This window comes from Oncorhynchus gorbuscha, linkage group LG26, assembly GCF_021184085.1.
Source record: "Oncorhynchus gorbuscha isolate QuinsamMale2020 ecotype Even-year linkage group LG26, OgorEven_v1.0, whole genome shotgun sequence".
NCBI classification, from domain to species: Eukaryota; Metazoa; Chordata; class Actinopteri; order Salmoniformes; family Salmonidae; genus Oncorhynchus; species Oncorhynchus gorbuscha.
The window spans coordinates 15812664-15956842 of record NC_060198.1 but is presented as its reverse complement, the minus strand read 5'-3'; the positions used below and the strand labels follow the sequence as shown (position 1 = coordinate 15956842).

Below are 144179 nucleotides of genomic sequence, written 5' to 3'. Positions count from 1 at the left end.
ATCGAGAGCAGTTATGATATCGTTTAGAACCTTGAGCGTGGCTGAGGTGCACCCATGACCAGCTCGGAAACCAGATTGCATAGCGGAGAAGGTACGGTGGGATTCGAAATTGTTGGTGATCTGTTTGTTAACTTGGCTTTCGAAGACCTTAGAAAGGCAGGTTAGGATAGATATAGGTCTGTAACAGTTTGGGCGTAGAGTGTCTCCCCCTTTGAAGAGGAGGATGACCGCAGCAGCTGTCCAATCTTTGGGGATCTCAGATGATACGAAAGAGAGGTTGAACAGGCTAGTAATAGGGGTTGCAACAATTGCGGGGGATAATTTTAGAAAGAGAGGATCCAGATTGTCTAGCCCAGCTGATTTGCAGGGGTCCAGATTTTGCAGCTCTTTCAGGACATCAGCTATCTGGATTTGGGTTAAGGAGAAATGGGGGAGGCTTGGGCAAGTTGCTGTGGGGGGAGCAGAGCTGTTTACCAGGGTAGGGGTAGCCAGGTGGAAAGCATGGCCAGCCGTAGAAAAATGCTTATTGAAAATCTCGATTATCGTAGATTTATCGGTGGTGACAGTGTTTCCTAGCCTCGGTGTAGTGGCCAGCTGGGAGGAGGTGCTCTTATTCTCCATGGACTTTACAGTGTATCAGAACTTTTTGGAGTTTGTGCTACAGGATGCAAATTTCTGTTTGAAAAAATGTGCTTTTGCTTTCCTAACTGCCTGTGTATGTTGGTTCCTAACTTCCCTGAAAAGTTGCATATCACAGGGGCTATTCGATGCTAATGCAATACGCCACAGGATGTTTTTGTGCTGGTCGAGGGCTGTCAGGTCTGGAGCGAACCAAGGGCTATATCTGTTCTTAGGTCAACATTTTTTGAATGTGGCATGCTTATTTAAGATGGTGAGGAAACCACTTTTAAAGAATAACCAGGCATCCTCTACTTATGGAATGAGGTCAATATCCTTTCAGGATACCTGGGTCAGGTCAATTTGAAAGGCCTGCACGCTGAAGTGTTTTAGGGAGCATTTGACAGTGATGAGGGGTGGTCTTTTGACCGCGGAGCAATTACGGATGCAGGATCGCTGAGATCCTGGTTGAAGACAGCAGCGGTGTATTTAGAGGGTAGGTTGGTCAGGATGATATCTATGAGGGTGCCTGTGTTTACTGATTTAGGGTTGTACCTGGTAGATTCATTGATAATTTGTGTGAGATTGAGGGCATCTATCTTAGATTGAAGGACGGCAGGGGTGTTAAGCATATCAAATCAAATCAAATCAAATCAAATTTTATTTGTCACATACACATGGTTAGCAGATGTTAATGCGAGTGTAGCGAAATGCTTGTGCTTCTAGTTCCGACAATGCAGTGATAACCAACAAGTAATCTAACTAACAATTCCAAAACTACTGTCTTATACACAGTGTAAGGGGATAAGGAACATGTACATAAGGATATATGAATGAGTGATGGTACAGAGCAGCATACAGTAGATGGTATCGAGTACAGTATATACATATGAGATGAGTGTGTAGACAAAGTAAACAAAGTGGCATAGTTAAAGTGGCTAGTGATACATGTGTTACATAAGGATGCAGTCGATGTTGTAGAGTACAGTATATACATATGCATATGAGATGAATAATGTAGGGTAAGTAACATTATATAAGGTAGCATTGTTTAAAGTGGCTAGTGATATATTTACATCATTTCCATCAATTCCCATTATTAAAATGGCTGGAGTTGGGTCAGTGTCAATGACAGTGTGTTGGCAGCAGCCACTCAATGTTAGTGGTGGCTATTTAACAGTCTGATGGCCTTGAGATAGAAGCTGTTTTTCAGTCTCTCGGTCCCAGCTTTGATGCACCTGTACTGACCTCGCCTTCTGGATGATAGCGGGGTGAACAGGCAGTGGTTCGGGTGGTTGATGTCCTTGATGATCTTTATGGCCTTCCTGTAACAACGGGTGGTGTAGGTGTCCTGGAGGGCAGGTAGTTTGCCCCGGTGATGCGTTGTGCAGTCCTCACTACCCTCTGGAGAGCCTTACGGTTGAGGGCGGAGCAGTTGCCGTACCAGGCGGTGATACAGCCCGCCAGGATGCTCTCGATTGTGCATCTGTAGAAGTTTGTGAGTGCTTTTGGTGACAAGCCGAATTTTTCAGCCTCCTGAGGTTGAATAGGCGCTGCTGCGCCTTCTTCACGACGCTGTCAGTGTGAGTGGACCAATTCAGTTTGTCTGTGATGTGTATGCCGAGGAACTTAAAACTAGCTACCCTCTCCACTACTGTTCCATCGATGTGGATAGGGGGTGTTCCCTCTGCTGTTTCCTGAAGTCCACAATCATCTCCTTAGTTTTGTTGACGTTGAGTGTGAGGTTATTTTCCTGACACCACACTCCAAGGGCCCTCACCTCCTCCCTGTAGGCCGTCTCGTCGTTGTTGGTAATCAAGCCTACCACTGTTGTGTCGTCCGCAAACTTGATGATTGAGTTGGAGGCGTGCGTGGCCACGCAGTCGTGGGTGAACAGGGAGTACAGGAGAGGGCTCAGAACGCACCCTTGTGGGGCCCCCGTGTTGAGGATCAGCGGGGAGGAGATGTTGTTGCCTACCCTCACCACCTGGGGGCGGCCCGTCAGGAAGTCCAGTACCCAGTTGCACAGGGCGGGGTCGAGACCCAGGGTCTCGAGCTTGATGACGAGCTTGGAGGGTACTATGGTGTTGAATGCCGAGCTGTAGTCGATGAACAGCATTCTCACATAGGTATTCCTCTTGTCCAGTTTAGGTCACCTAACAGTACAAACTCTGAAGATAAATGGGGGTTAATTCATTCACATATGGTGTCCAGGGCACAGCTGGGTGCTGAGGGGGTCTATAACAAGCGGCAACAGTGGGAGACATATTTATGGAAAGGTGCATTCTTCAAAGTAGAAGCTCGACCTGTTTGGGCACAGACCTGGATAGCATGACAGAACTCTGCAGGCTGTCTCTGCAGTAGATTGCAACTCCACCCCCTTTGGCATTTCTATCTTTTTTTGTTCAGATTTTGGAGGGGATTTGTTTTTGCAGATCTTTTATTCATGTTCAAAATTGATCAAAGGGCCAGTCAAAATGAATAAACGGCCCAGATCTGGCCAGCGGGCCCTCAGTTGAATAGCCCTGCTTTATGTCTACCATGTTCAATTTAGTTTTTGAGGATACAATATATACTAAGCAAAAATATAAACGCAACATGTAAAGTGTTGGTCCTATGTTTCATGAGCAGAAACGAAAAATCCCAGACATTTTCCTTACATACAAAATGCTTATTTCTCTCAAATTTTGTGCACACATTTGTTTTACATCCCTGTTAGTGAGCATTTCTCCTTTGACAAGATAATCTATTTACCTGACTGACAGCTGTGGCATATCAAAAAGCTGATTAATTAAACAGCATGATAATTACACAAAATTTGCAGTTTTGTCACACAGCACAATGCCATAGATGTCTCAAGTTTTGTTGGAGCGTGCAATTGGCATGCTGACTGCAGGAATATCCACCAGAGCTGTTGCCAGAAAATTGAATGTTAATTTCTCTACCGTAAGCTGGTTCCAATGTCGTTTTAGAGAATTTGGCAATACCTCCAACCGGCCTCACAACCACGTGTAACCATGCCAGCCCAGGACCTCCATATCTGGCTTCTTAATTTGCGGGATCATCTGAAGAGGAGTGCCGAGGAGTATTTTTGTCTGTAATAAAGCCATTTTTTGGTAAAAACTCATTCTGGTTGACGGGGCCTGGCTCCCCAGATTGATGCATTTACTTTGAAATACATTTTCTAAAGGCGAAAAGGTAAATTACACAGACTATTTTAGTACCAAGCCATCGTGAATTTAAGATGCCTAAAATAATTTTGTCATAAGAAATGTAGGTCTAATTGATCTGATATCATTGATTTGACTAGGTCACTGCAACAACGTATTTAGACTATCTAGACAAGTAAAAGCCTAATTTTATTGAACGCGCTCTCATTTTCAGCACCTTGGACAGCGGTTTTAGGCTCCATGGGAGTCCTTCTCTGCAGTCGCTGATTTGCTCTCAATTTGACGGCAGCGCGTCCCTGTAAAACGTGTAGGCTGGCTACTCGACTAATATTTTTCATTATACACTGGGCTTTATTAAATTGAGTTAATCATGTAGTAAATGAAACCCACAACAACTTGTGCTTAGCCTACAACTTCACCCAAATACAATAACACACGGACGTTTCCTTTAGTTGCAAATCAAATTCCTCGAGGACAAAACAACATAGCTCAAGTCAGAAACAACAAGTGATTTTCCCCCCGCAGGTGTATCAACCTCGGGGTATAATTGGGATTAGCTAAATACACGTCATCCCTCTCAGACAACATACTGTGCGCCGAAGAATATTTTTAGACTGGATTTAGAGAAAGAGGAGCCGGTCAAGTGTTTTTTCAGAGGAAGCACCTTTCTGTCTTAGCAAGTAGAGAGCGCGCAGCTCCGTGTATGTCTCGACAGCAGGAACGTTCGGACAACAAAATGTCAGCCAATAATGCTTTTCAAGTGGCTAATATTCCATGGAAGAATAACAATTTTACCATGTCGAATAAAGACCCACCTTTCTCGGATCAAGGGGAGACCATTATAGGAGTATACCTGCTGGTGCTAGGTGGGAGAACTTGCTTATGCAGTTGATGGAATGTAATTTCGTTTTTTAAATGTAGCTTTGCTTTTATGATGCAAATACTTTATTTAGTTTTGCTTTCATGGCAAAAAAAATCTGGAAATATGTCACTAATGGCTAGTTACTACTTCATAATTGATATTTTATTACCTAAACGTTAGGGTAGGATGAATGACAGTAGTTTTTACTAATTTACAACAGCAAAAAAATAATCCAGAGAGTAGTCTACATTTATCTTGTTCTTTTTTTACTCTACCATATTTTGATATCGCAATAAACAACGATTGGATGAAGAGTTCGATTACACTGCAGAATACAAATCACCAATAACAGAAACCGTTGTTAATGCAGTTGTTATACTACTGTTACTGTCCGAGTAGTGTATGGGCAACGGTTAATGGGTTTGGTGCTATAAGTAGCCCAGGACAAAGCGGGGTGACTCCTGCAACCATTCACATCCTGTCTAAGCCGTGGAAATCGTCAATCAAGAAAGAATGGCAGCCAGCTAATCTGACGTTCTTTAAGAGAGGGCAGAAAAACGTGTAATGACCTGTTAATTGGTGCAAATGTATTTGCATTTATTTCATTTGATCCTGATTTTTGAAATCAATAGTGTGACTGTCATTTTAGTTACAGGATAGGTAGGCTACCTATCCTGTAAATACCTACTATTAGCCCTAAAGGAAATTCATGAAGGAAGGTTTTATGCTAATTTTAGTATTTGAATATGCAGTGTTTGAAGAGAGGTCAGCAGGGTTAAAATGACAGATGAGGCACTTTGTCACCTCAATGCATCACACTGCTTTATGAGCCTCATTTTGTATGGTGTGACTACAATTCCATTACATTTCACAAAACTGACAAGGCCTTTGCTCATAGGTACTTTGGGACACACTGGTAATAGATGTGGTGAGTTTCCCTCTATGTAAATGTTTTTAGCTTCTGGAAAAGAGCTATATAACGCCAATCAGTTAGCATGCCAATGTTTTATTTCCTCATCAGGTTGGCTGTCGTGGTTTGGCAACAGTATTGTGATCTTCGTCCTGTACAAGCAGCGTGCGTCGCTGCAGCCCACGGACTATCTCACCTTTAACCTGGCCATCTCCGATGCCAGTATTTCCGTCTTCGGCTACTCACGGGGGATCCTGGAGATCTTCAATGTGTTCCGGGACAACGGATACTTGGTTACCTCGATCTGGACATGTCAGGTAGGCAATGAGGGTGTCTGGTTGGAGGGGGGAAAGTTGTTTTGAGAAGTGAGATGCTTCACATTTGTATTGTATGTGAATGGTAATGTGTTGCATCTGTAGCATGTGCCATCCTACTGCAGGATCTGATACTGTACTCACTCACTGCAATACTCACAAGACACAGACATTTACCGCCATCCCATAAAACATGGCATGATTGGACAGGACGTTAGTAGTTCAGGTCTCCTGGAAGGTGATGTCACTGTGAGATGCTAACTTCGCCATCCTCTACACAAATGTCAAATACACAAACAAGACAACTTACCTTTACGATTTGCAAAAACACTGCTCTATGGCTTAGTTCCTATTGCCAGTTCTTTATCATTTCCTGCTAATTGCCTAGTTAAGAATATCAATGGTCCACTCAGAATGGAGACTTATTAAAAATAACACAATGGATAAAGCATAGAAATGTGTTGAAACAGATCATTATATACACTACACTACAATGGTTCTTTGGGGGAAGGGGGGGGGGGGTGGTCCTTTCTATAATTAGCTTGGTTACGAATAGAATATTAACAATGGGTGCTTTTGGACAGTTGATCATTAATTCAATCAAAAGTAGCGTGTTGGCACATTCATCACTTTAAGTGATGATGATGAGTTACCTGGAAGAAGTGAGAGGGTGGTTTTACAAGGTGTCACAAAGGCATTATATTGCTAACTACAGCACAGGAGAAAAGGTCTGCAGGCATTACCTGAAGTAATATAATGTTAGCACTATCTTAGGGGGGAATAAGAATGCTTTTGCCACACCAACAGCCAAACATAGATGGATGGTTAAGGTTTGGTACATGCTTATAGTATTTGATTAAAGAGGAAGCGTGATTTGCACAAGGGCTAATATCAATCAATTTACCACATGGGTTTTTGTTTTAGTGCACAATGTGAGAAAATGCCACCTTAAAAAAATGAATGAAATGTCTGTGAAATTACAAAGTTATCCCTGTTCTATTTGTATCAAACTTGTTAACACAACAACAGTGTGTGTGTGTTTTTTAATGTTAATTACAGTTATTTCCCCAAGCAGGTGTTGCTGCTTGTTTGGGACAAACCGTAGTTGAATAATGTCCAACTAACACTGAACAATAATCTTTTCATTTACTATTGGCCAATGCTAAAAACAATGAGAAAACATCCAAATGAAAACGAACTAAGAGGAGAGACAGAAATGCTTTTTTTTAAAGACTGAGATAAATAAAATATATATATTAAGTAATAGGGCAGAGAGGACAGATGAGGAGAGTTTCTTCTGATAAAGAAAAGTGGTCCTGAGGTCAGCAGACATTGAATGCTTGATTATAGAATGTCTGGGTCAGAGTAAGGTGAGAGAGTTGTCAAAGATGAGATTCCGAACTATAGGATAAGTGTACCTATTAAGCCCACCAAAATCTTAAGTTTAGACATTTCTAACATATATGTGCCCTAATTGTTGTACGAAAAGTGGAGATAATATGAAAGATTAATCTCTCATTTGAAATTGTATTACTTGATTTATACCATTTGTTTATATAAGAGAAAAATATTTGATAAAATATGTGGAAAGTCCGGACTGGGTTTAATGGGTACTAAATGTACCCTTTAAGCCTATGGGTGTTCCAAATAAGCCCACCTCTAAAATAATCCATTTAAATATATTTCCTAATGCTGAAAACTTACAAACTGATATATCTTATGTAAACTTAAATTATAGTAATCTCCCCATAAAGTTATTAAAATCAACTGATCAGTACTATTCATCATGGGTGTAGCACTCATAAAAGTGGGTGTCCAATAGTATCCGCATAGAACAATGTGTACCCAGGCTTTTGTTCATGCCAACCGGTACACACCTGATTCGACTAATCAACTAATCATAGACTTCAACCAAGACTTGATAAGTTGAGTCAGTGATACTGCTTGGTTAGAACAAAACATGCACCCTCGCCGGCCCTCTGTGGATAAGACGCCATGCACAAAGACCATACTACAAACAACTTTTAATGAATTACCTGAAAGCTGGTTCACATTTGCTGTAGTCTTATTCTTGTTCGTTAGTTCAACTTGTCTTCCTAAAGCCTGTGTGAAGACAGTTTCAAATTTCCCTCTCTACTGTTATATTAAAGGTACATGTGGTGAACCCAAATATAGACAAACCTGGATGAATGAAGGACAATATGACAATGTCCCTGGCTCTAACTGCATAAACAGTCATCAAATAGTCATCTTCTTGTCCCTCATTTGTTTCCATTTTTGTCCAATACTTCTAGGTCTTCCATCCCTGATATCCTTCAACCCTGATCTTATTCTTCTCTCTCTGCATCAATGACTATCTGTCCACTCCAAACGTCGTGGAGAGAGTATAGAGGTTTTTAATTGTTCTTAATTGTTTTTAATCTTTGTAAATGAAACCATGAATAGATGCATAAGATGCATGCACATTTAGTTTGAGTATTTTAATGAAAATAAATCTGAAGAAAAAAAACACTTATGGTCAGGTTCATTGAATATTAGGGATATCAACACACAATCTCCATGTGTTTCAATGCAAACCAGGCTACTGGGCTTTTTTGGAACAGTGATTTATGGTAAAAAAATAAATCATTAAAAAGACAATAGCAAAGTTTAGTCATAAAATATTTGGAAACCAATGGTTTGGGGTATAAATATACACTATAGACTACAATAATATGTGACGTTAGTATTGATCATATTGAACAATAATATTTTATTTGAATTTACATTCTGTTTAGAGCGAGTGATTGTTGTGCTACTGTACCCTTCAAGCCCACCTGAGATAAATGTCAAATTTACAAAAAAGGCAACCATGTATAACAATGCAAGGTTTATTTAACAGTAAAATAAGACTAAATTCATTTAAAAAATGTGAGCTGTTGAGTGCTTAAGATCTATTATATCGTTGTGGTTCACCAAGTTGTGTTGCTACTGTATTGACTGACATGTGGTACGACTGGTTGCATGAAAAACCCATATTTTCAATTGGCAACAAATAGTAATTAATACCTATGTAGTATGCTATCATATATCAACACATTAATATCTTAATTTTACATTAAGTGTGATCACTTATCTGAGGAGGTATAGAAAATGTAACAAAAAAAGGTGTAACAGAGTCACCTCTACACCAAAGTTTTTTTTGCAGTTTTGAAATTGACAACTAGTAAGAACTTACACATACATGTAGCTGTCTGTCACGCCTTCCGCCGAACTCTGCTCCTCTCCTTGTTCGGGTGGTGTTCGGTGTTCGACGTCGCCGGCTTTCTAGCCATCGCCACTCCATTTTTCATATTTCCAGTTGTTTTGTCTTGTTCCATACACACCTGGTTTTCATTCCCTAACCACACTGCATGTATTTAGTCCTCTGTTCCCCTCCATGTCTTTGTGGGAACTTGTATTTATGTTATGTGGGTATTGTTACGCGCCATACTTTTTGTCTATGTTCCGTGTTTGGGCACATTTATGTACTTTTGTGCTTTCTTTGGACCAGAATAAAAAGTGTACCTGTTCACTACACTCTGCTCCTGCACCTCCAGTACACACCCTTAACACTATCAATAACTTAATAATAATTGTCTGATTGTCTTAGAATAAAAACTGGTATGGAAATAACAATCAGATGAATTGGTTGAAACATTAAAAACCAGGAAATGTATATATTATTTTTTTAAATCCAAAATTGGAAGTGGGTTTAATGGGTACGTACGTGAGCTTAATGGGTTTGCTTACCCTAATAAGGAGCAAGTAAAATGCATGATAGGACATGAACTCTCACATGTAACTACTTTCCAACCAGACCTGGGTTCAAATACATGTGTATTTGAGTATATATATATATATTTTTTTAATACACAGCTTTTATTGAAGTATTTGAATTGTTATTTGTAAAAGCCAAATCTACCAAATTGTATTTGAGAGTATTTTCAAATACTTTCCAAGTGTATTTCCAAATACATAAAAATATTAAACTAGTTGCCTTTTCAAATAAAATATATCTGAATTACTTACTTCAAATCTATGTAAAAAGGAATTGAGATATTTGAAATAGCATTTGAACCCAGGTTTGTTTCCAATTATGGAGAAACCCCATTTGCAGAAAATGCTATGTTGCTTGAAGCATCCCACCAGGTGTTTTTTTAAATATGCTCCAAGATTTGTCCTCCAATAGACATATGCATCCTCCAAGTGTATCTGACCGTGAGGCAAAAGTGAATGGGGCTTGGATGTAAATATATTAGATTAGATTAAGTAATCTGATCAGTCAAAGTCCATTGGCTCCTGTCTCTACTAGGAAGATAAATTGAAGTTAATTTGGTAGAAGCTGTTGATCTTGATCAGACATACTTCACCACTGCGAACCATAGCTGTGATGGACTGATCTTTAACTCCATTCAATGTAGCTAGATCAGCTCTTCTGTGTTCATCCTGGTGAACTGAAAAAACTGAACAACCAGGAGAAATATTTGGCAAAGTAGAGAGGAGCCCTATTCACACAAAATCAGTAATTGGTGAGTGATGGATTTGTTAAGTACGTGAACCCAAACAAGTATTCAACAGCAGGATACTTGTTTTCAACTTGATTTTCTGAGTGATTGGAGTCCTTCAACTTTTGCAAGTGGATGTCTGTTTTTTTTCTACTGTATTTGTTTTGAGATTCTCTTCCCTACAGCTTCCCCCTCTAAGCATCTCTAACAGTATTGTTGGTCTTTCCCAGGTGGACGGCTTCTTCACCTTGGTCTTTGGCCTCAGCAGCATCAATACTTTGACTGTCATCAGTGTCACAAGATACATCAAGGGATGCCATCCGAGTAAAGGTAAGACACTGTGACACGACCTTAACCTTTTAATGGTCATCTTAATAATTCCAATAAAGTTGGAAGAAAAATGGCTAGATGTTCTGGTCAGATGCAATGATCTTGTGGGAGCCTTTCTTTGAACTTTGAACTCTTTTCCTTTACCTAGCTCACTGCATAACCAACACAACCATAGGCATGTGCCTAATATTCATCTGGATGGGGGCTGTGTTCTGGTCGGGAGCGCCCCTTCTGGGCTGGGGGAGTTACACAGGTGAGATAAACATGGCTAGTAATCATGTGACATACTATTTGATACAGGGACACTTACTTGTGTTAGGTTCTTGTAACATTCTGGTTGGGCAACATTTTCAAGATTTGTATGTGCACAATGACGACAAAAAAAGAACAGCACTAAAGCAAGTTGCTATCTAAAATATTAGTAGAAGACAATCTTTAAACAAGAACTGACCACATTTTGACATATGTGGACCTTTTTTCACACTTACCCCGAGTTTTTAAAGGGCCAAAATAGAGGAAATTCTTACATTTTAAACTATCTTCACCTGAACAAATATTTGTAAAATGCCAACAAAGAAACACATGAAGGTAAAAAAAAATGGTGCATCTCAAACTCCTTCTTTTAGATCGCGGTTATGGAACGTGTGAAATCGACTGGGCCAAAGCCAACTACTCCACCGTCTACAAGTCCTACATCATCTCCATCCTCATCTTCTGCTTCTTCGTCCCCGTGCTGGTCATGCTCTTCACCTACGTGTCCATCATCAACACAGTGAAGAGAGGCAATGCCATGGCCGCTGAGGGAGACCTGACCGAAAGGCAGAGAAAGATTGAAAGGGACGTCACTATTGTGAGTAGGATTCAAATCAAATCAACGTTTATTGGTCATGGACAAAGATTTGCAGGTGTTATCAGCAGGTGCGGCGAAATGCTTATGTTACTAGCTCCAAGAGTGCAGTAAGAATGTCTCACAAATGGCCTCCCGAGTGGAGCAGTGGCCCTAGGCACTGCATCGTAGTGCTAGCTGTGCCACTAGAGATCCTGGTTCGAGTCCAGGCTCTGTCGCAGCAGGCCGCGACCACGAGACCCATGGGGCGGCGCACAATTGGCCCAGCGTCGTCTGGGTTAAGGGAGGGTTTGGCCGACAGGGATGTTCTTGTCCCTTCGTGCACTAGCGACTCCTGTGGCGGGCTGGACGCAATGCAGTGTTTCCTCCAACACATTGGTGCTTCCGGGTTAAGTGGTCATCGCAGTCATTGTGTCAAGAAGCAGTGCAGCTTGGCTGGGTTGTGTTTCGGAGGACGTATGGCTCTCAACCTTTGCCTCTCCTGAGTCCGTACGGGAGTTGCAGCGATGGGACAAGACTGTAACTATCAACTGGGCACCACGCAATTGGGGAGGAAAAAGGTGTAAAAATAAATATATTAAAAAGAAATTAAAAAGAATGTCTCGCAGATACAATTCAAAAAATCTAAACAAGAAATGACAGAGTGAGTCCAATAAACAATCCAGAGTAGATATTAGATATTATATTAGAGTGAGCATGTGTCAGAGTCCCAAAAAGTTGCAGATGTACAAACAATACTACATATAGACCAAGCGTTAAATGATGGGTTATGATTTAACGGTCATCCTAACTTTTGTTTTCTCCCAGGTATCCATTGTCATCTGCACAGCATTCATCCTGGCGTGGTCGCCGTACGCCGTGGTCTCCATGTGGTCGGCCTGTGGCTTCCACATACCCAGCCTCACCAGCATCTTCACCCGCCTCTTTGCCAAGTCGGCCAGCTTCTACAACCCGCTCATCTACTTCGGCCTCAGCTCCAAGTTCCGCAAGGACGTCGCCATCCTGCTGCCCTGCACTGGCGATGGCAAGGACACGGTCAAGCTCAAGCGTTTTAAGCCGAAAGGCGATGCTCACCAGGGCTCTGGAAGAGGCAATGGACTCAAAGCTCCTCCTCATCACCCGAAGGAGATGAAGTATGCCCCTGGCAATCCGTATCCGCTCACGGCGATGAAGGCGTCCTCAAGCCCCGATTCGGGAGTGGGGAGCCACCCCTGTACTCCTCCTCCTCCCAACAAGGAGATGTTCTTTATCGAAGTGCCTCATCTTTCTGATGGGCCAGAGTGGGAATGCGACAGGCTCTAAGAACAATACGTTTGTTTTTTTGTGTTAATTTTTTTATTTAAAAACACATGGGAATGTACTTACACAAATCAAATTGACTTTGATTCATGTAAGTATGTTCACCTGTTGATGCAATTTGTTCTTTTCTTAATTAATTGTGTTTATACTTGTGAATAAAACTTTCTATTCAAAGGGAACAAGTTGAAAGATGTTTGCAACATCAATCAATACTCATTCTGTCACTTTTCAAATAAATTCCTGTCCAACATAATAATTCAACCCCATTAGCAAACATAGGAGAAGACATGACAGAAATGTAAGTGTCATTTTCTTATGAAAATGCTCTGAGATGCTCAGCTCACACATAGGCGACTTTACTTGAGGCAGGCACGTCTTCATGGGCTGACTTGTTTTCATCCAAAAATGATCTTTCTCTTCCCCCCTCATTCCAAAGAACTCCACACAAACCAACTTTACCTCAGATAGAACATGTACCATAAGAAACAGTTGAAGTGAATTAAAGTGCCATTCAACTTTGATAGGCTACAATAATAAGCTACAATACCCAAAGAGAACTGTACTAATAGAAGAAGAAAAAAGCGGATACTTCTAAAGCCCCTGCTATACGCTCACGCGTGGGACACCTGTCGGTTTAGAACGAAGCAATCCATTCCACTCGCCACAATCTACTATCAAAGGTGACCGACTGCAAGGTGGATTGTGCCAACGAGGAAGTTGTAGACTGCTTTATTAAGGAGTCTAAATCAAGTCGGACATTGGAAAGAGGGAGAAAGACAAAAAATGAATTGAAAGTGTCTTTGATACTCCACAGGACAACAGTTTGGCAGATTTCATTTTTGTTTTCTTTATCGTCATGCTTCCTTCAACTTATTTCATGATGCATCACATGGGGATGATTTCTGTATAATTCCTTTAAGGAGCCTACCGTTACTCCTTAAGGTCCCAAGGACCTTGTACACTGAACTAAAATATAAACACTTCATACAACAATTTATACGATTATACTGAGTTACAGTTCATATAAGGAAATCAGTCTAGTGAAATTAATAAATGATGCCTTAATCTATCGATTTCACGTGACTGGGAATACAGATATGCATCTGTTGGTCACAGATAACTTTAAAAAAGGTAGGGGCGTGGATCAGAAAACCAGTCAGTATCTGGTGTGACCACCATTTGCCTCATGCAACACATTTCCTTCTCATAGAGTTGATCAGGCTGTTGATTGTGGCCTGTGGAATGTTGTCCCACCCCTCTTCAATGGCTGTGCGAAGTTGCTAGATATTGGCGGGAACTGGAACGCTCAATGGGTGACATGTCTGGTGAGTATGTAGGCCATGGAGGAACGGGGACATTTTTAGCTTCCAGGAATTGTGTACGACATGGGGCCTTGCGACATGGAGACGTGCATTATGATGCTGAAACATGAGGCGATGGTGGCAGATGAATGGCTCGACAATGGACCTCAGGATCTCATCACGGTATCCCAGCGCGTTCAAATTTCCATCAATAAAATGAAATTGTGTTTGTTGTGCGTAGCTTATGCCTGCCCAAACCATAACTCCACCACCACCATGGGGCTCTCTGTTCACAATGTTGACATCAGCAAACCACTCGCCCACACGACGCCATACACGTGGTTTGCAGTTGTGAGGCTGGTTGGACAGACTGCCAATATCTCCAAAACAACGTTTGAGGCATTCAATTCTCTGCCAACAGCTCTCGTGGACATTCCTGCAGTCAGCATGCCAATTGCATGCTCACTCAAAACTTGAGACATCTGTGGCATTGTGTTGTGTGACAAAACTGCACATTTTAGAGTGGCCTTTTATTGTCCCCAGCACAAGGTGCACCTGTGTAATGATCATGCAGTTTCATCAGCTTCTTTATATTTCACTTGTGGAATGGATAATCTTGGCAAAGGAGAAATACTCAGCAACAGGGATGTAAACATGTTTGTGCACAACATTTTTGTGCGTATGGAACATTTCTAGGATCTTTTATTTCAACTCATGGAACATGGGACCAACATTTTACATGTGGAGTTTATATTTTTGTTCGGTTTATGATATCCTCAGAAGTAGGTTCTGGCAGCCAAAACAGTCAAAATACTCCTTCTAAACGTGAATCGATTTAAATTGCGATACGATTCTAGAAACATAAAACCCTTTACTTTCATATCACATCTAAATGCAAAATATACAGTAACTGTATACTGTTTTAACCGGCTTTATCACAGTTGAAGCCGATAGTATTTTTCAATGACCTCACATTTCTGGCAACCTTCATCCTTTACACATAGTTGTTTGGCGCATACTAGATAGCTAATTAGTACAGGTGGTACCTCTGTCTGCCGTCTGTCTTCCGTAATCACATGCTGTAACATGGATATACAGTATGGCATGTGGGATTAATAAGTCTAACCCTATAAAGGTGTGTAGCAATGTATCCTTTTGTTTTTAGATGTTATTTTCTCATAGATATGAAAGATACGGTCCTTATGTTTCCAAAACCTTACTGCAAGTGATGCCTGTTAACAAAACTCCCCCATACATACTCCCCCGTCCAATGACTCTTATGTGTAATGAAATGGAACTGAGAGTCATGATCATAGTCATGTAAGACAAGTGCGGACTATGAGCACTATAAGTGCTTTTCCTGTTTTTCCATGTTGATTTCAACATGGCGCCGACAGAGATGGTCACCTCGCTTCGCGTTCTTAGGAAACTAAATGTATTATTTCTTACACTGTTACCCCAGGAAATCTTATTACATACAGCCGGGAAAAACTATTGGATATAAGAGCATCGTCAACTTACCAACATTACGACCAGGAATACGACTTTCCGGAAGCGGATCCTCTGTTTGGACCACCTCCCAGGACAATGGTTCGGATCCCAGTAGGCGACCCAAAACAACGTCGCTGCAGAAGGGGCAGACGGAGCGGTCTTCCGATCAGGCTCCGAAGATGGGCACATCGCTCACGAGTTTACTAATCTCTGTTTCACGGAAACATGGCTCACTTGGGATACATTATCAGAGTCGATACCCGTGAAACATGGCTCACTTGGGATACATTATCAGAGTCGATACAGCCACCTGCTTGGGGTCCATTTGGAAGACCCATTTGCAACCAAGCTTTAACAGATGTTGCCTCAGTATAGCCACATAATGTTCCTTCCTCATGTTGCCATCTATTTTGTGAAGTGCACCAGTCCCTCCTGCAGCAAAGCACCCCCACAACATGATGCTGCCACCCCCGTGCTTCAAGGTTGGGATGGTGTTCTTCAGGTTGCAAGCCTCCCCCTTTTCCCTCCAAACATAACAATGGTCATTATGGCCAAACAGTTCTATTTTTGTTTTATCAGACCAGAGGACATTTCTCCAAAAAGTACGATCTTTGTCCCCATGTGCATTTGCAAACCTTAGTCTGGCTTTTTATGGAGGTTAAGAGCAGGGGCTTCTCCCTTGCTGAGCGTCTTTCAGGTTATGTCGATATAGGACTCGTTTTACTGTGCATTTAGATACTTTTGAACTTGTTTCCTCCAGCATCTTCACAAGGTCCTTTGATGTTGTTCTGGGATTGATTTGCACTTTTCGCATCAAGGTACGTTCATCTCTAGGAGACAGAACATGTCTCCTTCCTGAGCGGTGAGATGGCTGCGTGTTCCCGTGGTGTTTATACTTGCCTACTATTGTTTTTACAGAGGAACATGGTGTTTGGAAATTTGCTCCCGAGGATGAACCAGTCTACAATTTTTTCTGAGGTCTTGACTGAATTCTTTTGATTTTCCCATGATGTCAAGCAAAGAGGCACTAAGTTTGAAGGTAGGTCTTGAAATTCATCCACAGGTACACCTCCAATTGACTCAAAAGATGTCAATATGCCTATCAGAAGCTTCTAAAGCCATGACATAATTTTATGGAATTTTCCACGCTGTTTAAAGGCACAGTCAACATAGTGTATGTAAACTCCTGAACCACTGGAATTGTGATACAGTGAATTACAGTGGGGCATAAAAGTATTTAGTCAGCCAACAATTGTCCATGTTCTCCCACTTAAAAAGATGAGAGAGGCCTGTAATTTTCATCACAGGTACACTTCAACTATGACAGACAAAATGAGGAAACAAAATCCAGAAAATCACATTGTAGGATTTTTCATGAATTTATTTGCAAATTATGGCGGAAAATAAGTATTTGGTCAGTAACAAAAGTTTATCTCAATACTTTGTTATCTACCCTTTGTTGGCAATGACAGAGGTCAATCGTTTTCTGTAAGTCTTCACAAGGTTTTCACATACTGCTGCTGGTATTTTGGCCCATTCCTCAATGCAGATCTCCTCTAGAGCAGTGATGTTTTGGGGCTGTTGCTGGGCAACACCAAAGATTTTCTATGGGGTTGAGATCTGGAGACTGGCTAGGCCACTCCAGGACCTTGAAATACTTCTTACGAAGCCACTCCTTCGTTGCCCGGGTGGTGTGTTTGGGATCATTGTCATGCTGAAAGACCCAGCCACGTTTAATCTTCAATGCCCTTGCTGATGGAAGGAGATTTTCACTCAAAATCTCACGATACATGGCCCCATTCATTCTTTCCTTTACACAGATCAGTCGTCCTGGTTCTTTGCAAAAAAACAGCCCCAAACGCATGATGTTTCCACCCCCATGCTTCACAGTAAGTATGGTGTTCTTTGGATGCAACTCAGCATTCTTTGTCCTCCAAACACGACGAGTTGAGTTTTTACCAAAAAGTTATATTTTGGTTTCATCTGACCACATGACATTCTCCCAATCTTCTTCTGGGTCATCCAAAGGCTCTCAAGCAAACTTCAGACGGGCCTGGACATGTACTGGCTTAAGCAGGGGGACATGTCTGGCACTGCAGGATTTGAGTCCCTGGCGGCGTAGTGTGTTACTGATGGTAGGCTTTGTTACTTTGGTCCCAGCTCTCTGCAGGTCATTCACTAGGTCCCCCCTTGTGGTTCTGGGATTTTTGCTCACCATTCTTGTGATCATTTTGACCCCACGGAGTGAGATCTTGCATGGAGCCCCAGATCGAGGGAGATTATCAGTGGTCTTGTATGTCTTCCATTTCCTAATAATTGCTCCCACAGTTGATTTCTTCAAACCAAGCTGCTTACCTATTGCATTCAGTCTTCCCAGCCGGGTGCAGGTCTACAATTTTGTTTCTGGTGTCCTTTGACAGCTCTTTGGTCTTGGCCATAGTGGAGTTTGGAGTGTGACTGTTTGAGGTTGTGGACAGGTGTCTTTTATACTGATAACAAGTTCAAACAGGTGCCATTAATACAGGTAACGAGTGGAGGACAGAGGAGCCTCTTAAAGAAGAAGTTACAGGTCTGTGAGAGCCAGAAATCTTGCTTGTTTGTAGGTGACCAAATATTTATTTTCCACCATATTTTGCAAATAAATTCATTCATTTTCTCATTTTGTCTGTCATAGTTGAAGTGTATCTATGATGAAAATTACAGGCCTCTCTCATCTTTTTACGTGGGAGAACTTGCACAATTGGTGGCTGACTAAATACTTTTTTGCCCCACTGTATAAGTGAAATAATCTGTCTGTAAACAATTGTTGGAGAAATTACTTGTGTCATTCACAAAGTAGATGTCCTAACCGACTTGCCAAAACTATAGTTTGTTAACAAGAAATTTGTGGAGTGGTTGAAAAACGCGTTTTCATGACTCCAACCTACGTGTATGTAAACTTCTGAATTCAACTGTACGTCACAGTAGTGACAAATAGTACCTGCCACCTAGAATAACAGTCAGTGTTATCAACAATTTGTGTACTTATCCTCCATTGGACATGAATATTCTTCTATAGGATGGATGCTAAAGTGTATAGTCCGGCTGGGGTCATACATTTCAACAAACTCCCCTATACCAGGGTTTAAATATACCGTTTTTTTGTGTGCTAAAAAAAAGTGGGCTCACCCTGCAGACACACTAGACTGTTCCTGCTTTCTGTGATTCCTCAAATGGGTAAAGAAGAGAGTCATTACTACAATTCTTCAAAACTTTCCAATTGTTAATACACACAATGTACGTAAACCTGCATACACTTTATGCCATAATTCAGTAGAATGCAAACAGACTCCAGTACACCTCAGGTCTTCAAGGATTCTTTAGCCTGATATTGGAGCTTGCTGTAATGTCTGCAACAGACAGATCACTAGTCTAGACCACGGTTAAGTTAAGATTGTTTCTTTCTGTGGGGATATTACATCACTTGCGTCGTGAGAAGTCGTGACATGTTCTTTCTCCCACATATTGGTTCAACTGAAGAGGTTCCAAATCGCCTTGGACCTGTTTCAACTCTGCAGTGGTGATGTACAGGACAGTCCTCAGCTCTGTTTGTGTCTGTCGGTGTCCTTTCGGAAATCACATTACCCATTTAATCTCCTCCATCACCATACATTACAGATTACAGGACCACACACAGAAAGCTTTGAACCAAATGCGTCCGGGCGAATTGAATTTAGCCTGATCTGTTGGGGGTTCAGTGGGAGTTGAAGCAGGTGATCAACCTGTTTCAACTTATATTAGAGAGAAGAAAAATAGAGCTTATATTGAAGGGTTGTACATTAACCAGCTGTCACTTAGCATTTTGGGTGAAGTGTCGCTGCCACCGTAGCCATCAATCAACATATTTCACACACAGCATATGATTATAGTGGAATTTGCCTTAAACCTCAGTGACAACAGCAGTAATGTGCACATTTGATTGATTTCCAACACATGTAAATACTCATTGTACATATTCATTATGGCCCTTTAAGTTAAAGCTCCACGAGTGTTTCAACAAAGTTTACTCACAAATATTCCATTGACATTGGTTGATTAAACTGAAATTACAACCAACTTCTATGGCTTGTTTTAAAAATAGCGATATTTTGGAGAGGATTTAATTTTCAAATAACCAAATGTGAGAGGTTGTAATCTGAATAAAGGGAAAAAGCCATTCTTGAACATGGGGTGAGACATTCATAGTTCGGATTTAAGTATAACTTTTCTATGACTGACGACTTTAGTGAGAGGTATAATGCTTTAATATTTAATCATTTCCGCCCTCCAAATTCATATACATTATATAAATTGGTCCATTTAATTTTGCCTGCTTTGCTGTTCCAAATAAAATTGAATATTTTTTTGCTCCTATATAAACCTGTGGAAGGATCCAAGTTGTGGATTCAAAAGAAAACAATCATCAGCGTACAATGACACCTTTTGTTTTGAACCTTTTGATTTGAACACCTTGATATTATTGTTGGATCTGATTTTAATAGCTAACATTTTGATGACCAGTGGATAACCTTGTTTTTGTCCTCTTGATAGTTGAACTCTTTCTGAGAAGTAACCATTATTTACTATTTTACAGTTAGGGTTATTGTAAAATAACTTTAACCTATTTTATAAGAGATTCTCCAAAATTGAAATATTCCAGGTATTTATATATAAATTCCAGTCGTACTTTATCTAAAGCCATTTCAAAGTAAGCTATAAATACCAGACCTGGTTTCCCAGATCTTTCATAGCATTCTATTGTTTTCAGTACTTGTTTTCAGTACTTGTCGTATATAATCTCCACTTTATCATCCATGTAAAAAACCTGTTTTATTAGGATGAATAATATCCGACAATACCTTTTTTAATTCAATGCGCTATGCATTTTGCATTACAACTAGGAATGCACCATATATCGGTAAGCATATCGGAATCGGCCGATATTAGCTAAAATGCCAACATTGGCATCGGCCCGATGTCTAGTTTAACGCTGATGTGCAAAACCAATTTCAAAGCTGACGTGCATACCTATATAACCTAGGTAGATGACGTAATGACTCCATGACAAATATAATGCTACACATGCAACACAGCATTCCTAACCTAGCCCACAAAAGGGCTGCAGTTCAAACTCATAAAAGACACACCCTCGTCCACTTACCCTCGCCTTATGCACATCTTGGAGGGCGGTCCAAATGATTAGCCAAGCAAAGGAAGTTTGCAACGTAAGCCCCTCAGCCCTCGTTTTTAGTCGAGTTTGCAAATGTACAATTATGTTCAATCCGGGGCCTGAAACTCCCCATAATTCAACTCGCAACGATTGTACATCCGCTAAGAGAAGTCAACCAAACCTTAAAAACAACATCAATGGAGAAGTCAACATACAAGTGTAAGTAAAAATGAATGTAATACGTTTAGAAATTGTGCTACTAATGCACATGACGGCACAAAAACAACTCATAAAAATAATGATGTTTCTGTTGGGTTACCTTTTGGAAATTGTAGAAATAAAACAGAAGTTCCAGCTAGGCAGGCTAACATTAGTTAGCAAGATTAATTTGCTCGCTATCATACAGATTTACATTACATTTAAGTCATTTAGCAGACACTCTTATCCAGAGCGACTTACAATACATATTATTATACAGTAGGTGTATATTAATAATGATATAGTTAATATAAGTAGACGTGCAATCATACTGCCCCTTAGGGCTGTCAAACAGACTTCAAACAGACCCATATGGGCCCTGGTCAAAAGTAGAGCACTTACACAGGGAATAGGGTGCCATTTGGGACACAAAATATTTAGATGCACTATTGTAAAGTGGTTGTTCCACTGATGTCCTCCTCCTTCACCATCATGTTTAATGGACAGCCTGAGAGTGAGACGTTTTTGGACAGATGTAAGTGATGGATCGTGATGGATAATGATGGAGAGATCAATGATCTTTTGCTGTCACCACCAGACCTACTGCGCTGCCTCCCTTTTCCCCTCAACTAGAAGAGCACAAGAGGAAATGTAAAGAACAAGATATTGGTTGACGTGGTCATTAGGACATGCGTTCATGTAAACAACGTAGCTTACCCAACTGTAGTCCTGTGTGGCTCAGTTGGTAGAGCATGGCGCTTGCAACGCCAGGGTTGTGGGTTTGATTCCCACGGGGGACCAGTATGAAAAATGTAAATGTCAACACTGACAGTGATCCATTTTTTTCAATAACATCCTGGTGTTGCCAGCACCATGGTCTAACCTACTCAGCCATCTTGCAATGTAAGACACAGTATTTTAATTGATTCATTATTATAGGTGGGTGTTATTAACTCGGTTCAAATACAGTACATGTGTGTTTTTCCTCGTGTCAGTCTCAACCCCAGGGATCTTCAATCGGGCTCCCGAGTGACGCAGCGGTCTAAGGCACTGCATCTCAGTGCTTGAGGCGTCTCTACAGACACCCTGGTTTGAATCCAGGCTGCATCACAACTGGCCATGATTGGGAGTCCCATAGGGTGGCGCACAATTGGCCCAGCAGCGTCCGGGTTTGGCCGGTGTAGGCCGTTATTGTAAATAAGAATTTGTTCTTAACTGACTTAGTTAAAAGTTTAAATAAAGGTTAAATAAATACAAATATAAAAAATGTAAAGGCGCTATAGAGCGTATCATCCAAAAAGGGGGTCACTCCAATGTGGGTGAGTTGCCACATACAGGATTTTAAATTGCTAATTTGACAATTAAAATATATATACACAGCTCAAAAAAATAAAGGGAACACTAAAATAACACATCCTAGATCTGAATGAATCTAGGATGTCTGGTATGAATTTTTCTTTACATGGTTGAAGTGCTGACAACAAAATCACACAGAAAGGATTAATGGAAATCAAATTTATCAACCCATGGAGGTCTGGATTTGGAGTCACACTCAAAATGAAAGTGAAAAACCACACTACAGGCTGATCCAACTTTGATGTAATGTCCTTAAAACAAGTCAAAATGAGGCTCAGTAGTGTGTGTGGCCTCCACGTGCGTGTATGACCTCCCTACAACGCCTGGGCATGCTCCTGATGAGGTGGCGGATGGTCTCCTGAGGGATCTCCTCCCAGACCTGGACTAAAGCATCCGCCAACTCCTGGACAGTCTGTGGCGCAACGTGGCGTTGGTGGATGGAGCGAGACATGATGTCCCAGATGTGCTCAATTGGATTTAGGAATGGGGAACGGGCGGATCAGTCCATAGCATCAATTCCTTCCTCTTGCAGGAACTGCTGACACACTCCAGATGAGGTCTAGCAATGTCTTGCATTAGGAGGAACCCAGGGACAACCGCACCAGCATAAGGTCTCACAAGGGGTCTGAGGATCTCATCTCGGTACCTAATGGCAGTCAGGCTACCTCTGGCGAGCACATGGAGGGCTGTGCGGCCCCCCCAAAGAAATGCCACCCCACACCATGACTGATCCACCGCCAAACTGGTCATGATGATGTTGCAGGCAGCAGAGCGTTCTCCACGGCGTCTCCAGACTCTGTCATGTCTGTCACATGTCCTCAGTGTGAACCTGCTTTCATCTGTGAAGATCACAGGGCGCCAGTGGTGAATTTGCCAAACTTGGTGTTCTCCCCCACCTGTGGACGTCGGGCCCTCATACCACCCTCATTGAGCCTGTTTCTGACCGTTTGAGCAGACACATGCACATTTGTGGCCTGCTGGAGGTCATTTTGCAGGGCTCTGGCAGTGCTCCTCCTGCTCTTCCTTGCACAAAGGCGGAGGTAGCGGTCCTGCTGCTGGGTTGTTGCCCTCCTACGGCCTCCTCCACGTCTCCTGATGTACTGGCCTGTCTCCTGGTAGCGCCTCCATGCTCTGGACACTACGCTGACAGACATAGCAAACCTTCTTGCCACAGCTCGCATTGATGTGCCATCCTGGATGAGCTGCACTACCTGAGCCTCTTGTGTGGGTTGTAGACTCCGTCTCATGCTACAACTAGAGTGAAAGCACCGCGAGCATTCAAAAAAGTGACCAAAACATCAGCCAGGAAGCATAGGAACTGAGAAGTGGTCTGTGGTCCCACCTGCAGAACCCCTCCTTTATTGGGGGTGTCTTGCTAAATGCCTATAATTTCCACCTGTTGTCTATTCCATTTGCACAACAGCATGTGAAATTTATTGTCAATCAGTGTTGCTTCCTAAGTGGACAGATTGATTTCACAGAAGTGTGATTGACTTGGAGTTACATTGTGTTGTTTAAGTGTTCCCTTTATTTTTTGAGCAGGGTATAAAACTGCTCCAGCCAGAGACAACAATACATGCATAAAAATTATCGAAGATAACCTTGATAAAGCTGAAAGGCTTATTTTCATTGTGTGCAACAGGATGGCAGGCTGGCAAGGTTGACACTCATTGCAATTGAGAAAAACAACAACATAAATAGTATGGTTTGGGTGGGATGACTTTCCAGGGATTAGACACCATATGTTTCTTGCAAGAATGCCTTGTAAGATTTGTGTAATCCCCCAAACGTTGTTTACTTTGTGAAACAGAGATGGTTGACTTACCAGAGAAACCTTCGATTAAATAACAGCCTTAATCTTAACAAAGAGGCCTCCTTCATCTGCACATACTGGAAAAAAAACACATGAGAATCGCTTAAAAACATATTGAAAACAAATCATTGAAAAACGACAATCAAAAGGAATGTAGATCTACATAAAAATCATATAATACACATTTACTCATTAAGATCCATGAGTGACACCAAGCCGGGAGCCGGGGGAGTTGAATTGTCTTCAAGCTCATCCCTTCACAGTACTGCGTTTACATTTTTGTTGCCTCTCCAACACTCCCTGCTGCTAATGACTGAAATAAGATTCCTTTCAAGATAAGCAGCCGCATTAAATTGAAAATTGGAGCAAAAAGACTTGGTGCTCTTGTACTGCTTGCCGTGTGGTAGCAGAGAGAACAATCTATGGGTGACTGGAGTATTTGACAATTTATTGGGCATTTCTCTGACACCGCCTAGTATATAGTTCCCAGATGGCAGGAAGCTTGGCCCCACGCTGCACACGCACTACCCTCTGTAGCGCCTTACAGTCGGATGCCAAGCAGTTGCCATACAAGCCGTTATGCAACCGGTCAGGACGCTCTCGATGGGTGCCGGTGTAGAACTGTTTGAGGATCTGGGGACCTATGCCAAATCTTTTCAGTCTCCTGAGGGGGAAAAGGTGTTGTCGTGCCCTCTTCACGACTTTCTTGGTTTGTTTATACCATGATAGATTATTGGTGATGTGGACACCAAGGAACGTGAAACTCATGACCCGCTCCACTACAGCTCTGTCAATGTGAATGGCGGCGTGTTCCTGCCTCCTTTTCCTGTAGTTCATGATCAAATCCTTTGTCTTGTACACGTTGAGGGAGTGGTTGTTGTCCTGGCACCACAATGCCAGGTCTCTGACCTCGTCTCTATAGGCTGCATCATTATTGTCGGTCACTGTTGTGTCAACAGCAAACTTAATGTTGGTGTTAGAGTCGTGATTGGCCACGCAGTCGTGGGTCAACAGGGAGTACAGAAGGGGACTAAGCACGCACCACTGAGGGGCTCCCGTGTTGAGGATCAGCTTGGCAGATGTATTGTTGCCTACCCTTACCAACTGGGGCGGCCCGTCAGGAAGTACAGGATCCAGTTGTAGAGGGAGGTGTTTAGTCCCAGGGTCCTTAGCTTAGTGATAAGCTTTGTGGGCACTATGATGTTGAACGCTGAGCTGTAGTCAATAAACAGCATTCTCAAATAGGTCTTCTTATTGTCCAGGTGGGAAAGGGCAGTGTGGAGTGCCGTTGAGATTGCGTCATCTGTGGATTTGTTGGGGCGGTATGCGAATTGGAGTGGGTCTAGGGTTTCCAGGATGATGGTGTTGATGTGAGCTATCACCAGCCTTTCAAAGCACTTCATGGCTACCGACGTGAGATCTACGGGGTTAGCAGGTTATCTTTGCTTTAATGGGCACAGGGACTATGGTGATCTGCTTGAAACATGTAGGTATTACAGACTTGGTCAGGAAGAGGTTGAAAATGTCAGTGAAGACACTTGCCAGTTGGTCCGCGCATGCTCTGATTACACGTCCTGGTAATTAATCTGGCCGCGCTGCCTTGTGAATGTTGACCTGTTTAAAGGTCTTGCTCACATCGGCTACGGAGAGTGTGATCACACAGTCTTCCGGAACAGCTGGTGCTCTCATGTATGCTTCTGTGTTGCTTTCCTCAAAGCGAGCATAAAATGCATTTCGCTTGTCTGGCTTGTGTCACTGGGCGGCTCGGTGGGTTTCCCTTTGTAGTTCGTAATAGTTTTCAAGACCTGCCACATCCGACGAGCATCGGAGCCGATGTAGTAGGTTTCAAACTTAGTCTTGTATTGACACTTTGCCTGTTTGATGGTTCATCTGAAGACATAGCAGGATTTCTTATAAGTGTCTGGATTAGTGTCCCGCTCCTTGAAAGCGGCAGCTCTAGCCTTTAGCTCAGTGCACTTATTGATGAAGCAGGTGACTGAGGTGGTATACTACTCAATATCATTGGATGAATCCCAGAACACACTCCAGACTTCGCTAGCAAATTAGTCCTGTAGCATAGCATCCTCGTCATCTGACCACTTCCGTATTGAGGGAGTCACTTGTTCTTTCTAGTTTAGTTTTTGCTTGTAAGCAGGAATCTGGAGAATACAATTATGGTCAGATTTGCCAAATGGAGGGTGAGGGAGAGCTTTGTATGTGTCTCTGTGTGTAGAGTAAAGGTGGTTAAAAAATGTTTCCCTCTGGTTGCACGTGACAGGCTGGTAGAAATGAGGTAAAATGGATTTAATTTTTCCTGCATTAAAGTCCCATGCCACTAGGAGCGCCACTTCTGGATGTGCATTTTCTTGTTTGCTTTTGGCCTTATACAGCTCATTGAGTGTGGTCTTAGTGCCAGCATCGGTTTGTGGTGGAAAATAGACAGCTACGAAAAGTATAGATGAAAACTCTCTTGGTAGATAGTGTGGTTTACAGCTTATCAAGAGGTACTCTACCTTAGGTGAGCAATACCTCAAGATTTCCTTAATATTAGACATTGCGTACCAGTTGTTATTTACAAAGACACACACCCCAGCCCTTGTTTTACCAGACGTAGCTGTTCTGTCCTGCCGATGTATATATTCCGTGTCGTCGTTCATCCACGACTAAGGGGGAAACATACGACATTACAGTTTTTAATGCTCCATCGGTAGGACAGTCTCGAATGAAGATCATCCAGTTTATTCTCCAGTGATTGCACGTTGTCCAATAAATTACCAATATTAACAGAAAACTCGCTCATTGACTGTTCCTGGGACTACCTGAAATAGGGAGGGACTACCTGGACTTGTTCAATAAGAAACACACATTTTTGTTTTCCCGTAGATAAAAAAACTGTTTTATCGTATCCTGATTAACAAGTCAATGTTGTCCCAGGCAAGGCCTTGGCCCACATTAATGAGCGCTACTTTACATACAGCAATGGTAATCGGGGAGAGGCGTTGACGTGGTCCTGGTGGATGGTTGGCCCTCGGACCACGTGGAGGAAGCTTTAAGGCTTGCCTGGGAGTCAGGTGTCAATGTGTTCCTGGGAATCGTCGAGGGGCTGGACGACTGCGAGAGACCGGACATGGCAGAGGCTGACATTCAGGACAAGGTAAGACGTCAAAATGGGCTCTGAAAGAGGAACGAATGGGTCACAGGCTCTGTTCCAATACTTTTATAACTTCCTAAACCTTTTTGAGGTTGCCACTGATCTATATAGGGTTGGGTCAAAGAAGCAAGGCAACAGTGTCATTGCTTTCACCAATCCAACTGTGCACTCCATTAATCTCTACACAATTATCCATTCTTTTTGATGAGGAATCTTTCAGTTTATGATTCCAAACATCAGTTAAACACACTTTAACTGACAACCTCCGTGTTCTCCTTTATCCTCCTTTGTATTTTTTCCCATCCACAGGTGGTGTCGGCCCGGCGTCTTCTCCCTGCCCGTTGTCAGTTGGTTATCTTAAGTCTCCACCGCGCTGCCCCTAGTAGAATGCGTGTTCCACACCTTGCCTGGTGAGCAGCCACACTTGCCTCAATGCCCACAACCTCATCTCCTATTGGATGACTCCAGCAGTATGGGCACCGCCCACTTCGACACCCTACTCAAGTTTGTCACCAATGTTACGTCAACGTCCGACATCTTCCATGGACACATGTGTGGCGTTAGTGCAGTATACATATGAGCAGAGGTTGGAGATAGGCCTTGGGGCATATGGTGGAAAGGAGGAGCTGTTGGACACCATTTTGGGGATAAGCTACTGGAGCGGGGAGACCAGCACAGGGGTTGCCATTGCGTTCATCACATGGGAAGTTTCCAGACAATTGAACGGGAGTAAGCAGAAGGTCATGGTAGTTATCACTGACGGTGTTCATATGACAACGTCAGGTCCCCTGCGCTGGCCACTCAACAGTTAGGTAAGCAAGGTGGGGAGGGAAGGTCAAGAGGGGATTGGCTAAGAGGGAACAATGGGGGGTGGAAAATAATTGTAGCAGGGCAGAGAGGCCCTATTTGAAGACTTGGAAAACACACCTCTCCTTCATTTTTAAGGTCCCATTTGGTGACTTGAGTGAATGAAAGCAAGGTTTCACTTTCCACATGATTGCTTTCATCTATTTAAATCAGGTCAGGGACTACCTTGACGGAGAATGGATTCATTTGAATGGAAGTACTTGAATGGAGAAAGAAACTGATATATGGTGTGTGTGTATTGTGTGTGTGAACAGGTGTAATTGCCTACTCCATTGGTTTTGCTTGTGCTTCCCAGGAGCAGCTCGAAGACATAGCCAGCGAGCCAGTCAAGGAGCACTTGTTCTTCATGGAGGACTATGATGACCTCCATAAGCTGGTGCCCAATATCGTACACAACATCTGTTAAGAGTTCAACTCACAGCCTCAAAACTGAACCCTTAAATAGAACACACAAAAACAACAGTCAGCTGAGTGCCTCTGACCAGAATATCAGGTAGCATTTTCTGGTCATCTTCTAACGACTCTACATGTTAATTTGCTTAGAAAACAGGCACTGCTCCCTATGACATACCCCACGGCAAAAGTAATTGATGGAACGGCCCCTAATGCGCTCGGCTGAGCATTGTTCTGGTGTGTGGTCTCTTACGCACTGGGAGAAGTGGGGCGGCAGGGTAGCCTAGCGGTTAGAGCATTGGACTAGTAACCGGAAGGTTGCAAGTTCAAATCCCCGAGCTGACAAGGTACAAATCTGTCGTTCTGCCCCTGAACAGGCAGTTAACCCACCGTTCCTAAGCAGTCATTGAAAATAAGAATTTGTTCTTAACTGACTTGCCTAGTTAAATGAAGGTAACATTTTAAAAAAGTACTACATTGTCAACAAATGATACTTATGCACATACCAGTTTTTGTATTTAAAAAATATACATCTTAGATTTATTTTTAAAATACTGTATGTTTTAAAAAAAATTGTTAGGAGTTTTGCAAGGTATAAACATTGCAATTGGATTACAATTAATATGTAATATGGGGTACTTAAAATAATCAAATACAAATATATTTTCCTATAGGTAGGTATACACTTGAATGGAAAATGTGTGATAATGTTGAACCAATGAAATGCATTATTCTAAAGGTGGGAAACAAATACTACATTACCAGTATGATATACAACATATTCCTTTATTGTTGTTATTGATAAATCTCCCATCTGAGAAAAAAATACAATACATCATGAAAAAAGAATAAACTATAATGACAATAATTATATGTACTGTATGTACAGTCCAATTAGCATATTTATCAAATTCACATCTTAAAAGAATTCTCTATACAACTGGAGGTTAAAAGGGGAATCACTTTTGATTTACAATCGGCAAACTTGGTTTCGCCCAGGACTTGTTTATTTTCCCATTGGTTATTAATAGGTTCTTGGTTTTGTGTGATCTCTTCTCATTCACTTTGTATTGCTCGTAAGCAACACCCCCTGCTGCTCAGAACGGACAAGTGAATTTGACGCATATATGAGTCACTATTTAGACTAGAGCATTCTGCTTTAACACTGCCTATCACAGTACAATAATTCTTTGTTCAAATCCTAGTTCTTGTCCGACTCCTGGTTCTGGAGGACCACTGTTTGCTTGGTTATTATTATTATTCCAATTGACGACAGTATGCAGACATGATAGACTCACTGTCTCAAAAACGACAGCGCAATCAAACTGATTTGGAGAAGACTAGTATTTAAAGTTGTTCTCTACGACCAAAAACACAAAACAAAACACTAGCCTATGGTCAGCCCTCATTATTCTGTCATGGACATACCCATTAAAAGACATGAAATGAGAGCCAACCTGCTGAAATATGGTTCTTCCACATTGTGAGCAGCAGGGGGCCCTATACCAATTCCTCTTTTGTTCAACTACTCAGTGTTGTGATGAGACTACTGTACGTTTACCACGACAAGGGCACCATACATACGGACTCCATTTCACATCACCATGTTTAGCCATTCAATATACTGTGTTAATAAATATTTTTTTTATACTTTAAAACTGTACACGTTTTTTGTTCTCTCCCTTACATTGTCTAAAATTACCTGACACCAAAGTAAATAAAAAAAGATCTTTGTACAACGCAAGCACACCAAATTCCCCACAGATTTTGATCCATCCTCGTCATTCAACAGTCCTTATTTTAGACCAAAGCATTTGGTAGATAGCGAAATCCTAATCTCTCACTGTTCAACTGCAGATGAGACAACTTGGAGAATAAATGACAAAATCTGTCTTGTTTTGTAGTGCTCACAACCAAAGGCATAACTTTTGATAAGACCGGCAAATCTCCAACCATTGAACTACAAAAAAAACAAAGTACACAAATCCCCCAAGGAATAACTCTTAAATTTTCAAGTAAAACAGAAAATATTCTTTAAAAAAATATCTACCTGTATTTAACAAGGATTTACCCTTTTCAACAACCATGTATAGTAAATAAAAAAAACTAGTAATTGCTCAAAATAATTAGACAAAATTCTATTTTCAAACAGTTATTACATAAAGCATTTACCCTGCTTTCTGACCAGTGCTGGTCATATCGCCTAAACACAGTTGAGTACTAAGAGACCTCAGTTCTGCAGTCAAAATAGGAGCCAAAGGGCTAACTCAGCACAGTGGCAAGCAGGATATCTATGCAGAATCTACCTTAGCAGTCATAGCTAACATGGCATTAGCATTAACTTAGCATTAGCAAAAGAGCTAACTTAGCATTATAAGCTGAAAGAGCCAATTTAGCAGTTGCAGGAAACTTCACATCTGCAGGCTCTCTGTGAAGCATCTTGTCATTGTAAGACAATACTTGGTTGATTATTTTGGCTTAAATGACACAGAGGCATAAATACACAGCTCAAATGAAAAAAAAAACAATCAAATGAATAACTGTTTCACTGCAAACCATTTTTCAGTGCAGTTTGTCTGGTTCAACTATAAATGCATGATAAAGCAGCATATGTATTCAAATTAGGTCAAACCACAACATTGATCAATCAATTCTGTTAAATTGTGAAACAAAGTTTGAGAAATTGATCTACTGCTAGCAAATTGTCACAGGACAGTTCTTGTTAAGAGTTAACGCTTCTACTTATATTGCTACAGTATATTACAATGTTGCTGTCCTATTTACGTAAAGAATGGAACATCCAAACACCAAATAGGCACTCCTTGTACCTAGGAGAACTGAAGCATAAAAGCATTTACAATTTAATTGGAAACTAAATAAAGTTTAAGAAAGGTGGTGGCCTGGCTAAGTCGGTGTTTTGGCTGTGTACAGGCAATTTAGATCTGGACACTGATTCAACAGTGAAGCAAAGCAAGCTGGAATACAAGGATGGCTTCTCACTTAGGTGACAGATTCATATGGGCTAATATGTAGGAATTTTGTTTGCAAAGTTTCATTAAACAATTCAATTATTTGGCTTTTCAAGATAATGCAAAACAAGTATGTGGACAATAGGCACTACTTAAAAAGCTACATTTGTACTTGTTTAAGAGATGAAATAATGGAGTAATTTCCAATTTGTTGTGATTACATACAAAACCACATGGACATATACAAAAGGCTATAATAAATCACACATCAAGGAAATGCAGGCTCATGGCCTTTACTTCAACTTCAAACTGACTTTCAGGTTACTTTAAACTTCTTTTCAATGTTTCTTTTTTAGGGGGACTCCAGTTCTGCACACTACTGTGGATTGGAGGGCATTGTGGATCCCAACTCCCTCGTTCAATAATTGAAACAGTACTGTGACAATGACCACTAGCCATACATATGCTGTGTACATCCGATGAAAATAATTATTTTCAAACTTAAGTTTTATGGATCAAATGGAATAGACAATGTCCAGTACTATGTTGGACAATAAATTATAACTTGTTGTTGAACGCCCTGCCCACTCCTACACTGCACACAAACTGTAAAATCTCCTACGTTGCACACAAACTGTAAAATAACGTTGTTTGCAAGACTGACGAAAAAGGCACATTTTCATGAAATCTTTGAAAATGACGACATTGAAGACACAGGCAGTCTTTAGGGGTGGGGGTGCAGAATTACGAGTCTTGTGTTTCTGTTAGTTAGGAAACAAATGCAATGTTTCTAAATGAGAGTACAGGTCTTGAGAATTTCCTGGATATCCACTTGGTCTTTGACCACTGGTCTCCTCCTGGTTTGGCTGTAGCACCCAGGCCTGCCCGGGTTAGCTGGGGAGTGTGTGTGCAGGACAGGAAGTATACGGTGGAAGGATAGTAGCCGCCTTCTCTCAAAACGTTAACCCCTTTCAGCCTTCAAACCATCAGGTGTCTAACCTTCAGTCTAGACTGCCACTGGTTGAGACTCAGACACCAGTGGCTAGTTACCCATTCACCGCACTACATTTCCTTCCACACTGCCTTTGAGTTGGGCTCCAACTTCCATCTCTCCCTTCAGTTACACCACACCTAATCCCCTTTTTTATGGTCCTTCGAGCCGGACGCAGCTGTTAGCCATTGGGATTTGCAGTCATACAAAGACCTTGGCAAGCGCGTCGGCCCCGGCGCTGCCGATGTAGCACTTGGTGGGGTGGAACGCCACGTCGTGGATGGCCTCGTCCGACTTCTTGCGGTGCGCTGTGAACTCCTGGATGCATGTCTTGCTCTCCATGTTCCACAGGCGGATGGAGCAGTCGTGGCCTAACATGGTGGAAGATGGCGAGAATAAAAATATAAAGAAATAGGGAGGTAGAGTGAGAGGGAGCCAGAGAGAAAGATAGAGATGTTACAATTATACAACTGCCTTTTAGTGAAAGTTTCCACAAGAAAGATCCAAGGGGGCTTCCGTTTCCGTTTCTGTACTCAGATATTATATTTGCCACACTCAGTTTGTATCTCCAGTTATGCAAGGAACAATATTGCTGTAATTACATGAAACGCTAACCAACAAAACACTAGTACTTCTCTGTTTCCAGATAAATACTTACTGCCAGACATCAGGTACAAGCCATTGGGATCCACAGCTAAACTGGTGACTGCGTCCAGGTGGGCTACCATGGAGTGAATACATTTCCCTGTAATAGGAACCCAGAATGAGTAGAAAATCAATGCCCTCAATGTTGTATTTATACCAACTGTTATAAGTACACTTTATACTGTGACAAAATGTGTTTGTCTTACTATGTGTACATTTCATTTTCATTCTAGCTGGAATGTTGGTTCAAACTGGCCGCTGTCCATCTCACCTGTGTTGTTGTCGAAGAACTGGATGTGTCGGTCCTCCTGGGCCGTGATGGTGATGGGCAGAGTGGGGTGACTCAGCACCTTGTTGATCTTGCACGGGGCTTCTGTGTGTTCGGGGTGGATGTGAAAAGACAGGAAACTCAACTGAACATTGCCGATTAGCCTTTCTCATTTACATGTAGTCATTTGTCAGAACAACAGGATAAATGGGAGTTATAAATCAAGACAAAATGATTCAAAAGTAGGGAGTTGAACATCCACAGAGCTATAATATAAGTGGGGTTATATAGGGTTATATTGCAGACTGTGCTGATATACCAGCTGCTCTGCCCTGTTGCTAATAAAACAAAGAAATATGCGAAGGAAACTTTCTGAAGCGAGTACACCAACAAAATAAGAGTATGACTTTTAATGCATAAACATAAAACATTTATGTTGTGACAAGAGGGGTAAAGGGAGTTGACAGGGAGAATGCAAGAAAATAGGTAGTGAGCACATATTGCACTCAAATACTCTCTTTCGAGTTACAAATCCATATAGTCACTGTGTAGAAATGGCAGCGGAATTTACCGGGCTCTCCAGTCTGGTCCAGCTTGAGGATCAGCTGCCGCGTCTCCATGTTGAAGAGTCCGATCTCCCCCGTGCTGAACGATGTCACCATGTGGGCCGACTCACTGCACACCAGGTCCACTGACGTGGGGACGCCCAGTTCTGAAACAGACAGAGTGGAAAAGGTTATGAGCTAATCCTAGAGCAGTGGTTCTGCTGTAGGGGGCAGGATTTGCTTGTGGTGACCACGGTCCTAGGTCAGACCTTCTTTTGCATTGAGTAACTCTTTATGGAGCTAATTCTTGATCAGTTTTACCTCTGAATCCGATAAAGGTAGAGGTGGAGAGATTAGGGTTTGGCTGTGGGGACCTGGTTTGTCCTAGGTCAGACCTCTTTTTGGGGCAGGTAATGTTCTGAATTGACTCAGAGGTTCCCAAACTTTATTGACCCACGACCCCATATTGATATCAAAAATGTTTTGCGACCCCCACCATGTAAAAAGAGTTATGCAATCAATGGCCAATGCTTACTTAAAAAGATTGGGACTATGACAGTCTAATTACAAATCAGTCACAGTATTTTTGATAGTATTTCAATATGAAGACAGTATGGTTTGACGTAACTGAAATGCATCAGAAAAGTATTGGGAAGTTCAGAAGACCATCAAGCAATAATGTTGTATGATCTTCTGTGTAGAAAGGTCTCTGACCTCCCTATAGGCTGTCTCATCGTTGTCGGTGATTTAGGCCTACCACTGTTGTGTCTTCGGCAAATGATGGTGTTGGAGTCGTGCCTGGCCATGCAGTCATGACTGAACAGGGGGTACAGGAGGGGACTGAGACGCACCACTGGGGTGTTGAGGATCAGCGTGGAGAATGTGTTGTTACCTACCCTTACCACCTGGAGGCGACCCGTCAGGAAGTCCAGGATCTAGTTGCAGAGGGGGGTGTATAGTCCCAGGGTCCTTAGCTTAGTGATGAACTTTAAGTGCATTATAGTGTTGAACGGTGAGCTGTAGTCAATGAATAGCATTCTCACATAGATGTTCCTTTTGTCCAGGTGTGAAAGGGCAGTGGAGGGCAATAGAGATTGCATCATCTGTGGATCTGTTGGGGCGGTATGCAAATTGGAGTGAGTCTAGGGATAATGGTGTTGATGTGAGGAGTCTTTCAAAGCACTTCATGGCTACAGACGTGAGTGCTACAGGTCTGTAGTCATTTAGGCAGGTTACCTTAGTGTTCTTGGGCACAGGGACTATGGTGGTCTGCTTGAATGGTGGTCTTGTGAATGCTGACCTGTTTAAAGGTCTTACATCGGCTACGGTGTGCGTGATCACATAGTCGTCCAGAACAGCTGATGCTCTCATGCATGTTTCAATGTTACTTTCCTCGAAGCAAGAGTAGAAGTAATTTAGCTTGTCTGGTAGGCTCGTGTCATTGGGCAGTTCGCGGCTGTGCTTCCGTTTGTAGTCTGTAATAGTTTGCAAACCCTGCCACATCCGACAAGTGTCGGAGCCGGTGTAGTATGATTCGATCTTAGTCCTGCATTGACGCTTTGCCTGTTTGATGGTTCGTCGGAGGGCATAGCGGGAGTTCTTATAAACTTCCGGGTTAGAGTCCCGCTGCTCTACCATTTAGCTCATTGCGAATGTTGTCTGTAAGCTACGGCTTCTGGTTGGGGTATGTACGTACAGTCACTGTGGGGACGACGACATCTATGCACTGATTGATGAAGCCAGTGACTGATGTGGTGTACTCCTCAATGCCATCGGAAGAATCCCGGAACATATTCCAGTCTGTGCTAGCAAAACAGTCCTGTAGCTTAACATCTTGCTTCATCTGACCACTTTCTTACAGACCGGTTCACTGGTGCTTCCTGCTTTAGTTTTTGCTTGTAAGCATGAATCAGAAGGATATAATTATGGTCATATGTGTCAATAGGAGGGCGAGGGAGAGCTTTGTACGCATCTCTTAGTGTGGAGTAAAGGTGGTCTAGAGTTTTCCCCCCTCTGATTGCACATTTAACATGCTGATAGAAATGAGGTAAAATGGATTTAATTTTCCCTGCATTAAAGTCCCCGGCCACTAGGAGTCCCACCTCTGAATGAGCATTTTCCTGTTTGCTTATGGCCGTATGCAGCTCAATGAGTGCAGTCTTAGTGCCAGCATCGGTTTGTGGTGGTAAATAGACAGCTACAAAGAATATAGATGTAAACTCTCTTGGTAGTTAGTGTGGTCTACAGCTTATCATGAGATACTCTACCTCAGGCTCGCAAAACCTTGCGATATCATGCATCAGCTGTTGTTTACAAATATACATAGACCGCCACCCCTTGTCTTACCAGAGGCTGCTGTTCTATCCTGCCGATACACTGTATAACCCGCCAGCTATATGTTATTCATTTCGTTGTTCAGCCGCGACTCGATGAAACATAAGATATTACAGTTTTTAATGTCCCGTTGGTAGGATATACGTGCTTGTAGTTCATCCTCTTTATTATCTGGCCAATAGTACTTATGGAAAAGGCAGATTAGCTACTCGTCGCCGGATCCTTACAAGGCACCCCGATCTCCTTCTGCGATATCTCCGTCTCTTTCTCCTGTGAATGACGGGGGTGAGGGCCTTGTCGGGTGTCTGGAGTAAATCCCTCTCGTCCGACTCATTCAAGAAAAATGATTTGTCCAGTTCAAGGTGAGTAATCACTGTTCTGATGTCCAGAAGCTCTTTCCAGTCAGTAGCAGCAACATTGGGTACAAAATAAGTTACCAACAATGTGAAATATATATATTTTTTTTAAATAGCATGGCTGGTTAAGAGCCCATAAAACGGCAGCCATCCCCTCCGGTGCCATCTTCATCATGGTGTCGCGACCCCTAGTTTAGGAAACCCTGGGGTAACTATGGGGCAGATTGTAGGTCATTGTATAGCGTGAAATGACAAATATATTTTATGAGCTGATCCTAGAGCAGTGGTTATGTGGGACAGTCCGTGTAAGAGGGTGAATTTGGTGTTTTGTAAGCTGATCCTAGAGCAGACATTGTGGAACATTAAGTAAAATATGTGTGAGGCATCTGTTTTATGAACGGATCTTAGTGCAGTGTTTGTGTGGGACAGCCAATGTAAGTCTATTGGGGGATCATGTCGTCGATCTGATCTGCGTTCAGCACCTCACCTCCTTTCTCGTTGAAGATGGCGAGTGCGGGGGAGGTGTTGGCAGCGTTCCACAGGCGCACAGTGCCATCCCCGGAGCAGGAGAGCAGGCGCTGGTGGGCCGAGCTGTAGACCACACCCCACACTGAGTCAGTGTGACCCAACAGCGCACCCCGCAGCACAGAGGGCTCTATTGCAGGAAAGAGAGAGGGAGAGTTAAGAGAGAGAAGGAAGGAGAGCTATGAAGAGGAAGAGGTGGGGAGAGTTAAAAGGAGGGAGGGGAAAAGGAGACAGGGAATGGTAGAGAACGAAAGATCATGTGGAGACAGGAAAAAAAAGAGTGAAAGAGGAGGATGAAAGGAATGTCAGATAGAGAGTTAAAGAGCGATGTAGTGAAAGGGAAAATAGAAGTGGAGAGAGGAAGAGTAAAGTGATGAGAACAGTGAAGAAATGAAGAGATGAAGAGAATATGAAAAAAGAGAAAGAAGAGAGATGTACTAATAATCAGGGGTGTAGCTAAGGCAACTGGGGGAATACCATATGAGTCATAGGGGTCAATATTGGGGTTAGGGGTGTTCCAGCTCTGAATGGTTCCATCCACCCCCCCACTGAAGCACTGCTCTCCTGTGGAGCTCATGGTCACACACAACACCGCACCCCTACAGAAGACAGGAAAACTCATCTCATTATTAACTTCAACTTGTTTTGGGAAGACAAAACACAACACCGCACTCCTACAGAAGAAAGTGGCAATACCTGTTACTACAAAATTCAACACTTGTTTTTTTGTCATTGCACTTTAGTAGTGTTTTACTTATGCAAAGATACAAAGTATGTGAATATGTACATTTGATGGTTTGTATGGAATACATTTGATAGAACAAATTATTAATGTATACAAGAGTATCAGTCCAGCTGTCCAGTTATTAAAAAGGTTGGGTTATAGTGGATAAGACTACTCACCGATGGGCCCTGAAAGTATAGATGGGTTCCACATCTAGGGCAGCACACCTAGGAAGACAGACAGGGGACATAACTATCTTTGATGTACATATCCAACGAGCATACACAAACTAAAACCAAATGTCCCATAACAGCCATCAGAAATGTATAAGAAAAAGGCATAAATTAGCTATCGATTGCCTTTTTACTGTAGTGCTCTTAACAATTCCACATGACTCTTACCCCATTGAAAGTGACCAAGTTATCCACTTTCACTACTTAAGTACCTGCTTAAAAGCATAACGGTCTTTGACTGGGTCATATTCATTAGTGCAAACCGAGAGTTTCTTTATTACTATGTATCGCTCTCATCTTGGTCAGGTCGTTATTGTAAAAGAGAATGTGTTCTCAATTACTTACCTGGTTAAATGAAGGCAAACATTTTAATTGTTTGGGGTCTAGTAAATATGATCCAGGTGTTTGACTGACAGCAGGGTAAGCCTATGTGAACTCTTACTTCTTGGCGGGGGCGGTCTTCTGGAGGTTCCACAGTTTGAGGGTGTGGTCCTCGGAGGCAGTGACCAGGACGGGCTCCACGGGGTGGAAGGCCAGGCCCCGGATGGAGTCAAAGTGGCTCCGCAGCGTGAACTTGGGGTTCCACGTCTTCCGCAGCGCATCCTGACTACTGGTCACCTGAGTAAAATGGCAAAGAGTATTGATGTCAGTTGGAGATCTGCAGACAGATGTCCCCCATATGACAAACTCCTCCCTCTGCTCAAGCCATGTGGTTCCCTCTTGATTGTCGCTTCATCTGTTGGATGCTTGAAAGCCTCAAAATCACAGTCCAGACCTACTCTGTCATATAGCTGTTATTTGATTGTTTTTGCTTAGCTTTTTCAAGCAAGCAATATAGAAGAATATGAAATACATCCACAGGTACACTTCCAATTGACGTCAATTAGCCTAACAGAAGCTTCTAAAGCCATCATTTTTGGGAATTTAAGCTGTTTAAAGGCACAGTCAACCTAACGTATGCAAACTTCTGACCTACTGCAATTGTGATACAGTGAATTATAAGTGAAATAATCTGTCTGTAAACAATTGTTGGAAAAATTACTTGTGTCATGCACAAAGTAGATGTCCTAACAGACTTGCCAAAACTAGTTAGTTAACAATAAATTTGTGTGGTTGAAAAACGAGTTTTAATGACTCCAACCTAAGTGTATGTAAATTCCGACTTCAACTGTATGTACGCAAAGTGCCCCTTGTGCTTGACCACAGTAGATAGTCACTGCATATCCATTTCATTTCCTGCTTGTTAGAGCTGCAATATCTTAGTATGAAAGTTACCATACAAACTTTAATGTTATCTAATGCACACAAATCCATGCCTATTTTGAGATGAGTGTCCATCCTAGAAATATAATTAGAACATTATGGTGTCCTCCCACACAGGGTCCAACTGAGCAATATAACAGTCTCTTCAATCCCAACCTTATTCTGCATGCTAGCTCTCTACAGCAATACAACAGCAGAGTTCATTTCGCATTCAATTGATCTGGAGTGTGTGTATGTGCACGCATGTGCCTGTGTGTGTGCACTCTTGCATTAATGTGTATGAGTCTAGGCGCGTGTTTGTGTGTGTGTGTCAATAAAAGCCAAAGTCAAAGCACATGCTAATCAGACTAGCCTGTATAAATATTGACATTTTGAAAGCTGGGGACCAGCCTCTTACATAAGCTTGGTTCAATTCTGTGGATAATTATTGACTCCAAGGCTTCTGTTTGCAGTAACACTCATTAGCTCAAAGCCTATGTATATAAGCACAGAGTTAATAAAGTAGGAACATTTATTCTGCTCATAAACCTACACTACCAATCAGCTTGATCCCAATTTTTACGCATACTCCAGCACTCCGGGGTGAAGTTCCCTAGGATCAGTTTCTCTTCCCCCAACCCTAACCTTCACCATGACCAGGGAAAATGATAAACTGAACCAAGATCAGTATAAACTTCACTCTCCTCCTACTCACTCACCTGGGGTTCATACAATACAGTAAACCTAGGGTTTTCTCACAGTGTACACATCTTATGTCAATAACTGGCTCAGTCTTTGAAAAATAGGTTGGATCTTTAGATAAATACAGTGCATTCAGACCTCTTGACTTGTCCACATATTGTTACGTTACAACGTCATTCTAAATATAGATAGATAGATGGAATTATATATATATATATATAATTCCATCAATCTACACACAATAGCCTATGATGACAAAGCAAATTTCAGCAAATGTATAAAATAAAAAAACGAAATATACATTTACATAAGCATTCAAACCCTTTACTTGAAGCACCTTCGACAGCGATTACAGCCTTGAGTCTTCTTGGGTATTACGCTACAAGCTTGGCACACCTGTATTTGTGGGGTTTCTCCCATTGTTCTCTGCAGATCCTCTTTAGCTCTGTCAAGTTGGATGGGGAGCATCGCTGCACAGCTATTTTCAGGTCTCTCCAGAGATGTTTGATCGGGTTTAAGTCCGGGCTCTGAATGGGCCACTCAAGGACATTGAGACTTGTCTCGAAGCCATTCCTGCATTGTCTTGGCTGTGTGCTTAAGGTCGTTGTTCTGTTGGAAGGTGAACCTGAGCACCCTGGAGCAGGTTTTCATCAAGGATCTCTCTGTACTTTGCTCCGTTCATCTTTCCCTTGATCCTGAATAGTCTCCCAGTCCCTGCCACATGATGCAATAATGTCTGAAAACCTGTTTTTGCTTTGTCATTATGGGGTACTGTGTAGATTGACGAGGACAAGTTATTTAATCCATATTAGAAAAAGGCTGTAACGTAACAAAATGTGTAAAAAGTCAAGGTGTCTGAATACTTTCCGAATGCACTGTATATGGCGTTCTACTTTGTGTTCCAGTTTGGAGACTCAAAGTTCCTAAATCTAGCTAATCAATCGACCTTCTGCTACACGGCAATGTAAAGCAGTAGATGTTTGCTGCCCCGAGGGACCTAAGTGCTGAAAGAGTTGTCCATGGGGCTCCACACTAGATGTCGACCAATTAATCAGAACTGCCGATTTCAAGTTTTCATAACAATCGGAAATCGGTATTTTTGGGCGCCAATTTCTTTTATATTTATTTGTATACCTTTACTAGGCAAGTCGGTTGCAAACTTACAGTTAACTAGTCCAACACTCTAACCACCTGCCTCTCATTGCACTCCACAAGGAGCCTGCTTGTTACGCGAATGCAGTAGAAGCCAAGGTAAGTTGCTAGCTAGCATTAAACTTACCTTATAAAAAAAACAATTACGCAGTCAGGGTATATGCAAACAGTTTGGGCAGCCTGGCTCATTGCGAACTAATTTGCCAGAATTTTACAGAATTATGACATAACATTGAAGATTGTGCAATGTAACAAGAATATTTAGACTTCGGGATGCCACCCATTAGATATAAAAAAACGAATGGCTCCGTATTTCACTGAAATAATAAATGTTTTCGAAATTATAGTTTACGGATTCGACCATATTAATGACCAAAGGCTCGTATTTCTGTGTGTTATGTTATAATTAAGTCTATGATATGATAGAGCAGTCTGACAGAGCGATGGTAGGCAGCAGCAAGCTCGTAAGCATTCATTCAAACAGCACTTGTGTGTTTTACCAGCAGCTCTTCGCAAGCACAGCGCTGTTTATGACTTCAAGCCTATCAGCCTAATGGCTGGTGTAACCGATGTGAAATGGCTAGCTAGTTAGCTGGGTGTGCGCTAATAGCGTTTCAAACATCACTCGCTCTGAGACTTGTAGTTATTCCTCTTGCTCTGCAAGGGCCGCGACTTTCGTGGAGTGATGGGTAACGCTGCTTTGAGTGTGGCTGTTGTCGATGTGTTCTTGGTTGGAGCCCAGGTGGGGACGAGGAGAGGGACGGAAGCTATACTGTTACACTGGCAATACTATAGTGCCTATAAGAACATCCAATAGTCAAAGGTATATGAAATACAAATGGTATAGAGAAATAGTCCTAGAAATACTATATTGACTACAACCTAAAACCTCTTACCTTGGAATATTGAAGTCTCATGTTAAAAGGAACCACCAACTTTCATATGTTCTCATGTTCTGAGCAAGGAACTTAACATCGCACATATTGCACGTTTACTTCTCCAACACTTCGTTTTTGCATTATTTAAACCAAATTGAACATGTTTCATTATTTATTTGAGGCTAAATTGATTTCATTGATGTATTATATTAAGTTAAAATAAGTGTTCTTTCAATATTGTTGTAATTGTCATTATTACAAATATTTTGTTTATTTCTATTTTTAAATCGGCATAGGCTTTTTTGGTCCTCCAATAATCGGTATCGGCGGTGAAAAATCATAATCGGTCGACCTCTACTCCACACACACACAGCAGAAAATGTGATATGTGAATGCTGATGCCCACTGTACACACACGAAAATGTAATATGTGAATGCTTCTGCCCACTGTTTGGTGGTGGTGCCCTTTGATGTGATTAGCTGAATGTTGTTGATTGCTATGTCCATTTTACTTAATTTTTTTCTGATTGCTGTGGTCATGATATGAAAATAAAATTCCCTTTGGGGCAAAAATGTGTGTTGTTTTCATCATAATAAAGGTTCTCATTCATTACTAGCCGCCTTGCCATTGCATCTGGCAGTGTTTGTTGGCCCGTGTAAGGAAGGACTGATGCCACACATGGTAGACCAGGCTGTCGGCTTTGTTGGCCACGGTCATGCTGCCAGCTCGCCCGCCTTACCCTTCCTTCCTCATCCTCCGTTCCCCGCAGAGGTAGGTAATCATGTCGTAGGCCAGGCTGTCTGCCTCGTTGGTCACAGTGAGGTCCGCCAGCTTGCCCAGCCTCAGCTCACTCTCTCCTCAACCTCCCTATCCTCCCATAATCCCCCCAGAGGTGCTTACGTCGTAGGCCAGGCTGTCCGCCTCGTTGGCCACAGTGAGGCCGGCCAGTTCGCCCAGGCCTAGCTCGCTCTCCGCCGCCTCGTCCGGCCCCATGATGAACGACTTCCCTGACGTGGGCGGAAACGTCATGGCCTCCACTGGGATGGATGGACAGTGAGATAGACGGAGAGACAGACCAGGCAGAGGGACAGAGCCAGACAAACAAATTAAACAGGCAAATATACCAGACAAGTAAGTAGGGAAACATTTACAGACGGACAAAGGGACAAACAGAGAAGTCAAAACACTAAACGACTTCTACTGAAACATAACCATCATTGGTATTTGGGCCTATTAGATATTGTTCTGTCAATTCAATTATTTACAGTCAATTGTAATATATTTGGAAACTGTGCATTCTATAAATTCAAACCCTGGGGACAATTAAGCTCTCGTCTTACCTTCTTCGGGGTGGCCCACTTCATGCTCATTGAGCCTGGGGACGCTGGGCCGGGATGGCGGTGTCACAGGGGGCTGCATGGAGGGGAGATCCTCGGTGTCTCGCAGGTTGGCCAGCATATCCTGCAGTTTGGACCGATTAGGCCCTGGGATGAGAATGAGGAAGATGAGAAGAGGATCATGGAGAAGGAGTAGAGACAAAGAAGGAAAGGAGAGGGAGGAAGAGGAGAAGTAGTAGTGTACAGAGAGGATCAGGAAGAAACTGAGAAACTTTATAAGATTGAAGTTTAGTTTATTAATTCAACCATTTAAAAAAAATGGTTTCCATTGTGGTCCTCGAGACAAGATGGCTAGACAAGATCAAACACAGTATGGCAGTGAAATAATAAAACAAAAACAGAGAAAAAGAACATCTATCTCATCATTCCAGTTACATCATAGGGGTTATTCATACAGGCACAGAAGATATCAAACATATTTTTACTTTATTTTTAAAGCTTCCCAGAGGACGTTGTTTTTATGGGCAGAGGCAACTCATTCCATTCTGAGGCTCCAGTATACAAGAAAGTACCTTTCCCAGCATTACTCCTGAACCTGTATAAGCACACATCAGCAACACCTGATCTGGTGCTGTGATTATGTGCATCCCTAACACGGGGAAAGTAATCACTTAGATATCTGGGCGCAGGACCATAAATACTCCTGTAAACCAAACCTAGTCTAATCTGGGACACCCTAGCCTCAACAGGCAGCCAGTTTAGTTCCTGAAAGCAGCTCCTGCCTATGTGAGTACGTGGACTCACCTTCAATATTACCCGATCAGCTTATTCTGGGCTATCTGGAGCTCCCCCTTCATAAGTTTAGATAAGCACCCAAACCAGGAAGTACTAGCATAGTCAAAATGGCATTGAATGAGGGAAGTAGCTTGCACTTTCATGGAGTCCTTATCAAGCAGCTTTGACTTTCTAGCCAAAAATGTAGTCTTGGCATTAACCTTCCCTAGCACTTTATTGGCCATGCTCACTCCTCCCAAGCTTCCATCAAGGATACATCCCAAGTAGCTAACAGAGGTTTTAGTAGTCAGCACCTCACCCCCTACTCAATTTATGTCTGGATCAAATAATAATTGCTTCAGTTTTCCCTAAGTGCAGAGATAGCTTATTATCTCCAAGCCATTTTCTAATGTTAGTAAGCTCTGTGTTAAGTACGCTCTCCAACATAGTTTTACTTTTGTGAGACACCAGTCATTCGCATAAAGAAAAAGACAGCAAGAACAAGCATATTTCATATTGTTAATATACAACAAAAACAGCAGAGGCCCAAGCACGCTCCCCTGCGGAACGCCACAACTTGCATGAGACAGTGAACCATGAATCTCTACTACTTGCTCCCTTCCTGATAAATAGGACTTTACCCAGCCTAGAGGGATACTGCTTAACCCCAGTGCTTCTAGTTTGGAGATTAGGAGACAGTGGTTAACTGCATCAAAGGCATTCTGTAGGTCAAGCAGTACCATTCCACAGAAATATCCCTCATCAATCTCTTTCCTGATGAAGTCAGTCAAGTAAAGTAGACATGAATTAGTGGAGTATGTTTTTCTAAAACCCGACTGAAAATCATACATTAGACCCTGTTTGTTAACATATTCATACATTTGCTCATGTACAACTCTCTCCAGGAACGTTGATGTTACACAGAGGATAGATACAGGCCTATAATTCCCAGGGTCAGACTTTATCCCCTTCTTATACAGAGGCATAACTTTAGCTTGTTTCATGTCCCTGGGAAGGGTACAGTGTTCAAGAGAGAGATTAACCATATACGTAATACAAGGGCCAATTTGCTCAGCAGAATCTATAAGAAACCTTGCAGGAATATTATCCAGGCCTGTGGCTTTAGAGCATTTAAGCTCTGCCAGCATACTGACTATGTTGGCTGTTGCTACCTTTGCAAAATAAAAAGAGTTTGGCTGAACCCCTAACTCTACATAATACTTCTGGACTTGGTTGCTTCCATACAAACCAGAACTGGTGGGCAAGCTTGCTAACCAGCTTGCAGAAGTAAAAAAAAGAAGAAAAAAGTTGAATTCATTGGCAACCTCTGCTTTTTCATATACCATCTTCCCCCTGATGTTCAGTCCAATACTGTTTAATTTGTTTATGGTAGTACTACTATAGCCTAGTTCCTTAAATGATTTCCAAAGCTTTTTAGGGTCATTTTGGTTCCCAATTATTTTCTCAGCAAAGTAACCCCTCTTAGCTTCATCCATCCTGCTCTGTGCTTCATTTCTGTGACATTTATATTGGACAAAATCATGCTGCTCTTGAGAGTTCTTAAATATTTTAAAGGCCTTATTCCTTGCTTGGATAGATTCTAGAACCTCATGATTAAACCAAGGGCTAGATCTCTGCTTTACCCTGACCCATCTAATGGGAGCCATCACGTTCACCACATCAAGGAATCTACATTTAAAGACTTTCCAGGCACTGTCTACCCCTACGCTATCTAGCACAGGTGACCAGTCAATTTTACCCACTTCCTTCCTAAACTTTTCAACAGAGTATTTTTTGAGACCTCTGATTCTAATGTTTTTGTGGCACTTAAATATATCTTTAAAAATCCTCCTTGTGCAAAATGTAATAACATGATCACTGATTCCATATACTATTACTCCACTCTGCGATATTTTAGATATATCAGACACCAATATTAAGTCAATCATACTTTGCACTGTTCCACATATCCTGGTGGGATCTTTTATCATTTGGGTCAGAGCAAGTGATCTACAAAAGTGCATAAATATATTGTTGGTTGGGCTATTCTTTTTGCAGGCATCAGTATTGAAATCCCCTAACAAAATTATTTCCTTCAACAGGGAATCATTACAATTTGACAACACAATTTCAAGACCTTCATCGAATGCATTCTTCTTGGGCGGCCTATAACACACCCCCAACAAAATCGTCTTGGTTTTGGGAAGGCAGATATCCAGCCAGGCAATCTCCAGATCAGCGCTTAAATCCGATCTGACGTTAAAAGCAGATTGAACAGCAGGTCCATGGCTGATGCTTGGTGAAGGAGGACTTCGTAGCTAGAACATAGAAATAACTGAAGGCAATTGAAGTTGGGAGGAAAGGAGAGTTAAGTCACTGACACTGACATACTTTCACAGAAAATAAGAAGTTGGAATGGTTGAAAAATACAGAGAAATAAAAAAAAGGAACCAGCACACATACAAAGACACAGGTGCAGCTGATAACCTATGACATAATAAAGACCGGTACAAACAAGACGAAGCGGGGATGGAATATCTCAAAAGTAGAATGGTGCAATCATAGACATAGAATTACTAGAAGGGGCGCGCCCATTCCTAGAAAACGAGGCCATAATGGGTGAGCCATGTCACCTATACGGAGTGTACCCACGAGGGTGCAGTCAAATTGCTGTGGTCGGACGGGCTATGCTCTTTTTAGTAATTATATTTCTATGGGTGCAACTTAAAACAGCAATGAGTAATGTCGACACAGTGAGAGGGTGAGGAATGCAGTACAGTGCACTTTTCTTATAGTGAATGTGGTTATAGTGATCGACCACTTACAATAGTGATCAAATTATCCTGCACGGGTCTGATCACTGTGAGGGGAGGCAGTGTATTGCAAATCCCATTGAAATGTTAAAACACAAACATGTACGCACAGAGCCACACACAAGCAAAGGCAAACATGGAGAAGGGGTACTAGATGGCCGAAAAGGTGCGCCAAAACGAAGCGATGGGAGGAAGAGAGTGTCTCTAACGTGCTTAACGTGTCTGTTAAATTTCATTTTCCCATGACATAGTTCACCTCAACCTGAGAGAGGAGCTCTTATCGCCAGAACAAGGAGAAAGAATGAAAGATAGAACGCAATGGAGAGAAAGAAAGAGAAGGGAAGGCCTGATAGACTTACTCTTCACCCCCTTTTTGCCCTTGCGCTCCTTCCTGTACTGCTCCTTGAGTTGGGCTATGAGGCCCTGGTCCACGTCCCAGGCCTCAGGCATGGGGCACTGCTCTTCCTTCTCTACACCCGAGGGAAGGGGTTGGGGGGTAAAGGGGGGACAGAAACCCGAGAAGCCGGTCAGTGTCCAGAACTTTCTTCTGAACCGGACCAAACGAAACTCAAATCCAAAGTGTAATGAAATTAAAGGTGGTTCAAGTGAAGATGGCTTCTTTAATCCTAATATCGCCTGTAAAATGTATTGCAGAGACACTTGCCTAAGACCCCCCCCCCCCCCCCCCCCCAAGTGTGTTACCCCTATCGGAGCCGTGGTTAGCAAGTTTGCCTACGGGCTGGGAAATCTTGGTTTTAGACCCGCAATGTACAGTATTTTGCATTATCGCCATTTGCTGCGGTATGTAAAAAAAAAAAGTGTGTGATGGAAATTCTTCCTGATACACTTTTTTTCTCCCACCGAGAGCCCCAAGTTCATGTTTTCTACAGGCATTTGGGCCTCTCTCAAAGCAACTATAAGGTGTTTGATGATGTCAACACATTGGGGTCAGTCAGGAAGAGAACGGTTCAAATTCTCTTCTTATACGACAACAGACAGGGATGGAAAGGTTGAATTGAGTCATGCCTGAGGGTTAGAGTTTTTGCACCACTCGACATGGAAACATAAAAACACAAACGTACAAAACACAAAAATTGCCATTAAACAAAGCGTTTGGGGGTAAAAAAAAAAAAAAGTTGTAAAAAGACAGATTGGCTTCCGACAAAAAAAAAAAAAAAATACAGCCGACATCAAATGTTTAATTTGATGGCTGGCAGCAATCCTGAAAATGTTTGCGTTAATGTATTCAGAAATATTAAATGTCAAAGAAAGCTGTGTCCTGCCAAATTAGGTGACAACAAAGCATATGGTGGAACAGCCGCCATGCCTCACTCAGTCTCTGCAAGGCTTTGTCCTTTGTGCCGCAACATCAATAGCAGCAAGCCGCATACCAACGACATGCTAATGTTAAAATAATGCAAATAACATTCAATACCCCCCCAAAATGCAATGTCATTCAATAACTCTGTCATGTTTTGAAATGTTCTATGTATCAAAAGCAATAACCATGTAGGTTTTATAGCGTAAGCTGGCTAAAGAACAAAAAAAATTCCCCAAATAATGAATTTCAACAACAACAAAAAGTCTAATAATGTGCGGAGTTATCTGTATCTATACCTATAAGCATATGAATATTTCTCATTTCAGATGCAGGCATGATCATACAATATATGGTAAACAGAACGGATATTCTATTTTCCCTTCTATTTTCCTCATTGCAGCTCTCAGCGACAGATGTTTCTGGTTCTATCCAAAATGGCACCCTATTCCCTATATAGTGCACTACTTTTGACCAGGGTCCATAGGGCTCAGGTCAAAAATAGTGCACTATATAGGGAATAGGGTGCCATTTGGGACACGTCATTGGTCTGTAGCGGCAGTGTGGGATCAAGAGGAGGTGGTGAACAGAGCTGCTGATGACAACTCCGTTTCATAACTGATCAGCTAAGCGCCTCGCTGCCGCTGGACCTTTAATTACCATCCATCCATTGCTGTGTGTTCAGCTCATGGCTTCTTCAATTATTGTTAACAAAGAAATGCGAACAACTCAGTTTCCCACGCAAGTTGACATAATTATCCCAATAATACGAGGTCTTTTTTAAAATTTATTAGTCACCATTATTTATATGAACTACTATTGAATTAAAGTATTTATAAAAATAACTGGATTGTCAATGCATCAGACAATTTGACATTTGCTGTGTTCTAATGTCTACACTAGCATACTACTTAGCATTTACTTTGAACATAGGCTGTCTTCAACTGGATCCCTCCGGCTTCCTCTGTCACACAACCAGTGGCGCCACAGCATCCTTCCTCTTTGGCTGAAAACTGACTGCTGCCTGACCTGTGACGCGCTGACTCACTGATTGCGTGGGAATGCCCTTTGTCATAGAGTCGAGATAAACACATGACGTTGCTAGGTGACGGGAGTGAAGGGGGTTCTCTGTTAGCTGAAGGGGATAAGGGAGCTACAGTAGGCAGGTGGCCAGCTGTGTCTTTGTGTGAATACTAGGTTAGAGAATACAGGGTCCTGTGTGAGTGGGCGACTGAGGAAAGGGTAGGTCCCCTCAGTGGAGACTGTTCTGTGGCCCTAGAGCTGGAAACCGAGTTACACTCAATGTTCCTGCTATGGCCCACTGGTCCTTCCTTTGGTCTACTGTCCTCTTTCTATGGCCCTCCTGTCCTTTTTATGCTCTAGTGTCCTGAGAATATACATGACTGTCCCCACTTACTTGGCCACTGTCCTAATTATGATCCGCGGTCAAAATTTCCCCTTCACTGTTGACTAGGCCTACGAGTCGACCCACTTTGGTCCACATGTAAACTTTTACTATTCTAGTTGGAGTGTTCACCCACCAACAGACCAACCAACCAACGCCCCTCCCTCGCTCACCCCAGTCACCGCTGTCTTCGACACTTCGGACATCGGGCGATCCTTCCATCTCATCTGGGCTGGCCAGGAAGTCAAAGCCCTTCAGGGCCTCCTCTGTGTCCGGGTCGTCACTCATGTCCGAGGATGAGGAGGGGGAAGAAGACGGCTTCTTCCTCACCATCTGTGGAAGACAGAGAGGGTTGAAGAGACAGAGAGGGGGTCTGAGTGACTGAATGAATTGAGTGTTAAACTGTAGGTCTGAATGAGTCGGGTGGTCCAATCAAAAACGTGGTTAAATAAATAAATAGGGAAAATTGCATTGCGTAAACTAGGCTGGATTCTGTGCAAGAATGAAGGCTACCTGCTACCTGACAGGCTCACTTTCCCACTGAACTTGTTATCTTTCTTCATGAATCCACATGACATAAAACAATATATAGGTAAGATGGATATCGATTTTGAGTCATGACATGTAGTATTTTCATATTGTATTATACGCTTTTCATATTAATTCAAAATTCCTGTTCTTTTTCAAAGATTTCTCACAAAAACAAACTTCTCTGAAATGTCAATAGAGCACTGAGCATTTTATTTTAAAAGCCTTTTATATTTAATTCATCTTGTGTCATGCAAATGTAGCTTTTTGTGACCCACGGAAACAACTTTGGAGACAACGACCACAAAAGGTAAAATCCTCAAAAGTTAAGAGAAACCTGCATCACCATGTCAACACCGATTGGTGCTTATTATCGGATGCACTCGGTTACAAAAATGATATCTATTTTTTTTATAGATATAATGTAATGATATGTTACAGAAAGACCCCACTGAATGATTCAGAAAATGAATAATCATATGTCTTGCTAAAATGTATTTTGTAACATAGAATTTAGTTACACAATTTCACTTATCACCACCCTAGAATGAAGTATGAGGAATTCGGTAACATGGCTTGTGACTGGTACTGGTTCTCCTTGAGTGTTATTGATGACTGTCGCTAATTCAATCTGTTACTGTTGTTACTCTATTGTTGTAGCCATTGCGCCATGAAGAAGCCCAAGTCAGATCATGAATGTGTGTGTGTGTGTCCTTGCTTACAGTGGCCAAGTTCATAATGGTCTTGTCCCTCCCGTCGCTGTCTTCATCGTCATCTTCGTCGCTAAACTCGGCGGCGGCGCTTTCTATGAACTTGAAGGCCTCAAGGACAGTGGCTGAGTCAGACATGTCAGGTTTACTGACGGACAGAAGAGAGAGGAAACGAGACAGATATTAGTGACAACACAAAAACAATGCAGGGCTCCTACACATGCAGCCCTACACCGTTTGTCACTGTACTTCCTTGACGAATGATAGTTATCCATTAGTGATAGCATTAGCAATGGCTACAACAATAGCATTAGCGATGGCAAAATTCAATAGCATTAGCAATAGCTAGAACAATAGCATTAGCTACAGCATTAATGATCGCAATAACAATAGGATTTAGCCTTAACCATAGCAATAGCTTTAGCGCCAACCACAACGACAGCATTTAGCACAGCAATAAACATAACAGCACCAATAGTCATTAGCAGTTAGCGTTAGCTCACCTGATCATGCCGCTGTCCTTCTGAAAAGATGGCTCGGTGCCGTTGACCATGGGTTCCGGTTTCCTGACCGACGGCCTCTCTCCAGAGTCTCCAGCCAGGCCCAGCAGCGCCCTGACCCTCTGGGACTTTACATCCAAGATGGTGTCCGTGTAGCCCACCTCCTGAAGGTACCTGGAAATTGATTGAAAGTTGAAAGTTACGGGAGCGATCGTCTAATAATTTCAAGATTTTGTACGTAGAGTGAGAAGTGTCTTTAAATTCTACCCTAATCCCCCAATCCTAACCGTAACCATAAGGGGGGGGGGTCTAGGTGCAACTTCCATCTACTCCTGTTTTTTCATCACAACATGGCAGAAGCGACACGACTATATATATTAGTCATATTTTTTAAGACAGCTTATGATATTTGGTGTCACGCTAAATCACTGTGTAAATTAGGTTTCAAAAGAGACGATTGGAGTCAAGGTTAAAATTACACTTGAAAGTTATTCTAAAACCATTGCCATTTATATTTAGTCTGACAGGATAGAGCAGGACGTTGACCATTTCAGGACCAAGATTAGATACCAAAGACAAAGTCCTATCAAAGCTATAAATATTAAATATGGCCTACTCTATATAGGATACAGTTTCTGAACTGAGAAACAAACATGTTCCTTTATATAGCATAGGGTCCAAAGAAAGCAATTGTGTGAAAAACTTTCTCTCAGAGTGGAAAACATCAGTTTTCAGTCACTGCACAACAAGGGAATGAAACAACACAACAAACTATCTATACAGTATTGCATAACTGAACCAATTAAAACCAATCTTATGCTGATTTACAAACTACTTAACGAGATCGAATGCAAAATTTCGCTAAAGCCCTCCAAATCCCCCAACATACCTCACTCGGTAGGTAAAACCAAAATGATCCTATCCTTATTCCTTGAAGACGCGCTTAAGTTCTGATGCTGATGCTCCAAGGTCGGAGGTTTTGATAAAACAGCATCTTGTGCAAGCTTTAACAGACGAGGGAAGGGAGAAAAAATATATAGAGAAAAACAGTTCCTCTCAGTCTCTTGCTGTACCAGCCTCTCCAGTCGCAGGAGCCCCGAATGCCCAGACACAATCCTCCATTCATGGGCTAACACCATCTCAGATTCTGTTCTTCGTTACACAGACACCAGAGACAACACACACACACACACACACACACACACACACACACACACACACACACACACACACACACACACACACACACACACACACACACACACACACACACACACACACACACACACACACACACACACACACACACACACACACACACACACACACACACTTCCTCTCAATGAGATGCTGCATTCACATTCCTTCATCCAAGGACGTCATCCAAGGATAATACAATTTAGTGCCCAGATTTATTGCTTGATCTATTTTGCCAGCAAGTACATATTCTGCATAACATAAGGCCCTGTATGCTGTGGGTATTGGAGCTACGTGCAACATTAAAATGTTGAGTTCTTAACTTCAATGGGCAAAACTGCTCATAACATGTACAAATTAGCCAATACCTAGTATTTATTTATATAACAAGTTTAACTTCAATTGTTGATTAAAAAAAAGTCAAGTATTTTAGAATTAGAAGTCAAGAATAGGGGTAACTATGAATGTTGGATTGTGATCAAGTGTCTGTTGAACTTTCAGGTTTTTCTTTTCAAACTGTCTTTAGACTAGCTGCATTCCATGATTCTCTGCTCTGCTCTCTTCCCATCTCCCTCTTCTCTACCCCCCCCTTTTCTTTCAATTTTCCTCTCTCTCTTTGTCAGGTCCAGTTCAGTGAGTTCATGGTTCTGATGAACCACTCCCTTGAGTGGTTCAGTGCCTGCCTGTAGCTGCCGCCACACACACACACACACACACACACACACACACACACACACACACACACACACACACACACACACACACACACACACACACACACACACACACACACACACACACACACACACACACACACACACACACACACACACACACACCCTCTCTCTTATCACATTTGAAGGCTTGGGTGCCATTTTGAAACACACTCACACACGTACTTTATTTTAATCACACGCTGACTGGAGTAATATCGACAAGAAGAACTTTGTTCCATAGTGTAGGCTGGCGAGATGAAATTAGGGTTGGGGATATGTGGACAATCTACTGTGCTGTGTGTGTGTGTGTGTAACTATACCATGTGTGCTGCTGTCGGAGTACTCTAGGAGTTGTGTGGATCATGAGAATGCATAACAGAGAGAGCGAGAGAAAGATTGTGTGTGTGTATTCACTCGGTGTTGGGAGTTGCAGTGTTAACCCTAGTCTGTACTTGCATAGATTGCGCTGTGAGTGGGTGGCTGGGCACTGGATGAGACACACACACTTTTCTCATTGCTCCATCACAGTATTCTCTGTCTATTCCTTTTTCTCTATAGGTCTCATACCTACGCAAGCATGCGCACGCACGCAAACTCTCTCAGTATCCCCTAACGTTCATTCTATGTCCTGACAACTTTTGACACCCAGAGGGCACCAAAGTACAAACCTTTTAAGAACTTTCACACCCCTTTGCACTCACATGCTAGGAGTAACACAGTGCGTGTGTGTGTGTGTCTCAAAATGTGTATATCGCTCTCTCTGTGTGCGTGTGTCTCAGACTGTGTGTGAGAGCATGTGTCTAAGTGTGTGCGTATTTTACTCTGTGTGTACGTTGCTCTATATGTGTCTCAGTGTGTGTGTGTGTGTGTGTGTGTGTGTGTGTGTGTGCGCGTATAACAATCCACACGTCCCACCAGTCTCAGGGGGATTACTCCACTACTCTATTCATACTGAGGCTCTTAATCTCCATTAAGAAGATTTTCCTCCCTTTGATGACTTTTTGTCTTAAGACAGACACTTGCAGCTGACGGTGGTGCCCTATGGCTACAGCCACACACACACGGTCAAAAAAAACACGAGCACACAGACAGTCCGGTGACGTACAGTCACCAACTCCAAAAGGCCTTCTCTAATGAGTCAGTGGTTGTAGTAACAACCCAGATGCAGGATAATATTGGTTGTCCACATCGCCACACATCTTCCAGACAGAAATTGGGTGATGGATAGTTTCTCATAACTGCACAGAGATAAACACACACTGCTAAATAGATGATAAAGGATTGCATTTAAAAAAGGCCCAATGCAACAATTTCTATATCAATATCAAATTGTTGCAGGGTAACAATTAAACTGAACAAAAATATAAATGCAACATGCAACAACGCGACCACTATTTTCCTCATGCAGCGCAACACATCTTCTTCGCATAGAGTTGATTGTGGCCTGTGGAATGTTGTCCCACCCCTCTTCAATGGCTATGCGAAGATGCTGGATATTGGCAGGATCAGGAACACGCTGTCATACACGTCAATCCAGAGCATACCAAACATGCTCAAACAGGTGACAATGTCTGGTGAATATGCAGACCATGGAAGAACTGGGACATTTTCAGCATCCAGAAATTGTGTACAGATGCTCACAACATAGGGCCATGCATTATCATGGTGACACAAAGTGATGGCGGCAGATGAATTGCACGACAATGGGCCTCAGGATCTCGTCACAGTATCTCCGTGCATTCAAATTGGCAACGATAAAACGCAATTGTGTTTGTTGTTATGCCTGCCCATACCATAACCCACAGCCACCATGGGGCACTCTGTTCACAACGTTGACATTATACACGTGGTCTGCAGTTGTAAGGCCGGTTGGACGTACTGCCATATTCTTTAAAACAACGTTTTAGAGAAATGAACATTCAATTATCTGGCAACAGCTCTGGTGGACAGTCCTGCAATCAGCATGACAATTGCATGCACCCTCAAAACTTGACACATCTGTGGCATTGTGTTGTGTGACAAAACTGCACATTTTAAAGTGGCCTTTTTTATTGTCTCCAGCACAAGATGCATGTGTGTAATGATCATGCTGTTTAAATAAGCTTCTTGATATGCCACTCCTGTCAGGTGGATGGATTATCTTGGCAAATTTGTTCACAACATTTTTGCAAAATATGCCTTTTCTGTGTATGTAAAATGTTTGAAATATTTTATTTCAGCTCATGATAATGGGACCAACACTTGACATTTTGCGTTTATATTTTTGTTCAGTGTAAGTACCTGTAGTAGACTGCAGTAGAATTTTGCTAGGAGTGTCTGGGAAGGGTCTGAGTGGGGAGGGGAAAATTGATAAAAACTGTGTTTTTGGCAGAGAGGTTTGGAACGCTCTTTGTTATTGGTCTATTAACCAATATTCCACATGGTGATGTCACCGTGGAAAGCCGAAACCCCCCCCCCCCCCCCCCCCCCCCCCCCCCTGCAAACCTTCTGATCAGAAGGTCACCAGGTCTTAAAGCACTTAAAAGTGTACAGCCATAGGGCACCATGAAAACAAAAAAATGTGTGTGTGTTGCACTCACTGTCTGAGCAGCTGCCGTCCCTGTTTCCAACCCAGCTGACTACTGTTGGGGGGGGCTCGGGACCTCGTTTTCATTCCCTTCATCTGATGGAGAGAGAGGGGAGACAAGAAGGAGACAGACAGACGCACCATATTATTTAAGGCTTCACTCACAATCTTGAAGCACGGACTTAAATACTTACAGTATTTGTGCTGCATTCAATTTCAATCCAAAATTCCAATTGAAACAGGTCAGGACACATGGTGCAATCCAGGTTAGATTGTCAGAATGCATACAGTACATCTGAATGAAACATGTCAGTATTGTGGCATTTGACATGCACAAATCTTACTTGTTTCAGGAAACCAGGTGTACGTCACACGTCACTACTTCACAGGAGGCATTTGAACATCATCATAATATTTAATTAAAAACAAAAATCTAAAATTAGTTTTTTGGGCAGAAATGCCTTCTGGAACATGAACTTTCATGTGCTTTAATAACAAACTTGTATTCCATCTGTAAATACGAAGAAAATTGTTAAATTACGAGCCCAGTTGGTTTTGCCACAGAAAATGACAGGAACCTTCCCGCAAGACATGATTGGCTGAGATTATTATTCTTATTCTACCTTTATTTCAACAAGGAACACAGACTGAGACAAAGGTCGCTTTTACAGCTGGGCCCTGCGTAAACATGTTAACACATACAGTTTAGGTACAATGATTAAGAAACTAAACATGACAAACAAAACAATCAAAGGTAACACAAAAAAAATACAACAGCAGAATACATTTACACATAGGGGAATAACCTAGCAGCACAAAAACTAGCATTTTCAAAAACCATAATCAGGAATACAAAAACAAGATAATGCATGATAATACATGGGCTGGACACGCAGAGTTTGGATTGGTCTGCCATGTAGCATGCTTCTGTCTATAACATGAAATGCTCAGTATGTGTTGAGTCATTTTTACAGCGCTATTTTTGAAAGATATAACGTTAGCCATCGAGAACTACAAAAGTTTTGCTACTTTTCTCAACAACATTGATGCCCTGAATGTAGCAGGCGCTATCGACAGATCAGTTGGAAAAAGTGATGGGCTACTTTCTGCACACACCACGGTCAATGTGAACCGGAGTGAGCTGACAACGCTGGCCAAACGAAATATAGCTACAAACAAAACGGAGTTAAATGGTTTCAGTCTGCCGTGAAACGTTCATCCATGTATTCGGGTAAGATTCTAACTTCATTTTCAGATATTATACGTTTCTAATTGTCAGAAAGTCATTTTCATAGCAAGTTATAGCTTACTGTTCACTAGCTAGCGAACATTAGCTTGCTGGCTCGCTATCTAACGTTACGTGCATGATCTGTGTAGTAATATTATTCAATTCAGAAATCCATTTGCGTTGCTAGTTATAGCCTAATGTTGCTAACATTGAACCTAGTTGATTAGCTCTTTAGCTACCAGCAGATTCATACTACAGCTATGACAATGTTTATATTGGTAGTAGTATGAGTTGGGATTACGCCGGTTCATTGTTTAGCTAGCTACCTACATGTCTAAACAAAAGACACAAATTCAACAGGTGATTACAGGACCCATCAAGTTAGCCAGATGTGTCTGGGAGATGATTACAGCCATCTATTGTATTTCATTAACCTCTGTACATGTCTAGACAACCGTGACCCATCCACTTAGCTAGATGTGACTGCGAGGTGGTTATAGCATTTCCTCCACATAATCCATGAATTTCGACAAGTATGTCAGGTAAACGTCATCGAATAATGATCAAATATTTATATCTGGACACTCATGTTTTTGATATTGCGGCTATGCAAGTAACCATTTTTACTGTACCATTGGCATGCATCCTGTGCATCTGACAAATACATTTACGGTAATATGAAGAACAACATAACCTGCACCAAAGTCAGATTATGTTATAGACAAGGACTAGATAAAGTGTATTTTTACCTTATTGTAGGCTACTACTTTTAGTCTTGAAATGGTTGGTTGTTTACTAAATTAAAATCACTCTGTTTAGCACATGGCCTCACATGTGAATCCTTAAAGCGATGTGTGGGGCTAAGGCTTAAGAGGTTGTGAATGATGCTGAATGGGTGTAGACAAAGAAGAGCTCTCCAGTAGGTGTACCAAAACATTCAAGGGACATTTTCTCAAAAGTGGGGTTACAAGTTTGTCAACTTTCAAAGCATAATTACTTCCCCATTGTTCATCGACTATAATTGACTATTTTCTTGCTCCGAGTCTCTACTTTTATCCAATATGAAAAACACAACATGGGACCAAAGTGAGGCGGTAGGTCCCAAATGTCATATATATCATGAGTGATGACTGCTGAGATGTGCAAAGTCATGCTTTCATTTACAACCACTAACCTAGGCGCCCCCTATTTGGTTGCGCTTTGTTTTTGGTATTTTTGGTTTTAATTTATTCCATCTATGTCTACAGTGTGTGTGAATGCATTGTGTAGTCTTGAATATGTAAAAGCACCTGACGTCTGAGAAAGGCACCATACAAATATTTAAGTAGTCATTTTAATTGCAGAATTAAAATATAGCTTTGCGATGTAGGACTCAAAGTTGTGTCACTGGCACCGGTTGGTACTAAGAGTACAGAGGTGGAACTTTTTGAAACGTAATTTATTTACAATGCTGGCCTACTCAAGCCAAACCCAGACGACGCTGGGCCAATTGTGCGCAGCCCTATGTGACTCCCAATCGCTGCCTTTTGTGATACAGCTTGTGTCTGTAGTGACGCATGCAGTGCCTTAGACCGCTGCGCCACTCAGGGACTTACCGGAATCATCGTAGCTGGGAGGTTTCATGTCTCCTTGGTTCAACTCTGTTCCATATTTGAGCTTGTGGTATTTTGACCTGAGGGTAAAAGGAAAAGAGAGGAAGGAAGAGAGAAAAAGAGAGAATAAGAGAGGGATAGAGAAAGAACGATAGAGAGGAGAAATAAATAAAAAGCTTTAATGATAAAGAGAGCCACAGTGATTTAACAGCTCATTAATGATCTAACAGAAGATGACCATCTCACTGATGATTGTATCTGTAAATTAACTGGCTTCACACATATATTTGAAGAACTGTCTTGTAAATGGCATATATTATTATATTAAGAACAGGTGGGAGGGATTCTACACAGGGGGAAGAAATGAATTTGTTAATTCACTGGGTTGAAATTAATCAAAATTTAATGGTGGATATTAAGCCAATAGGTTTTTTTTTTGCACAAGATTGCCCATGCCCAGATAGCACACAAACTATACTACATATTTAAACAAAAGTCAAAATAATTTAAATATATATATATACAGTCGTATGAAAAGGTTTGGGTACCCCTGACAATTTCCATGATTTCCATTTATAAATAATTGGGTGTTTGGATCAGCAATTTTATTTTGATCTATCAAACTGATGGACAAAGTAATATTTCAGTAGTGAAATGAGGTTTATTGGATTAACAGACAATGTACAATATGCATCAAAACAAAATTAGACAGGTGCATAAATTTGGGCACCCCAATAGAAAAATCACATTAATATTTAGTAGAGCCTCCTTTTGCTAAAATAACAGCCTCTGGATGCTTCCCATAGCCTCTAATGAGTGTCTGGATTCTGGATGAAGGTATTTTGGACCATTCCTCCTTACAAAACATCTCCGGTTCAGTTAGGTTTGATGGTTGCCAAGCATGGACAGCCCACTTCAAACCATCCCACAGATTCTCAATGATATTCAGGTCTGGGGACTGGGATGGCCATTCCAGACCATTGTACTTGTTCCTCTGCATAAATGCCCGGGTAGATTTTGAGCAGTGTTTTGAGTTGTTGTTTTGTTGAAATATCCAGCCCCGGCGTAACTTTAACTTTGTGACTCATTCTTCAACATTATTCCCAAGAATCTGCTGATATCGAGTGGAATCCATTGCGACCCTCAACTTTAATAAGATTCCCAGTACCGGCACTGGCCACACAGACCCACAGCATGATGGAACCCCCACCAAATTTTACTGTGGGTAGCAAGTGTTTTTCTTGGAACGCTGTGTTCTTTTGCCGCCATGCATAACGTCCCCTGTTATGACCAAATACCTCAATCTTTGTTTTTCATCAGTCCACAGCACCTTATTCCAAAATGAAGCTGGCTTGTCCAAATGTGCGTTTGCATACCTCAAGCGACTTGCGTTTGTGGCGTGTGTGCAGAAAAGGCTTCTTCCGCATCACTCTCCCATACAGCTTCTCCTTGTGCAAAGTGTGCTGAATTGTTGAACGATGCAGTGACACCATCTGCAGCAAGATGATGTTGTAGGTCTTTGGAGGTGGTCTGTGGGCTGTTTTTGACCGCTCACCATCCTTCGCCTTTGCCTCTACGATATTTTACTTGGCCTGCCACTTAACAAGAACTGTGCCCGTGGTCTTCCATTTCCTCACTATGTTCCTCACAGTGGACACTGACAGCTTAAATCTCTGCGATAGTTTTTTGTAGCCTTCCTCTAAACCATAATGTTGAACAATCTTTGTTTTTAGGTCATTTGAGAGTTGTTTTGAGGCCCCCATGTTGCCACTCCTCAGAGGAGAGTCAACTTGCAATTGGCCTTAAATACCTTTTCTCATGATTGGATGCACTTGTCTATAAAGTTCAAGGCTTAATGAGCTCACCAAACCAATTGTGTGTTCCAATTAATCAGTGCTAAGTAGTTACAGGTATTCAAATCAACAGAATGACAAGAGTGCCCACATTTTTGCATAGCCTATTTTTAACATCTGATTTAATTTCATACAGTACTCAGCTTTTATTAGAAAATGAATGGCATGCCACTGTGATCATTTTCTATGACGACAGAGTAAATTATTATGCAGCCTCAGAGGGGTGCCCAAACTTCTTCATAAGACTGTATGAAGTGGGGCAAAAAAGTCTCAGAGTACGAGTGTTGATCTAGGATCAGCCCCCCCCCCGTCCATTCCTTATAATCTAAAAGAAAACTGATCCCAGATCAGCAATCCTACTAAGACAGGCTTTATGAATACAGGCCTTGGATGGGTGCCCTCTTGTGAAGATGCGCTTATATGAGAACTTCTACTTGGTTAGCTAGACTGCGACTTGGCGTTACTCAAACATTGAATCCCTACAAACAAAAGCCATGAGGTGAGAGGATTAGGTGAGTGGAGTGCTGGTAATTCTGTAAGAGGATAAGACACTGAGGGGATGATGGATTACTTTAAAAATACCATCACCACCATCATTGTCTTAATCAATATCATGGTAATTTAACTCATTTGTTTTTCAAATCGTTTACAAAAGGGATTTATAAATCAAAACATTGACACATCGAATGGAAATAATGGAAAAATCGATGTAATCAATTTATCACTAGCCACTTTATATAATGCTTACATACCCTACATCACTCATCTCATATGTATATACTGTACGCTATACCATCTACTGCATCTTGATGTCATTAAATGTATCTCTAGCCACTTTAAACAATGGCACTTTATATAACGCTTACATACCCTACATTACTCATCTCATATGTATATACTGTACTCTATGCCATCTACTGCATCTTGCCTATGCTGTTCGGGCATCACTCATTCATATATTTTTATGTACATATTCGTATTCGTTCCTTTAGACTTGTGTGTATAAGGTAGTTGTTGTGAAATTGTTAGGTTATATTAGTTGTTAGATATTACTGCATGGTCGGAACTAGAAGCACAAGCATTTCGCTACACTCGCATTAACATCTGCTAACCATGTGTATGTGACAAATACATTTGATTTGATTTTGTAAAACAGTTAAGTGCATTGCACCATCTTACGCTAATTTCCAGTGATTCTTTGCATCATTATCCTCATTACCATCATCAATATCATCATCACTTATTTACAGCCCCAAAAACTAAAAAAGGTCTCATTTTGTCAATAACAGTATTACCAGGAGAGGTCATTCAAAACAATCTTGGATCACTTTTGCACTCCCCCCACTAAAAGGTTAAGGTACGGATTGGGGGAGGGGAAGCTTAACCTAGATTTCTACCTCGGAGAAACTTCACCCCGGAGAGCACCAGAGATAAAAAAAGTAGTCAAAGACAGCACACTATGAAGACACGAAAAAACTGTTTCTCCAAAAGAAATCCTCGATCACACTTGTAGGTGATGTCATGGCGATGTTGGCTAGCTGAGCTCATGCACAGAAACACGTCATCGGGTGTAAAGGTCATCTCGTGCCGAACTGCGCATGTGCAGGCTGCCAAATCAAACGCACTCACTCGATATAAAGTCGTTTTTGACTAAAGTAAAAACTTGTCAGTTTGTCACTTTCACAAAGTTAGAGTAATAACATCTTCAAATAATTTAGGACATTGGCTCAAATCTAGGTTGTGCCTTTAGATTTCAATAAAATGAACAGCTAAAAGGAACAATTTTTCACTTCTCTCCCTCTCAACCCCGGCCTGGTCTACCTAGTCTGCTTCGCAAGCGTTCCCGGAGGTCTCGCGATGTTGCATCTGTTTTTCCGCCCAGTTATCGCACACGACCACAGATTATCCATTAAATTGACCAGATACTTAAGTGGCCACTAACAATGAAAATAAATGTCTTAAATTGGAAGGCAGTTAACCTGGGTACCAGTCGCTTTAGCGAATCCACTCCCTGTCGCCATGTCCCAGAGACTACAATTCCAACCACAAAACATCTTATACAACAACTTGTCCAGCTAACAGCAAAATGTTTTGGTTATAAATTCAAATTCTGCTATTTGAGGCTCCACATGTTGTCCTGGAAAATGACAACATGCGGAGTGAACAACAACCAACGAGCGACTCCGCTGTAAATCCAGCACATTGAGATTGCAGAATGGGCAGTCTCTTTGGCAATGACAAGGAGTGGTACGTTAGCTAAAGAGACTGGTAATTCAGACTAGAAGAGAGTCGGGAAGAGGCAAGATCAGGTGTGGGACCATTCTAGCCAATGAGAGGGCAGATACACGCGTGAACAACAGGCACAGCGCCGATAAAAAAAACGTTATATCAGTACACTCATAACCTAAGCACTACAAAACGTATATTCAATGCATTGAGAAGCCTGTGTCCATCGATGCCACATATCAAGTTTCATACAGATCGTGCCAGAAGAGTAGCGTTTTTAAGTGTTTATCACAAAATAAAAAATGGTGGAACATCGTGGCAAATTTGTTCCTTGTAAGGAGAGGGACCAATGTACTGAATTTCATGACATTCTGTCAAACGGGCTGAGGGGCGTGACCTTTTAAAGTTAGCATTTTCAATATCTTATAGTGCCACCATCTGGCCAATCAGTGTAATTTTGTAAATGCGGAATCTCTATGGCAAGACGGATCATTACACCGTTTCGTCAAAATCGGGTTAGTGCTATCTGAGATATCGCATGTGACTAACGGACAGACACACATTCCCAGTCCTCTCCCCGATTTCATTGTGGGGGGAACTAAAAATGAAGCCTTCTTGCTAACCATGGGGGTGACCTTGTCTGCATCCCAAATGTCACACTATTCCCTAGTGTACTACTTTTGACCAGGCCCATTATGATTCTGGTCAAAAGAAATGCACAATGTTAGGATTGGGGTGCAATTTGGGACACAGCCCTCGACTTTGTCACAGTCCAAGAGTTTCAGCCCGGTCCCAGATCTGTTTGTGCAGTCTTGAAAACTCCAATGATTTTACATATTTATTTTTTGTATTTATGACGGCCTACCCCAGCCAAAACCGGACGACGCTGGGCCAAGTGTGCTGGACCAAGTGTGCGCTGCCCTAGGTGACTCCCAATCATGGCCGGTTGTGATACAGCCTGGAATCGATCCAGGGTCTGTAGTGACGCCTCTAGCACTGAGATGCAGTGCTTTAAACCGCTGCACCACCAGGGAGCTCGACATGACAGAGACCATAGGAGTTGGCAAGACAGCACAAACAGAGCTTGGACTGGGCTACAGGGGTGGATCTTAGTAGTCTAATGTAGTTTTCTCGAATCATCTCCTCTCATTCATCTGCAATGATTTGTACACAGGGAACCGGTGAAGGTGAATATTGTGGATGCTTCTCTCAAACTAGTCAATATGTTTACTCTAGTTCTTTCATTTTAGTGCAGAATGCAGATGAAGGAACTGAAGAAGTACTTCGGCATAAATCAAAATATGGCAACACTACGTACAGTAGGTGCAACCTTATACAGATACAGAATGCAATGTTAGCTTGCATTTGTGCATCTGTACAGACCGATTTGAAATAAACTGTAGGTTGGATGCTCAAGATTTCTCCTACATAGAAAGGCAGAGGGAGAAACGTATATAAGACCAGTCAAAACTCAGAATGATGCAGAATGACTCATGCTCAATTGAGTGGGAGCAAGGGAGAGAAGGAGAGAAAGAGAGTGGGAGCAAGGGAGAGAAGGAGAGAGAGAGTGGGAGCAAGGGAGAGAAGGAGAGAGAGAGTGGGAGCAAGGGAGAGAGAGTGGGAGCAAGGGAGAGAAGGAGAGAGAGAGTGGGAGCAAGGGAGAGAGAGTGGGAGCAAGGGAGAGAAGGAGAGAGAGTGGGAGCAAGGGAGAGAAGGAGAGAGTGGGAGCAAGGGAGAGAAAAAGAAAGTGTGCAAAAGGGAAGAGACGGAGAACAGAAAGGCGAGGCGACCAGGGCAGAAACAGTTAAACAGATGGGAGACGGGCAGGGTCAAAGAGAGGGGGAAGGATGGACAAGGAGAGTGTGATAAGGACAGAAGGAGTGACGACAGAGAGAAAGAGAAACCGAATGAGAACAAGAGGGCAAAGGAGACCAAGAGAGAACAAGACCGTGAACGAGAGCAAGAAAAGGGTGGGTGAGTGACGTGGAGTAAATGTCGGGAAAATGTCGTTCCGAGGCTATAATCACATGGCGGGCGAGTGGAGGAGGTTCTCAGAAAGATCATGCCGTTCAGGTTCTCTTAAATTTCTTCATCCACCCTACCAGACTCCGTAGGTTTAAGACAGAGTGAGGCTCTAGCTAGCCTGGAATCCAAACCGATAATAGGAGACTGGACATGTGGTTGGGATGGCTAAAGCTTGGAATCCAAACTGGTATGCTCCATTTCACCTGTGATTCCTACCTAGCCTGGAATTCAAAATGAAACTGAGCATAATAGAGTTTGGATTCCAGGCTACAGTTGAAGTTGAAAGTTTGCATACACCTTAGCCAACTACATTTAAACTCAGTTTCACACAATTCCTGACATTTAACCCGAGTAACAATTCTCCGTCTTAGGTTAGTTAGGATCACCACTTCATTTTAAGAATGTGAAATGTCAGAATAATAGCAGAGAGAATGATTCATTTCAGCTTTTATTTCTTTCATCACATTCCCAGTGGGTCAGAAGTTTATACACTCAATTAGTATTTGGTTGAATTGCCTTTAAATTGATTAACTTGGGTCAAACGTTTCAGGTAGCCTTCCACAAGCTTCCCACAATAAGTTGGGTGAATTTTGGCCCATTGAGCTGGTGTAACTGAGTCAGGTTTCTAGGCCTCCTTGCTCACACACACTTTCAGTTCTGCCCACACATTTTCTATAGGATTGCGGTTAGGGCTTTGTGATGGCCACTCCAATACCTTGACTGTGTTGTCCTTAAACCATTTTTACACAACTTTGGAAGTATGCTTGGGGTCATTGTCCATTTGGAAGACCCATTTGCAACCAAGCTTTAACTTCCTGACTGATGTCTTGAGATGTTGCTTCAATATATCTACGTAATTTTCTTTTTTGTGAAGTGCAGCCACCCCCACAACATGATGCAGCCACCCCCACAACATGATGCAGCCACCCCCACAACATGATGCAGCCACCCCCACAACATGATGCAGCCACCCCCACAACATGATGCAGCCACCCCCACAACATGATGCAGCCACCCCCACAACATGATGCAGCCACCCCCGTGCTTCATGGTTGGAATTGTGTTTTTCGGCTTGCAAGCCCCCCCACCCCCAAACATAACAATAGTCATTATGGCCAAACAGTTATATTTTGGTTCATCAGACCAGAGGACTTTTCTCCAAAACTTACAATCTTTGTCCCCATGTGCAGACGCAAACCGTAGTCTGGCTTTTTTAATGGCGGTTTTGGAGCAGTGGCTTCTTCCTTGCTGACCGGCCTTTCAGGTTATGTCGATATAGGACTTGTTTAACTGTGGATATAGATACATTTGTACCCGTTTCCTCCAGCATCTTCACAAGGTCCTTTGCTGTTGTTCTGGGATTGATTTGCACTTTTTGCACCAAAGTACGTTCATCTCTAGGAGACAGAATGAGTCTCCTTCCTGAGCGGTATGGTGGCTACATGGTCCCATGGTGTTTATATTTGCGTACTATTGTTTGTACATCATGAAAGTGGAACCTTAAGGCATTTGTAAATTGCTCCCAAGAATGAACCAGACTAAAAATTTTCCCATGATGTCAAGCAAAGAGGCACTGAGTTTGAAGGTAGGCCTTGAAATACATCCACAGGTACACCTCCAATTGACTCAAATGATGTCAATTAGCCTATCAGAAACTTCTAAAACCATGACATAATCTTCTGGGATTTTCCAAGCTGTTTAAAGGCATAGTCATAGTATGTAAACATCTGACCCACTGGAACTGTGATACAGTGAATTATAAGTGAAATAATCTGTCTGTAAACAATTGTTAGAAAAATTACTTAGTAGATGTCCTAACAAACTTGCCAAAACTATAGTTTGTTAACAAGAAATTTGTGGAGTGGTTGAAAAACGAGTTTTAATGACTCCAACCTAAGTGTATGTAAACTTCCGACTTCAACTGTAGGTTTTAACTATCCAAACCACATGACCAGTCAAAGCCTCCCATGTAGCCAGTCTAGTCTAATCCGCAGGTTGCCTAGTAGTGTGTAGCAGAGAAAGACCCTATTGAATTATTCTAGATGTCCATTCTGCAATTATATGGCGGAAGAGGGACGTGAAGCCGTGCTGCATTACCCATGACAAGGTGTGAGCAGCACATGACTGTGGGAATGTGGTTAAAGGGGACACGGCGCCGCCTCGGTGCTGCGTTTTCCCACAATGTGAGTGCGCGCGCGTTTAACATGTGCCATAATTCTGTGTAGGGGACAAGAGGTTACGATACTTATTCCATATTTTGTTGTGTTACAGCCTGAATTCAAAATTGATTAAATATATTTTTCTTACCCATCGAAACACAATAGCCCAAAATGACAATTAAAAACATGTTTTTAGGAATGTATTGAAAATAAAAAAATATATAAATATCTAATTTAAATAAGTATTCACACCCAAGTCAATACTTTGTAGAAACACCTTTGGCAGCAACTTTGAGTCGTCTTGAGTCTATGTGCAAAACTTATCTGGAGATTTTCTCCCATTCTTCCTTGCAGATTTTCTCAAGCACCATTAAGTTAGATGGGGAGCTGTGGTGAACAGCAATCTTCAAGTCTTTCCAGTTTTTCAAACGGGATTCAAGTCTGGGCTTTGGCTGGGCCACTCAAGGACTTTCACATTCTTGTTCTGTAGCCATTCCAGTGTTGCTTTGGCTGCATGCTTGAGGTCATTGTCCTGTTGGAAAGTAAAATCTTTGCCCCAGTCTAAAGTCATTTGCAGGTTCTCGTCAAGGATTTGCCTGTATTTGGCTCCATTCATTGTTCTCAGTCTCAATTTAATAAATTTTGAATTCAGGCTGCATGGGTCAAGGGGTATGAATACTTTCTGAAGGAACAGTATGTGATGGGATACAATAGTAATGTCTCAATGCTAATATTTCCACAGTGTGTGTGTGTGTGTGTGTGTGTGTGCACGCGTCATGTGATACCACTGAGGCAGTGTTCCTCAATTCTGGTCCTGGGAAACCACTGATATTCCTCCAGTACGATATCAATTTACAGTATACAGTGGTTCTTCCTTTAAAAGTTGCATCGTACTGCAGCACAGCTTGCAGTCTGCCGCAGAATTCTATGGCATATTATTTAAGTGTCAGCCACTGTCTCCATTAATGCTAGTAAGAGCTAGTTTGACCACCAGAGGGCAACTTTGAGAAGCATTTGACAGTTTTTAATATAGGCTGTACTAGAGAATTTAAAACCTTTTTTGTAAGAACATAGTATATGGAATAGATTAAGAAATGTATCTTGAATATCTTAAATGAAATCTATCTTCTCTTGTTTTGTACTGTTCAGCAATTTCGACCCAATGATTCGTCTAACAAATAAATCCAAACTGGTTTTTCAGTTCTTTAAGTACAACTTTTGTATGACTGACGCCTTTAGTGAGCGGTCTAATGCTTTAATATTTTATCATTTCTGCCCTCCGAATTCTTATTCATTATATAAATACACCTATGATTGATTTATCAAGACCAGTCCCCATGCTTTGTCATTCAGTGACATTTATTCCCATAGTAATTCGTTATGGATCCATTAATATATTTAAAGTCCATAAACTCGGCAAGAATCTATTGTCCTGCTGATATTTGAAATAAACATCTACATTTTGAAAGAGTATTTTTACCACTATTTTATTTACAAAAGCATAAAGATGTTGATGAAGAAATACTGTACCGTATATGCTTTACCCGATATTTTGCGATTGCATGATGTTTGTAGTTAGAAATGTAAAACTTTAGAGTACTTAATACATTGTCAGTTGGGGGGATTTTTCACAAGTAGCCCAAGCTATAATGAAGCAAAGCTGACATCGGTTGATTTGGATACTTCTGACAGCCGAAATTCTAACTCCACCCATAACTTTTGACTTTTAAACATTCCCAGAAGGCATGAAGAGGTTGAAGAGTCCATTGTTGAGTAAAGGTTTAAGAGTCCACTGCCCTGCTGATAGCCCATAATGGAAAAAATGTTTGCACCCATAGGTTTTAGGCCTGCAGTAGGTTATAATAATCCATTCCTTCTGGGAATGTTTAAAAGTCCAAAAGTTATGGGTGGAGTTAGAATTTCAGCTGTCAGAAGTATTCAAATCAACCAATGTCAGCTTTGCTTTATTATCCAAATGTTTCAAGTGCGTGTGGGCGACAGAGAGAATGCATTTGACTTTTTTAATATATTAGGGCTTTCAGGAGGAACGTGAAATTGCGTGTTGATTCGTAAACCATGTGCCATGGAATCGGTAAATCAAAAATCTCTTCCTAATTATTTTGCAATCTATATGGCACAGCTGTCAATTTTTTGGTCCTTAAATGAAACGGGTATTTTTATTTATCACAATTTTCTTTAACCCATTTTTGGTCTTTAATGCAGGACCGACTGACAAGTTCCTTACTTTTTTTTTTTTTTTTACTGAAATTGCAACCAATTTCTATTGCTTTAAAAAAATATATATATATATATATATTTTGAAGATGATTTCATTTTAAATAACTGAAAGTGAGCAATTGTAATCTGAATAAAGGGAAAAAGGCCATGCTTGAACATGAGATGAGACATTCGTACTAATTTCTAAATAAAGCCAGTTTGTTACTTAGATTTATTTCAGTTTTTAGAGGGAAAGAAACCAAAAGCCCACTGTGCCTATTTTTCGAAAATTGTCAGACTACATGTTACGTGAAATCCCCACATTGTATTTACCCAAGTTCTCTCTTAACTCCAGGACCAACATTTTTTTTTTTGCCTGATAATGGACTCTAGTGCCAGAGGAGAGACTCTGAAAACGCCTCCATTAATTGCCACAGTTTAGACTACCGATAGATCAGGGTTCTAACTCCCCCTTGTGATAGTGTGGTACAATGACAGAATACCAACATCTACCACTAACGGTCACAGCATAAGCTCGTAATTTTTAAAGGAAGAACCACTGTAGCAAGCCTGTTGTTGTGGGGAAAGATATTGAGTGAGAGATGAGTCCCCCTTGGGATTTTGGGTCTATGAAAATGTATTGATCATAGCTAGCATACTACATGCTTAAAAAATGACAGAGCGCATACAGTTATGTTTGGCATGCAGATTATGATGTATAGCTATGTTGACATAATCCGGACAGTACTTAGCAGGGATGGGTGACTCCAGTCCTGGAGGCCTTCTGAGTGTCTGCAGGCTTTTGTCTGATTTAGATCTGGGAAACTGGCACTCCCGAGCTGAATCCAGCCAAGTTGACCTGTTCTGTGCTGGCCTGGTTACACATCCACCGTAGTTCTAGAACAGTACTGCTCAAGACAGTTTGAAAGGAAAATACTCAAGCCAGCACAGTACGGTTCAGCATGACAGTGTGAGAAGGGTACGCGCAAAACAGAAAAAATGTATGCACAAAACCAACCAGTAGACACTCACTCAGCCCCCCTAGAACCAAAGCCCCCCCCTACCATAAAGACTGAAGGTGTGGTGTAGTTGAGTGTAATGTGGTCCTCACCTCTCCTGTTTGAGGGCATACTCCAGCATCTTGATCCTTCTGACCAGGTCCTTCTTCAGGTTCTCCTGGCCCTTCCTCTCACCCTGCAGGAAGGCTATCTGGGCCTGGAGGAGAGAAGAGCGAAAAGGTCAATTTCCTGAAGAAAAACGTGTTTTTGCTTCAGTTGAGCCATCTTTTTATGGCAGTGTAAGTTGTAGTGGTAGTAGTGATTGCAATAGTAGTAGTAATAGTACCAGCAGAAGTATCAGTACCAGTAGTAGTGACTGTAGGTGTTAAATTCAAGGTGAACGTTAAACCAGGAGAGACAAAAGAAGGTATGTATGTAAGTAGTGGTGCACCGATACACAATATTTTCCTTGCCCAAAAAAACCAAATACCGATAACCAATATTTACAATTTTAACAGCCTTTTAAGCATTCTAGTACAGTTAAATAGTTAGCATATACACACACACACACACACACACACACACACACACACACACACACACACACACACACACACACACACACACACACACACACACACACACACACACACACACACACACACACACACACACACACACACACACACACACACACACACACACACACACACACACACACACACCAGTCTAAGGCACTGCATCTCAGTGCAAGAGGGGTCACTTCAGTCCCTGGTTCGAATCTAGGCTGTACCACATCCGGCCGTGATTGGGAGTCCCATAGGGCGGCGCACAATTGGTCCAGCATCGTCCCGGTTTGGCCGGGGTAGGTTGTCACTGTAAATAAGAATTTGTTCTTAACTGCCTAGTTAAGGTTACACCACACAAACAAGTTATTTTGTTGGCATTTACGTACAGTGGTTCCTCCTTTAAAAGTTGCGGCACACCTTGCGGGCTGCTGCAGCATTCTGTGGCACGTTATCTAAATGACAAGTCATTTTTTCGGTTAATGCAAGTTATTGCTAGTTTGACCACCGGAGGGCATCTGAGATGCGGGAAACTGGGGTTTAATCACCCGATGGGAAGGAAGGAGTAGGCTGTCCTTGTAAATAAGAATTAGTTCTTAACTGATTCCATATGTGTTATTTCATAGTTGTGATGTCTTCACTATTATTCTACAATGTAGAATTATTGAAAAAAATCCTGGACTGAATAGGTAGGTGTGTCCAAACTTTTGACTGGTAATTATTATGGTGTTTCTATTCCATGAAAAATGAAAGAACCTCTGGGTTTCTGTTAGGATGGAACGGGAAATATGGCGCTGGATAACATGATGGTTGGCAGTACAGTACTGGGCTATTTAGCGAAATAATCCCTGTGTCGTGCGGACCTGACGAGAGACCGGGGTTCCATTCCAAGATGGGGAGGAAGGAGTACTGATTACATAGTTGTCATGTCTTCACTATTATTCTACAATGTAGAAAATAGTAAAAAAAATAAAAAAAATCCTGGAAGGAGTAGGTGTCCAAACCTTTGACTGGTACTTGCTTAATTAGATTAATATTATGGTGTATCTATTTTATTACAAATGAAAAACCCTCTGAGTAAATTCAGACCGTTTCGCTCTTGGAGCACACACTGGACGTTCAGGCTGAGGGGCAGGGTTGATATGAGCGTTCTGATCTTACAACTGCAGTCAAGCACAGAAGCGAACATTGGCTAGCTTGCTAGCTACTTCCAGGCACAAATAAGACCACTGACCATTTTACTCACCCTCGCAGAGATGGTTAGGTAGTTTTCATGTTAACCAGAGCATTGGTGACTAACTGTGCTGCTGGAAACAATTTAATTACACTTTTCTTTTTTACGTTTAGACACCGGCCATATTCGGGTTTGAAACCTGCTCCCTGCTTGTTTCATTTGAAGTCGTGCACAATTATCAGTTTATTATTTGGTTTATATTGCCCATTCATTGCCAGTTAGAGACACCGAAGTGCATTGGGACCCAAAAGCATAATCAGTGCTCTAACTCCCCCTTGGTCGTTAGGGCAAATCTGGTCGTTGATAGGACGTTTTTCCCCCCCCCTCACACCTAGTTCGGCTATTAGACTATTCTTTAGTAAAGGTTGAATAGTCCATTGTTCAGCTATTATCCCCCCCTCCCCAACAAATTGATGTATTTTTATCAAGAGCAAAACGTCTATTTTCAATTAAAAATAATTTCTGAAAGCAAAATGAAGCTTCAAAGCAAAAAATAAAAAAGTGCAATCAAATATTTTGTAATAGAGTGCAAAGCTTTATGTATTTTATTCACAAAAAATATTGAGAACAAAAAATGTTTTTGAAAATACATCTTTCCGACACAAAGTCAGTCATAGCAGACACCTTACGAAGGACTGTGTGATGATGGCATCTCAGGTAAGCAACACTGGGCATTCTTCCGTCCAACTTCTCCATAGCTAGTAGTTAGCTCCTACGATTCAGTGTCGGTTCCTAACATTCTACTATATTACATAGATATACATACTGTAGAATGATAAATAATGCAATTAGTATTCTCAAGCTAACCAAAAACATTTCGCTACAAATGCCTATTCTCGCCATTTTCAGTTGAATTCATATAACTTTCTTTCATGGCAACTCATAAGCAGGCCATGTCCTATGTGTTTCATAGTCGATATATAATCGTATTTCCTGACAGTAACGGTAAGCTTTTTTTTTACAGAAGGATGAAAGAACACCGTCTGTCAGGAAATGCTTTCTAATATGTCAGATGAAGAGTTAGACCAGAAAGTCGGGGCCATTAAGGCAAGGACGCCCAAAGGAAGTGGTCAATGGTCAAAGGAAGTCACCAAGCAATGGGCCTTCGAGTACAATGGCGAAGAGTTAGGGAGTCTTTGCAGCGTGTAGATGGCGCAGGTATCATTGCCAGAATGATCCAGCTTAGTTGCATTGCTCGGCAAAAATACTCTGTTCCTGCTCCAGTCTCTCATCCAAATTGATATAAATCATAATTTGATAAGGTGCTAAGATGTATAATGTCTCCAAATCAAAGTGATTCACTTTTGTATTCTTACTTATTCGTAGACAAATGTTCAATGATGTATGAAATTGGAGTTGTTCATCAACTGGTAATACATAAATAATGAAGCAGGATAATAGGTTAAACATTTCACTTTGAATTCCAATGCTTTTTTTCAAGATACAACATTGTCATCGTTGGCGGTATAGATGGATTTAAGGAAGGTAAGTATATTATTTTGTATGCAAATTGCATATTTCCCATCACCTAATGAACAACCACAATACCAGACTGGGCTTTCGGTGCTGTATTGACGTATACTGAAAATCTGCTCATTTAGATTGAACGGTCATATCTCAGTTATTGTTTTCATATCTACAAAAAATAGGATATTTTCTTTACTTTCAGAGTGCAAGCTGATCAAGGGGTCAAAAATGTAGATATTGCCAGATGTATGTTCACTGTACAAGGAACAGGCCGTGGAAGCTTTATTGCTGGCAAAAGTGTCCCCAATCAGAGGTAATTAAACTGGTGTTATTTTTCTCTCTTCCTCTCTGCCTGTCTTGTTGTACATGGAACCCGTCTCACGTGCATTCTTTAAAAAAAACCTTAAGATGTAAATCTTAAAATTAGCAGCTGACACCACAAACACGCAGCCATTTTCACTGGACTATTAAAGCCCCTGTTGCTGCTAAATGTATAATCACTAATACATATGTTTATTTTGAACATTCCAGATTCAGCAGGTGGAGGACCTGCTTTATCAGGAGGATAATCTGGAAACACTGACAATGGGGTCACTGTTCCTGACATCCCATGCCCCGTCTACTGAGAATCTTGCTGTGCTTCACGTCATGTGAACCCTACCACTGACTCCTCGTCTTTTGGTAAGGACATATACATGCGGGCTCTTCATTTAATTATGAGTCTCCAGCATTTTTAGGTGCAGTCCTCCCACACTACGTAGGATATTGTTTTAGCCAAAGTGCCACTCTTGATAATGGCAAACATTTGTCTTTTTTGGAGGAGGGTGAAATGATAGCAGGCACAGGTATCAAAGTGAGAGAGTAGGTTATTCTGGATAGAGCTTGTACTTTTGTGTAGTCTATTTCGTGTGAGGTTTTCTGTCCTCAGATACAGAGAGCTGTGAAAGCCTGTCTATAGTTTAAGAGGTACCAACAAAGAGCAGTGGTTCTCAGTCCTGGGAATGGGTACTCAAAGGGGTGCACATTTTTGTTTTTGCCTTAGCACCGCACAGCTGATTCAAATGATCAACTCATCAAGCTTCAAGTGGTATTTATGTATTCATTTGTGACGCTATCCTTGATAAGATCCTGCTATTGTCACATGCATCTATCTAGCCAATGTTATCATGATTTGTTAGAAGGGATATTATACAGGAAGTATTATTAAAGAGACGCTTTACATTGAAAGAGAGAGATGCAGTAGTCACAGAGTTAACTTCTTCGATATAGGGGGCGCTCTTTTAATTTTTGGATAAAAAAAACATTCCCGTTTTAAACAAGATACTTTGTCGCGAAAAGATGCTCGACTATGCATATAATTGACAGCTTTGGAAAGAAAACATTGACGTTTCCAAATCTGCAAAGATATTATCTGTGAGTGCCATAGAACTGATGCTACAGGCGAAACCAAGATGAAATTTCAAACAGGAAATGCCCCAGATTTTGAATGCGCTTTGTTCCAATGTCTCCTTATATGGCTGTGAATGCGCAAGGAATGAGCCTACACTTTGTCGTTTCCCCAAGGTGTCTGCAGCATTGTGACGTATTTGTAGGCATATCATTGGAAGATTGACCATAAGAGACTACATTTACCAGGTGCCCCGCTTGGTGTCCTCCGTTGCAATTATTGCGCAATCTCCAGCTGCGTGCATTTTACCATTTGCTTCAGAGGAGAAACCAAACTGCCAAGAATGACTTATCATTGAATAGATATGTGAAAAACACCTTGAGGATTGATTCTAAACAACGTTTGCCATGTTTCTGTCGATATTATGGAGTTAATTTGGAAAAAGGTTTGGCGTTGTAATGACTGAATTTTCGTTTTTTTTTTTCTTAGCCAAACATGATGAACAAAACGGAGCAATTTCTCCTACACAAATAATCTTTTTGGAAAAACTGAACATTTGCTATCTAACTGAGAGTCTCCTCATTGAAAACATCCAAAGTTCTTCAAAGGTAAATGATTTTATTTGAATGCTTTTCTTGTTTTTGTGAAAATGTTGCCTGCTAAATGCTAGGCTTAATGCTATGCTAGCTATCAATACTCTTACACAAATGCTTGTGTAGCTATGGTTGAAAAGCATATTTGGAAAATCTGAGATGACAGTGTTAACAAAACGCTAAGCTTGTGAACTAATATATTTATTTCATTTCATTTGCGATTTTCATGAATAGTTAACGTTGCATTATGGTAATGAGCTTGAGGCTATAATTACGCTCCCGGATACGGGATTGCTCGACGCAACAGGTTAATGATCCAAGGTCAGTTTTGCATTTCACCTCCTGATTATGATGACTGACTGTGTTCGAAAAAAAAGATAAGCTTAATCATTCTCTCGCTCTATTCATCTGTCGCTCATCTGCAGGTATGTTTTGATGTGAGAGAGGAAGCCAGTCCCGTCATCGCCACCTCACCCGCTCTTAAGATAACCTTCGGACCAACTGGGAGTCCAAGTCTGGTTAGGAGACACTGCAAAAGACACTATGTAATTGTGATGAACTGAGAGAATATTAGGGTAGCACTGTAATTCCTTAATAATATGCTGTCTTCCCTGGTCCTCTGTTTTACCATTTTCCTTTGTCTTCTACACCTCTCTCCCCACCCCCTCTTCCATCCTCGTTTTTTATCATGTCAAGCAAAGAGGCACCGAGTTTGAAGGTAGGCCTTGAAATACATCCACAGGTACACCTGCAATTGACTCAAATGATGTCAATCAGAAGCTTCTAAAGCCATGACATAATTTTCTGGAATTTTCTAACATTCCTCTCAATTGTACAGGAAAACAATCAAAACCCATTTATTTCACTTACTTGCTGTGCTGTTTCGTTGTTCAGTCGTTTCATTCTCAACCAGGATTTCATCATACATATCAAGCAGTGAAGTTTCAGCCGTCTGTCCGTGGCCTCTCTTCCATGGTGCGCATTGTTACTGTGTCCATGTAACGTAAACCCTGTTTTTTTTTGTCTGTACATAGCATCGAGCACGGTGGAGATACAGTAAAGAGAGAATGTCACCGAATCGCTTGTTCACAGCCTGTTGGCAGTTTAGTTGAGCAGGTGTTTCAATGCCATGACAGAGGCTATCACGTCTGCTGCAGGTGCAGTTGATGAGCTTATTTCTCCAGTAAGTTGTTTGAATGGAGCTACCTAGTGTGTTCATGTTTCCAAGTTTCAAACATGTTCTCAAATGCCATTGAAATGACAGCAGTGGTATGAGAACCAGCACATTCATAAGCATGCAATGAGACTTTCAGTACGAAATCCTCGACGACCCAATGTGCTGTCAGACACGGCATGCTCATGGGGCTGATATCGCTGGTCCACATGTCAATCGTGAAGCTAATAGCAGTGATGATATTACTGTGCAAATGCGGAAGGGCAACATCTGAAAAATAGCACACGTGGTAGTGTGTACCGGTGCTCAACCGGTCGGCGAAAGCCAACATCATCCACAACAGAGAACGGTTGATTGTCAAGGGCACTGAATTCCATTATCTTGGCGTTAATGGATTTTTCCTGAGTTGTTTCACTGAAATGGTCTTACTCTTTCAAATGACTGCTCGACTTGTTGACTGCTCGACTTGTTGACTGCTCGACTTGTTGACTGCTCGACTTGTTGACTGCTCGACTTGTTGACTGCTCGACTTGTTGACTGCTCGACTTGTTGACTGCTCGACTTGTTGACTGCTCGACTTGTTGACTGCTCGACTTGTTGACTGCTCGACTTGTTGACTGCTCGACTTGTTGACTGCTCGACTTGTTGACTGCTCGACTTGTTGACTGCTCGACTTGTTGACTGCTCGACTTGTTGACTGCTCGATCCACACGGCAGACATTGTGGGCTAGGTTAGGAATGCTGTGTTGCACGTGTAGCGCTAACTTTACATGGCGTCATTAAGACATGTACCTACGTTATATAGGTATGCACGTCAGCTATGACATCGGTTTTGCATATCGGCGTTAAACTAGACATCAGGCCAACGTCGACATTGCCATTTTTAGGTAATATCGTCCGATTCCGATATATCGTGCATCCCTATAAATAAGCCATCAGTAAAAATAAAGTGGATGCACATCTAACAAACTTTCACAGGAGCAGGGTGTAACAAAGGCCAGCAAAAGAAGATAAAGAACTGCACATTATTTGGCTAGGTGCTCATTTAGTTGTGCGGATTGTGGCTTTAAAGCTGAATAGGGCTTAAGTGCACTATTTTGGGAATAGGGTGAGATTTGGGATGCACTCATGCCTTTAACAGTAGACCAGTACCGGAACCTGTTTTCTATAAAGTCTTAGGCTACTCAACTGCGATACATTGTCTGTTGTTTGTTTTGATCTGGATTATTTTAACTGCTTTCAGGCATCTTAGCTGGTCAGCCGATTCATGACATAATGCTATGGTCAACTGATGAACTCACCGAGTGGGTGTTTGTGAAAGTCGCATTTAAAAAAGGACAGATCCGGGCCATTATTGTTTATCACCTTGTAATAGTTAAGGTTAGGATTGGCATAGGCAGAACCGATCCCGGATCTGTCGTTGGGGTGAACAGGCTAATTGTGCCAGGCCACACAGGGACAGCACTCTAATCGCAACTAATCCAATTAAGGATAAACACAAAAAGGATTTGTTTTCCCCAATAACACACACAGTGAGTCACATACAGACACACACACAGTTTTCCAGGACTAGTGTCGGGCCGTATCGAGATGAGACATTTTGCTAAACCAGCCAAATCAATCATTTCCAACTATGCACGCACACCCCAAAACGGTCTCTTTTCTTCTCTGTATATTGTACAACTGCGCAACAAAATGAATATTTCTTTAAATACTTAATGTTAATAATTAGTAATAACTTTTAATAACCAGAAAATGTAGTCTAATTAGAATAGGCCTATTTAAACACTTCAGTTGAAGTGAGACTGTATATAATAGGCCACAAAACACACACAGTATACTTCACACGCTCACTGATCAAACCCTATCTCGTAAAACCCTCACAAAAAACAAAATCAGAAGGACCTTTCCACTCCAAACTTTACAGCGAATTCCAGTTGCTGATAGCAAGGGTTGACCATTATCTGTGCTATTCATCTCCAAAATGGCCATTTATTTGGCTCTCCACACATTCCTGGTGCATTGTAGAGAGCCACAGGGCTTTCAACCCCCACATATCCCATTGACACCGGAATGCACTGACATACCAAGCATTTCGGCCAAAACAAGCCCATTTTTGGTCCAAAAACTCAACCCAGGTTTAAACTACGCGTCCTTCTATTCTAAGCCATTTAGACTTTGTAGAGCTCAATTTATGTATTTTGAATTAACAGCAAAAATATTTTAACTAAACTTTGTGGGGCTGAATAGTTTTGAGTTTTGCAACTTTGTTCTCAGGCTGGACTACTAGAGACAATTCTCTGAATATTAGCTAAAAACATTAACTAGCGAAGTCTAAATGTAAGCCTAGCTTGTGTACCCAGTAAACAGACTTTCACAGTGTCATCAATGGCCTGATCGGATTTAAAAACGTACTCAAAATGAGTTAACATGCTATGGAACTTTGATCTGTTCACTGGACGCGCTACCTGTCAAAGGCCTGCTGTTTTAAACTCTCTAAAGACAGCAGGAGCGGTAGAGATACTCTCCATTGTCGGCTATGAAAAGCCAACTGACATTTACTCCCGAGGTGCCAACCTGTTGCACCCTCGACAACCGCTGATAATTATTATTTGACCCTGCTGGGTATCTATGAACATCTTGGCCATGTTCTGTTGTAATCTCCACCCGGCTCAGCCAGAAGTGGACTGGCCACCCCTCATAGCCAGATTCCTCTATAGGTTTCATCCTAGGTTCAGGCCTTTCAATGGAGTTTTTCCTAGCCACTGTGCTTCTTCACCTACATTGCTTGCTGTTTGGGGTTTTAGGCTGAGTTTTTGTACAGCACTTTGAGATATCAGCTGATGTACGAAGGGCTATATAAATACATTGGATTGACTGATTGATTCTAAAATTGATTAAATTGTTTTTTGCCCCCCAGACCAATCTACACATAATGACAAAGCAAAAGCAGGTTTAGACATTTTTGCAAATGTATTAAAAATCAAATGTACATAAGTATTCAGATCCTCTACTCAGTACTTTGTTGAAGCAGCTTTGGCAGCGATTACAGCCTTGATTCTTCTTGGGTATGATGCTACAAGCTTGGCATACCTGTATTTGGGGAGTTCATCCCATTCCTCTCTGCAGATCCTCTCAAGCTCTGTCAGGTTGGATGGGGACCATCGCAGCACAGCTATTTACAGGTCTCTCCAGAGATATTTGATTGGGTTCAAGTCTGGGCTCTAGCTGGGCCACTCAAGGACATTGAGACTTGTTCTGAAGAGACTCCTGCGTTGAGGAGTGCTTAGGGTCGTTGTCCTGTTGGAAGGTGAACCTTCGCCCCAGTCTGAGGTCCTGAGCACTCTGGAGCAGGTTTTCATCAATGATCTCTCTGTACTATGCTTCATTCATCTTTCTCTCGATCCCGACTAGTCTCCCAGTCCCTGACGCTGAAAAACATCCCCAAAGCATGATTCTGCCACCCCCATGTTTCACCGTAGGGATGGTACCCGTTTTTTTCCAGACATGACGCTTGGCATTCAGGCCAAAGAGTACAATCTTGGTTCCATCAGACCAGAGAATCTTGTTTCTCATGGTCTGAGAGTCTTTAGGTGCCTTTTGGCAAACTCCAAGTCGGCTTTCACATGCCTTTTACCGAGGAGTTGCTTTCTATCTGGCCACTCTACCATAAAGGTCTGATTGGCAGATACTCATCATACTACATAGTCTCTGAGTGGCAGGGCTTGCAAACCATTGTGGACTACAAAAGGGAAACCCAGCCTCGAGCAGCCCAGTGACGCAAGCCTACAAGATGAGCTTTATGCCTTCAATACAAGCTTCAAAGCAAGCAACCCTGAAGCATGCATGATAACACCAGTTCTTCCGGACGACTGTGTGGTCACGCTCTCCGTAGCCGATGTGAGCCAGACCTTTAAACAGGTCAACATTCACAAGACCGCAGACGGATTACGTTTACTCCGAGCATGCGCGGACCAACTGGCAAGTGACATTTTCAACCTCTCCCTTACTGAGTCTGTAATACCTACATCTTTCAAGCAGACCACCGTAGTACATGTGCCCAAGAAAGCAAATGTAACATGCCTAAAAGACCAACCTGTAGCACTCAGTCGGTAGCAATGAAGTGCTTTGAAAGGCTGGTCATGGCTTACATCAACACCATCATCCGGGAAACCCTAGACCCACTCCAATTCGCATTCCGCCCCAACAAATCTAAAGAATACGAAATCTCAATGCAAGCCACACTGCTCATTCCCACCTAGATAAACAGAACACCTATGTGAGAATGCTGTTCATTTACTACAGCTCAGCGTTGAACACCATAGTGTCCTCAAAGCTCATCACTAAGCTAAGGACCCTGGGACTAAAACACCTCCCTCTGCAACGGGATCCTGGACTTCCTGAAGGACCGGCACCAGGTGGTAAGGGTAGGCAACAACACATCTGCCACGCTGATACTCAACACGGGGGTCCATCTGGGGTGCGTGCTTAGCCCCCTCTACTCTCCGTTCACCCACGTCTCCAAAACCATCATTAAGCATGGTTTGGCAACTGCTCGGCCTCCGACCGTAAGGCGCTAGAAGGTAGTGTGACTATTGACATTCACTCCCCCCCTTTGTTTTTACACTGCTGCTACTCGCTGTTTATTATCTATCCATAGTCACTTTACCCCTACCCACAGCTACAAATTACCTCAACTATCCCGTACCCCTACACATTGACTTGGTACCGGTATCCCCTGTATATAGCCTCATTATTATTATGTAATTTTCTTGTTACTTTATTTGAGTATATTCAGTAAATATTTTCTTAACTCTATTTCTTGAACTGCATTGTTGGTTAAGGACTTGTTAGTAACATTTCATTTAATTTAATCTAACTTAATTTTACCTTTAACTCAATGTTATGTTGTAACATGCCATTAATCATATCCTGAGCTTGTTCAGACTAGCCTGATCCCAGATATTTGTTTGTGCTGTCTGGCCAACTTAGAACAAACAGTGTTGGGACCAGGCTACATTGGTGGCAGGCTCTAAGGGTCATGCCTCTAAAGCACTGTGGCTAGTGTACATTTAGCCTGGGCGGTGTGAGCCCCCCCCATACCCCTGGTTTTGCTGGCATGGTGGAGAGAATGCAGATGAGACACTTGTTAATTAGGTGATAAATGTCTGCCCTGGTCAGTGTCAAGCCAGGCTGGGCCTTCCTCTTTATCCCTCTGTTACTCTCTGTCCATCTCTCTCTCTCGGTCTCCCATTGGGTCACTCACTCACTCACTCACTCACTCACTCACTCTTTAGCCTTTCCATTTCTATCTTTCTCTAGCCACCTCTCTCACTCGGTCTCTCCTCATATCTCTCCTTAACTCTGTTCCTCAATCTCTTTCTCTTGATCTTTTGCAGTCTCTCAGCCTCTTCATCTCTCGCTTTAAGCCTTCTGGCCTGATTCTAGGCATCCCAGATAGCACAAGCCACCTGGGAAAAGGAGGGAGGGGGGGGGGATTCCACGCATATAAAACCCAGGCTGGCTCCCCTCATCGAGGACGTGCGCAGACTGCGCACTCGTGACTCGTTAATGAGAGACGTCTTAAAATACTCCATCTGTTAATCCGATTTAATGCCAAAAGCGACATTTCAAAATGGTGTTCACTGACTGTGATATCTAACGTACGACACTAGCATAGCTGTGGGAATGAGGGGGAAAAAAAGGTGAATAATCTTAATATTGAGGCCAAAATGGACTTCTTAAGTGCCGATGCTCAAGTGATGCAATTCTGCGCCAGTGAACACATTCTAGTAATATATGCCATTTAGCAGACGCTTTCATCTAAATCGACTTTCAGACATGTGTGACATACATTTGATGTATTGGTGGCCCCGGGAATCGAGTCCCGGGCCACACAGGACCAGATGGTAAGGAGAGGCTGGATTGGTTGGTGCACATTGGCCAATCACGCATTACAAAGTGATGACGCTGTGTCAACATGACATACTGAGGTGCCCCGGTGGGTAAAAGTACTGTACCTGCGGTAGGCATTGTGATTCAGCTTTGGTATAAATTTTTCCCCCAAATGCCTTGCTCCCTTTCCCCAACATCTGCTCCTACGTGTCTCTTTCCCAGTTCTCTCCGCTTAAGAGTACACATCTTCCATCGCCTTAAGCTTCTCTCTCTTGCTGCCAGTTTTTGTTTGCGAGACAACCACAGTTTCCAAATGGAGCGGTATGATGTGGCCAGCTCACACGCATCCACACACAATCGCAGCGGGAAAAGCCACCCCGACCCACCCTCCCTCCGTAGCCCTGGGGACACAGCCCAAAATGCAACAATGCCCTCTTTTCCTCTCTCCAAGCAGTCACTGTCAATTTCCCCTCTTAAAACAACTCAAGACACAGCCATAGCCCCTCCACGCTAACTTAGCTGCATTACCCACTCTCATTTCAAGGCAACGTTTCAACTAAAATCATATATTTTCTGTGCGGTGGAGGATGGGAGTTTCCCCCCTTACTATGTAGTGCTTTCAGCTCTGGAGAAGCACTATACAAATCCAATCATTTCTAATGAATTATTATGTAGTTAGCATCCCAGTTGAAGTCCGTAGGAGGAGTTACATTCATCCCTTCTAATGATAGCGCATCTCCTTGTTTTGATAAGCTCAAGACAGGAGCTTTATTGTTTTGTTTTCCTCAGCATGGTTTGAAGCTACACGGCGTGGGCCAACACCTCAGTGAGTCTGCATGAGCCACAGCGGTTAGCGCAGTTAGGTCGGAGGCTGACCCAGGCTAGGTCGGAGGCTGACCCAGGTTAGGTCGGAGGCTGACCCAGGTTAGGTCGGAGGCTGACCCAGGTTAGGTCGGAGGCTGACCCAGGTTAGGTCGGAGGCTGACCCAGGTTAGGTCGGAGGCTGACCCAGGTTAGGTCGGAGGCTGACCCAGGTTAGGTCGGAGGCTGACCCAGGCTTAAGGCTAATTTCTCATAATTTTCCCCCTTTTCCTCATACTTGGCTTCTTGTATTTGTTTGTGTACGGGGAAAATGACTGCCAGCTGACATGTTTTGAGTATGTGAGTGAGAGAAAGCGAGCCTGTGTGCGCGTGCATGTGTGCACGTATAAATGTTTGTGTGTGCTAGTGCAAATGTGTGTTTGCTCAGACTTCTTAATTCTAAGCTTGTGCCCCGATTATCCAGCAGTGACTTAACTAGAGGGAATCTGCTGTGCCTTTGAGCACACTGATCCGTTGTCAAAGTGCATTTCCAGGCAATTACGTGCTTCGACTGAAAAAAACGCTAAGTGTACAAATGATTTGGGGGCAAACTTTATAACAAGTAGCCCAAAGACGATTTAGGCATAGAAAATTCCAAATGATGTCAAAAAGTCAGTAATAGGCACATTACTTTCAGGCAAACTGAGCACTCAATTTTGTATTAACCAACTATTGTGAGAAAACCATATCCTATAGTCATTATCCAGTTTGAGTCTTGTGATGTTGCCGCTTCTTGCCAGTTACCATGGCTGCTCGGAAAATACAGCACAGCTAATTCTGATCATGCCCCAGTATATAGAAATGTTCTTATACATAGTGTACAAAACATTAGGATCACCTAGCGGCAGGGTAGCCTAGTGGTTAGAGCATTGGACTAGTAACCGAAAGGTTGCAAGTTCATATCCCCGAGCTGACAAGGTACATATCTGTCGTTCTGCCCCTGAACAGGCAGTTAAACCCACTGTTCCTAGGCCGTCATTGAAAATAAGAATTTGTTCTTAACTGACTTGCCTAGTTAAATAAAGGTAAAATAAAATAAAATATTGGGTTGCACCCTCTTTTGCCCTCAGAACAGCCTCAATGCGTCAGGGCATGGACTCCACAAGGTATTAAAAGCATTCAACAGGGATGCGCTGGCCCATGTTGATTCCAATGCTTACCACAGTTGTGTCTAGTTGGCTGGATTTCCTTTGGGTGGTAGACCATTCTTGACACAGTTCTTGACAAACTCAAACCAGTGCTCCTGGCACCTACTACCATACCCGTTCAAAAAGGCACTTACATCTTTTATCTTTCCCATTCACCCTCTGAATGACACACAAACACAATCCATGTGTCAATTGCCTCAAGGCTTAAAACTCCTTTAACCCGTCTCCTCCCCTTCATCTACACTGATTGAAGCCGATTTAACAAGTGACATCAGTAAGGGAGCATAGCTTTCACCTGGATTCACCTGGTCAGTCTCATTGAAAGAGCAGGTGTTCCTAATATTCTTGGTGTATGATGTTTCATCCACTAATAGAAAAGTGTCCCAGCATTCAACTTCACCCACATGATGATACTAAGCCTGCCTCCCTGGCAATCTAATGTGCAAGGTTACCAAGGCAACTGACAAGTTTTTTTTGTGGAGGCAGAGGCACAAGGCAGACGAGCAGGTCTTCCAATGATAAGCCACCGTCTCTCTATCACCACTGCTGTAGGAACAACTCAAAACAGCAACAGATTCTAAAATATCTCATTATGTCATAGTTGAGTCACTGATCTAGTTAGACGACATTGCTAGAAAACAGTAACCCAGAAAATAAAATCGTTGGGCACATGCTCCTGCTCTGTATGGATTCAGGAAGCCCCTTTGTTGAGGCCTTAGTATTCTAGTTATTTTAAAGCGACTAGAGAAAGCAATCCAAAAGCCCTCATCTTCTTGATTAAATTAGGCTTATATAACACTTAAATTAAGAACCATGGTTTACTGCTCCTAAAAGGTGTTATATTAAACGTTTGCCTGTGGGGCTCTACCAAAAGAGGGTCCCCTAAATGGACAAAGATATTGTCCATAAATGATCACATTGGACAGAAAGGGACACATCTCCCCACACCCATGTGTGAAAGCATATAGCTGTGCTCTTAAAGTAAGAAAATGGATTACTGAAAAACAATCTTGGCCCTAGGGTACTTGCACAGGCTTTGTCTCATCCTAAAAAAAACAAAGAGTATGCTGGCAGTGGGGCCTTCATGTAGAGGTGCCTTCGCCTACATGCAGGAAAACTGGGTAACCCACTTGTTAAAAATTCCCTTCGTCTTGTTGCTGCTCTACATGAAGGGACGGAAGTAGCAAAAATTTGAATGACAGTCTGATTCATATCCTTCCAACAGTCTGTGTCTTTTGACATTTCATTTAAATGAAAAGACTGATAGACTGCTGCAACTCCGTAGAGCAGTCTTCAAGTTTCTACTTGACGTGCTTCTTTATACGTTATTCATCATAAGGAGATTTGTGATCATGTCTAAAAGCTGACCTACATGCATTGGAAAATAGCCCAAAGCATAGGAAGCATAGTAGATCTTGGATTGGGGCTGGATGCATAGTTGATGACGAAGGACACAGAGTAAATGGGCACAGACTAGTGACATTCTAATGATCATCATCAGATAAGCAGAATGAATCATGACATTTCTGCTGCCATATAGGTTACGAAATATCCCTGGGGTCATTTCCAGCTGGGAACCTGTCGTAACCTGTCATAACCAGCATGTCAGTCCCACCTCCTGTGTGTGGAGTGCAAGACTTTAGGTTGAATCCGGTGCAGAGGCAGTACAAGGTAGCCCTATAATGCTGTTTGCCTAACACGACATACGTCATCCAAACCTCAATTATTCTGTAACCAAACTTCTAACAGCCACATATCTATTCCAGAAAGTCAGGGATTCTCAGGATATAAAGTGAGCAGTAACAGATTCCTTGGGGGATGGGGGTCCCCCTCATCAAAATCTGGAGCAGATGGAGATTATTAAATCGAGAGAGTGGGGAAGGAGGGAAGAAGAGCGAGAACTAGAGGGGAACAAAAGGATGTGCCGCGCGAGAGAGGAAACAGTGCATGACAAACAGTAGCTTACTCAGAGCATCAGCACTAGCTCGGAGGCAAAGCCATCACATTCAGTTTTAAGTATTGCAGCAGGTACAAAAAGCTTACCCCAAAAAGACCATGCCTAAATTTGTACAGTCGGTATACAAAGTCATATCTATAGGCCTACATGTGATAAAGCCAAACTAGATTAAAACTAAATTAAACCATTTGGCAGTGGGCTGAGGACCAGTAACCTTAGGGCAATTCCATGGTAAGGGAAATACGCTTGGACTCTGTTTTATCACTTTAAAATGTATGCCAAACAAAAAACTTTTAGGTTAACCAATCATACAACTCTATGCAAAATTACTACTTTTAACAACTTAAATTGAAGAATTTACAAAAACGAATTTAGCGGAAGAACTTAACACTTTTAAATATCTGCTCCGAATGACATGGCACCTTGAGTTTGAAAAAATATACAACTTTGGTTATTGAACTAAATTAAGTTAAGTGGATTTACACCTGGTAAAGGAATTACAGTCGTGGCCAAAAGTTTTGAGAATGACACATTAATTTTCACAAAGTCTGCTGCTTCAGTGTCTTTAGATATTTTTGTCAGATGTTACTATGGAATACTGAAGTATAATTACAAGCACTTCATACGTGTCAAAGGCTTGTATTGACAATTACATGAAGTCAATATTAAGTCAATATATGCAGCGTTGACTCTTATTTTTCAAGACCTCTGCAATCCACCCTGGCATGCTGTCAATTCACTTCTGGGTCACATCCTGACTGATGGCAGCCCATTCTAGCATAATCGATGCTTGGAGTTTGTCAGAATTTGTGGGTTTTTGTTTGTCCACCCACCTCTTCAGGATTGACCACAAGTTCTCAATGGGATTCAGGTCTGGGGAGTTCTGGCCATGGATCAAAAATATCGTTGTTTTGTTCCCCGAGCCACTTAGTTATCAATTTTGCCTTATGGCAAAGTGCTCCATCACGCTGGAAAAGGCATTGTTCGTCACCAAACTGTTCCTGGATGGTTGGGAGAGGTTGCTCTCGGAGGATGTGTTGGTACCATTCTTTATTCATGGCTGTGTTCTTAGGCAAAATTGTGTGCGAGCCCACTCCCTTGGCTGAGAAGCAACCCCACACATGAATGGTCTCAGGATGCTTTACCGCTGGCATGACACAGGACGTATGATTGCTCCCACCTTGTCTTCTCCGGATAAGTTTTTCCCAGTTGCCCCAAACAATCGGAAAGGGGATTCAGAGAAAATGACTTTACCCCAGTCCTCAGCAGTCCAATCCCTGTACCTTTTGCAGAATATCAGTCTGTACCTGTTGTTTTTCCTGGAGAGAAGTGGCTTCTTTGCTGCCCTTCTTGACACCAGGCCATCCTCCAAAAGTCTTTGCCTCACTGTGCAAGCTCTGTACTGGTGGTGCCCCGATCCCGCAGCTGAATCAACTTTAGGAGACGGTCCTGGCACTTGCTGGACTTTCTTGGGCGACCCTAAGCCTTCTTCACAGCAATTGAACAGCTCTCCTTGATGTTCTTGATGATCCGACAAATGGTTGATTTAGGTGCAATCTTACTGGCAGCAATATCCTTGCATGTGAAGCCCTTTTTGTGCAAAGCAATGATGGCACGTGTTTCCTTCCAGGTAAACATGGTTGACAGAGGAAGAACAATGATTCCAAGCACCACCCTCCTTTTGAAGCTTCCAGTCTGTTGTTCGAACTCAATCAGCATGACAGAGCTATCTCCAGCCTCGTCCTGGTCAACACTCACACCTGTGTTAACTAGAGAATCACTGACATGTCAGCTGGTCCTTTTGTGGCAGGGCTGAAATGCTTTTTTGGGATTCAGTTCATTTGCATGGCAAAGAGGGACTTTGCAATTAATTGCAATTCATCTGATCACTCTTCATAACATTCTGGGGCAGTGGTTCTTAACCTGGGTTAGATCGAACCCCAGGGGTTCGGTGAGTCAGTCTCAGGGGTTCGGTGGAGGTCAAGAAACATCTGACTCGTATGATTCGTGATGACACGCCCCGCTTGGCCATCATTTGCGTAGGTGATCACGCTACATCGCTTGGCCTCTCTGTGCTGCAGGGAATTTGGTGCGCTCAGTAGTCGACTTGTGACTGTCGTGATGGTACATCTTGTGATTTCTTTCTTAATATTTTAATCCCTTCATACTTACTATGTCGAGGAAAAAAAGAAAGTGGTCGGACGAATATGTACAATATGGATTCACATGTATAACGGAACGTGATGGGAGTCAGCGTCTTAACTGCATGATTTGCAATGTCAAGTTGAGCAATTCTAGTCTAGCATTGGCAAAACTAAGAGAACACTTCCTTAACCTGCATGGAGATACAACAACACAACGCTCGCTGAATTCAAGGTGAAGAGAGCCAGATTAGATGAAAAGGCTACTCTGCCTGTTCTCGGCTTTGTACCCATCAACAAACCGATCCTCACAGCATCGTACGAAGTTGCTTACCTGATCGCAAAGCAGGGCAAACCACACACCATTGGTGAAACACTCATAAAACCAGCTGTGTTGAAGATGGCAAATACCATGCTGGGAAAAGAGGCTGAAGTTATCCCAAATTCCTCTTTCAAATGACACCATCAGCGACAGAATACAGGACATGAGTAAAGACATCTTGGCTCAAGTAGTTGCAGATGTGATTTCAAGCCCGGCAAAATTCAGCCTTCAACTCGACGAGACCACAGACGTTTCCAATCTAAGCCAGCTTGCTGTATTCGTGCGCTATGTGAAAGACGACGTGATAAAGGAAGATTTTTTATTTTGTAAGCCTCTTATAACAACAACTAAGGCAGCCAATGTGAAGAAACTTGTGGATGACTTCTTCAAAGACAACAATCTTTCGTGGGTATGGTTTCTGCAGTTTGTTTCGGACGGAGCTCCAGTCATGCTTGGAAGAAAGTCTGGAATTTGGTGCGCTAGTGAAAGCCGATGCACCACACATCATTGTTACGCATTGTATTCTGCACAGGTATGCGTTGGCAACAAAAACCTTGCCTCCAAAACTGGCAGAAGTATTAAAAATTGTAGTGGAATGCGTGAACTATGTGCGAACTAGTGCTCTGAGGCACCGCATCTTCAGTGAGCTGTGTAAAGAAATTGGCTCGGAATTCGAGGTACTTCTGTACCATTCTAACGTTCGGTGGTTATCCCGGGGACAAGCGCTGAATCGTGTTTTTGCCGTGCATGTGGAATTAGCCCTGTTTTTGCAAGAGCACCAACACTGTCATGCAGATTGCTTCAAGAATTCTGAGTTCATTCTCATTTTAGCGTACATGGCTGATATCTTCGCAGCTCTCAATCATCTCAATCAAAAGATGCAGGGCGGTGGAGTCAACATCATCAAAGCGGAGGAAAACCTGAAGGCTTTTCAAAAAAAGCTACCGTTATGGAAACGACGAACAGAGAACGATAACTTTGCAAACTTTCCCCTGCAGGACGACTGTGTAAGTAAGATCGAAGATGTATCTGGAATCTGAGAAATTTCTGTACCCGCGGAACTGAAGCAAGCAACTGCCACAGACTTTGATGAGCTTGCAAAGTCTCGACAGATACTTCCCTACAAGAGAGAGTGAGACAGCCGTTCACGTTTAGTGTTGAGACAACAGATGTCAATGATGAATACCTTGATGAAATCATTGAAATTCAGCAGAGCCAGCAGAGCCAGGTTCAACTCTTCAGAACAACAACGCTTTCAACGTTTTGGTGTCAACAAATGGTAACGTACCCTGTTATTGCTAAGAAAGCTCTGGAGATTTTCATATCGTTTGTTAAAACATATCTTTGCGAGCAATCCTTTTCGAGGATGCTGGACATAAAAACGAAGAAAAGGAACAGACTTTGTTGCGAAAAGGACATGAGAGTGGCACTTGCCAAGGTGAAGCCGCGCATTTCTGAACTGGTCTCTGAAAGGCAACAGCAGAAGTCACACTGATTTGCAGTAAATATTCATGATTATGTTTTTGTGTGAAAATCATGTTTTGATGATTTTGTTCTTTGAACACAGTGATGTTGATGCACTGTTCATTTTGTGCACCAGTAAAATATATACCTAAAAAAAATCACATTTTATTTTTACAATTTAGAAGGGTTCGGTGAATGCGCATATGAAACTGGTGGGGTTCAGTACTTCCAACAAGGTTAAGAACCACTGTTCTGGGGTATATGCAAATTGCCATCAAACAAACTGAGGTAGCAGACTTTGTGAAAATGTATATTTGTGTCATTTTAAAAACTTTTGGCCATGACAGTACATCATGGGTCCCAGGAACTGTACTACACAGAAATGCATTTTTATGTATATGAATGTCATTCTCATGTTTCACAAGTTTGGACATCACAGTGCAGCATAGCAGAGCACAGTAGGGTAGAGTTCAGCACAGTATTGCATTGTCAAATCAATATCAAATTGTATTGGTCACATACACATGGTTAGCAGATGTAGCGAAATGCTTGTGCTTCCAGATCCGACAGTGCAGCAGTATCTAACAGTTAATATCTAACAATTCCACAACAAAACCTAATACACACAATCTAGTAAAGGAATGAGAATATATAAGTACAAAATATATAGAGGAGCAGTGACAGAGCGGCTAAGATGCAATAGATAGTGAAGGATACACACACACACACACACACACACACACACACACACACACACACACACACACACACACACACACACACACACACACACACACACACAGTGGGGCAAGGAAGTATTTAGTCAGCCACCAATTGTGCAAGTTCTCCCACTTAAAAAGATGAGGGCTGTAATTTTCATCATAGGTATTTGCACTGTTCAGTGAAGGGAGAAGTACACAGCGTTGTACGAGATCTTCAGTTTCTTGGCAATTTCTCGCATGGAATAGCCTTCATTTCTCAGAACAATAATAGAGACTGACGAGTTTAAGAAGAAAATCTTTGTTTCTGGCTATTTTGAGCCTGTAATCGAACCCACGAATGCTGATGCTCCAGATACTCAACTAGTATAAAGAAGCCCAGTTTTATTGCTTCTTTAAAATCAAGACAACTGTTTTCAGCTGTGCTAACATAATTGCAAAATGGTTTTCTAATGATCAATTCACCTTTTAAAATTATAAACTTGGATTAGCTAACACTGATCAGAATCAGCCATTGTAACACAGGAGTGATGGTTGCTGATAATGGGCCTCTGTACGCCTATGTAGACATTCCATAAAATAAAATAAAGAAATCTGCAGTTTCCAGCTACAATAGTAATTTACAACAATAACAGTGTACATCTGATCAATTTGATGTTATTTTAATGGACAAAAAAAATGTGCTCTCTTTCAAAAACAAGGACATTTCTAAGTGACCCCAAAATGTTGAATGGTAGTGTATATTGGCACGGAAGTATCGTAATAGTATCGTATTGTGAGGTCCCTGGCAAGTCCTAGCCCTACTGAGCAGAGTACAGTATATTGTACTGTAGGGCTGGGAATTGCCAGGGACCTCACAATACGATACCTCGGTACCAATATGTATTGCGATTCTATATGTATTGCGATACTGTGATTTTACTGCGTTCCAAACATATTGCTCACCATCAGCCTGCTGCAGAGGGACGAGAGAGAGATGAGAAAACAAATTGTCTATGAAGGAAAAATACTGGAGTTTTGGTGCAGGTACAGCAAACTAGCACAAAATAATATTGCAGTATTGTGAAAATGATATATCGTCACAAATAATATCCCAATATGTAAATGTATTGATCCCCTCCCCCCTATCACTAGTACTGTACTCTACTCACTGTACTATCCAAACTTGTGAAAAACATGTCTATGATAGGTTCAGATTTGTTCCAGTCCAGTCCATCTGTAGACGTTAACATCAAGTGAGGACTGACAAAATTTCAACACCCATGGACATCCGGTGTCAGTCGGTGCTCAGTGGGTGAGGATGTTTGTTAAGGTAAATGGAAAGAGTGGGCTCTTAGGTCGGCGTCAGTAAGACCCGGAGAAGTGGTGACACTAACTGGAGAGTGAGAAAGAGAAGCAGAGAGAGACAAGAAGGGCTTGTCCAGACTCAGATCGTTTTAACACACTTGGTTTCACCACTAGACAACAGAAAGACGAAGAAAAAAGTTAAGAGCCGAACATAGCAGTAAAAAAAACAATTATGATTTCCAATTGTAGACAACTCAGTTTAAGTCATTCCGTTACAGATTAGTTCATTCTGTTACCAATTTGGCATTGGAATTACAAGTTTTAATCAACTAACAATTCATGAACAAAATTGATATCAGTAAATTCATTATAATTAATTGGTAGGTCTACCATTACCAACATCCTTCCTCCTCATGAGGAAGAGAACATTGAAAATATCTTAAAGATGTGTGGGTTTTTGTTAACGGAATTACTAGGCACAAGACAATATTTCTTAAACTTACAGAAGGTAAACAAATTCTCCAAAACTAAAAATAAATGTTGTTATCAGAAGTCTTTACGTCAACATTATGTTTTGATGTATTTCTGATACTTAATACTTTTTTCTGGTAGATGTTTTCTAAGGCGCATTTTCCATCTGTTTATCCAGAAATCAAATCCTTTACATATGCCTGATTTGAGATAAATATATCTATGGCTTTACTTCCCCAAAATATAGACTCTTAGCTTTCATTTGACACCCAAATTGATATGCTCCAATGAACTTCACATTTGTACTTGTGGGTCCTTTGATAGAAATGCAAAACCTAGGTAACCGTGGAAACCTTAACACACCGACACCAAAACCTCATCAGCTCTGGTAACTCAAATGAGGGAATGCATGTCTTCAGTACTTTCCTGTACAGGTTTGTTTTGTAATCACAGATGTGTTTCATGAGATCTGCCTGACTAGATCCAGATCTCTGCTCTAGACAGTGTGGTTGGTCTGCATTCCTGTAAACCATACGTGGTTACACCGGAGTGATGCAAAGTATCTTGGAGCGTCAGAGGACACAGAAACCTTCCGGGGGAAAAATACATTTAAAAAATCTCCTGGCTCTTACAAATAATGACTTTACATTCTCAACAATCTTTCACCCTCTTTCTCTCTCCTCAAACACACACGCGCCTGAGGGGACTACCTTCAGTTGGATACCCACAGCACTGGCATTGTGATGTACCCAAATTCCTCAGCTCCACAGTAACCACTACTAATAGATAGGAGGATGGAGGGAGGAGTGGAGTGTAAAACTCAAATGAGGCCTTTTGCGTTTGGCTCGGCGAGAGCGTAAGAGCGAGGCTTCTGGAATGCAGCGGCCCTGGTCCACCCCACAGGGGGGTGAGCGCTGACATGCGCACACTTCTGAGGGCAACAGCTCTTTAATTAGAACAGCGAAACTCTCAGAGACCGGGGCAGGGAGAAAAGGGGGGAGAGAGGAGGAGGAAAAGCCCTTGCAGATTATGTGTGTTTGAGCTTAGGAAGAGTATAAAGAGCAAAGACGAGGCCTACATGTAAATATGCACAACTTACATGCCGCTCACTGAACAAACTAAGGAAATCCAGGAAGCTTTTCGTTTGCTGACATTCTTTGGCTGTAGAGTTTTATTGGAGTGGACTATCTGAGCTGGAGGCAAGTAGACAAGTGAAAGAAGGAACTGACTACACTGAACTGATGCCAGACAGTCTGCGCCCACTGATGGCCTGACCTTTTAAGCTCACGCGTCGCTTGTTCCCTCTGCCTTATACAAGAGAGATGCTGTATTGTACCGTATTGCACAGAACAGAAGGACCATCCGACGAGTGGGAACCAATAATCATGAGTGTAGAAAGTGTGTAACCCCATTACATGCAAGTCGATTGCGTCCCAATCCTCTACGCTTCTGCCCAAGTGTGCACATGCTTCCTTCCCTTCATAGATTTTTTAAAGGTGGAAGAAATACGGTGTAAACTCACTCGAGCCCATGCTGATGCCAACCCAATGCTTTTAAATGCATGGGGAGGAGTGCACGAGTATACAGTTACTACAGAATTTGGAAAGCAGGGAAGGTCTGTAATTGTAAACACTCGCTGCTCCACTAAGCTGTGGATAGAGCATGGAGGCAATGTCAAGGGGGTCGAGGTGGGCTGGGGGTTGTGGGGTTTATGTAGCCCCAATTACATGTAAGTCAGGGTCTTTCATTTCTGATCGTCGCAGTCCAACTAGGCTGCCGGGGGGGGGGTGGCTCAGCGGGACCATGATGTTTGCGGACTAAAGCTCCCGCTCCCTGGCCAGTTCGCTCAGCTTAGCAGGCACCGCCATATTAGCATTAAATTGGGCCTGGCCGCACTTGCAAAACACGTGTATTCAAATACTCCCCTTTTCGATGAGCGAAAACAACAAAGCCCTTGGGAAAAGGAGCTGCTATGCTGACGTAAGGAACTGAATGCTTGTTAAAACAGTACGTTTGTTTTTCTCCTTGATGCTCGAGAAGCTCAGTGGAGTATATGCCTAAAATGCACAAAAACAAAATCACACACACACACACACACAATATAGGTAGCTGATCTAGCCTATCCTGTAGGGCTTTTATAATAATAATAATAATAATCCTTCAAATTGGTGTCTTTGGTATTTCCAAAATAAGTCAATGTTGTTAAGTACATTCATTAACTACAATAGAGCAGACAGAGTTTGAAGAAAGACTGATTTAGTCTCCTACAAAGAATGTAAGGTGTTACAACATATGGTGCAGCAGTAAAAGGAGGAAATCAACACACTGTCAGATAATTATTCTTCCGTTACCGTAACACAGAACGACAACACCCAAAATTAAGTGTTGAAGGACTGCCTTGTATTGATGCCACTTAATTTTCTTCTATGTTCAGTAAGCTCTGCAGCTCATGGCAGAAGAATCAAAGCAATTGCTAAATTCTGATTCCAGACTACATAATACATTCATACACTAGGCTATCCCTAGCCCAAATTGAGATTACACACTGCTACTGCTGACCCTTGGATTGAGGCACCAAAAACTCACTGTGGTCTTTCTGCCTGAGCGAGCTACCAGGACTCACAGATTGAACGCAACATTGCTATGCTAGCTCGCTATGCTAAGACAGGAAGTGGCTGTGGATGGTATGCGTGCTAGCTTAACCAGCGTTTCATAACGGGTCACACAGGCACAAAGTGCCCGCTGTACCTTTGATTCGTGGCGGCTGACTAAAATCAACTCCCAAGGATTACGGGGCAACAGTGTGGGCATTGAGCTAGCCAGCAACCATTACGAGGTGGTTAAGTGAGTAAGAACGAGAAGATGAAAGCTGTGGTTAGAGTGGTTAGCTGATCATAGACAGCCAGCCGGGGTTAGCTCTACAGTGAAGTCTTGCACAGGGTGTGTTGAACTAAAATAAAAAAGTGGTGGCGTTTGTGGAAGCAGTCCGATTATGCCGCCAAAAACATCAGCCAATCAATGGTGAGGTATTGCGAAGTCCAAAAAGCTTCTCTAGTGTCAGTCAAACAGGAAGCCAAGGAAACTGTTGCGTTTAACTTGTGCCACATTTATTTACACGGGCCCATACACCGTTCACGATTCCAGTACACAAGCCACAAAATGTATTTCATCCTTAAGGTTTCAGAGCTGCTTTAGTTCAAGCAAAGACACCAACATTATGTTGACTGATATATCCTTAGTATAATGCAACACTTGGTTTCAGTAAGAGGCTAAATTCATCTGGAAGTAATATAATACTACATAATGACTATGGAGTTGTCAAGCTATAGCTCAATTCAAAACAATGATCCATTTCAACGACGAAAGATATTTGCAAAATACGGAATGTGACAACATGACTGACAGAACGTGGGCCTTGGTGAGAATATACATAGAAGGCCCGGCCAAAGTCGCCATGGCTACACTGTGCCACATTAGTATTCCCTTCCATATCACAATACAGTAGCGGGGAGCAATGAGGTTAGGGATCAGGAGAGGGTGTGTGACACACACAGCACCTCTTATCTGTCAATGGTGTGCAAGGCAAACACAAAGCGGCCACCAGAGTGGCTGTATTTAGATGACTAACAAACAGCCAGACAGCTTTAAAAGATACCAAGGGCCATATGTATCAAGCGCCTCAGAACGGGAGTGCTGATCTAGGATCAGCTGCCCCCATCCATGCAATCTTGTGGACTAAAAGGCCAAATTTATTTTAAATCAGCACTCCTACTCAGAGACACTTAATACATTTGGGACCTGAACAGAGTTTTACTGTTACTGTATTTCACCACCCTGGTACAAGGCGATCCTGAATGCTCCTCTCTGGTCCTTCATCACAGCTTAACGAAGTGGACGCTAATTGACCAGCCATGGCGCAGTGTCTCAATTGATTTGGTTTAATAACCTGGATAAGAGCATCCCGCGGGCCATTTCTGTGCCACGCAGCGACAATTGGAGCCAACAAGGCGAGGAGTAATAGCCAAGGATCCTTACGGAGTCACACTCTTAACAGTGCGCAATTAAAGGGGGTAGTTAAAATGTATTTGGCAACTGCAGACTGACTGATCTACAAAATACCTGGCATCCTGAATGACTACTCCGTGTGACCTGTAGATCGGTTGGTCTGCAGTGGCCGACTAATGTAGTCATGTGTCATTTAAAATCAAATGTATTGGTCACATACATGTGTTTTGCAGATCTCATTGCGGGCGCAGCAAAATAATTGTGCTTCTAGCTCTGACAGTGCAGAAATATCTAACATTGGCATTATCTACCAAGGGAATTCTCTTCGATTATAATCACAGCCGTATATATTCCCCCCCAAGCAGACACATCGATGGCCCTGAATTAACTTTGTCTCTTTGCAAACTGGAAACCACATATCCTGAGGCTGCATTCATTGTAGCTGGGGATTTTAACAAGGCTAATCTGAAAACAAGACTCCCTAAATTGTATCAGCATATCGATTGCGCAACCAGGGCTGGTAAAACCTTGGATCATTGCTATTCTAACTTCCGTGATGCATATAAGGCTCCATTTTGTTGCTCCCTGCCTACAGACAGAAACTAAAACAAGAAGCTCCCGCGCTCAGGTCTGTTCAACGCTGGTCCGACCAATCTGATTCCACGCTTCAAGACTGCTTCCATCACGTGGACTGGGATATGTTCCGCATTGCTTCCAACAACAACATTGACGAATATGCTGAGTCGGTGAGCGAGTTCATTAGAAAGTGCATTGACAATGTCATGTCGTTCCAATAGCAACGATTAAAACATTCACAAACCAGATACCGTGGATTGATGGCAGCATTCGCGTGAAACTGAAAGCGCAAACCACTGCTTTTAACCAGGGCAAGGTGACCGGAAACATGACCGAATACAAACAGTGTAGCTATTCCCTCCTCAAGGCAATCAAACCATCTAAGCGTCAGTATAGAGACAAAGTAGAGTGACAATTCAACGGTTCAGACACAAGAGGTTTGTGACAGGGTCTACAGTCAATCACGGATTACAAAATACCCACAACCGTAAGGCTCTCCAGAGGGTAGTGAGTTCTGCACAACGCATCACCTGGGGCAAACTACCTGCCCTCCAGGACACCTACACCACCCGATGTCATAGGGGGGCCATAAAGAGCATCAAGGACAACAACCACCCGAGGCACTGCCTGTTCACCCCGTTATCATCCAGAAGGCGAGGTCAGTACATCAAAGCAGGGACCGAGAGACTGAAAACAGCTTCTATCCCAAGGCCATCAGACTATTAAACAGCCACCACTAACATTAAGTGGCTGCTGCCAACACACTGACTCAACTCCAGCCATTTTAATAATGGGAATTGATGTAAAATGTATCACTAGCCACTTTAAACAATGCTACTTAATATAATGTTTACATACCCTACATTACTCATCTCATATGTATGTATATACTGTACTATATCATATATCATCTACTGCATCTTTATGTAATACATGTATCACTAGCCACTTTAAACTATGTCACTTTGTTTACATACCCTACATTACTCATCTCATATGTATATACTGTACTCGATACCATCTACTGCATCTTGCCTATGCTGTTCTGTACCATCACTCATTCATATACCTTTATGTACATATTTTTTATCCCTTTCCACTTGTGTGTATAAGGTAGTAGTTTTGGAATTGTTAGGTTAGATTACCTGTTGGTTATTATTGCATTGTCGGAACTAGAAGCACAAGCATTTCACTACACTCGCATTAACATCTGCTAACCATGTGTATGTGACAAACAAATTTGATTTTAACAGTTTCACAACATTTACTCAAAATACACATAAATAAGTAAGGAATGGATTAACAATATATACATATATATCAGAGCAGCATAGCATAGAATACAGTTTATATATATATGAGATGGGTGATGCAATATTTACCCACAATTAAAGTGGCTAAGATAACATAGAATAGTATAGAGTACAGTATATACATATGAGATGACTAATGCAAAATATGGAAACATTATTAAAGCGGCTAGTGTTTCATTTCCTTAAAGTGGACAGTGATTCCTAATCTGTCTATTGGCAGCAGCCTCTGGCGTGCTGAAGATGGCTGTTTAACAGTCAGTGGTGTAGTATATAATACAATACAGTATATACATATGAGATGGGTGATGCAATATGTAAAAAAATGTAAGTGACTTAAGATACCATAGAAGTGATTTAAGATACCGTAGAAGTGTGGATTGCAGTGTATAAATATGAGATGAGTAATGCTAAATACGGAAACATTAAAAGTGTCTAGTGATCCATTTCTAAAAGTGGCCAGTGATTCCTAATCTATTCTATAGGCAGCCGCCTCTGATGTGCTAGTGATGGCTGTTTACCAGTCTGATGGCCTTGAGATAGAAGACATTTTTCCAGTCTCTCGGTCCCAGCTTTGACACACGTGTACTGACCTCGCCTTCTGGATGATAGCGGGGTGAACAGGCAGTGGTTCGGGTGGTTGATGTCCTTGATCTTTTTGGCCTTTCTGTGACGTCGGGTGCTGTAGGTGTCCAGGAGGGTGGGAAGTTTGCCCCCGGCAATGTGTTGGGCAGACTGCGACACCCTCTGGAGAGAATTGCAGTTGTGGGCGGTGCAGTTTCCGTCCCGGGAAGTGAAACAACCCAACAGGATGCTCTCAATTATGCATCTGTAAATGTTTGTGAGGGTTTTAGGTGTTAAGCCAACATTTCTTTAGCCTCCTGAGGTTGAAGAGGCGCTGTTGCGCCTTCACCACACTGTCTGTGTGGGTGGACCATTTCAGTGATTGTGTACGCTGAGGAACTTGAAGCTTTCCACCTTCTCCACCGTAGTCCCATTGATGTGGACAGGGGAGTGCTCCCTCTGCTGGTTCCTGAAGTCCACGATCATCTCCTTAGTTTTGTTGATGTTGAGTGAGGTTATTTTCCTGGTGCCACACTCCCAGAGCCCTCACTGCCTCCCTGTAGGATGTCTCATCATTGTTGGTACTCAAGCCTCTACTTTTGTGTCGTCTGCAAACTTGACGAACGAGTTGGAGGTGTGCTTGGCCACGCAGTCATGGGTGAACAGGGAGAACAGGAGAGGGCGGAGAACACACCCTTGTAGGGCACCAGTGTTGAGGGTCAGTGATGGTGGAGATGTTGTTTCCTACCTTCACCACCTGGAGGTGACCCGTAAGGAAGTCCAGGACCTAGTTGCATAGGGCGGGTTTCAGACCCAGGGTCGAGCTTGATGATGAGCTTGGAGAGTACTATGGTGTTGAATGCTGAGCTGTAGGCAATGAACAGCATTCTTACATAAGTATGCCTCTTGTCCAGATGCGAAAGGGCAGTGTGATTGCGTCGTCTGTGGATCTATTGGGGCGGTAAGCAAATTGAAATAGGTCTACGGTGGCAGGTAAGGTGGAGGTGATATGATCCTTGACTAGTATCTCAAAGCACTTCATGATGACAGAGGTGAGTGCTATGTGGTTATAGTCATTTAGTTCAATTACTTTTGGTACAGAGACAATGGTGGCCATCATGTGGGGACAACAGACTGGAATAGGGAGAGATTGAATATACAGTGGGGCAAAAAAGTATTTAGTCAGCCACCAATTGTGCAAGTTCTCCTACTTAAAAAGATGAGGCCTGTAATTTCCATCATAGGTACAGTTCAACTATGATAGACAAAATAAATAAAAAAACAGAAAAATCACATTGTAGGATTTTTCCCTATACCGACGTTTAGCCTGCTTGATTGCGTTGCCGAGGGAAAATCTACACCGTTTGTACTCTTCCTCTTCTTGCCCTGGTTAAATGCGGTGGTTTGCGCTTTCAGTTTGCACCAATGCTCTCATCTATCAACACTTTCTGGTTGGGGTAGGTTTTAGAAGTCAGTGGGTACATTTCCTATGCACTTACTGATCAACTCTTTCATCGTACCGGTATGCGTGTCGATCTTATTTTCTGAAGCTACTCTGAACATATCCCAGGCTGCGTGATAAAAACAATCTTGAATCGTGGATTCTGATTGGTCAGATCAGCGTTGAACAGTCCTTACCACGGATGCTTCCCATTTGAGTTTCTGCCCATTAGGAGGGGAGGAGCAAGATGGACTCGTGGTCTGATTTGCCGAATGGAGGGCAAGGGAGGGCCTTATATGCATTCTGGAAGGTAGTATAACAAATGGACAAGTTTTAGCAGCGCGCGAGTACCACAATCAATATGTTAATAGAATTTCAGGAGCCTTTTCCTCAAATTTGATTGATTTGTTAATGTGATTCGCATTAATTATGCAGTTCGCATAAAGTCCAGTGAAGTTCTTTGAGGGCCGTCGTGGTATCGGCTTGAGGGGGGGGGGGGGCTATAGACTGCTGTGGCTATTACTGACGAAAATGATCACTTCGGGAGATTGTTCTCGCAATCAAATGCAGACTTTCTAGGTCGGGTTAACAGAAGGACTTAAGTTCCTGTATGTTATCAGTTACACCATAAGGCGTTAATCATAAAACATATACCTCCACCCTTCTGCTTCCCGGAGAGATGTTTGTTCTTGTCGGCACGATATACTGAAAACCCAACAGTGTATCTCGAGAGAGCCACGTTTCCATGAAGCAGAGTATGTTACAATCCCTGGTGTCTCTCTGAAAAGCAACTCTCACCTTGAGCTCATCAACTTTATTATCCAGAGATTGGACATTAGCGAGTAAAATACTCAGGAGCAGTGGGTGGTGTGCACGCTTCCTAATTCGGACCAGAATACCGCCCCGAGTACATCTCCTCCGCCGGCGTTGTTTTGGGTCAGCCTCTGGAATAAGTTAAATTGCTCTGGGGAGAGCAAACAAAGGATCTGCTCCAGGGAAGACGTAATCCTGGAAGTTCTGGTGAGTTACCGCCGCTCTAATATCCAATAGTTCTTCCCGGCTGTAGTTGCTAGTTTATGAACTATCGTGATGATCCGAAGCGAGCTGTGCTGGCTCGGATCATTTATTTTCACATTGCCCTTTTAAGCACGGTTACAGCAACTATGCTGGATACGTAACCAGGTAAGCACAGTGCAGTTTGGCTCAGTAGTGTGAAAATCCCTTTATAGGTAGCCTGCTAGAAAAGTTATTGAGAGCACAGACTTTCCCAATACGAAACAAGAAACAACATGACAGCTAACAGCAGGCCAACGGGTTTTGCCAAAGCGGTATCCTGGATACACTTTAGTAAAAACATACTGGCGAGATTGACGTCGGCAGGGTCTCTATCCAGTGCTGAACCTTAATACCGAAACGGCTGGAGCAGTCCCCTGGCTCTGTCTGAATTGATGGCAGCGCACACACACACACACAGTGTGTGGAGAGTGAGGACCACAAGAGTATGTGGTCTCTCTGAGGCACAAACAGGTTGTCTGCTCAGATTCCTTTGAATCTGGCAACAGACATAGAGAACAGAGCATGCATAACCCTGTGTGATTACTTAAACAAATGTTTCCTTTTTGAGTTAAGTGTATGGTTAATTCAATACACACACATCCATTTTACATTTCATAACAGTCTTTAGAAATTATGAAATTATGTAAATATTTTCTTTATAAAACCAGTAGACACTTTAAAAGACAAACAAAATCGATCAAAACAATTCCAATGGAGAAGGACCAACTGGGGGCTATTTTTGGAGACTAAGAAAGCCACGGGTATTTGTTTTTATTCTTCTTGCTTACATCAAAATGTGAATTACAGGATTCATAATCTCATCTGGTTTTTGGTTTCCCCTGAGGGGCACGAAGAAGGGAGCAGGAAGGAAGTAGTTTCTCTCCAAAGAACGCCACAGGGCCCTCTCTTCCATCTCGCTCTGTGGTGCGAGCCTGCCGACATCTCACCCTCCTCTCCCTCTACGCCTCGCTCTGTCATCATCTGGTCCACATGCTTGAGGACCAGATGACAACTGCCATGATTGTAACCAATGGATAACATCACAAGGGCCAGAAAGAAGAAGTTAACAGTGCCCGACTAGTAAGAACTCGCTCTCTTGCATCCACATTCTTTTCTTCTACCGTGTCAGTTGTCCTTGCGATGGACTGCAGTGGTGGTATTTTGTAAACACCCCCCATTATTCCCAAGGCCCTTTCTTAAAGCAACAGCAAGCACCCCAGAAACACCCAGGACCTGTATGCATGATTTTGTCCAACACTGCTACTGAGCAATCAGTTAGTACTAACTGAAACTTGATATCAGGTCACCAGTCCAATCGCATCAATCACTAATGTGTCATCATCACATGATCCAGGTTATAAGTATCAACTGATTATAGTGGTCAAACACTGTGGGACAGAAACATTACTATACTTTTACGGTAAATCAGTTGGACTGGTGACCTGTAATTCCTATGTGATAAATATAAAAAGGAGTACAGTGTTTACAGTAAGATAAATACTACTGCATCTGTATATATTCATTAGGCCTACATCAGGTTTACACCGCACAGGGATGCCAGGACTCGCATCTGCTGGTGCACACACCCAAAGTCACTCTTACACACTCATGGTTCCCTGAGTTGTCATTTCACAGCACAAAAAGGTGAACATTTTGGAGGCACAATCAATTTTGCACTGACCCGGAACACATTGTAAGATGGACGAGGTGGATGCCTCAGTGCCACTCTCCAGGGCGTTATGTCTGCCAGGCACCTCCTGTTGTTGACAACAATGGTCGAGTGCTTTATGGTGCTTAGGCGTGAACCAGGGTGTGGTGCATTTGGCTCCGTAGTTTGCATTACATGGCAAAACAAGCAGGTGTGCATTCCATTCCTAACAAGGGAGCCTCTGAATGAGGTCAAAGGGAAGAGGTATAAACCTGGGCTTTGCTTTGGCCTGTGTTGCCGATGCAGAAGCATGGGAGTGACACATCATTACTTAAGAAGCATGTATTGTGTCTATCCCACGTATCCACCCAGATTACCCCCAACAAGTGATGCTGTGTGGCTCAGTTGATATGGCCAGGCGCTTGCAAACCAGGGTTATGGGTTCGATGCCCACGGGGTACCGGTACAAAGAAAAAGCACACACTCACTACTTTAAGTCACTCTGCTAAATTGACTACAATATAAAGTTACATTATTTAAACAACGCATCATGGGGTATAAATCAAAAACTTAAACTCCAGCCAGCAGCATTACTGCCACAGACTCGGTGGTATTGCTAATGGCAATTGTGAAATGACGCGTGGAGTCTGTTGTGATTTCCACATGAAGAGAGTGCTGTGCATTCCCCGCGACATTCGCTCACCTGTCCAGACACGTGAGGAAGTCCGCACCCCCTCCATCTCCAAGAGATGTTGGGAGACTCATCTATGGGAATGTGACACTAACTGCTGGCAGACCTCTTCCGTGATCACACTGCTGCAGGAATATTATACCCGACATTGTCATTACTTCAGCTCCGCCGCTATAGCGAAGACACAAAGGTGACGCGGGAACATTAGGTCAGAGATACTCCATTAGAACAGCAAGTGGATCAAGAAAAGCTAAAGAAACTCCAAGGCTCTCTGTAAGAGATCCTTTTTGGTGTGGGCATATCTTCAAAGAAAGAGTTAAAAACAATAGCCACCAGCACTCTCCAAGAAGAGCAAGAGGGATTTACATTTTTTTAAACAAAAGGTTTATTGGTCAAAAATAATAAAAATAAAACATTTAAAGACAAACTGAAACTCATCTCAGAAAGCCTCCTGTGCACTCTAGAAACCTATCCACCAACCAGGTTTCCATCCAACCATATTAATTTGGATGAATTACCTGACACATAAATTTACTCCAGAACGCTGAAGCCCGCCTGGTTTTCAACCTTCCCAAGTTCTCCCATGTCACTTTTCTGGCCAGTGAAATAGATTCTACAATTGAGTTGGAAGCGAATATTGATATAATAAACATGTCGAGGTGAACTTGGCGCCACGAGAGCATAGGTTGTGTTGTCGTGACGTGGAAAAGCATGAGGACTTCCGGCGCCGACTGAGATGGCCGCCTCGCTTCGCGTTCCTAGGAAACTATGCAGTTTTTTGTTTTTTTACGTGTTATTTCTTACATTAGTACCCCAGGTCATCTTAGGTTTCATTACATACAGTCGAGAAGAACTACTGAATATAAGATCAGCGTCAACTCACCATCAGTACGACCAAGAATATGTTTTCCGCGACGCGGATCCTGTGTTCTGCCTTACAAACAGGACAACGGAATGGATCGCATGCAGCGACCCAAGGAAACGACTCCGAAAAAGAGGGAAACGCGGCGGTGTTCTGGTCAGACTCCGAAAAAGGGCACATCGCGCACCACTTCCCAGTATTCTTCTTGCCAATGTCCAGTCTCTCGACAACAAGGTTGATGAAATCCGAGCAAGGGTGGCATTCCAGAGGGACATCAGAGACTGCAACGTTCTTTGCTTTACGGAGACATGGCTTACTGGGAAAACGCTATCCAGGGCGGTGCAGCCAACGGGTTTCTCCACGCATCGCGCCGACAGAAACAAACATCTCTCTGGTAAGAAGAGTGGCGGGGCGTATGCCTCATGACTAACGGGACATGGTGTGATGAAGGAAACATACAGGAACTCAAATCCTTCTGTTCACCTGATTTAGAATTCCTCACAATCAAATGTAGACCGCATTATCTTCCAAGAGAATTCTCTTCGATTATAATCACAGCCGTATATATCCCCCCCCAAGCAGACACATCGATGGCTCTGAACGAACTTTATTTAACTCTTTGCAAACTGGAAAACATTTATCCGGAGGCTGCATTCATTGTAGCTGGGGATTTTAACAAAGCCAATCTGAAAACAAGACTCCTAAATTTTATCAGCATATCGATTGCGCAACCAGGGGTGGTAAAACCTTGGATCATTGTTACTCTAACTTCCGCGACGCATATAAGGCCCTGCCCCGCCCCCTTTCGGAAAAGCTGACCACGACTCCATTTTGCTGATCCCTGCCTACAGGCAGAAATTAAAACAAGAGGCTCCCACGCTGAGGTCTGTCCAACGCTGGTCAGACCAAGCTGACTCTACACTCCAAGACTGCTTCCATCACGTGGACTGGGACATGTTTCGTATTGCGTCAGATGGGAATATTGACGAATACGCTGATTCGGTGTGCGAGTTCATTAGAACATGCGTCGAAGATGTCGTTCCCATAGCAACGATAAAAACATTCCCTAACCAGAAACCGTGGATTGATGGCAGCATTCGCGTGAAACTGAAAGCGCGAACCACTGCTTTTAATCAGGGCAAGGTGTCTGGCAACATGACTGAATACAAACAGTGCAGCTATTCCCTCCGTAAGGCTATTAAACAAGCTAAGCGTCAGTACAGAGACAAAGTGGAATCTCAATTCAATGGCTCAGACATAAGAGGCATGTGGCAGGGTCTACAGTCAATCACGGACTACAAGATGAAATCCAGCCCAGTCACGGACCAGGATGTCTTGCTCCCAGGCAGACTAAATAACTTTTTGCCCGCTTTGAGGACAATACAGTGCCACTGACACGGCCTGCAACGGAAACATGCGGTCTCTCCTTCACTGCAGCCGAGGTGAGCAAGACATTTAAACGTGTTAACCCTCGCAAGGCTGCAGGCCCAGACGGCATCCCCAGCCGCGCCCTCAGAGCATGCGCAGACCAGCTGGCCGGTGTGTTTACGGACATATTCAATCAATCCCTATACCAGTCTGCTGTTCCCACATGCTTCAAGAGGGCCACCATTGTTCCTGTTCCCAAGAAAGCTAAGGTAACGGAGCTAAACGACTACCGCCCCGTAGCACTCACTTCCGTCATCATGAAGTGCTTTGAGAGACTAGTCAAGGACCATATCACCTCCACCCTACCTGACACCCTAGACCCACTCCAATTTGCTTACCGCCCAAATAGGTCCACAGACGATGCAATCTCAACCACACTGCACACTGCCCTAACCCACCTGGACAAGAGGAATACCTATGTGAGAATGCTGTTCATCGACTACAGCTCGGCATTCAACACCATAGTACCCTCCAAGCTCGTCATCAAGCTCGAGACCCTGGGTCTCGACCCCGCCCTGTGCAACTGGGTACTGGACTTCCTGACGGGCCGCCCCCAGGTGGTGAGGGTAGGCAACAACATCTCCTCCCCGCTGATGCGTGGTCACGCACGCCTCCAACTCAATCATCAAGTTTGCGGACGACACAACAGTGGTAGGCTTGATTACCAACAACGACGAGACGGCCTACAGGGAGGAGGTGAGGGCACTCGGAGTGTGGTGTCAGGAAAATAACCTCACACTCAACGTCAACAAAACTAAGGAGATGATTGTGGACTTCAGGAAACAGCAGAGGGAACACCCCCCTATCCACATCGATGGAACAGTAGTGGAGAGGGTAGCTAGTTTTAAGTTCCTCGGCATACACATCACAGACAAACTGAATTGGTCCACTCACACTGACAGCGTCGTGAAGAAGGCGCAGTAGCACCTATTCAACCTCAGGAGGCTGAAGAAATTCGGCTTGTCACCAAAAGCACTCACAAACTTCTACAGATATGCACAATCGAGAGCATCCTGGCGGGCTGTATCACCGCCTGGTACGGCAACTGCTCCGCCCTCAACCGTAAGGCTCTCCAGAGGGTAGTGAGGACTGCACAACGCATCACCGGGGGCAAACTACCTGCCCTCCAGGACACCTACACCACCCGTTGTTACAGGAAGGCCATAAAGATCATCAAGGACATCAACCACCCGAACCACTGCCTGTTCACCCCGCTATCATCCAGAAGGCGAGGTCAGTACAGGTGCATCAAAGCTGGGACCGAGAGACTGAAAAACAGCTTCTATCTCAAGGCCATCAGACTGTTAAACAGCCACCACTAACACTGAGTGGCTGCTGCCAACACACTGTCATTGACACTGACCCAACTCCAGCCATTTTAATAATGGGAATTGATGGGAAATGTAAATATATCACTAGCCACTTTAAACAATGCTACCTTATATAATGTTACTTACCCTACATTATTCATCTCATATGCATATGTATATACTGTACTCTACATCATCGACTGCATCCTTATGTAACACATGTATCACTAGCCACTTTAACTATGCCACTTTGTTTACTTTGTCTACACACTCATCTCATATGTATATACTGTACTCGATACCATCTACTGTATGCTGCTCTGTACCATCACTCATTCATATATCCTTATGTACATGTTCCTTATCCCCTTACACTGTGTATAAGACAGTAGTTTTGGAATTGTTAGTTAGATTACTTGTTGGTTATCACTGCATTGTCGGAACTAGAAGCACAAGCATTTCGCTACACTCGCATTAACATCTGCTAACCATGTGTATGTGACAAATAAAATTTGATTTGATTTGAGTAAGGCAGATCAAATCGTATGTCACATGCGCCGAATACAACAGGAATTGTTCCCCCTTACAGTGAAATGATTACTTACAAGCCCTTACCCAATACTGCAGTTAAGAAATATAAGTGTTAAGAAAGTATTTACTAAAATAAACTTAAGTTTTAAAAACATTGAAAAAAGAGGAAAATAGAAAAATAAATCATTAAAGAGCAACAATAAATAATAGTAGCGAGGCTATATACAGAGGGGGTAGGGTACAGAGTCAATGTTAGTCGAGGTAAAATGTACATGTTGGTAGAGGTAAAGTTCCTATGCACAGACGAAATAGGAGTTATTTATTTTATATGATTATTTGACCTTTATTTAACCAGGTAGGCCAGTTGGAACAAGTTCTCATTTACAACTGCGACCTGGCCAAGATGAAGCAAAGCGGTGTGACGAAAAAAAATAATTACACATGGGATAAACAAAAGTACAGTCAATAACACAATAGAGAAAAAAAGTGTGTGCAAATAGAGTAAGGAGGTAAGGCAATAAATAGGCCAAGAGTAGCAAAGTAATTACAAAATAACACTGGAGTGATAGATGTGATAGAAGTAGAAATACTGGTGTGCAAAAGAGCAACAAAAAAAAGTACATAAAAACAATATGGGGATGAGGTAGGAAATTGGATGGGCTATTTACAGATGGGCTGTGTAGAGCTGCAGCGATCGGCAAGCTCCTCTGATAGCTGATGCTTAAAGTTAGTGAGGGAGATATGAGTCTCCAACTTCAGCGATTTCTGCAACTCGTTCCAGTCATTGGCAGCAGAGAACTGGAAGGAAAGGCGGCCAAAGTAGGTGTTGGCTTTGGGGATGACCGCGTGCTACGGGTGGGTGTTGTTATGGTGACCAGTGAGCTGCGGTAAGGCAGAGCTTCACCTGGAGCCAGTGGGTCTGGCGACGAATATGTAGCGAGGACCAGCCGACGAGAGCATACAGGTCGCAGTGGTGGGTGGTATATGGGGCTTCGGTGGCAAAACAGATGACACTGTGATAGACTGCATCCAACTTGCCGAGTAGAGTGTTGGAGGCTATTTTGTAAATGACATCACCGAAAATGAGGATCGGTAGGATAGTAAATTTTTACGAGGGTATGTTTGGCAGCGTATGTGAAGGAGGCTTTGTTGCAAAACAGGAAGCCGATACTAAATTGAATTTTGGATTGGAGAGGCTTAATATGAGTCTGGAAGGTGAGTTTACAATCTAAGTAGGTATTTGTAGTTCACATATTCTAAGTCAGAACCGTCCAGAGTAGTGATGCTAGACGGGCAGGCAGCGATCGGTTGAAGAGTATGCATTTGGTTTTACTGGCATTTAACCTTTTGTGACTAGGGGGCAGTATTTTCATTTTTGGAAAATTAACATTCCCGTAGTAAGCGGGATATTTTGTCAGGACAAGATGCTAGAATATGCATATAATTGACAGCTTAGGATAGAAAACACTGTTTTTCCAAAACTGTAAAAATATTGTCTGTGAGTATAACAGAACTGATGTTGCAGGCAAAAGCCTGAGAAAAATCCAAACAGGAAGGGACTCTTATTTAGAAGGCTCTGCGTTCCTATTGAGCAGTGAATGGGCTATCAACCAGATTACCTTTTCTATGGCTTCCCTAATGTGTCTAATGTCACAATACATAGTTTTAGGCTTTTATTTTGAAAAATGAGCTTGAACATCAACATTGCGTCAGTGGTCAGCTGAAGCTCTCAGAGTGTTTGGTGCGTAAAGGACAAATGCGGCCATTGTTTCTCTCTATCCTACTAAGAAGTCACCAGTCCCGGTTGATATATTATCGAATAGATATTTCAAAAACACATTGAGGATTGATTATATACAACGTTTGCCATGTTTCTGTCGATATTATGGAGCTAATTTGGAATATTTTTCTGCATTTTCGTGACTGCAATTTCCGGGCGATTTCTCGGCCAAAAGTGAAGAACAAGCGGAGCTATTTCACCTACAAAAATTATATTTTGGTAAAAAAGGAACATTGGCTATCTAACTGGGAGTCTCGTGAGTGAAAACATCCGAAGCTCAAATGTAAACTATTTAATTTGATTGCTTTTCTGATTTCTATGACCAAGTTACCTGCCAGAAGTCCGGACAACAGGCCCTCCGATTTGACACACTGAACTCTGTCTGCGAAGTATTTGGTGAACCAGACGAGCCAATCATTTGAGAAACCAAGGCTGTTGACTGTGCCGAGAAGAATACGATGATTGACAGAATTGAAAGCCTTGGCCAGGTGGATGAAGACGGCTGCACAGTACTGGCTTGTATCAATTACAGTTATGATATTGTTTAGTACCTTGAGCGTAGCTGAGGTGCACCAATGACCAGCTCAGAAACTGGATTACACAACGGAGAAGGTACAGTGGGATTCGAAATGGTCAGTGATCTGTTTGTTAACTTGGCTTTCGAAGACTTTAGAAAGGCAGGGCAGGATGGATATAGGTCTATAACAGTTTGGGTATCGAGTGTCACCCCCTTTGAAGAGGAGGCTGATCGGGGCAGCTTTCCAATCTTTAGGAATCTCGGACGATACGAAAGAGGTTGAACAGACTAGTAATAGGGATTGCAACAATGGCGGCAGATAATTTTAGGAAGAGAGGGTCCAGATTGTCTAGCCTAGCTGATTTGTATGGGTCCAGGTTTTTCAGCTCTTTCAGAACATCTGCTATCTGGATTTGGGTGAAGGAGAATCTGGGGAGGCTTGGACAAGTAGGATGAGTGTATGGCTTAAGGCTACTAAAGGCCGCTAACAGTGGCTAACAATGACTGAATAGCTAGTAGCAGCTGATGGAAATTCTAGCTATAAGGTCAAAGAAATTGCAGATCCGTATCACATTGGGTGAGGCGGGTTGCTGGAAGGTATATTTAATTTTTTTTTAAATGGAAAAGGAGATTGAAAAATAAGATATTATTATTATTTTATTTTTACACGGGATTTACAATGGACAACGACAAAACACATCTGCACTGCTACGCCATCTTGGATCATTGTGATGAACTTCACATGGTGGTTCAGTGCATGGTGATGATTAATGCAAATGTCAAAGATACCCAGGGTATTATTTGTTGGCTGATGACACGATGATCGGTGCTTGGCTGACTACTATAAAATAAAATAAATATCTTATCCATGTCTCATCATACAACATACCTTGTCCACTTTACCAGCGAACTGTTGTCTAGAGCAGTGCTTCCCAACCTTTTACTGTTCCAGGGACCACCAAATCATTGTTCAAAGCTCGAGGACCACCATTCGCAGAGTCACATTTTAAAACAAAATATCTTGCCGGTCAAGATTTGTCAATTATAGCAGTGAATGTAACAAATTAAAAGGCCTATTAATAAACAATAATGTAAAATTGCTTTTAATACCATTAATATTCCCAACTGTTATTGTTTCAAAGAAAAAAACACTACATTTGCTGACCACATGAAGTACAGCTTGGTAACCACTGGCCTAGAGAGCATGCATCAAAACCATCTTGGGCAATTTATCTATTCATCTATTCTATCAGCTTGGGCTATTTATCAAATTTGTTTTTGTAACAAATCCATCGCATATTTGTTTGATGCAGATCATATTCACAAGAAAATCTGTCGCCAATTGGATGGAAACCTAGCTAATTTGGATTATTTCTATTCTCTCATGCTTTGAGGTGAGGTACCCTTCGTACTGTCACACTTTTACTACACAAATTGCAGGAGAATATATTTCCAAATTCTAATTGGTTTATGAGATATATTTACACCTGACATGTTGTGGCGGGGCCAAAAGTATTTCTGGAGCCGCTAGACGAGTTCCACTGGAGTAGGCCGTCAGCCTCTGGGGCACTCTGTCTCAATTCACCCCCTCCGCCACCGATCCAGAGGTCAAGAGACTGCTTATAGATGCACTAGTCCCAGTCTGATGGACTCCAGACCTTCTCCCCAGAGTGGACAAATTGCTGCCTGATGTCAATTGATCTCCTCAATGTATGGCGAGTACACAGTGTCATGTCATCATAACATGGTGGTAAATGTACAAAGTCTGAGCAGATAAACATACCTCAGACAGCAGAAAGATAATAGTCTGGTCTTATAATATACTACCTCATTACATGGGATAATGGATGGAAAGCTGTATGCATACTATGTCTACACACAGCAACGGCTATTGCACAGCGGTCTCTTGACGAAATCATTTAGTTAGTGAGATGAGTCTGAAAAATAATACTTAAAAGATAAAGGGGCATTGGAATGACACGCCAAAGCAGTGATACTTTAATAGTAGCCTGCAGGCCTTATTCCCCCCATAGCCCATCACTATTTACATAAATTATGCAAAGTTAAGTGGCATGATATGACAGCACACACACTGAAAGCACGGTGGTCTGCAAATCATGAAGTAGATTTATAATTGAGATAGAAGAGGTGGCATGAACCAACTCTGCAAACTATTGGCCTGTGACCTCTTACCATTTTGAATGAATGGCTCGATCTGCACTGAGGGAGGTCCAGCATTGGCTTTGGCACTGTGTTGTGTACAGTATATAAAACTGAATGTCCAAAAACAAAAATAAAGTGATTCTGAAGTAAAAAATTATTCATGTTGTGAAACAAATCATGAAGTGCAATCTTTAAATCATCTGAAGGCCAATGCATTATGGAATAAAATGCAAAGAAATAACACAGCAAAACAAGTATGAATACTGCAGTTGTTCACGGTGCCAGACAGACCCTTCCAATATAAACACCTGTAAAACACACCGATAGTGTTCATAGTGCTAGCAGGTGGGCCTCTCGTTAGAATACCAGACATCATTACTCATAGGCTGGAGGTGCTGGGCTACTGTAAACCCAACTGCCTGAGAGAACGCTCTCTGGCTGCATCCCAGATGGCACCCTATTCCCTTTAAAGTGCAATTCTTTTGACCGGCACCCATAGGTATCTGGTAAAAAAGTAGTGCACTAAATAGTGAATGAGTGCCATTGGAGACACACACACTCCTTCAGAGAGGACTTTCTCACACATTCTCAATGGACATACTGTACCAGGGCGGTCGAAGGGAGTCATTGGAATAAACACTTGTGGGGAAGTTACAAAATGTGATGACCCAGAAAAGGCGTAACATGTCGACTAGTATACTAGTCAGTGTGGTGGAGTACGTACACACAAAAAAATGCTGGGGAGGCAGCATTTCAAGAATTTGTGTGTTTGAAATGCCTGACTGCATGGCACCCACTCTCCTCCCACACCTCACCAGCACTGGGTAGTAGCTGCCTGAGATTCAGCCTGGGCAGTCGGGAGCTTGCTCCTGTGAAAAACACAGGGGCAGGGAGCCACGACATTCGCAGTGTCAGCTCTGTGGCATGAGTCACTCAAAAACAAAATCAAACCGGTTGTTATGGGTCGTCGAAGATCATGCGGAAGACGACAAGCTGTGACATCCTAAAGATCCCAACAACGCAGGCAGCCTCTGGGCCTCCCACTCGGCAACAAACGTCTCTGAACGAGGAAAAGGACTATATCCGAGAGAGTTGAATAGCAAATGCTGAGGCATCTCAGATTGGGGGGGGGGGCTGCTTAGTGCACTCAAAGTCAAAGAAATAGGCTGAACAGGCCGATGTATTGTCGTCCTCAGAGACCCAGCACTTACATTAAGTGTGGGTTATGTAGAAGAAAAAAAATATTTAAAAGAGAGAAAAACCCAGTGATCTCCCAACAGGAGCTGGTGAGCATTGATCAGTTCTTTCTCCCATTGGTTGTTTCTTTCTGCACCAAATCCCGTCTTCACCTTCTCTGCAACATCTTTATAGTGTGGGGAATAGGGAAGGAAAAGTGGTGATGATGCCAGACATCCTCTGGGGCAAAGGAGGAGCAGAGGCAGAGAGAAGCTCATTGTGATTATTTAACCCACTCATACAAACACACACACTCAATGTGATGTCATGGATTCCCAGTGTTGTGCAACAGCAGTACTTCGGGGTCAAAACGCTAGGCCAGTGCCTGTCGGTGATAGTCGGATATTATTGTACAACTCCGACAGCAAAGGTCACAAAGGCAACCATTTCGAATAGGACCCAGGACAGAGATAAACACACACAGTGGCAAGATAAAATATAAGAACCATTAGGAAATACCAGGATTTCTGCATAAATTGGTCCTAAAATTATCTTACAACAATAGACAAACACAGTCTGCTTAAACTAATAACACAAACAATTATACATTTTCATGTCTTTATTGAACACACACTGTGTAAACATTCACAGTGCAGGATGGGAAAAGTATGTGAACCCTTGGATGTAATAACTGGTTGATCCTCCTTTGCAGCAATAAACTCAAAATATTTTCTGTAGTTGCGGAACTGTTTCAGTTCAGCAATATTCTTGGGATGTCTGGTGTGAATTGCTCTCGAGGTCATGCCACAACATCTCAAATCGGGTTGAGGTCAGGACTCTGACTTGGCAACTCCAGAAGGCGTATTTTCTTCTGTTGAAGATTTACTTCTGTGTTTTGAGTCGTTGTCCTGTTGCATCACCCAACTTCTGTTGAGCTTCAATTGGCGGACATATAGCCTTACATTCTCCTGCAAAACATCCAGGTGCACATTGGCAAAACTTCAGACGTGCAAGCAATGTTTTTTTTGGACCGCAGTGGCTTCTTTCGTGGGCTATACTCGGCCTTTTCTCAAGATGGTAAATTGATGGTTGAAGATATCCCTATCCTGCCCGTTTGGCCCTGTCCGGGGGCATCATCGGATGTGGCCACAGTGTCTCCTGACCCCTCCTGTCTCAGCCTCCAGTATTTATGCTGCAGTATTTTTGTGTCGAGGGGCTAGGGTCAGTCTGTTATATCTGGAGTATTTCTCCTGTCTTATCCGGTGTCCTGTGTGAATTTAAGTATGCTCTCTCTAATTCTCTCTTTCGGAGGACCTGAGCCCTAGGACCATGCCTCAAGACTACCTGGCATGATGACTCCTTGCTGTCCCCAGTCCACCTGTCCGTGCTGCTGCTCCAGTTTCAACTGTTCTGCCTGCGGCTATGGAACCCTGACCTGTTCACCGGACGTGCTACCTGTCCCAGACCTGCTGTTTTCATCTCTATAGAGAGACAGCAGGAGCGGTAGAGATACTCTCAATGGTTATAAAAAGCCAACTGACATTTACTCCTGAGGTGCCGACTTGTTGCACCTGACAACTAATGTGATTATTATTATTTACCATGCTGGTCATTTATGAACATTTGAACATCTTGGCCACGCTCTGTTATAATCTCCACCCGGCACAGCCAGAAGAGGACTGGCCACCCCTCATAGCCTGGTTCCTCTCTAGGTTTTGACATTTCTAGGGAGTTTTTCCTAGCCACCGTGCTTCTACACCTGCATTGCTTGCCGTTTGGGGTTTTAGGCTGGGTTTCTGTACAGCACTTTGATATATCAGCTGATGTAAGAAGGGCTATATAAATACATTTGATTTGATTTACCATGGACTGATGAACATCAAAGCTTTTAGAGATACTTTCGTAACCCTTTCAGCTTTATGCAAGTAAACTATTAATCTTATGTCTTCTGAGATCTCTTTTGTTCAAGGCATGGTTCACATCAGGCAATGCTTCTTGTGAATAGCAAACTCTAATTTTGTGAGTGTTTTTTTTATAGGGCAAGGCAGCTCTAACCAACATCTCCATTCTCGTCTCATTGATTGGACTCCAGGTTAGCTGACTCCAATTAGCGAAGTCATTAGCCTAGGGGTTCAAACACTTTTTCCAACCTACATTGTGAATGTTTAAATGATGTATTCATTATAGAAAATAAAAATACAATCATTTGTGAGTTATTAGTTTAAGCACAATATGTTTTTCTATTGTTGTGACTTAGATGAATATCAGATCAAATTTGATGACCAATTTATGCAGAAATCTATGTAATTCCAAAGGGTTCACATACTTTTGTGTATATGTGTAATATATATATATATATATATATATATATATATATAGTGGCAAGAAAAAAGTATGTGGACACCCCTTCAAATTAGTGGCTTTGGCTATTTCAGCAACACCCGTTGCTGACAGGTATATAAAATCAAGCACACCGCCATGCAATCTCCACAGACAAACATTAGCAGTAGAATGGCCTTACTGAAGAGCTCAGTGACTTTCAAAATGGCACCGTCATAGGATGGCACCTTTCCAATAAGTAATTTTGTCAAATTTCTGCCCTATTAGAGCTGCCCCGGTCAACTGTAAATGCTGTTATTGTGAAGTGGAAACATCTAGGAGCAACATCGGCTCAGCCGAAGTGGTAGGCCACACAAGCTCACAGAACGGGACCACCGATTGCTGAAGCGCGTTAAAATGGTCTGTTCTAGGTTACAACACTCACTACGGAGTTCCAAAATGGCCCTGGAAGCAACGTCAGCACAATAACTTTTTGTTTCCATGACCGAGCAGCTGCACACAAGCCTAAGATCACCATGCACAATGTCAAGTGTTGGCTGGAGTGGTGTAAACCTCGCCACCATTGGACTCTGGAGCAGTGGAAACGTGTTCTCTGGAGTGATGAATCACGCTTCACCATCTGGCACACTGACGACGAGTCTGGTTTTGGCGGACACCAGGAGAATACTACCTGCCCCAATGAATAGTGCCACCTGTAAAGTTTGGTGGAGGAGGAATAATGGTCTGGGGCTGTTTTTCATGGTTCGGGCTAGGCGTCTTAGTTTTAGTGAAGGGAACTCTTAATGATACAGCATACAATGACGTTCTAGTCTGTTCTGTGCTACCAACTTTGTGGCAACAGTTTGGGGAACAGCTTTTCCTGTTTCAACATGACAATGCCGCCATGCACAACGTGAGGTCCATACAGAATTGGGTTGTCTAGATTGGTGTGGAATAATTTGACTAGCCTGCACAGAGCCCTGACCTCAACCCCATCGAACACCTTCGGGATGAATTGGAACACCTACTGTGAGTCAGGCCTAATCTCCTAACACCAGTGCCCGACCTCACTAATGCTCTTGTGGCTGAATGGAAGCAAGTCCTCGCAGCAATGTTCCAACATCTCGTGGAAAGCCTTCCCAGAAGAGCGGCTGTTATAGGAGTGGGGGGGGGATTAACTCCATAGTAATGCCCATAATTTTGGAATGAGATGTTCTACAAGCAGGTGTTTACATATACTTTTGGTCATGTAGTGTCATATGAAATGGGTGATTCACATCAACAAAATAATACAAACCAAACGTAACATATCATACTATATATTTTGTGTCTAGGATTTACTTACAGAATAATATGACAATGATGGTGTGTCACAACACTCCAGCACAAGGACATGGAAACAGAGAGTTGGGTGACCACCGGTGTCCACATACTAGCAACTAACTAACATTAGAAAAACATTTTTAAAAAGCTCTCAGTGCAGTCAATGTTGAGCGCTCTGTGGTGGGCATTCCCCGCCCACGTTTTAACACAGGCACTTCCAGGTCAGCTTGTTGAGTAGGGCCCTAACGAAGGTTCAAAAACATCTCCATCTGCTCTGTCCAATTAAATTCTTCTCCAGTAGTTTCTAGAAGCAAAACGCTTTCGTCACACCACTTAACTTTTTCCATATTTAGTTGTGTTACAAATTGGGACTAATTTCATAGTCTTTTTTTATTGTAAAAAACTGTGTCAATACATGGTAGAATCACTTTTGGCTGTGATTACAGCTGTGAGTCTTTTTGGGTCTATGAGCTTTGCACACCTGGATTTTACAATATTTGCCAATTATTCTTTTGTCAACTCTTGCTCTGTCATTGGTTGTTAACCAAGACTTGCCATAGATTTACAAGCTGATTTAAATCAAAACTGTAACTAGGCCACTCAAGAACATTCAATATCATCTTTGTAAGCAACTCCAGTGTAGATTTGGCCTTGTGTTTTAGGTTATTATCCTGCTGAAAGGTGAATTTGTCACCCAGTGTCTGTAGGAAAGCAGTCTAAACCAGGTTTTCCTCTAGGACTTTGTGCTTAGCTCTATTGGGTTTCTTTTTATCCAAATAAACACCCTAGTTCTTCAGCTGATGAGTATATCCATAACATGATGCAGCTAACACCATGCTTGAAAATATGACCGAGTGGTACTCAGCTTTGTTTTCAGGAATAAAAAGTGTTTCTTTGCCACATTTGTTGCAGTATTACTTTAGTGCAAAAAGGACACATATTTTGGAATATTTTTTATTCTATACAGACTTCCTTCTTTTCACTTTGTCATTTAGGTTAGTATTGTGCAGTAACTACAATGTTGTTGATCCATTCTCAGTGTTCTCCTAGCACAGCCATTAAACTCTGTAACTGTTTTAAAGTCACCATTGGCCTCACGGTGAAATCCCTAAGTGGTTCCAGCAACTGGAAGTACACCTGTATCTTTGTAGTGACTGGGTGTATTGAGACGTATTGAGACACCATCCAAATGTATATCTTCACCATGCTGAAAGACATATTCAGTGTCTGCTTTTTTTGTTACTGATCTACAATAGGTGCCCTTCTTTGCGAGGCATTGGAAAAGCTCCCTGGTCTTTGTGGTTGAATCTGTGCTTGAATTTCACTACTCAACTGAGGGACCTTACAGATAATTGTATGTGTTGGGTAAAACCAGATATTGGATAATCATTCAAATAAGTGTTAAGAACTACACTGAACAAAAACATGTAAAGTGCTGGTCCCATGTTTCATGAGCGGAAATAAAAGATCCCAGAAACGTTCCATATGAACTAAAAGCATTTCTCTCTCAAATGTTGTGCACACATTTGTTTACATTCCTGTTAGTGAGCATTTGGTGCTGAGAAGTCTGTCTGTAATAAAGCCCTTTTGTGGGGAAAAACTCATTCTAATTGGGGAGCCAGGCTTAGCCAGTGGGTGGGCCTATGCCCTCACAGGCCCACCCAGTCATGTGAAATCCATAGATTCGGGCCTAATGAATTTATTTCAAATGACTGATTTCCTTGTCTGAGCTGTAACTCAGCAAAATCTTTGTAAAGGTTGCAAGGACATTTTAGGCTTGCCTTAACAAAGGGGTTGAATACTTATTGACTCAAGACAATTCCGCGTTTCATTTTTTTATTAATGACATTTTTGTAAAAATGTCTGAAAACAAAATTCCACTTTAAATTCAGGCTATAACAACATGCAGAAAGGGTCAAGGGGTGTGAATACCTTCCAAAGGCACTGTATATCCTGTCTATTAGATTTTTACATTTGCTCAGCTAAGACTAATGGAATGCAGGGTTGCCACTATATAATGGCATGGTAGCAGAACAAATGCATTAAGATAGGAAATTGGTTTCTGCTCAATGCCAGTGGAGCAGTTCTGACACACATTTGTCGCTTGCCAATGAGCTCCCTCTACTACTGATAAGCACTTGAAGTAAATGGGAAGGAAATTGTAAAAAAAAAAACCTACTCCGGAATCAGGAGGGTATCTGCAATACCGATAATATAACTTGGACATCTATGGCCTATTCGCTCTTCTTCATTAAGGCACAATAGGAAAGAAATTAAAGCCTGCTTAGATTGAGGCAGAACATTGTCAAAGTAAATGATGCACAAATGCCGTGGCGTACAGTTACCGGTACACATAATTTAAAATCTGATGAAGCATTGCCCTTTAAAAAAAAAAAAAAATGACTTATTGAAATGTATGAGTGCACCGTCATAAAAGCCATAAATTGTGCTGTAAATTATGTAATACGTAAGAGCAGCAGAGAAAGCTCGAGTCATTTCTGGAAAGCACAATTAGCTAGCCTAGGCAGCCGATTGTGCAGATCTAGCGCCAATGCACTATCATCTAGCTTTAATGGCGAGAAGGTAGAATAAAACTGGAAAATAAGCATACTTTCTTTATGAAAAATTTACCACCACCATTTTTAGACAATTTTGGATGTTGCACACCCTTGGCTAAACACGGTGTACAACATCCTAAATTGTCATAAAATCCATAAAATGTTGGTGGAAAATTGTGTTTCATAAATGAAGTATACATATCCCCCCCCCCACCTTCTCTTACATTTAAGCTAGTTAAATAGGAAAGTTATGCCTTCGCGGCCTGAATAGAGGATGCCTTATGTACGAGTCGGTCTACAGTGGACACAAGTGTATTATCGGGAATGCACATCAAGGCTAGACAATTGTGCAGATCTAGCACCCACGCACTATTGGATGCGTAGGCTAGCACTTAGCTTGGCACTAGCCTTGGTTAGCAATGTTCGGAGGTGCACTGAACAAAAATATAAACGCAACACGAAAAGTGTTGGTCCCATGTTTCATGAGCTGAAATAAAAGATCCCAGAAATGTTCTCTCAAAATGTGCACAAAATTGTATACCTCCCTGTTAGTGAGCATTTCTCATTTACCAATATAATCCATCCACCTGACAGGTGTGGCATATCAAGAAGCTGATTAAACAGCATGAGCATTAAACAGGCGCACCTTGTGCTGGGGACAATAAAAGGCCACTCTAAAATGTGCAGTTGTCACAACACAATGCCACAGATGTCTCAAGTTGAGGGAGCATGCAATTGACATGATGAATGCAGAAATGTCCACCAGAGCTGTTGCCAGATAATTGAATGTTCATTTCTCTACCATAAGCCTCCTCCAATGTCATTTCAGAGAATTTGGCAGTCCTCACAACCACAGACCACGTGATGGCGAGTGGTTTGGTGATGTCAACATTGTGAACCGTGTCCTATGGTGGCGGTGGGGTTATGGTATGGGCAGGCATAAGCTACTGACAAACTGCATTTTATCAATGGCAATTGGAATGAACAGAGATACCGTGACAAGATCCTGAGGCCCAATGTCATGCCATTTATCCACCTCCATCACCTCATGTTTTAGCATGATAATGCACAACCATGTCGGAAGGATCTGTACACAATTCCTGGAAGCTATAAAATGTCCCTGTTCTTCCATGGCCTGCACACTCACCAGAAATGTCACCCATTGAGCATGTGTGGGATGCTCTGGATCAACGTCTACGACCTTATTTTCCTGTTCCCGCCAATCAACAGCCTGATCAACTCTATGCGAAGGAGATGTCACACTGCATGAGGAAAATGGTGGTCATGCCACATACTAACTGGTTCTGATCCACGCCCCTACCTTTTTGTTTTTAAGGTATCTGTGACCAACATATGCATATCTGTATTACCAGTCATGTGAAATCCAAAGATTAGTGCCTAATGAATTTATTTCAATTGACTGATTTCCTTCTACTAACCGTAAATCAGTAAATTATTTGAAATTGTTGCGTTTATATTTAATTTTATACTGCGAGCTACAACTCAAACAAGGCCTGCACATCACATTATGCTAATAGCCTTACCTGATATATTTACGACATGGCATTTAAGAGAAGCCATAAGGCACAATAAAGACTCATGCCTATTGAGTGCATTAATCAACTTCACTGTTCATCAGAATAATTTTATATTATTCAACCGACTTAGCACTGGGTTTCCCAGGACCGAGGTTGGCTATAGTGACTAACGTCATCCGACCAAGACTACTCTAGTAGCAACGTAGCTCGAGCAGTTCTCGCCACAAAGACCGTAGCGCGCGAGTATGCTTCCTGACACAAATTTCAATCTTCCTAGGTCGGACTCAACACCGTAAACCCCCAACCAAAAATAAGCAGGGCATTTTGACGTGGTTTACCTGCAATTCGGCTCGCTCCACCTCCCATTGCGCTCTATCCACCTCGAAGCGGGCCCATTCGTGTTGCAGAAAGTGCAATATCCCCGGAATGTTGTAATGAGCCCTGGCCGCCTCTCCGCCACCGACGTCGCCCGGCAGCTGCGGTCCTTTGCCAGCGCCTGGCAAACCCGAGTTGTTGTTGTTGTTAAAGAACACGCCGGGCCCTGCCTGTTCGTCCATGCCCAGGCCAGGTGTGTGGGATCAGTTCGCACAAGCTGGCACGACTGTGCTCAGACGGATGGGTTTTCCTTTAACCGCCCCTGTGATATGAAATGGAAAGGAAATAGCTACCTACAGCTCTCTCTACTGGGCAGGCACATTCATGTCGGAGCAGCCAGCTGTCAATTGATGACGTTCACACTCAGCTCCCACCCACATCCAGTGTTTTCTTTACCCATTGGTCGATTTACACGATTCACACTGGAATAAGCCAATCGGATATAAATGCACTGTTGACAACTGTTGTACACTACGTATGATGGAATTTGAAGTTCAAAGAAGATATAGCTGCATTTTCAACCTAAAATTCGCTTGTTCTCTTTCTTTTACGGTGTCATTTTCTTTACTTGGCCTACGGAGTATATTTTTTTAAACTTAAATTGAAAATGTCATAATGTATGCTACAGAAGTGTATCTGTGGTAGCCATATTTCAATATATTATAGCACATTCCATTAATGTATCTATGCATTCCATTGAGCCATTAATCCAGTTGTTTACATTGCACACACACCCAAGCCTATCATCCACGACCCTGACTGAATTTCATGTCCTTTGAAATCCACGAAAATACATTAAACAAAATGTTGCCCTCACATGATGTAGGGCCTACTTTAGTGTGAGAATATTATAAGGCCTCTATGTATGATTTGTGTGTAAGATATTTTAATGACTAAATTACCTCTATATAATGTTTGGTAATTCAAACAGTCTTCTTTTCAAACATCAATTACATGAAACTTTACAATCAGGTCATTAATTAGATCTACACACAGCCGAGTCATTATGCACGGTCAATTCATTAGCCATATGAAGCGTGCTGACCCAACCCCATGGTAATGAGGTGCTACGTCACTGCGACCACACTATTTAATTTCTGTTGGCTGATCCACATGGTTACATTTTTTATAGCCTAGATCAGACAGCAGGAATTGAAGAGAGGAGCCACTTGCCTACATGATGCCTCCATTTGAGAAACCACAGCAGCCCAAGTCCTTCAAGCAGAGAAAAAGCTTTGGTGATTATTGAATGTATTGCTTTGCATGTGGTAGACTATGCTTTGCTTTATAATCTCATCCACGTTTTCCATCCCAAACAGCCACGAGAAAACAGGAGGTCGCGGGGATCCGAACAAAGTTTCCAACAAAAATTCCGGTATGTTCGCTTATTTCTAAAACCGTATTCTACCCTGACGTTCCATTGAATTTGCACCTTCTGAAAGTGACCTTTCCACCCACACACAGGTTATCATTGAAAGGTATCAACGGGAGAAGTACTTGCCGCCTCTTGATAAAACGAAATTCCTGGTCCCCCAAGAGCTTTCCATGACTCAGTTTGTCACCATTATAAGGTGTGTCTCCTTTGAGAAACGTTTAGCTGAAATGTTGATTATTTAACTTGGCAAGCGTGGTTTAACATGACTGAAATCATGTCTTCAATGTTTGTTTGAGAACTAGTGCATAATTTCAAACTTGGTTATCACCTGATCTGTATCAGCCTCGAGTGCCGCGCGCGACTGTCACTACTTTTAAATTACTTGACTTTGTGCAAGAATTTCTACATTGAGTACGTCTTGTCAATACACTCTGCACGTTCTCGTTTCAGAAATCGTATGTCTCTGATGCAGAGTCAAGCGTTCTACCTGCTTATCAATAATAGTGGCCTGGCCAGCATGTCTCTTACCATGGCGCAAGTCTACAAGGACCACAAAGATGACGATGGCTTTCTCTACATGACCTATGCTTCTCAAGAAATGTTTGGTAATTGTGTTTAAATCCACGAGGAGTCATTGCCAATTGCTGGAAATGTTTGAGAAGGCATAAATTGCTGGATTGGATAATGTGAGGCCTCGGCTTTTGGCAGGCCCAATAACTGAACTACGTGTATAGATATAAAATGGAATATATGGATATTTAATATTACTCAATGCTTTTGTATATTGTTTTTAAGGTAATAAATGTTTCAAACTTTTGAGGACCATGCTCTGTATTAAATCACTTTGGCTAGATTGCTTAAAGCGGCAATATTTAACTTTTTGGGCTAAAAAACGATTTAGCATAGAACGACGTCTTAAACATGTTTAACGAGCTCTGTGCTGTGCGTTAGAGGTTTTCTAACATTGTTTGTATGCCAGCTTAAAGCAGCTGAGAAATATTTAATTATTGGAAAGGGGATTTCCCAGCGGTACAATGATTCTATATTTGAGCCCACTTTCAGTTTGACAATTTAGCACTTTAGCAAACATGGTGCAGCAATTTCAGCATATTTCACTCATTTGTCAATCGTGCCCCTTTTAATTTCCCCAAAATGTGTGGACTTGGACATTTGTCTTCAATAGGAACTCTTGAGGCATCAGTTATCAAGGAAGGACCTGTTTCCCAATTCCTCCAAATCGACTCATATACTCTAGGTTCTTGTAAATATCTGATTGGTCAAAATATCAGAAGTGGGCTGCATGTGTCGACTCATAACTATTCAATCCAATATGGGTCCATTTGTGCCATATTGGGGATCAGACCTCTGTTTAAATACTACTTGAAATGTGTGCTTGGCTTAATGAACCAATATAATAGCTCCAAAACCACAACTCTCTCTCTCCTATCTGGCACTCCAGGCAGGCTATACAACAAAGTATTTGAACCAAGGGCTGTTTGGTACTCCTGAATAGGAACAAGCCTCCTGAAGGTGGCAGTATTGTTCAACCATAAAATCTGTGACTGCACAGAATGGTTTGAATTTGGATATTTTGGATCTTGTAAGGCTGAAGTACTTGAAGGCTCTTTAGTTTAGAGGCTGCAAAATGTATAGAAGCAAGAACCATTCCAACTTCTGGAAAAGTTTTGGTAGTGTAAATTAGCCTATTTGACATGACTATTTCAAACAGGATTTTTTTTTTTTTTTTTGTCGACTCAGTAGCACAATCACTGACTTATACAGGTCTTATTGAGCTTAAGCTCATCCTAGTTGTTGCATGTGGTCACAGGTCTGCACTGCAAGGGACTGGACACTCCTTATCAGGGCAGGGAGATGGGTTAACCCAGAAATGTGACTCACTTCCTGAATTTGAAATCTGCCCCCTTAAGTCCAGTAAATCTAAAAATTTTGAATTGTATTTTATTTTGGGGTAAGTGATCCAAGAGTGGTCATCAAAGGGTCAGTGACAAGCACAAGTTAATTTTCCTTGTAGAATAAAGATATATTTTTTAAAGCTGCTTATTTTAGGTAGTTATATTTTTGGATATTAGTGAATATTGGTTTCAAGATTGAGGTAGCAATTAATGTTCTGTAGATATTTGTGAAATGTTTGACTCCATAAAGATTAGTTAGCAATATGCAAGAACACCATAGTTGGCGTAATGGCCAGTAATTGTCTATAAAAGGCAGATATTTAATTAACATTGTACAATGAATGGATTCACACGACAAGGCATAAAGCTTAAGTTACAAAGCATTAACAAGCATTACAAGGCATTATCCTATGCATGGTCAGCGAGAGAAATCATGCCCCAAAAGTCCATGGGGTGTAGAAAAACAGTATCTCATCACAGCAGTTCAGGAACGGAGAAAGAACAATGAATATAAGAACCCTTTTATAGACATCTGAGTTGTTTGGATTCAAAATAGTATCACTGAAGTTAACCTCCGATCAGATATCAGACCTACGTGATGTAAACTCTGGACAATGGGGTTGTAGACGTCAACACCGAGAATGCTGAATTCTTTGACAACACAGAGGATATTCTTGAATACAGTTGATAAGAGTCAATTCGGGGGCTTGCTCGTCAATACAGAAATGGATGTGCTTCGGTGGGGAGACTTTTATTTAGTGACTATATCACTGACCGCAAGGGGGAGCCCAAGATCCATAGAATATGTTGAGCTGTTGTGATGGTTGAAGAAGTAAAATATCAGTCAGCACTGCAGCACACCTTGATATTTTACTCCCAAAATGTGTAAAGAATTGTTTTTCTAATTTCTCTAAATGTACAGCCCTGTTGGCTTTCACACTTGAGTCCGACTACATTACAGTATTGCTTTCACCTTTGAAGACTCTGGAGAACACTCCTCCCATTGCTGAATTGTCGAAGTCCAGTACATTGGATCGGCGGCATAAAGTTTTATGGTCCATTAACTGAAATGGGATTAACCAAATTTATTACGTCCTAAAAGATATCAACCATCTCATCCTGACTGGGAAACAGCAGGTTGTTTTAATTTTGCCTAGTCATGTCCATGACCGTATTGAATGGCTTTTCTTTACAACATTAAAAACATCTCGTGACTTTTAGCCATGGATGCTACCAAGTGTTGAGAGGACGGTGATTAAAAAATAGAGACCAAGCTCTGTGGAATATAATCTAAAAGAACTCAAGTGGAGCATTCAACAAATACAGTAGTTGGAGAGACAGACAATCGTACTTTCTCAATTGTCTTTCCTCGTATCCTTTCTCCTGCCCTCCCTCTCAAAACACATTGGAAGAGAGGATCCAAGGCTCCTTCCCTAAGGCCTTCTCCTCCAATGCGTGTTGAGGAGGTGGAAGAGAGGGAACGAGGAACCAGGGCGAGATATTTGAGAGCGAGAGAGAACCATGGTGGGCGGATAGAGAGGGAGGGGGGCATAGAGAGAGAAAGCGAGAGAGCCACTCGATTCTCTGCAATCAGGACCACACTATATTATAATACTCATGGGTTGATTCAAGTGGTGCTTTTGTTTACGTTATCAAATTACCTTTGTTCGTTAGTGGACAATGAACACACACACGCACACGCCCACACTGTCACAAACCCCCTTTTCCAATGCCTGCCTTTTTATCGGTGACTGGGGAAGTGAGTATAACCTTTTCCACTTTGAAGGCGGAGGTGAGGGAGACGTTCAGACCTATTTGTTTAATGGCATAAAGATCCCGGCTTAATGTGCCATAGCAATCAGCAAGAAAGCAGCCACAGGCCTTTGGAGTGCCAATACTGAAAGTTAATGGGGCTTGCTGTTCAACCGAAGAGCTTTAATGTTCCAAACTAACTTTACAAAGTCTCATTCGTCGGAGTGGCCAGGCCCATTGCTTTAGCAAAGGTTTTAACGTAAGTGTTCCGGTTTTATTAGTCATCAGATAAAAAGCAGTGTGCCTCACTAAGAGCAGTCAAAGGATTGTTACATACATAGCCACATACACGTACACGCTGTCTGTCTGTCTGTCTGTCTGTCTGTCTGTCTGTCTGTCTGTCTGTCTGTCTGTCTGTCTGTCTGTCTGTCTGTCTGTCTGTCTGTCTGTCTGTCTGTCTGTCTGTCTGTCTGTCTGTCTGTCTGTCTGTCTGTCTGTCTGTCTGTCTGTCTGTCTGTCTGTCTGTCTGTCTGTCTGTCTGTCTGTCTGTCTGTCTGTCTGTCTGTCTGTCTGTCTGTCTGTCTGTCTGTCTGTCTGTCTGTCTGTCTGTCTGTCTGTCTGTCTGTCTGTCTGTCTGTCTGTCTGTCTGTCTGTCTGTCTGTCTGTCTGTCTGTCTGTCTGTCTGTCTGTCTGTCTGTCTGTCTGTCTGTCTGTCTGTCTGTCTGTCTGTCTGTCTGTCTGTCTGTCTGTCTGTCTGTCTGTCTGTCTGTCTGTCTGTCTGTCTGTCATCTTTTGAGTTGTTAGAGGGCTGTAATGTCAGCACAAAATACTAGTCTTACCATCTAGAAACGCGGTAGGATTTCAGGATATTGGGATTAGTTATCCCATGTCCTTCAGACCCTTTATACAGCTGTTTGGTTATGATCTAGCACAGCAGACAGGTCATAGAGAGAACTGTGACAGGTATCCTGCTGGTGTGTGTGTGTTTAATGGTCCTAAGTGCCAGGTTGACCAGAGCTCCTGACACACACACACACACACACACACACACACACACACACACACACACACACACACACACACACACACACACACACACACACACACACACACACACACACACACACACACACACACACACACACACACACACACACACACACACACACCAAACTGTAATTAACAAGCTGCCATAGCAGTAATAGTGACCCTTCAGCAGAACAAAGGGAGCCTGCTGTGTGTGGAGAAAGTAGGCAAAGTAGCATCTGGAGGAGAGAAAATGGTTGCTTCTCAAGGTCGGAAAAGTCATGCAAACATTTTGCACACTTTGTGATCAGGGATTTGCCTCTACTTCTTTAGGCTGTTGTTGTGCAAACTCTGTTTGTGTCATTACTTACAGATGTAGGATCTTCATTTGATCACTCGTTTGTTGCTCAGAATTGTCCTGCACAGCAGGAAATGCAAACTTGTAGTTGATGAAGTTTGTGATTTCCACTTTAACATTTCAGACTTGATTTGCCATTATTTATCAACCCCTACAAAAAACATGTCCATTAATTATAATCCACATAATAATTCACATTTTCTGCTGCTGCAGGATTAAGATCCTAGATCTATAGGGTGTAACAAAACAGTCAATATTTTCATTTTCTCCTCTTCTGTCTGATCACAGATCTAAATAGCCTTGAAACAGTGGGTGTAAGAAATATGGTTATATACCCAGACCCATGTACTGTATACTCTAGTGGAATCTATTCAGTTCTTCGGGAGAGAGGACTCCAGGAACATTTCTTTATATTTGCCCAATGTCAGTCTATAACTAAAAAAAATAGCATCACTCATGTACAGTGCACCCGGCACTTTAAAAAAAACACAAACACAATATAATCTAAGCTAATTAATATACTAATTTAATTAGCTGTATGAAAAAGTGTTTCACAAGGTCTCAAAGTGCTTCAATAATTACTAAGCTGTCACGATCATAATCTGGCTTCTGGAAAAACTGACGTGTCATCCAGGTATGATCTTAACAGACCACTTATTGGCAGGAACATGAAATGCCTTCCCTTCATGAATGTAATCAAGCCAAAGACCAAATAGACCATGCATCATCGTAATTGAGTTTTTGTGGTTGGTTTAGTCTTAGGGCTACAAAAAGGGGATAGGGGCCCAATGTAGACTGACTCAGTGACGACAGGGCCATATGGCAATGATGAAGTATGAGCAATACTGCTAAAACACCAAATTAAAGTTCCAAAATCAATGTGAGGTTAGTATTTTTTCCCCCCCTAAAAGTGTAAATTACCTGTCCAAATCCCTGAATAAGATTTATTAGTTGATACATTTGTTTGCTGAGACTAATTAAAATTCTATGACTTCACTCAATGACACAAAATTAACTTATTAGAACTATTAATGTTCTGCCTTTTCAAACGGTGAACATTTGAACTGATTGAGACTGTTTGTGAATGTTTTCTGCAAAACGCTCAGTTTTTTGAATGATATGCATCAGAATATTTGCTCTACTTGAACGTCAACAAGGGCAGGTTGGCATTCTCAGTGGTACACAGTAGAATTCCCAGCCTTTAGTTGTTGACATTTATACATTGTGTGTACGTGTGAGTGTGGGTCTATGCATAAATGTGTACACGGGGGTGTCCTAAAGTGAGTGCATTCATCATAAGTGTCTCTGCCAAAGCCAAGCTATGTAGACATCCATTTTAGTCCAGACGTTCCCACAGACTGTCTACTAAGTAGCCTAAGTAGCCTATTCCCTATAAAGTGCACTACTTTTGGCCAGAGCCCTAGTCAAAAGTAATACACTATCTCAGGAAAAGGGAGCCAGTTGAGATGCAGTCCTAAACTCTGCTGCATTGCTTCTAGCCATACATTATTACTTAAAACAATACAAAACCTCTCTCTTATTTCAGAAACATCAGACACTGAATACAAATGCATCAGTTTGGCTATTCTTTCCTAAACTCTCTTCAGAAAACTTCACCTATCCATATGTGACTTCAATATCAACCACACTCACCCTGACCACCTGACACTTGACCCTTAATGAGTCCCAGTGTGAGGGCGGCCATCTTTTTTTTTAAGGATGGAGGTGAGCTCCGGGGTGATACATTTTTCAACCTCTCTCTCTCGCTCTCTCTTAGACAGCTAACTGTGACATCACTTCTACCAGAATGCTATTGGCCCCCCATCAGAGGGAGTGGTGGCTGTGGCTTCAGGAAGGAGGGAGAGAATGAGAGACGGGGGAGAGATGGGGAAAGGGAGATGGGAGGAGAGAGCAAGGAAGAAAGGTAAGTAGATCGTGAATGAGGGAAGGAAAAGGAGCGAGAGCAATGAAGCAAGGGAAAGAGACAAGGGCAGCGAGAGAGGGAGATCTACATTTATTTGTATTTTTTTGAGTGTGAATCTTTCTCAGAGCATGATAAATATTTCATAACTGTGCCAGCACCCCAATTCGCACCCTATTCCCTATATAGTGCACTACTACTTTTGTGTGGGTGCCATTTTGGGACACACCCCATATATTCCAAGAGATCCGTAAAAGGAACACATGAAAATGTAATGAGAGCTCAGGTTAAACACTATTTTTTTGTTGTCTATAAATGGTTCATCGACACATGGCTAAATGTTTGGTGAATAGCAATAAGGTAGAGTGAGGCATCACACACAGACAGGCAAAAATGACAAAATACCAGATCAATGTATCAAAATGAACTGCAATGCACACTGGGTATTATTATTGGCCTTGTTTTGGGGCGGGGCAGCGTAGAAAACATTATGGACACCTGCTCTTTCCATTATTTATATATATATATATATTTTTACCTTTATTTTACTAAGCAAGTCAGTTTAGAAAAAAATCTTATTTACAATGACGGCCTAGGAGCAGTGGGTTAACTGCCTTGTTCAGGGCAGAACGACAGATTCTGACCATCTCAGCTCAGGGATTTGATGGACCAGTAACTGAAAGGTTGGTGCAACGCTCTAACCACTAGGCTACCTGCCACCCCAGATATAGACTGACCAGTTGAAAGCGATGATCCCTCACTGATGTCATTTGTTAAATCCACTTCAATCAGTGTAGATGAAGGGGAGGAGACATGTTAAAGAAGGATTGTTAAGCCTTGAGACATGGATTGTGTATATGTGTGCCATTCTGAGGGTGAATGGGCAAGACTAAATATGCCTTTGATCAGGGTATGGTAGTAGGTGCCAAGCACACCAGTTTGTGTCAAGAACTGCAACGCTGCTGGGTTTTTAAACGCTCAAAAGTTTCCCCATGTGTATCAAGAATGGCCCACCATCCAAAGGACATCCAGCCAACTTGACACAACTATGGGAAGCATTAGAGTCAACATGGGCCAGCATCCCTGTAGAAGTTCTTCGACACCTTTAGAGTCCATGCTCCGACAAATCGAGGCTGTTCTAAGGGCAAATGTGTTTGTACAATCAGTGTACCTTTTATATTTAGTTCATTTAGAAGACACTCGTATCACACCATAGTGCCATCAGACTTCTGATTCCAATGCAGGGTGAAAGGGGCCACAAAATGTGAACCGCTATAAAAAAAACAAATGGTATAGAAAAGTAGTTCGTAAATACAAAATCACACCTCTCGAAAGTATCTTGTAACAAACTACAGAGTTCTGCCCAGTGTAATACAAAATACTCCGAAGTAATTCAAATACATATTTCAAATACACAACAGAAAATCAGCCCATCGCAACACATTACACTGCCACTCACCGTAAGCAAATTATCCCTTGAGGTTTTGTGCAGTTGTTTCCGATTATTTGTGGGTCCCAAGGGATCAATACAAGAAAGATAGGTGATGAAGAGATTTTTATTGTAACCAACGTGACAGGTGTGTCCCCTGGGTTGTAAACACTATGTTAAAGTGGTGTGTGTGTTTGACGTGTACCTGCACATGTGCGTGCGTGAGTGTTTACACACAGTATATCAATGTCTGTGTCAGAGGAGAGGGAAGTACAGTGCCTTCAGGAAGTACTCACACTCCTTGACTTGTTCCACATGTTGTTGTGTTACAGCCTGAATTTAAAATGGATTAAATAGAGAGTTTGTCTCTGGCCTATATAAAATACCCCAAAAATATCAAAATAGAATTATGCCTTTCTAAATGTATTAAAAATGCTAAATCTGAAATAGCTTGGGTCAATAAATAGGCAACCCCTTTGTTAGGGCAAGCCTAAATACATTCAGGAGTAAAAAATATGCTAAACAAGTCACATAAGTTGCATGGACTCTGTGTGCAATAATTGTGTTTAACGTGATTTTTAATGATCTCTGTACCCCACACATACATCTATCTGTAAGATCCCTCATTCAAGCAGTGCATTTCAAACACAGAAAGACCAGGGAGGTTTTCCAATGCCTTACAAGGAAGGGTACCTATTGATAGATGGGTACAAAATACAAATCAGACATTGAATATCCCTTTGAGGATGGTGACGTTATTGCACTTTGGATGGTGTAACAATACACCCAGTCACTACAAAGACACAGGCGTCCTTCCTAACTCAGTTGCCAGAGACGAAGGAAACCGCTCAGGGATTTCACCATGAGGCCAACGCTGAATTTAAAACAGTTACAGAGTTCAATGGCTGTAATAGAATAGAAGAAAACTGAAGATGGATCAACAACATTGTAGTTACTCCACAATACTAAATGTGAAAGCCCGTACCTATTCACTGATGAAATCCTAGGCGGGACAGCACGAAATGAGACGCGGAGACAAGACTTCAGCAAAGTTCTTCTTTCAACTCTCCCCGGGGCCATACAAACAAAGGCCAATGACTAGCCCAAAAAATTAAAACGAACAGTTGGTACCAAACACCAATCCAACAGCTTGAGCCGAACCCATAACAGTGTGTCCTGGAGTTCACCATAGTCTCCAGCTCATAATCACTCTCCCCCCTCTGCCCACTCAGTCAGGTCCTTAAGAGGGCACAAACAGTAATCAGTCAATTGGCCCCAGTTGAGCTCATCAGTAGTGGCTGTACCGCAGCCCACCTCCAGGAGAGGGCACAGTCGGACCACTTGATCTGGCTGACCCCTCACATAACCTAATTGACAGAGTGAAAAGAAGGAAGCCTGTACAGAATAAAAATATTCCAAAACATGCATCCTGTTTGCAACAAGGCACTAAAGTAATACTGGAAAAAATGTGGCAAAGCAATTCACTTTTTGTCCTGAATACAAAGTGTTATGTTTGGGGCAAATCCAATACAACACATTAATTAGTACCACTTTATATTTTCAAGCATAGTGGCGGCTGCGTCATGTTATGGGTATGCTTGTAATCATTAAAGACAAGGAAGTTTTTCAGGATAAAAAAAAAGATAATGGAGCTAAGCACAGGCAAAATGCTAGAGGAAAACCTGGTTCAGTCTACATTCCACCATACACCGGGAGACTAACTCACCTTTCAGCAGGACAATGACCTAAAACACAAGGCCAAATCTACATCTAAAAACATGTTTTCACTTCGTCATTATGGGGTATTGTGTATAGATGGTTTGAGACGCAGGCTGTAATACAAAATGTGGAATAATTCAAGGGGTATGAATACTTTCTGTAGGCACTGTAAATTAAGATACACCTCACGTACCTGGTCCTCATATTCCTTTAAGGAGGTCTTCGACTGATAATGTCGTGCCTCAAATGCAAATAGTGCAATTAGCTGGATCTTATGCAATCATGGTAACCGTGAAGTCCTGTACTTCAACAGTGTGTCAGTGGCAGTGAAGGGCGTCAGTGGCAGTGAAGGGCGTCAGTGGCAGTGAAGGGCGTCAGTGGCAGTGAAGGGCGTCAGTGGCAGTGAAGGGTGTAAGTCGCTCTGGATAAGAGCGTCTGCTAAATGACCTAAATGTAAAAAATGTAAATGTGTCAGTGGCAGTGAAGGGCGTCAGTGGCAGTGAAGGGCGTCAGTGGCAGTGAAGGGCATCAGTGGCAGTGAAGGGTGTCAGTGGCAGTGAAGGGTGTCAGTGGCAGTGAAGGGCGTCAGTGGCAGTGAAGGGCGTCAGTGGCAGTGAAGGGCGTCAGTGGCAGTGAAGGGCGTCAGTGGCAGTGAAGGGCGTCAGTGGCAGTGAAGGGCGTCAGTGGCAGTGAAGGGCGTCAGTGGCAGTGAAGGGCGTCAGTGGCAGTGAAGGGCGTCAGCGGCAGTGAAGGGCGTCAGTGGCAGTGAAGGGCGTCAGTGGCAGTGAAGGGCGTCAGTGGCAGTGAAGGGCGTCAGTGGCAGTGAAGGGCGTCAGTGGCAGTGAAGGGCGTCAGTGGCAGTGAAGGGCGTCAGTGGCAGTGAAGGGCGTCAGTGGCAGTGAAGGGTTAGTCCAAGGATAGTCAAGATATTACATAATTAGCATCTTACCTGGTAAAATATTGATACTTTAACCTCTAGAAACCATGAAAATTAAGCCGTTTTTTTAACCTCCTAATCAAAAATTATGAAATGTTATATATACAGTATGTCACATTGAACTATATTCATTCCTTTAACAGGCCAGTCAACCGAGAACCAGTGTTGATTAACAATAACAGCTAAGTATCAAAAACACAGCAAAAACAATTAAAACAAAACATGGACAATACAAAAGTTAAATACAGAAATTACATAAAATCCCATTAACCAACGTCCTTTACTCCTATTTTCTTTGCATGTCCATATAAGGACAATCTCAGTCTCAGCAGGACATATCAGTCTGAGGCTGTCTTAATATGGACACCATACATTCATAATATGGGAATGCCTATGGGTGCTAAACTGCACAGCTGTGCCCTTCATAGGATTCCAATCTTGTCATTTGAGGAGAATATCATATTTTGCATGGTGTGTCTTAATGAATACGACCTTGTAAGGGATAGTCTTCTGAGAGGTGTGATAGTTTGGAAGAACAAAGGGAAGAGGGAATAAGAGAGGAAGAAGAGATGAAGCACCCCTCCATCCCAGTCCTCAATCTCACACACACACACACACACACACACACACACACACACACACACACACACACACACACACACACACACACACACACACACACACACACACACACACACACACACACACACACACACACACACACACACACACACACACACACACACACACCAATTCTGCATGCATGCGCGCACACAGATACACATGCAAACATTTATATAAACATGTAATTGTTCAGAAAGTATACCCATCTTTAGGTGCAAAATTGTTTCACTCATTATTTCTGCTTATAAACTTGATTTGAGGCCCTTGTAGGTCAGACGATAGTACCGTACACCAGCCCAGGGGGCACTGTTGCTCCAGGCTGAAAAGTGCACTCTGGAAATCCGAAGTTTCCTCTAGCATTTCACTTCCTCCTTAACAACAGTTAAGGTCCACAATATCCAATTTCACTAGACTCTTGCAACTGAAACTGAGGTGGAAAAACAAGATGCCCCTAAATGATGATCTGAGATCAGTTTTTATCAAATGTTCCTACAAATGTTGATGTTATTTAAGCAACCCTGTAGTCTTCTACAGCACTACAAAGTGCATTGGTCAGCCTTGTTGGTGTCCACATCCATATGTATCCTAGTCTGGTCGGAAATCTGTTTGTGCTGTCTTGCCATGTAACCCATCTGGCTTTTCATCCTCCAGACACATGCTAACTAGCGTTACAGACAGCCTTGAGGGGGGTGAAGGCAAAGCTAAGGGCTTGTTGCCATGTTAACCGCACTTTACTTCCTCAGGTAACCAAACCCCCTATTGAGGAAAATTGAAATCAAAATGCATTCATTAAGTATCTCATATCTCAAATCTCACATTTCATAGCCTTGAGGTGTGGCAGAAAACACAGGGCTTGGGTGGTGGGTGAAACTCCTTTCCGAGACATTATGTATGCGGTATTTGGCAATAAAATGCACAAGTATCGTGTTAAAACAAAACCGAGCACGTAAAGTAGATATCGTGTTCGGAGGCTTTGAAGTCTTTGTTACATGTTACGGAGGATAGGGATACTTCGTAAGGGGGCCCCGGGGCGGTGTTTTCTGGGCATGTTCAGGAACGGGAGGTATTAGAAAACATTCTGAACCGCACCTACTTTGTCTCTCCACCCTCACTCCCCCCTCCTCCCTTCCCTCTATACCTCCCTCCCAAGTTCTGAGATGATGAAAGGTATTCTCCTTTTTTTTCTTCCTCCCTCTCTTCCCCCCCTCCATCCCTCTCAAATTCATCATCAGCCCTTTTCCTGTTTCCTGTTTACATGGCTGGGGGCCGGCACCTCCGAATGAAAGAGACGAGCCCTCTTATGATGCAATCTGCACTCGCTGCCCTCTTCTCCCTTCCCTCCCTCCTTCCCTAGTCTGATGTCGACAGCACCAATAGAGAGAGAGCGAGAGAAGGGGGGGGTAAATCTGTTTTTCTTCTTCCTCTTCCACTTTTTTTGTTCTTCTGTCTTTGTTGTGTGACTCGGCTGACTGAGTTTTCGGCATGTGTAAAGCACCACCCACTCTCTCCCTGTGACTTGAATAAGCTCAAACATCTGCGGGAGTTAATCTCTACGGAGTTCATCTCTACTGCATCCCCCCTCAAACACACACACATGCACAAACGCACACACCTCTCTCCCAAAATGGATGGAAGATTGCGTAAGAAGGTCCACTTGTGTGTTCAAATCATATCTGATGGGGATTTTAATTGCGTGGTGTAGCGTGTGGATTTGGTGTCGATCCCATAGGTTGCATTTCTGTTCCGTGCATTGAATTGATTGCATTGTAACAGGATGAAGAAGTAAGGTAGTGAGAAGAGGTCAAAGGTCAACATTTGTTCAAACATTCATTCTTCTTGCCTTGTATTCGACAAGTTAGGCTATTTGACTTTGACCAAATGATCTAGATTTAGAGCAATGATTTGGAGAAATACAACTCAAATGGATTGTTGCTAGGCAGTTTCTTGCTCTAAAAGACCAAGGGTGAGTCAATACAAATGTTCCATTTGAACGTTCTTCTCCTGGGTTAACATTTGTGGCAACATTATTTTCCTTTTCAAAACAACTTAGCAATATCCCCGTTGCTGCATTTCCACATACTTATTTGAGAACGCTGACTCCACAATTTGAGCCATGGTATTCAGCCTTACTCGCTTTAGTCAAAAGTTAAACATTCATATTCAGCTAAATGTGAAATTCTTTCATTGTTTTCTGTGCTTAGAGTCCCAGTCAGTCTTGGCTATTCTCCCAGAATGGGGTATACGCAGCTGTGTAGAGCACCATAATTAGTGTTAGCCTGAGACTAACCCATATCCTGATCTCCTTGGTGAGATTAGGCTAATTTGAGGCCTGGTTCGTTGTGTCACAAACACAGATGGTGCTGCCAACCTAGAGGTAGACCCGTATGTTACTATTTTCATGCAAGTATGCGTGTGTGATACTGAGAAACCGAGGAATTGGCACATTTTGATATTGGACTGGTTGAGCATCAACAGTAACACTATACAGTAGGTCCAACCAAGTCCTTTGATGGAGTATCTCACAGCTGTCTCTTCTCATTGGCTCCATGTTCCTAGCCTCCATGACTTGGTATTAGATCCCACAGTCCACTGCCGCTGTTTGTCAAACAGGCCTTTGAAAATGGCTCCAAGCTGCCCACCAAAAAAAGATGAGCCCAATGTAAAAATAGTTCAACAGTCCACCCTCTTCAGGGTTTCTGTTGCCAATGAGGGTGAATGTACTGGAAGAGGGACAGCGGGCACTGGGGGGACAAATGAGTTGATATCCCTTTTCACGTGGGCAGCGTTACACGGATTGGAGCATGACCTGCCATGGCCTCGCCACGTTGTCATCGGAGAGGGCCGCGGAGAGCATGTTACAGAAGAGCAGTGACAGATGCTGTGGCCTGAGTCCGTCTGACTATTACATGTGGAAAGCCTACATGACTATAGACTATTACGTGGGACTAACATTTGCGACTTTGACTATTCTAAACGACAATTCCATATGATTATCCTCTATTGCTTATTACTCTTCTGTGTGACTATCCTGACTTTCACATGTTGTGAGGATGCATGACTATGTGACTATACACCACTATTCTGGCTTACTATTCTATGCGACTACCCTATATTACATTTCGGTGTGACTATTCCGACTATTCACTGGGAGTAGTCTGTGCTACATTGCATAGTGTAAATGAACATCCTATGGAGTTTTCTTTTGCACACAATTGAATACAGTAAGCTAGGAAACCCTGGACTCAAAGCAGTTATGCTATGCTAGCACAGATGGTTATGGATGTCTTTTGGTTTACAGGCTAATCCCTCGCTGCCTTCTTTGGGGCACGTGGGTTTTGCATTTTTGCACACACACACACACACACACACACACACACACACACACACACACACACACACACACACACACACACACACACACACACACACACACACACACACACACACACACACACACACACACACACACACACACACACACACACACACACACACACACACACACACACACACACCCCTGGCTCCCGTTACAAATGAGCCGAACTAGATACTGCCACTTCAGCAAACAAGTGTTGTTTCCCCACGCACCCCCCCCCATTATCCTATCAGCCCATTGTGAAAGCTTGACTAATCCACCCCCGTCCGTCAACCTACCTCCCCTCACCCCATCCCCAACTAAGGCAACAAAAAGCCCCTCACATCCTCTCTTCAGCTGGTGTAGAGAGATGTGTGTGTGCCAATGAATAATTGTGACACCGTGGAAACATGTTTATTTTTGCACACAAGCGCAAAGAAGCGCTGCCTCCGCCCGCCACCGAAAACCACATTTACATCTGAAAAGAAAATAACTCTCTTTTGATGTCTTTATCTGAGGCGCGGGGGCTTTGAAGCTTCCGACTGTAACCGTGTTTGTTTTGCCAATGTGATGGTTGGGGGAGAGGCGGGGGAGATTGGAGGGAGGGTGGGGGATGAGGGAAGTGGGGATCAGAAGCGAATCGCGAGTGGGCCGAATATTAAAAGCAAGACACACTCTCTCCCTCTTTTCCTTCGTGCATCATCCCTCACTCTCTTCCTCGTACCTAATCCGTCTTCACTAATTCGCAGCCCTCCTGAATTAAATTGACACAAAGCTGATTAACAAATCAATTAATGCATTGTTGTTTTTTCTATCCCGAGCCTGGCGTTGATGTTTGATCCCCCCCCCGGCCCAGCATAGCGGCTGATGTAACACCCCAGAGAGATGACTAGTGGCAAGAGGTCCCCAGAATGACATCAATAATTTAACAACACTTGGGTCTCGATAATGACTTATTTGAGCTTCCCTCTCTGCCCTCCTCTCTCTCTCTCTCTCTCTCTCTCTCTCTCTCTCTCTCTCTCTCTCTCTCTCTCTCTCTCTCTCTCTCTCTCTCTCTCTCTCTCTCTCTCACCCTCACCCTCACCCTCTCTCACCCTCTCTCTGTCTTGTTTGTCTGTTGCATGGTGAGGCTGTCCCAAGCTGATGTTGCCATGGGTCGGCCACAACCTTGTTATGTAGCATACCCCATTGATTTATGAGCTACATAACCAGACAGATACTGTAGTTGTGTTTGTGTGGGCTGTTGTCCAATATATTCAGATGGAGTGATTACTGTATCAGGCTCATATTCATTAGGGCAGCAAAACGTTTCAAAATGTTGTGCAACAGAAAACAAAAACATTATTGGACAACTTCAGATAGTGCCACCCCATTTCGGCCTGTTTATTAACCTAGCTGTCATATATCAGTTGTCAGTGAGTATCTCCCTGTTTGGTACTGAATTGTGTAAACACTCTGGAAAAACAAAGCTTTGGAAAGTACGTGCCAGTGAGCTGCTACCTCAGAGTTTTTTCCCCCCCATGGCGTTATCCCTCAGAGTTATAAGGTCAATCCCCAATTAAACTCTGTGACTTGATTTGGCTGTGGAGAATAGGTAGGCTCTCACTTAAAGACAGACTCACATTTGGGAAATTTCATAGAGCACCACAACCAATTCCTGAATAAATCACGAATAATTATGAGTGAGAAAGTTACAGGCGTACAAATATGATACCCCCAAGACATGCTCTCACCATTACAACAACACAGGGTATGATATTATCTGTAATCATGGAAGCATCCACATTCATGTAGGAGTGTTTATAAACACATTCTATTCTTATTTAGAATAAAAGTGACTCCAAAATGACATAGCACATTATTTACCATTCATTTCTATTTGGCACAAAACCATCTGAAACACAATCAAAACAAAGAGCAAATGCATCCAACAAATGTGTTACAAGCTTGACGTAGTCGTTGTGTGCTATGAATATGGGGCCAAATATTTAACTTCTTATTAGTTTTATATAAATATACAATGCCTTGGAAAGTATTCAGACCCCTTGACTTTTTCCACATTTTGTTACGTTACAGCCTTATTCTAAAATGGATTACATACACACAATCTACACACAATACCCCATAGTGACAATGCATTTAGCAAATGTATTAAAAATAATAAAACAGAAATATCTTACTTACATATTCAGACCCTTTGCTATGAGACTCGAAATTGAGCTCAGGTGCATCCTGTTTCCATTGATCATCCTTTCTACAACTTATTTGGAGTACACCTGTGGTATATTCAATTGATTTGAAAAGCCACACACCTGTCTATATAAAGTCCCACAGTTGACAGTGCATGTCAGAGCAAAAACCAAGCCACGAGGTCAAAGGAATTGTCCGTAGTGCTCCAAGTAAGGATTGTGTTGAGGCACAGATCTGAGGAAGGGTACCAAAACATTTCTACAGCATTAAAGGTTCCAAAGAACACAGTGGCTTCCATTATTCTTCAATTGGAGAAGTTTGGAACCACCAAGACTCTTCCTAGAACTGTTCCGCCCGGCCAAACTAAGCAATCAGGGGAGATGGGCCTTGGTCAGGGAGTTGAAGAAGAACCCAATGGTCTCTTTGATAGAGCTCTAGAGTTCCTCTATGAAGATGGGAGAACCTTGCAGAATGACAACCATCTCCGCAGCAATCAACCAATCAGGCCTTTATGGTAGAGTGGACAGACGGAAGCCACTCTTCGGTAAAAATCACAAGACAGCCCGCTTGGAGTTTGCTAAAGGGCACCTAAAGACTCTCAGACCAGAAACAAGATTCTCTGGTCTGATGAAACCAAGATTTAACTCTTTGGCCTGCATGCCAAGCGTCACGTCTGGAGAAAACCTAGCACCATCCCTACGGTGAAGCATGGTGGTGGCAGCATCATGCTGAGGGAATGTTGTTCAGCGGCATGGACTGGGAGACTAGTGAGGATCGAGGCAAAAATGAAGGAGCAAAGTACAGAGAGATCCTTGATGAAAACCTGCTCCAGAGTGCTCAGGACGAAGGTTCACCTTCCAACAGGACAATGACCCTAAGCACACAGCCAAGAGCAGAGTGGAGTGGCTTCGGGACAAATCTCTGAATGTCCTTGAGTAGCCCAGCCAGAGCCCGGACTTGAACCTGATCGAACATCTCTGGAGAGACCTGAAAATAGCTGTGCAGCAACGCTCCCCATCCAACATGACAGAGCTTGAGAGGATCTGCAGAGAAGAATGGGAGAGACTCCCCAAATACAGATGTGCCAAGCTTGTAGCGTCATACCCAATAAGAATCAATGCTGTAATCACTACCAAAGGTGCTTCAACAAAGTGCTGAGTAAAGGGTGTAAATGTTATATATATATATATATACTATATGTTATAAATTAGCAAAAATGTCTAGAAACCTGTTTTTGCTTTGTCATTATGGGGTATTGTGTATAGATTGAGTGGGAAAAAAATAATTTTTAATCCATTTAAAAAACAAGGCTGTAACGTAACAAAATGTGGATGAAGTCAAGGGATCTGAATACTTTCCGAATGCACAATAAGTGAATTTGTCCTAATACTATACACAAAAAGGGCTGTAATTTCTAAACGGTTCACCCAATATGAATGAAAATACCCTCAAATTAAAGCTGAATGTCTGCATTCTACCCCCATAGTCTTTGTTTGATTTCAAATCCAAACTTTTGGAGTATAGCATACTTTGTTTACCTGCTCATCCATCACACTATCATTGGAAGTTAGCGAAGGGATAAACATTGATAGCTTGATCGTGAGAGTGCAAGGTTACCTCCTCACCCTCGCCCTTCTAGAGTTAGTCCCGTTTAGTTTTCTGTTGGTGATGGTTTTGTTTTGGTCAATCCTCCAAGTGGACCTGCATTCTGACGAAGACGGGGTAATTTATGTAGGAAAGAGTTCTGAGACGTGCCCTGGGAGTAATGCCAATACAGAGCCAATGGAGGAAGGTTACCAGGACAACCGTTAGAGACCCACCAACCCTTTGAGGACCTTTGAGCGAGAGGCTCTGTGGCATGTTTTATTGAAGTGAAATTCTTCCCAGCAGGGATTGAGAAACAAGTGCCTTTCATAGGTAGAAGGGAAAGGGGAAATAGATGAGACTACGCACAAATTAATGTCTACAGGTGATGTTTAATCCTCAAAATGTGTCATTTAAGTAAAACACCAGGAATCCAAAATGTCCTAATGTAACGGATGTGAAACGGCTAGCTTAGTTAGCTGTGCGCGCTAAAACAGCATTTCAATCGGTGATGTCACTTGCTCTGCAAGGGCCGCGGCTTTTGTGGAGCAATGGGTAACGATGCTTCGTGGGTGACTGTTGTTGATGTGTGCAGATGGTACCTGGTTCGCGCCCGGGTATGGGCGAGGGGACGGTCTAAAGTTATACTGTTACATTGATACTGTTACATTGGTGTATGCTAGCTAACACACTTATTTACAGCAATCATATGCTAAAGCACATCCGGGAAAGCCCCTCAATCCCTAACAGGTACCATATACCCACACATGTATAAATCAGTAATGTACAGCAAACTTGTACACATTGTAAAATAGAAAATAGAAAACAGTATTCAGAACGTGACCTACCCCTTGCATCACATTTTCATACTGGGGAGACCTGACGTTCGCGATCTCCCCCTATCTGCAAGCGTGGCCAATCACAACACACCTTATTGTCATCAGAGTTGAACTAAGCAATAAGAATGCTTGAACATTAAATACACATTTCTTTAGAGGCAAGTGGAAACATAACCAACCCTGTTACACTAACTTACACCAGACACAAAATACACAAAAGACAATGAATGTCAGAAATGGACCTAGACAAATTGTTAGTCATCAACACTGATTGTTCCACTGAGACCTAGGAAATATTAGCCATCTGGGTGATTTTCTGGTGTGGCGGTGTATCGACCCTCATGAGACCCTCATCTGTGTATCGACCCATGAGACCCTCATCAGCCTCTAAAAAAATGTCTAGTGTTCAAAAACGTAGTTGGAGGTTTGTTTCTCGCCCCTTGACAATGACTACCAACAGAAAACACCCCACTTCCATGTGTATTGCGTTCTGTTGACATGGCAACGAGGTGTTCCATGCAGGAGCTGGGTTGCCAGGTAACAGCTGGGTTATGTGCGTGGGTGCATGAAGGTCATTGGGTGGAGAGTAGGGGTAGGAGGATTTACCTGCTAGTAAACCGAAAGGACAGGCAATAGAGAGGGGGGTTGGAGTGAGTGAAATCACAGGCAAGAGAGGGGGGGTTGGAGTGAGTGAAATCGGTCACAGAGTTACCAGACAATTAGCACTGATCAGGCCTGGATTGACAACAAACCTTTTTTTTGTCTCTGTCTTCTTTCCTGTGTAGCCTAGCCTACATTTACTGTTGTGAACAGACACTTCTGTCTCAATGCTTAGTGAGTGGACGAGAACATGCTAAGGACATGTGTTTCCCATATGCTAACGTGCTACATCTTGGTAACCGAGCTTGAGCTAGCTGAGCTTGAGCAAGCTAAGCTAAT

At 42.4% G+C, this 144179-nt stretch overlaps 3 protein-coding genes and 1 non-coding gene across 5 annotated transcripts; 3 read left to right on the top strand and 1 right to left on the bottom strand.

Moving 5' to 3' along the window:
* The first annotated feature begins 4470 nt into the window (after window positions 1-4470).
* LOC124015066 (opsin-5-like) lies at window positions 4471-13044 on the top strand. 2 transcript variants are annotated; one of them, XM_046329981.1, is made up of 7 exons: window positions 4471-4654; window positions 5549-5578; window positions 5672-5877; window positions 10631-10730; window positions 10879-10983; window positions 11357-11580; window positions 12385-13044. In XM_046329981.1, the coding sequence occupies exons 1-7, from the start codon at window positions 4492-4494 to the stop codon at window positions 12877-12879; spliced, it is 1323 nt and encodes a 440-aa protein (XP_046185937.1). In that variant the 5' UTR covers window positions 4471-4491; the 3' UTR covers window positions 12880-13044. The 2 variants fall into 2 exon arrangements, with proteins under 2 accessions (XP_046185937.1, XP_046185938.1); XM_046329982.1 differs by lacking the exon at window positions 5549-5578.
* An 8736-nt stretch (window positions 13045-21780) lies between these two features.
* Window positions 21781-21854, top strand: trnaa-ugc. Its single transcript has one exon. It is a non-coding gene; the product is annotated as a tRNA-Ala (tRNA).
* Window positions 21855-29399: 7545 nt separating this feature from the next.
* LOC124015271 (striatin-like) lies at window positions 29400-122549 on the bottom strand. The gene is given in 19 exon segments (XM_046330389.1): window positions 29400-32965; window positions 33253-33339; window positions 33511-33612; window positions 34079-34219; window positions 37230-37397; window positions 37745-37866; window positions 38171-38218; window positions 38667-38842; window positions 43100-43236; window positions 43540-43683; window positions 47483-47593; window positions 50020-50179; window positions 51097-51232; window positions 51588-51758; window positions 56077-56123; window positions 56125-56159; window positions 58887-58963; window positions 70475-70578; window positions 122182-122549. Coding segments are annotated over 19 exon segments (2355 nt in total). The 5' UTR covers window positions 122401-122549; the 3' UTR covers window positions 29400-32795.
* Window positions 122550-123309: 760 nt separating this feature from the next.
* LOC124016062 (microtubule-associated proteins 1A/1B light chain 3C-like) lies at window positions 123310-124409 on the top strand. The gene is made up of 4 exons (XM_046331583.1): window positions 123310-123456; window positions 123538-123593; window positions 123683-123789; window positions 124044-124409. The coding sequence occupies exons 1-4, from the start codon at window positions 123396-123398 to the stop codon at window positions 124210-124212; spliced, it is 393 nt and encodes a 130-aa protein (XP_046187539.1). The 5' UTR covers window positions 123310-123395; the 3' UTR covers window positions 124213-124409.
* Window positions 124410-144179: the final 19770 nt, after the last annotated feature.

Bases quoted from the DNA above. Each gene is read 5' to 3' on its own strand.
- LOC124016062 (XM_046331583.1), top strand. From the start codon at position 123,396: ATGATGCCTCCATTTGAGAAACCACAGCAGCCCAAGTCCTTCAAGCAG. The intron at 123,457-123,537 runs GTGATTATTGAA...CATCCCAAACAG, and splicing joins CAAGCAGAGAAAAAGCTTTG to CCACGAGAAAACAGGAGGTC. The intron at 123,594-123,682 runs GTATGTTCGCTT...ACCCACACACAG, and splicing joins AGTTTCCAACAAAAATTCCG to GTTATCATTGAAAGGTATCA.
- LOC124015066 (XM_046329981.1), top strand. From the start codon at position 4,492: ATGTCTCGACAGCAGGAACGTTCGGACAACAAAATGTCAGCCAATAAT. The intron at 10,731-10,878 runs GTAAGACACTGT...TCCTTTACCTAG, and splicing joins GGGATGCCATCCGAGTAAAG to CTCACTGCATAACCAACACA. The intron at 11,581-12,384 runs GTGAGTAGGATT...GTTTTCTCCCAG, and splicing joins TTGAAAGGGACGTCACTATT to GTATCCATTGTCATCTGCAC.